The following is a 144,179-nucleotide window of genomic DNA, read 5'->3' as shown; positions in this document are numbered from 1 at the left end:
GATGGAGACTCGTGGGAAGGCTGTCAGAGGAGTACCTAAGGCAGGTGATGGAGACTCGTGGGGAGGATGTCAGAGGAGCACCTAAGGCAGGTGATGGAGACTCGTGGGGAGGATGTCAGAGGAGTACCTAAGGCAGGTGATGGAGACTCGTGGGGAGGCTGTCAGAGGAGTACCTAAGGCAGGTGATGGAGACTCGTGGGGAGGCTGTCAGAGGAGTACCTAAGGCAGGTGATGGAGACTCGTGGGGAAGATGTCAGAGGAGTAACTAAGGAAGGTGATGGCAGTTCTACAAGGTCCATTTTTAGACAAATGGGTAAAAATGGAGAGCGTGGTTCCACTGAAACTATGCAAGTGCTTATGGTTAAATATGATGGAATAAGCAAATTCACCAACCTTAGTGTCCTCTCAAAACTCTATATAAGCATTTAGTATAAGCACATATCTACCAAAGGAAAAGAAAAAAAGGAAAGAAGAACGGGAAGGAAGAAATGAGCATGTGAACAAAATGAAAACCATGTGATAGCATTTTCACTTTGGAAGTAGATGGGCTTTTCCTTTATTTGTTCCTTCCTTCCTTCTTTCCTTTCTTCCATTTTTTTTAAGTACTAGGAAATAGATAAGTCTAGGGGCATGGATTTACTAATGATTTACATCTCCAACTCTGGATAGACTGTTACTAGCTATATTGTGAGCTATAGAAAGGGTTGATCTTGGCTTTTTGGGGCAGGAGTCAGTATGATGCAAACGGACTTATCAAGCCAGAACACTTGAAAGTTGCTCAGTAAATGGAGGCACCAGTTACACTGGACAGAGGCTGTGGGCATGACTTCACATGGTTACAAAAGGGACAACCCCAAGCTATGTAGCCAGTCAATTTCCTGTCTTTCACTTCACAGAAAACAAGATATTTGTTTACCATATGTATATGTATGTATGTACGTATATATATATATGTATATAATTGATTTTTATTGAGCTCTACATTTTTCGCTGCTTCCCTCCCTGCCTTTTCCTTTTTCTTCAATCCTCTCCCAAGGTCCCCATGCTCCCAATTTACTCAGGAAATCTTGTCTTTTTCTACTTTCCATATAGATTAGACGCATGTATGTCTCTCTTAGTGTCCTCATTGTTATATTGGTTGTCTGGAATTGTAATTTGTAGGCTGGTTTTCTTTGCTTTATGTTTAAAAACCACTTATAAGTGAGAGTACATATGATAACTGTCTTTCTGGGTCTGGGTTACCTCACTCAAAATGATGTTTTCTAGCTCCATCCATTTGCCTGCAAATTTCAAGATGTCATTGTTTTTTTTTCGGCTGTGTAGTACTCCATTATGTAAATGTACAACATTTTCCTTATCTATTCTTTGGTCGAGGGGCATTTAGGTTGTTTCCAGGCTCTGGCTATGACAAACAATGCTGCTCTGAACATAGTTGAGCACGTGTCCTTGTTTACCTTCTGGAGAGACCAATCAGGTTCATTCTGGACCCATGAATGCTGGAGCAGAGCTGAGTGTAGAATGAATGGGGTGCAAGGAAGGAAATGAAGGGCACATGAAGGTTGAATGCTCCTTGAACTGTTAGGCCAGATAGTATCTGCTTTTCCACTAAGGATATGCTACAAGATGCCATTCAAATGAAACTTACCAATGAAAGAGAGAAACCAACAAATGCCAGTACTGGAGAAACTTCCTCCAAAGAGATGGGCTTTCAACTCGATTGTTCGTGACCACAAAACAAGACATCCTGTGCCACTCTCCGAGAGCTCCATTCCAACAGAGGGCACCCAAAGGGACTTATTTTTAGATACACACAAATAACCAAGGAAAGCCATTACCTTAGAAACAGGACAATAGGTGAATGAATTACATCAAATAGACTTGGGTTGGGTTGTAACTCACTGGGGTGGTGCGTGCTAAGTCCCTGAATCAGAGCCGTCACAACACAACCAAACAAGGCAAAAATGAAACATTTTTGAAGAAGATGGATGTGATGTATGGAAATTAAGCCATAGTTAGAATGCACGGGGAAAAAATAAAATATACTAGAGTAAGAACAGGATGCGTTACAGAAAAGGTCACAGAAAACATGTCTGATAGATTGTTTTCAAGAATAGTTCTCTTTTTAGGTATTCAAAGTATATATTAGAGAAAAATTCCTCCAAAAATGACAAAAATAACAGAATGGAATATAGGAAACAGTAGTGAAAAACTAAGGGATAAACAGAAGAGGTCCGTGCTGGTTAGGGGTTTTATTGGTTTCTTGTTCTTGTTTTGCCATCCTGACACAAGCTGGATTCATCTGGAAAGAGGAAACCTCAACTGAAGAATCGCCTTTATTGGATTGTACTGTGGGCAAGTCTGTCTGGGGCATTTTCTGGATTAATGATTGATGTAGCAGGGCCCAGCTCACTGCGGGTGTTAACATCCCTGGGCACGTGGTGCTGAGTTACATAAGATGGATATTGGGCAAGTCATGAAGAGACAAGCCAGTCATTAGGGCTCCTCCACTGTCTCTGCTTCAGTTCTTGTCTCAAGTGTCCCGCTTGAGTTCCTGTCCTGACTTCCCTTCATGACGGGCTGTGATTGAGACGTAGACATCAAATAAACCCTTTTCTTCCAGTCTTAGTTACTTTTCTATTGCTGCGATGAATCACCATGGCCAAGGCAAATTACAGACGAAGGGGTTTAATTTTGACTTTCAGTTCCAGAGAATTAGGGTCCGTGATGACAGAGTTGAGATAGAAGCCAACTTGTGGCTACAGCAGCAGCTGAGAGCTATCACATCTCAAACCAGAAACAGGAGACAGAGGCAGTAATTTGGAATGGCGCCAGCATTTGAAAACCTTCCAGTTCCAACCCAGTGATGTGCTTTCTCCAGTAAGACCATACCTCGTATTCCTCCTCAAATAGCCAGTAACTAACTGGAGACCAAGTATTCGAAGGCCTGAGACTTATGCGAGGTATCTCATACCACCATGCTACCCAAGTTACTTTTGGGCAAGGAGTTTATCATAGCAACAGAAATTTAACTAGAAAAAGGTCTAATTCTAAATCATAGAAAATGGAAAGTGAAGAGATAGAAAATCAAGAAGAAATTATAACTATCTTCAGAAGTGTGGTTACAATTTTTCAAATTTAAAGGGCAAAGAGGTGCCTGAAAAAAAAAACGAGGAGGAAAGAAAGAAAAGATTAACCCCAGGCACATTGGGATAAATTCTTATGATTTTGGAGGAGCATAAAAGCATGAAGCTCTTATAATGGAAAGATAAAACAGGATATTAGGGAATGAATATCAACCCTGAACTTTTCAATAGCAGTTAGGTAAGAGTTTAAAACTCTGAAAGAAAATTATAAGCACCCTAGAATCTTATACCTAACCCAACTACCAATCAACTGAGAGGCGGATCCAAGATATTTTCAGATGTCAAAGTTATTACTGAAACTCCCATTCTCTGCTGTGCTTCATGGGAGGCCCCTGGAGAGTCTGCTTCATTAACAAGAAAGTAAGCTGGATTTGAGGAAGAAGAAGGTATCTAAGACGGGCAGAGGATAATGCCCTAAATGACAGTGACAGACAGACCACCAGGATGAGGAGCAGGTAATAGGCAGCTGGGAGGACAGACATGCACAGGTCTCTGGCAAATGCCTCGGAGACAAAAAATGTTAAAAGAGTTGCCTCTGGCAGGCTCAAATGTTGAGGGTATTACGATAATTCAAAAACAAACGGACGGAAACAAACTGACAAAGACTAGATTGATTACACCAGCAGATTGAAAGGGGTTTTAGGGCTCTGGTACAGTTTGGAAATGAATCAGAGGAAAGAATGTAGAAAATGAGTCCCTACTCCTGCAAAAGAGAAAACTACATAAATACAAAAAGAGTGGCTTCCAATAAGGGAACGTAAACAAATTTGCAGTGTAGTTTTAGTAGTGTGTGTGTGTGTGTGTGTTTACATGATGGAGGAAAGCTAAATTCTTGTCTTTTATAAAACAATAACTAGAAGGACAAAGTTAAGAAATAAAAGCACACACTGAATAACAGTAGAAGTAGCAAACAGATTGGAAAGACCCTGGGAGATATTAGGAGATGGAGACGGAGTCAAAACCTGCTGGGTTTTGTTGCATGCAGTCATACCTCTTTGTACATTCAACCAGGAGCCTGTGTTTTGTCCATACACGTGAAAAGCAAATATTCCAAGGACATATGCAGGGAGAGAAACCAGAGGAACCAGAATGATTTCCAGGTCCCCAGGTAAGAGAGTAGATCGGAGATCAGGGAGCAATAGGTAAGGAGCACGGGAGCGAAAAGGAGAGGCTCGCCCTTTGGAAATTCCGAATTTGAGGTTGGGTGTGACCTCCAGATGGCGGCTTTCAGGACCCCAGCACTGCGCCTGCTCTTTGCCGCTGACTTTACTCTGGGGCCAGCTGCTCCACACAGGGAGGGCTTTAGCTATAGGCACAGACCAGTCTGAAAAGTTCCGCAGCTACTGTGATCACTCGCTCTGGGTCTCAGATTCCCTTCTTTGGCCAGAAACTAGGTCTGTTATTGGGGAAAGAAGCATATAAAATAAAACTACTAACACATCTCATACGGAAGCATTGCTAAAAGTTCATTCTTTCACAGTAGACGTCAAAGCAGCTCAGTTCACACAAGGGAGCCTGGCCAAGCAGAGAAGTAGGACTTTACATTGCTTCCCAATTTATTCTATACATGCCCCATTTTCTTTTTCTTTCGGGGATGGTGGCATATGCCTTCAAAGTGGCCTCCCACTTAAAACATTATTCTAAAACTAACTGAACAGAAAGATACTGAGGGGTGACTTCACCTCTGAATAAATTCTGATTCAAACTCAATGACTCATGTGGACTGAAAACCGCGCTTTTCACAGGACCCGGGGCTCACATCTAGGCGTATTCAAGAGGCCGAACAATGAGTCTGTTTACACTGAAATTCGTTACTGTGAGATGTAATAATCACTTCGATATGCAACCCAAAATGTAGATTCCTTCGTGAACTTTAGAATTGACTGAGAAAGCATGGTAGAATTTTTAAAATTCATCCTTGATACTTTCCTGCCTTTAAATTTTTTTTTTTATACCAGGAGGCGGAAACTATTTTTTTCCTTTTTTTCAATAAAAAAAAAATAAATAAAAAACAAAACAAAACAAAACAAAAAAAAGAAAACATAATATACATAAATTTTTTATACCAATAATATCTGTCATAAATGAATGGATACATATTTTATTAATGTAAAATGAGGAAAGTAAAAATATATCACTATAATATAAAGTACTGAAAATGGTTTATCTTCGCATTTTTTTTGGGGGGGGAAAGGTGTCATAACATAGATATCCAGGCAATTGCTAGTGTTGTATGTTATCACTGACTTTTTTTCTGTGAAGAATCAGGTAAGTATTATTGTGGCTTTTGTGTTTCATGTCCTCAATTCTGCCTTTCACTGCAGAAGAAAACTGTGTAAACTGAATGCCAGTGGATGTGGGTTTGTTGTATAAAAGCTGTATACATTACAATGTCAACTTCAGGTGGTTTTCAGTCTTCATAATATTCTTTTTTCTCTTAAGAAAACATTCAAGTTTTCCTTTTTAACCATGTGCGTACATGTGAGAGGGCGCATGCGTTTGTTCAGGTGAGCGCAGTGACGGCAGAGGGTAGAAGAGGCCCTCACAAGCCCTGGCGCTGGAGTTCGATGTGTGCATGAGCTGCCTGACTTCGCGTGGTTGTCAGCTGCCTGGCGTGGCTGCTGGGAGCTGAACTCAGGTCCTCTTTTGGAGCAGTATGTGCTGAGCCACCTTTCCAGCTCCTCCTTTTTCTCCCATACACCAAAAAGTGTTGCGCATGGACGATGCCGAAACTCGGAGAAGTATAGAAGGATCTGTTTGGTAAGAATTGCTGCCACTTCCTAAGTTGGAAATTTACACGAGGGTGACAATGACATCAGCGGTCATTGGTGTCATCAGTGGTGAGTGATGTGGACCTAGGACTACAGTGCAACTTCGCTTCCTAGTTCGTGACATTAGTCTCTTAAATCTTTTGTGCTTTGATTTTCTCACACATAAGGTAGACATAACAGCCTTCCCACTGATTTGTTAAAGATGTGTTAGTTTATGTGTGTGCTGCTTAGTTTATGTCAACTGACACAAGCCTGGGTCATTTGAGAAGAGGGAACCTCAACTGAGAAAGCGCAGCCCCCAGTGTGGACTGTCGACAAGACTATGGGGCATTTTCTTCATTGATGATTGATGTCAGAGGGCTCAGCTCGCTGTGCGGGCGCCACCCCTGAGCTGCTTTTCCTGGTGTTGTAAGAAAGCAGGCAGAACAAGCCATGAAAAGCAAGCCAACAAGTAACTGTGGCCTCTGCATCAGTTCCTCCCTCCCAGTTCCTGCCCTGACTTCCCTGGATGATGAGCTCCAAGCTGTAAGATAAAATAAACCCTTTTCTCTGCAAATTGATTTTTGTCATGGAGTTTTATCACAGCCATAGAAACCCCAACTAAGACAGTATATAATATAGATAACACAAACTGCACTAAATATAATAAGTGCCCCATACATGATTACCACAGTGTAGTTAACACAGAGAATGTGCTTTCTATTATGGTGTAATTTACACCACACATATACATGCATACAAACATACATATGTATACAAACACACACATATATATATACATACAAACATACGCATATACACAAACACACACATATACATACATACAAACATACATATATACACAAACACATACATATATACATACATACATACATTTATAACTTAAAAGTTTTTCTGAGCAAAATAATATACAGAAAGCTGCAACACATCAATTTTACTCGAAAATTAATCATTTTTCCTAACAGACACCATATAGTTTTCATATCTCAGATGGCATGCCTGTGTTTGCTTAGCACCTGCTTGTTAACAGTGACTCTATTGTCCTGAATCATGGCTAGAAGAGGCCATGTCCTTTCAGGCTCCAGAGCAGGCAGATCAGAGATGACAAGTCAAGAGGAGGCCTGCCTCAGGAAACCCCCAGAAGAAGGGAAGATGGATGGATGCTCAGGGTATTTAGTTAGGTACTATGGTTTGGACAAGTGTCCCTCACAGGCCTATGTATTAAAACATGTTGTACCTACGTATTGAAACATATTGTACCATTGGGAAGTGGCGAGCCCTTTAGAAGGCAAAGTCTCATGGAAGGGACGTAGTTCATTAGAGAAATGAGACTAACACTTCCTCCTCAGCACGCTATTGTGAGCTGAGCCGCACTCCTCTGTCCCATTGTCCAGCCATGATGTTACTCCATCTTTCTGTGGACCCAGAAGCAAGGTGCCAGTGGAGTACAGAATTTAATTCCAAAGCTGCTAGCCCAGAGAACTCTTTTCCTTCAAATTGATTATCTCTGCCGCTGTGCTGTAGATATAGAAAGCTAATGCACAGACCCTGTCACGAGCATTTCCCCTCAGTTACACATGCAGAGTTTCTCTGGAGCCAGAAAAGCAAGTATGCTTGAGCCCCCAATCATCAGTTCTCTCATGACCTTTTACTGTGTATTTTTGACACAATAAGACGTTTCTACAAGTAACCCTGGCTTCCTCATATTTTGCATGGAAGCAGATATCATAGCTGTTGGTTCATGTGACGATGTTGAAATAAACTAGGCTAAGGGTTCTTTCTCTCCACCAACATCGCTTTTCCATATCAAACCTCCAGCTCTGCCCTCTAGGAATTGCGACTCCACAATCCCTCCCCTGTGTTCTTCCTTTGAGACTTCAATCACCATGTTGACCTTACCTACAATTACCTCCCCTAGGACTTCGCTTTGCTAATCTCTGTCAACCAACCTAACATCTCTACACCTGATACAGCTACTTCCACCTTTGTTTGTCAACTGCCTTTTGGGATTTCCTTACCTAAGACATTTCTCCAGAGCCCTGGGAACTATTGAGGTGTTCTTGGGGAACACACCCACAACAGCCTCTTCTTCTACCACAGTCCTTAGTGAGCTGCAGAGCCCAGAAGCTTTTGTACCTCTGCTATCATACAAGCTTGACTTCGAGCAGAGAGAGCAGAGAGTCAGCACTTCTTCATTGCCTTTCTTCAATTTCCAGTATCCGGTACTGTATTTGGCAAGAAGTTGGTGTTGAGTGGGAGCATGGGGAAATTAATTGCCAAACATATTTGAAGAAATAGTTCATATAAAGGCAGAATTTCTTTAAAAAAATAAGACAAAAAACCAAACCAAAACAAAAACCTTGATGTTACTCAAAAGACTTTGAAGTGATTTCTTTCACTTTTTTTTTGTTGGCGTATTTTTGAATTCCAATAATTCTTAACTCATTGGTAAAATTCATGGAAAGAAAAAATGTTTTAGATCAGTCAATACCAATGTTCCAATGAACTACCAAGAGGGCATCATGAAAGACATCAAATCATCACATGGTTGCACAGGTGACTAAAATCATGTTAAACTTTAGAGCTCAATAACCCCCATGCAGAAGTAACCACCCACATGTTCTGAATCTATAATTATTTTAATGGGCTTTGATACTTGAACTTGATAGACATAAACAGTTTATTTTCACAGCAAACAATCCTTTCAGTTATTATCAGTGCCTGTCACTCTGGGATGCCATAGCAGGACATAATGGACTGAGTAGCCTAAAAAAAGAGCTTTCTTCTCCGTGTCTCTGAAGGCTGGGAGGCCCGTGACCAACACACAATAGCCCAGTGTTGAGTGAAAGCCCTTTCTCTGGCCTGTGGAAGGCCACCCTTCTCTGCATCTTCACATGGCCTTGCCTGGGAAGGTGCTTCAAGGTGGTGAGTAGAGCTGAGTAGAGTTCCCATGCTTTTTTTCTAAACTAACCCTTCAGATCAGGATCCCACTCTAAGGTTTCAGTTAAACTGATTTCCATACTCAAACTCAAGCCATGTGGCTGGGGAAGGCTTTGGTATATACATTATGGGAAGAGAGGAAATTTTCTCCATGGCATTATCAATTTATGATGACAAAAATATCATGTTTGTGTGCATTTATATGTGTGTGTTTGCTTGTGCATGCCTGTGTGTGTGCATGTGAATGCATGTGTGCGTGTGCGCCAGAGGTCAGGGTTGATTGCCTTTTCTCAAGGATTGTTACTGAGCCCAAAGTTCATCTATTCAGTTATGTTGGCTGGCCAATAGGCTTCATTCAGGGATTTCTCTGTCTTCTGCCTAACCTCTCACCGGTGCTGGGGTCACAGGCACAACCACCATGTTTGGCTTTTGCTTGGGAACTGTGGCTCTGAATTCAGATCTTCATGCGTTTGTGACAAGCAAACCCTTGACCCATTGGGCCATCTTCTTAGTCCTTAGAATAACATTTTGGGAAATTCCACTCAAAACCGAAAGATATGCTTTTGTTATCTATCCGACAAACTAGTATTGATTAATTGAAAAATTATATGCTAAGTGTTTATCTAAGTACTTTGTGCTGACATAAAGGAAGTTGTTTTTCTAAAATTTGGAATAGTCACTGACTTGGCATTGTCTTTAGAGGAACTGGTATCATCCGGCTGGATCCCACATAGCCATTTCCTCTTGAACTTTTAGTGTAATCTTTAGACTTTTAGACCTCGTCCTGAACTCAGAAGCTGTCCAGTCCAACCCTCCCATTAAAAGTGAAGAAATTCTATCACATGGAGCCGAGTTATTTAGATTCCTCCGCAAGGCAGCGTGACACGAATCACCTCGTTTTTACTTTAGCCGAATTGTCTTTTCTTTCCCTGCCCCATGTCTTTCCACCATGAAAATTACCCCTCAGCTGCACTTGAAGGTTTATCCATTTCTGCTGACATGTCAGCAATGACATCTGATTCTTCCTCCCACTGTGTCTTCAGAGCCTTTTTTGAGGCTGGTGCTCTATCTTCTGAATGACGTCATAGGGAGTTTTTTTTAAGTTGTTTTTTACATGTATGTGTATGTGCATGCATGCATGTGAAAACCGTGATACAAGTATGATGTCAAGGGAGCTAGTTTTCTCCACTGTATGAATCCTGGGGAGAGAGCCCAGGTTTGTCAGACTTGGAGGCAAGCACCTTCGTCTGGTGAGCCGTCTTGCTAGGTTTCATAGTGAGTGTTTACATTCTCTGCTACACTTACAGCTTCTATATAGCAAGGTGTAGAACAGTTTCAATGCAGCAACTTTCCTGTGTTGACAGTCACTTGCACCAGGCCCACACGATAGTTTTATTCTCATTTTTAAGCGAACCAACGAGTTCTTAGTTAATCATTTTAAAACTTATTTGAGAAGGTCACGTGACTGCCAAATGGTTAATAACTGAGACCACTATCACCTCGTTGCTTCTCATAGACTATACTGGAGTCTCTCAGTGATAGTTCCAGAAGGCTATCATGGACAAAATATTCATGGTCATGGTCATAAGCCAGAGTAACTGTGTGCAATCCTGCCTGGACTTAGAGCTTGTACCCATACTCACTGTTCAACACCAACCTGCTTCAAATGCAGCGAGTAGGAGAAAACTGGTTCATTTTGTTAGCAGGTAAATTGTTCCCAACTACTCAGCAACAAAACCAAGGGCGACTCTTACTGGGCAGATACCGGCTTGGAAAAGAAGTCTGTGAGGGCTGTGCACGGTCACGTTGTGGGATGCTGTATATAGAAGTCAGTGATGACCTACAGAGATTATAGGTCATGAAATCCAACCCAGGGCAATTGTTCCCTGAACTCCGGCACATTCTCACTGTGCGTCTGTACTTTATTGCTTTTGGCAGTATGCTTATGGTTTAGCAAGAATTGTGAAATTCAGAGTAAAGTTACAAGAAGACAGAGCGATCCTCCTTTCAAATCCCCATTCTTTGCATTTTCAGAATTTTCTTCCTTGACAATTATAGTAATTGAGAGGTTTGCAGTGGATATGTTGATCTCTTAATGAAAGGCCAGACAGATGATAAACATCAGCCCTTATCGAAGCTGCTTGAATATCTGGAGTTAATAACCCACTTTAGACATTTTGCAATCGCTGAAAATATTTTGAAGCAATTAGAAACACCCGACTAAAATGTATAAATTCTGCATGTCATGCACATTTCCCTGTCTATCCCGTGCATATTTAAAAACACACAACCTGAAGAACTTCATGAGCCCCGAACCTGTGGTTTGAAAATGTTCTTTTTGCCATCTCCGAATTGGGAGACTTCCAAGGACCCTGTGTATGGTTTCTAGGTAGAGCAATGGGATAGGAGCTAGATTTGGTTTTTCTTGGAAACAAAAGTCCTTTGTTATTATGGGTAGCTATTTTTTCTTTTTTTCATGCTTTTCTGGATATGTAGGTTATTAATAAATTGCCTATTATGGCAAATATGTGTGTATATTTGCATATACAAATATATTTATAAATATGTATGAATTGAATTCATAAATACATACAGTATGTACACACACACACATATGTATATATTGTCCCATTTTGTCTACCAGTTCCTCTTTCCAAGATAACCCCATCACAAATCACAGGGTGAAAATGCCCTAAAATTCTAAACATGGCTTTGCTGCTGAGTAGGAACCAAGTACAGAGGAGAACAAAGAGACAGAAAATCAGAGAGAAATGAGGGTTTCAATTGATTTTCCTTTTAGTCTAACCCAGTTTCCCAAGAACTTCATGTTCCTTTTGTTTTCTTTACATGGGTACTGACTGGCAAAGTCACTAAAATTAATGGTATGCATTACCGCAAGCTTGTGAATTCTCAACAATACCTGTTTACAAAATAATTTGAAAGGTAAAAGCTGGTTTTGTCGCATAAACCCAAAACAGTTACAGATCATGTTTTAAAACAGCGCCTCTTTTAATTACTTTCTCTCCGTTACAAAGCTTGCCCCATAAGCTGACCAGGAATCCCTGGCCACTGAAATGTCTTGTTTTGTATCTTTAACCCATCAATTTGGCTTTATTGGGTAATGTTACACTCAGGTAATACTCCACAAATCTGGGTGAAAGGGACTTAGTTCAAAGACGTGGGTTGAAGTTATAAACACAAAGGTCCATCCTGCTGGCACTGCGCACCTGCAGCTCTGCCTGAGGTCTGTGGGAATCCTGGCGATCAGGAAGGAATGAAATCGTTTTTGAGCAGAACACAGACACAGAGAAAGCGTCAGCCAGTGCGGCTAGGATGTTGAAATCTGCCTGCAACAGCGCTGCTAAGGCAGGTGTTGGGACACCCAAGACTATTTCCAGTTATCCAAGGACTTTTGCAAAATTCTTCAAGGAATTTTCAAAACATGCTTAGCTGCTTACCAAAAATTATATAACAATCATGTTGCCATGATTTGGAGAGAGAAATGGAGAGTATAAACTTAAGTAGTGAGACACAATTGTACTTTTGAACAAGCTGAACGTTATTGAAGTTGTAATGGTTTTTTAGGTCTTTATAGGATGCTCAGGGTATTTTGGTTGAATTTAGGTTGGATGGTGCTTGCCAGGAATAGAAATATTTCTTGGTTTTTTTTTTTGTTTTATTTATTTTTATTTTTTTTTCAAGACAGGGTTTTTTTTGTAGCTTTAGAGCCTGTCCTGGAACTAGCTCTTGTAGACTAGGCTGGTTTTGAACTCACTGAGATCTGCCTGCCTCTGCCTGCCAAGTGCTGGGATCATTTCTAAAGGACAGATTTATAAAGAACTACTCCATCAATTTTTAAAAAACAGAATTGCTGGATTTTTCATTAGATCTTCTCAGAACCAGGAAGACTCCCTGAGAATATCCACAGGCAACAGAATACCTTAGGGCAAACAACCAAGATTCCCTTGAGCAGTTTATTTAATGTCTCCAAGTCCTAGGTTTTTCTTCTGTAGAATTAAGATAATAATATTCACCCCATTGGATTATTTCGAGAATTAAACGAGATACTGCACATAAAACTTTATTGGGTAACCACACAGAGAATGCCTATTTAGTAGTGTACATCAGAGACACTTGGACAAAGCATAGTGGTACAGAGTCAACCATTTAATATCAAAACCGAAGGTGGGGACCATATATTGGTATTATAAAAGCTCCCTAGGCGATGCTAATTACAGTCAGAGCATCAATCTACTGAACTAGACTATCCAGTTTGTCTACCAACAGTCTATAGTCTTGAGTTCACAAGGAACTCAACTCAGGAATTGAAAAATATTGATCCCTGGGTTTCTATTTCTGTCCTCATTGGCCAGGATCCAGCTTGCTCCCTGGATTGTTTAGTTTCTTATTAATTATCTTACTTCAAGGCTGAGACTTGTGATCAGGTTGACAATGTTGGTTTCATGGGTTTTGGCTATATAGTATGATTTACTTTCTTTAATAGATAGTGTAATCTGACCATATAAACGACATATGCCTTCAGAATTATTCAGTGTAGAACGCCATTGAGAACTATTTCACCCCCACCCACTGATCTCTAGACAGAAACTATCCAAACTATTTTTTTGTTTCCTTATTACTATGCCATGTAATATGTAGTATGTGGAACATACTCTTTTTCTTTTCTATTTTAGTGTTATGGCACCTGCTTTCAATGTATTTTTCTATATATTACAGACATCATTTTAAGGAAGTAGCAATGATCAAAAAGTCCCCTTCTATAGTATCATTTTCTATATTTTAAAGACAGTTCGAGATAAGGTATTCAGGGACTTTTGGGGGGAATTTTCTGTAGGAAAGCCAAGCGTCCACTCTGGCAGGGTAAGTGGGAGTAGAATTAAGATTCATGTTCAAGGCAAAGCAAAGAGCCTGGTAAATGCTTTTGCTTGCGTTCCCTTCCTCAGCTACGTATATCAATGCTTCTCATAAGGGGGTCTGGGCTTTGGCTGAACAATCCCGTAAATTCTAGACTCAGCTAGACTACATCTCCGATACAGTCAAGGCAGGATGAAGGAAAGGAAGAGAACATTTCCTGAAACCAAAGATATAAATCAAACCATGGAGTCAAAGAGCTGCCGGGTACAATGGATGTCAACCCGGAAACAGTTTAGAAAACAGCAGAACTTTGCTGCCTCAAGGTCTGCAGGATGGAAGTGGCTCAATTTGCATCGTCTGACAGAGATTCCATAGCCATACCTAGCTTAAGTATATCTAAGAAGTTGAGACAAACTCTGTAGACAGTGACCTCAATGCCATTTTTCAGGGTACGAAGCTGTGTTTCTCAGCGTTCCTAATGTTGTGACCCTTCAATACAGTTCATGTTGTGGTGACCCCCTAACCATAAAATTATTTTTGTTGCTATTTCATAACTGGAATTTTGCTACTGTTACGAATCGTAACATAAATATTTTTGGAAACAGAGGTTTGCCCAAAGCAGTCATGACCCACTTAGCGAGAACCACTGATTGAAGAGGCTGAAGGGTGAAGCTTTGGTAGCTAGCTGGTGGCTGTCTGGTCAAACTTGAGACCCACAGCATCACGTAGTCTAGTTTAGGACATTTTTCTTAACGGCCTCCATACTGGAGGACAAGAATGTGCAGTTAGCATACTTGACATAGTACAATCAACTTCCGGATAGGCTACAACACATGGTATCAGTGTTGAGTGCTTTAATAATGTCAGGGATGAATGAGCCAGGAATTAGAGGTAAACTCTGGTCTTGGTTATGTTGTTTATCATACAGGAGCAAATTATCTGTTTTCCAATATCATCGCCTAATGATTAGCATCAAGTGGATGCTAATCTTGTTTTGTAAACTAAGCTGTCAACCGGGATTGAGACGGAAGAAAAGACTTGCTGGGGGTAAAACTCACACTTACCCTAATTTCTGCCTGCAGACTTGTATGATTTGGCTGTTACCCTTTGGACCACACTGTCCCCATTCTATTGCATGCTCTTTCCTGTCTTATGGTCTTTGCCCTGGATATTTCCTGTCTAAAATTCTCTTCTCTCCCCTCTTTTCACTCGTGAGACTGGCTTCTCATCTGATAAACATTCCAGTGTCCCAGAAAGGCCTTTGCAGATTGCCCCGTCAAAAGCTTGGCTTCTTTGTGTCTATTTTCTCTGGTATATACTTCCGTTTCTCTTTTCAGAAGGTGTGGTGTTCTCTATTCAGTGTGTGGGATTAGCGTCGGTCTTAGGCATCATGGAGAACACATACTTTCATGTAGGACCTAGACATTAGCCAGACCATTTTACAAGTAATTCTAAGTCCTAACCATGTTAGAATCCATAGCAACAGCCTGCACAGCTAACCTGCAACCCCATGTTTCACTTGGGTTTCTTTGTCAGTAGGGGATTTGTTCCTGGGAATACCCGCCCGCTGAGGTCTTCCTGAATGGTCAGCAGTGTGTTCTCTAAGCAAGCCGTAAGAATTCAGCATATGTCATCCACGAAAGGAACACTAAGCATTTACATTTTCTCTTAGACTTCTTGAGAAGTAGGAAGCCACTAAGTATACAATTATCCCCACTTGATGGACTAACACACTGAACCTCAGATAATCAACTGGCCCAGGACCATAAGGCTGGTGACGGAAGTGAGAAGGCACCCTAGCTCTTCTTGGAACACACATCCCTCTTTCTGTTTTAGTAAAGGCCTGGGAGAGGTGAAGAATAAATGAATGCAAATTCTTTTGCTATGTCACAGAATCTAAGGTCTTTGGTTAAAGTATTTTCACATGTTCTCCCCATGAAACAAAAACAAAACAGCAAACGCAAGCAAACAGCAGCAACTATGAAAACACCATGTAGTAGACTCTCAGAACGTTGTTTTCCTACAGCCTTGCAGAAGCATCACAACCCAAGCCTGCCAAGCGTGCTCAAACATTTCTCAGTATTAGGCGATTGCAACATAGATTTTACTTGGAACCCATCGCATTTGGCAGCAGAACTCCAGCTTGAACACTCAAGAACAAAGCTACGAGCTTGTGTGGCTTTGCTTTACTTGGCTAGAGGCGATCAGGTACAAAGGTACACAATCCTTTAACCCTTTCTGGGCACCAAGAAGCTCTTTGAAAATGGAAAGGAATCCCTATAGCGGGTCTTCGCTACTTAGGACTTGAGAGTTTCAGGGAGGTGCGTGTGTGTATGTGCACATGCGTGTTGGGGTGCTTGTGGCCATTTTGACCACGTGTCTGCTCCCACCCTCTTCCCTTCAGCACAAGAGCTGTCAGGCAGAATCTTGGAAAATATACCGCTGGATCTTAGCTTCGGAGCAAAGAGAATGGCAAGAACAGGTTAGTGCAGGAAAACTTGTGGAGAGCACAGTGCTCTTAACCCCCAGACCTCTCTTCGGCGCCTGCCCACAAGAGAAGACTAGAACAGACAATAAGGTCAAGGTTCCTGCACCACCTTCTGGGATGACATGCTGACCTCTGCTGGAAGTCAGTGCACTGCTTCCTCTTTTGCTCTTCCCCTGCAGTCGCATTGCCCTAAGATTCCACTCCTGTAATGCTACTCCTAACCCCTTTGTTCCATAGCCCTGAGTACGGGCACATGAGGAATCTCTATGCTTGCATAAATCCCTCTTTTGGACTAGAGACAGGTGAGATTGTCACATGCTATTAGGCTTTTTGGAAACTTTTCAAGCATTCATCAAAATCCACCCATCATCCTAATTTAACATAAACATTTTACATATTAAGAAAAAACCCTTATATTTCTAATTCATTTACTTGTACTAATTATCCAAGACTCCTTCAATTTCCTGACTAATAATTGCCAAATGCCCCGTGTTTAAGGTGCCCCTCATATTTTATCAAGTATTAACTCTTGCCACATCTGGATGTAGATGGCAAATCCGTGCCCAAAGACTTTCAACATTTGCTTCAGCCGGGACAAATGTCTCCACATTCTGATCCCTCATTGAGTCAATCTGCATTCCATTTCCTATAATCCTTAGCGAATGAATTCCCCTTTCAATGTCCATTTCACAGCCTCGGTTCCCTTAAGGCTCCTCACAGAGGTCAAGCTAGTCCCCCATAGGGATCCTTCTGTCGACAAACTGTGAGAGAAATAACTCTGAGAGAGACGGATGCTATTTCCCCTCTGCAAGAGACACACTAGGCAGTAAGATGCAGAGTGAGGGGCAGCCCACACAGTCTGCTGGTATCTGGGGCTGTGTGTGATGAGCTGATGTATTCCTCCAGTGCCCCTTGACTCACGGCAAGCTCTCCTTGAGGAGGGATTCCTGGCCTCAGTTCATCTCGATATACTCTATTTCAACAATGCTCTGGATGATGGGATTGTTCTACTGAAGGTGTAATCAGGGCTCCCAAGATAAGGAACTGTGAAGCTTTATGGGGACCCGTGCCAGATCCTTCAGGTGTCACAGGTCTCATTTTCTTCCAGATCTGGGGAGCCTGCCTTCCTCAATTACCCGCACACGGCACCTTCATTGTGAAGCCCTCATCAGCAGCCTCTCCTTCTAGGCTTCCAGATGTGTGTCATTTCCACCGAATATTTAGGAGCACACAACTGCCCGAAGTGGGGAGACCGGAATGTGAGGCATGTCTCACCGAGGAGTAAAATTCTTTTTTTTTTTTTTTTTTTAAGAAAATGACTCAACTGTTCATGAAAATGTCTACCTGCCAGTCCTTTTCTCAAAAATAAATAAATATGAGGAGTCCCCGTGTGAGAGGCACACACGAACTCAGGATATTCGGTTCCGTGAAGTCACTCACAGCAGGCCTGTCTGGAAAAACACTTTCATCTCCAGAAAAAAGAGGGAGGAAGGAAAAGATCATCAAGACAGCTTGAAAGACCAGAACTTTAAAAATGCAGGGGGAGTCAGGAAAAGCAGCCCTGTAGTCAGGTGAATTGGATCAAACCCAGATCTGTCTCTATACTTCAGCTAAACGTGTGGAGCTCATGGAAGCACAGACATCTCTACAGCTAGTCCCAATAGTTGCTCAAACCCCGGTTTCCCAAAGCCCCAGCATTCTAACAGGGGCAGCTAGAATACCTGGTTCCCAAAAAGCAGGTCTGAGCTCATCTACTTTGCTTAGTCTGTGTACTTTAATTTATTTAGCACACACCTATTAAGCACCTACTACAAGCATGTGCGCACCTACCACAGGCAGTGTTGAAGCATGGTGACATAGTGATCCAGACATGGCTCTTGAGGTCAGGGAGCCAATAATCTCTGGGTGGATTTTTGTAGGCTTCATGAGACATAGAACACTCAAGACCAAAGTCTCTGCTTCTTGCCTGGGTCACAGGGTAATTGATTGGAGTTCATCCCAGGAATCTTTTCCCTCTCTCCTGTGAAGCTTCTTCTGCAGGGCCACTTGGTAATTGGTGCTGTGCTATGATTGCTTTATTCTTGATTCTCATTCACATATTCACTCTCAACCATGCATAAATACCCAGAGACCTGAACTGGGTGCTTAATGTCTCTATCCCATTATGCTGTGTGTAGATTTGTGCCTTGTAGATTTCAATGAGCTTCAGATAGGCTCATTCATTCTAGCCAACCTAATCATAAATATTTTCATAGTGTTATACATTCAACTTTCTTTCTGGTTTGGGAGCTTGACAAATAATAGATAAACAAATATCAAAGTTGTTTTTGCCAAAATCATCAAAGGGAGGTTTCTTTCCCTACTGCTATTTGTTCAACCAAATGGGCAATTTTTGTCCTTGTCTTATGCATATATTTTGTTTTGTTTCCTTCTTCTTTTAAAGTGGAAAGAATGCCTCCTAGCACCGTGCTATCTCAGTTCTCTGCAGAGGCATATTCTTTTAATTTGGGGAACTCTTATTCCATTTTCTTGGAGGGTTCTCTCTCTCTCTCTCTCTCTCTCTCTCTCTCTCTCTCTCTCTCTCTCATTTTTTAGGAGCTCTAGAAGGAACCTGAAAGTTACCTTAACTTCTTTCTCTTACAGACCGTAGATGACCTTCTTGTTCCTATTGTCCCCCAACCCCGAAAATTTAAATCTAGAGTGTCAACAATGTTTTTCCACCTTTGAGTTCTCCTCCTGGCCTGTTCTGTCCATCTGCTAACTGGCCCCACGCTCTTTGTCACTGCTTGTACCTGCAGGCTAGTCTCTACATACAAATGACCTTTGTCAGACATTACTTTAATAGTTGTATAAAATTCTAAGGAAAGGGCTCAAAATCATGCTTTCTTTAATAACTGCTAATGAAGATTCAACTTTTACAGAGAGCAATGCGATCAGTGTGAATCCCTGGCTCTTTGTGGCTGTTCCCATACACAAGCATTAGTGCTGCTTGAGGGTTGCTGGTCAGTTTATCATATTTCAAGAAAACATCCAAACACATTCCTCTGGACTGATGAGGAGGACCACACATCTTTAGGCACCAACACAGGGTGGAAGCCCTCCCCTCGGTGTTTCTGCTTGTCTCCCTTGAAACACTACCGCTTACTTGCTGACATCTGAATCTCTCCAATTAGATCAAACATGCTTCATTAATTTTCCTCATATTCTCAACGTGCCACCGACAGAGGAAAGTTAGCTGAGGTAAACAAGATGTTTATCTTATAGGAACAAGTCACACTTGCTCCGTTTAACACAAAACCTTTTATACTGATAGGAATGGGGCTCTGTGGTGGACTATTGAGAAGCTAGAGAAGCAACTATCCCAGGAATGTATATATTTACATATTTCATTATGCGTTCTTTGAATATCCCTAATGAGACACGATAGTCAGGATATGTCTAGCAGCATCCCAGACAGCCATCATGGGTGGGCCCAGTCCACGCCAACTGGAAAGCATCCCTTCTGAAAACTACAAGAGCAGCTGGATTCCAAACCCAAATGATGACCATTAAGAGGAGAACAAAGAAGGGCGACTCAATTATTAATCTTCCTCCAGTCCTCATCTTCTCAGATAATGGCTACGTTCACTGAAGCCATATTGAATACAATCAATTATTGTGGGGTTCCCCATGCCGATGAAAGAAAGACCTCTTCATCTTTCGGTTTTCCCTGAGGTAGAATATTCCAGTCTTTCTCAGACTTCAACTCAGTAAAATCGCTCTTTATCTTGTTCTAGGATGTGGCACACAATGATGTCTTTGCTGGGATGTTGCTGTCCTCATCTTCTCAGTTAACCCGATTGTCTTGGTTGGGTAATTTTTCAATTGTTGGTGTGTTTCTCCTTCGTATGGAAAACACAAGAATGTGAATCAACTCAGAGAAAAACTGGTTGTAGGATTTAAGCAGCCAAAAATGTATTGTGTAGAGTAGTCAGTTCACCAGAAGGATTTTTATGTCTTACTCTCAAGAAATACATTGACTACATAAATGGAGACAGAAAAATATCTTATTATCCTAGAGGGATCACTGTTATTGGCTAGGAGAGCTACATCTATAGACTTATTGAACCTTTATGAATCTCTTTAAAAAGGGGTTAGTTTTAAATTATTTAACCAAAATGAAAAGGATTTTAAAATGGACTCAGTAAAATCCCAAGTGAGAGAACTCACAAAACCTGTACATTTTGCATTCATGAATAAAGCCTACCTTCCTTCAGAAAATATCAGGAATGATTTGTAAATGTCTAGTACTGCGTTGTATGAAAACGGCATAATTTCTACTGTTTTTCAAAAAAATAATCTAAGTGCAGTACTACAATAGAATAGAATAGAATGGACTAGAATAGAATGGAATGGAAAAGGCATGACTAAAAGGAAAACTCTAGACATGGAAAGTGGTATTTTCTGTATAAAAAGGCATGCATGGAAATCAGAGAGCTTTGTTTCTGTGTTGACATTAGCCCTGGTGCCATTGGTCTCAGTTTAGAAGGCCATTGGTTGTGCAGTATGTTGTGGACTTTTGTGCAGGGGAGCAGGGGACCCAGCCCCTGACATAGCTGGGTAAAGGTTGGGCTGAGTCCGTTCAAAATTCTTTAAATGTTCTTTCGAAACAGGATGTTTCAGTGACCCTTCCGCCATCAGCATTGTACACGACGAGAATTAAATGATAATTTCAGTACCCTGTCCACTACTCTAATTCAAAGAATGCAAAGTGCTTGTTGCTTTTTATGGAGTAATTAATTCATCGGAGCACTGGGTAATAAAGTGGGGGGAGAATGGGAAAATATCGTTAACATCAGCTGCAAAGTATCAGGGAATAATTATATCCTGGCTATCAGGGCCTGAAAAGGTTTAAACTCTACTGCTTTCATTCCTGCTTCAAGACAAAGCACTCAAGCTGGGAATGTTTGTCCACATTCTTAGCATCTTCCAACAGAAAGAGAGTGGGCAGTGATGTTTCTCGTGCACTACAGAGTCTTTCATGTTGCACTGAACATTCTTCAACAATGCTTGCAAACACAGACTTGTTTTCCTCAGCGACAGGGAAAGTGTGGGATACCGCAGGTGAATGGGGCCAAATTCCTAGGATTTGCCACAGACAAGCGTCTTCCTTCCTGTATTTGTCTAAGCCTGTGCTTCCTGGAGCACCGGCTCGGCAGTGTGTGAAGGCAGGGCTGATGTCTGGAACTGCGCGCAGTTGTGAAGCTCAGTGCCTCTTCCTCTAGGCGAATTGATCTCGACCTTCCTAGTGCTGCGACCCTTTAATACGGTTCCTCATTTTGTGGGGAATCCAACATAAAATTAATTTTGCTGCTGCTTCATAAGCATAATGTTGCGACTGTTATGAATTGTAATGCAAACATCTATGTTTTCTGATGGTCTTTGACGACTTTTAGGAAAGGCTGTTTGACCTCCACAGGGTTATAAACCGATGTTCTGAATCTCTGCCCAGGGCCTCTTTAAACAGCTAGTCTTTGAATATGGAGAAAGAAATGGCTATCATAGAACATGTGAGAGCCGAGGCTTAGCAGTGTTCAGGGACTGAGAAGGTAGATGTGTTTGGTACATGCGGGCTTGGGGAAGAGCCATGTGGTTTTATGGAGTCACAGTTATCAACGGGAGGGTGAGAATTTGTCACACAGGCTGCACTTTTCATCTTTCCAAAGCTTTGAAGAAACAGCATCTTACTTTTGTCTGTGTAAGTCTTGTGCATGATGAAAGGTAAACCAGGCACTTTCAAGCCAAATTCAGTCCAAAAACTTGGTAGAAGAATCCCGCCAGTGAGCGTCATTGTGTGACGTCTCTTCGCCTGTTCAGTCTTGATGACTGGCCATTTGGGGAGGACTTCAGTTCTCAGCAGATTACAAATACGACAGAAGGAAGAAAGAAAAACTCAGGGGAAATGATCAGTCACAGAAGCTAAAGTGGCTAAGGAGTGGCTCAAAGACTTCCCACATTTGTATTGCGAGTCTCTAGGCTTTGGGGTACAGCATAGATGTCTAAGGCTTACCCAGAGAGAGTTTGCAGGTACAATCCCAAGTCTGGAACAGAATCTTGCTTCTATCTGAATGCTTTGTGCCTTACACAGAAGCCTGACACGTGGTAAGATCAAAATTTCGTTCGACAAACGGATGAAATGAGATCACACGTGAGGAAGTACTGGGTGTACACGCAGACTCAGCCACTGAAATTGCATATTGTTTTTTAAAAAATCCCCAGAGGAATTATAATATGAACAGCTATGTGGCAAAAGGAAAACTGTCAGGTGTGAGAGGCTTTTTCGAACGGAGGACATTTATGTGCTAAGCATTTTTTGTAAAAGACTAGAACAAGAATTTTGAAAAGGAGGTGGAGGTGTGTAGTAATAGCAGCAAACTAATACTAAATCAATATGCTCATTTATTCTATGAATTCTTAGACATATGAAAAAAAAGTTACATATTCCCAGAGGGTCTTGTCTGTCCCCTGGTTTTCATTTTCTGTGCAATGCACTCATGTGTCATGATGAGTTCTGGAGTTTCCCCTGTGGATTCAACTTCTTACACTCCCAGAGGAATCATTTCAGTCTGCCTAGGCTTGGGATATTAGAATGACAAACTCAACAGGGTCATTCCTCACGATAAAACTGTGTAGAAAGCAAATTTAATTCGCCTTCTTCTGTGATCTTTTGCACGTATGAAGTGATTCAGTTTGACCAGAAGATGGCAGCATTCAGAAAGGAACAAATACAACGGGCCTGCAAGGTCTGGAATTAAGTTAGTGGGGCAGGAAGGGATTAAATGTGTCAGAACTTTCCCCAGAACACTAGTGAAGGGAAACAACATTGCTGTGACCTGTCAAACACTTGATTATAAAAAACACAGTTTTAACAAGAACTGAAGAAGGTTCTTTGGTGGAAAGTAGATGCACACACATCTTACAGGTGTTATTATTTTACTGGCTTATCAACCTTTAAAACTTATGTATTATTCTTAAGTGCATTTAAAGACCAGTCAACTGATGACATGCATTTTTTTTAAACAATACTGAAAGTCTCTCATCAGCCCAAAAGAGGAACAGAACCTTCTGTATGTAGCCAGGTTTCACGATGTTAATCAGTTTAATTGACCCTAGAACCTATAGCTCAAGCCTTTGCAAAGTTTCTTCCAATTCATACAGCAAATGGAGTTACACATAATTCGCCACAATGTTGTTTCCTCTGTGAAACTTAGAAACGAGCTAGGAAAGTAATTACGAGACAACCCATACTGAGGGCAACAGTAATGACAAATTGCAATAGCTTAAGTTGTGTGCTTTTTAGGTTTAAATACACTCAGTCAATTTTTTTTTTTCTGGCTACATGACAATATTTTAATGACAGATATTTGTAGGTATTCTGCAAGAAAACATTAGAGTCAATATTCTATTATTTCAAAAAGTTTAAGAAAAATGTTCTTTTCTCTTGAGTTTCGAATGCCGTACACAGTATCCTCGGGGCCCATTCCTGCTGCACAGGCTGCTGATGTAAGACTCTTGTCTTCATCCCTCTGAGCCAGCCTGACCTAATTCTCTTTCTTGCTGTTGATTGGGCCATTTGAGAGTCACTAAGATACTTAGCACTAAAATATCCTTCATCTCAGGAACCCGCGGAAGCTCCTAGCTCTGAACCCAAACTGAACTCACCGTGAGCCCTCTTCCTCATCTCTGTGCACAAGACTGTTTAACCAGGGCGAAAGGAGTGACATGAGCCCTCCTTAGAGAGGACAGAAACCAGATGTGCAATGGACAGACTACTATGTCACGCGTCACACAAATGAAGAGCGTGTCAGGCTGGGTGTGTAATGCACACTTTTTAGGCACACATTTGAAAGGTGAGACAGGAGGCTTTGCAAGCTGGAGCCCAGCCTGGGGCACATTCCGGGCTGGGTGCAGCTCAGTGGGGGAAGGCTGGCTTCACGTGTGTAAAGCCCGGGGTTTGATCCCTTGCATTGCCCCTTTCTGTCAGTCCAGGCAAATGGATGAATGATGTAATTCCTGGAGTAATACTATGACCAATTTTAAACCAGCCACTGCACTTTTTTAAAAAAATTGTATCCACATTTGATATGCGTAATAGTTTCACCTGTAAGTCAATGTATAAATATCACCTGATAAGCACGTGCTGTGATTTACTGTTTTTAAGGAAACTTCTTTAATATATTTTCTCCCTCTTCTGCAACCGTCACTCACCATACATCTTTGGAATGCCTGCACTTATTTCTACTGTTCTTTGCTTACAGTTTTGGTGGATGCCAAATAGACAGCACCATGACCTTGAGGCTCTAATGCTCCCCACGAGTGTCACACCAGTGATGGCAGCAACCAGGGCAAGCATTCTGACATTCTTATCTCCAGCTCAGGACACAGATCTGTGCCAAATTAAAGCTGTGCCCAAACCTGAAGACGGCAGGTTTAACATGGAAGTTAATTGTGAGGTAGATTAAACTGTGAGACTTGAGAACATAGGTGGAGGCAATGAATTGGAGAATAAAGTCTTCTTATCCCCTTTAAGGACACAATAGAGTCAGGAATCAGGGTTAGGCTATAGCCCATGGGTAGGGCACTTGGCTAGCAGACAGGCGGTCCTATGTTCAGTCTCTAGTATAAACACACAGAACCGTTTGTGACATAGGAAATTCAGTTTTTAGTGTCAGTAAATGAAGCCCTGCTGGCACACAGCTACATCCGTTCCTTTGTGCAGGAGATGGAGCTCACAGCTGGGAAGCTAAAGGCACCAGACTCATTCCTCAGTATAGGGAAGAAAAAGAGTATCAAAGTATCTGGGAAAAATGGCTCTAAAGTAAGATTTTAAAACAACAACAACAACAACAATAACAACAACAACAACAACAACAAAACAACACTTTAAAACTAACTCTTGCCCTGATAGGAAGGGTTTGTAGTGTGTTCTGGTCCTCATTTTAAGGCTGATGGAAGAAATTAAAAGGAAAATGGCAAACAAGGTCATCTTGATGAGTGTTGGTGCAGCGTGAGGAACACCGGACCGGAGTTTGCTTTGGGACATAGGTGGTAAGCAGCTAAAGGATGGTCAGAGCCTGGTATCTGGCAGGACAAAAGCGATATTTAGCTTTTTTCACAGACCATTGTGTTATCAGTGACTTGTCCAGAAAACCAGAGCTATGACCAGACCTCAGACAAGACAAACTAGAGTGTCAGATATAGTCCTTGTGACTGTATCAGAAGCAAAGTGACCCACAAAGATGGAGATGAAGTCACCAATGCTATCACTAATTGCCGCAAGCATAGGTGCCCTGTGTGAGCCCCCGAGCATCTCCTGGGTCTGGTTTGCTGATTAGAAAAATGGGATAGAGAACATGGCTTTCAAAGCTAGTGTATTCAAGACTAACAGCTCTCTTTTTTTAATTAATTTATTTATTATGTGTACAACATTCTGCTTCCCACACACCAGAAGAGGGTGCCAGATCTCATTACAGATGGTTGTGAGCCATCATGTGGTTGCTGGGAATTGAACTCAGGACCTCTGGAAGAGCAGTCAGTGCTCTTAACCTCTGAGCCATCTCTCCAACCCCAAGACTAACAGCTCTTGATCCGTCTGGTCAGTGCTAGGTTTGAGGAACATTCAGTTACCTCATGGAGAAATTCATGTGGCAAGATTTACCAAGTATGGAAGTCAGTCATTTTGGAAATGGATGCCCTAGATTATCTGGTACCCAGCAGCAACCTCCTGAGAGACTACACCATAGAACTGCGTGACCAGTCTAGTCCCGAATTTGTCAATCTTCAAGCCAGTACACAAGATGGATAATGTTCTTCTACCCCACCAAATTAAGAGTAACGACTTGTAACATTGCCATCTAATTAAAACAGCCTTCATTACCAGGAATTCAGTGCCTCTGTAAGACCCCAAACAAAATAAAGCCTTAAAAAGCAGCAAATGGTGAGAAAAACCATCAGCAAGAGGCAGTGATGCTGAGGGACCAGAGGAGGATGCCAGTAAAAAGTCAAACAGTGTGATGGGCATGTTAGTATATGCTAAAAGCTCAAAGACAGCTGAATCCTGTGTCGTTTGACAAAGCAAATCCTTCTTGGATCTTGGTAAAAGTTCAGCGACGTTGTTGCCTGTAGTGATGTAGAAAGTAGGGAATATACCCAGCCAGCTTAGGGACATAGCCAAGGGGATTTCCAGGAGATGGCTGCATGCTTTGGAAATCACTGTCTGTTATTTATACTAAAATGAAAGGCAAGAGGGAAACCAGAGTGGGGCTTCTTAAACTCTTCCCATCTGGGCCATTTAGTACCTGAAACATCTTCATATGGCCCAAGATATATATATGAGGCATACAAGCCAAACAGTTACTGATAATGATCATAAAACTTCTTAAAAGCAATAGTTTGATATCCATATACTACTGGTCATTGTAAAGAGGAAAGCAGTTTACACACTAATGAGCTAGGCATGCCCGTTTGCTCTCGCTGAATATTTCATATCGCAGGACAGAGTGTGTCTTCACAACTTTTCAGAGTTGTTTATGTGTGTGTGTGTGTTGTATGGTTTATGCATATGTGCACATGTGTGAGTGAGTATACATGGGTGTATGAGCCATATGTATACATGCTGAGGTCGATTTCTTCCTCTGTTTCCCTCTGCACCATTCCCTCAAGATGAAGTCTTTTTCCTTGTTTATGCTTTCAGCTATGTTGATGGCTTGTGTGCCCCAGAGAGCAATCCTCCTGTCTCAGCTTCCTACATCAGCTATTGGCATTACAGGCATGTGGCCACAACAGCTCCTTTCATGGGTATTGGGGATCTGAACTCAGCTCCTCGTGCTTGCAAAAGAAAGTGCTCTTACCCTAATATTTTTGTTTATAACTGTCCATGCTGTAGCCACTGCTTTGCTGAAGTATGTAAGCTAAGAAATTAGAGATAAATGTTTAAGGCCATTTCTGAAATTATTAGAAACTCTGCTCTCATCTAAAGCTAATCTTCATTTAAGATAAGCAAGCAAACAAAACTCAAGGCAGCAACTCAAAGAGCAATTTTAAAAATCTGTCCAACACAATGCAGTCCAAATGTATTGTGTGTTGATAGTTACATCCGAGACTTGACAGAAGGAAAACACCCAGTCCTTGCTCTCCGGTGAGCTGACAGTGTTTCTGTATGAGCACACAGCCTTGTGTGCACAGCTAGATCACTGCAGTTTAGCATGTCTCCATTCGGAACCAAGGAGTTACCAGCAGCATCCACTGGTCACGTGCTGTGATGTCACACCCAGTGCACACACGTTGTCGGGCACGTGTGCGTTCAGAACCAAGGCTACAAAGACGTTGTGAAATACAACACAGCCATGCGATGTCGCAAACATCACACGTTCACCACACATGTGATTTTTAAATTTGCTTTCGGTTGCTGCGCATTCACAAACCGTTCGCTGCCCCTCCACGTTTGGGGTCAGGGTCAGCGTCAGTTGTTGACTGAATCTGGAATCATCTGAGAGTTGGACCCCTGGGCAGGACTGTGGGGATTATCCTGTTTGCCTTAGCTGAGGTGGGAAGAGCCACCCACTGTGGGTGGAGCCGTTTCTTGCCTGGGATTAGAAAATAGAAGACTATGTAAGTGGAGAGGGGGGGGGAAATGCCAGAGTGCATTCATTCATCCTCTCTCCCTTCTCCCTCTCTCTCCTTCTCCCTCACCTCCTTCTTCTCTTCTTTAGTTTTTTGAGACAGGGTTTCTCTGTATAACAGCACTGACTGTTCTGGAACTCACTCTGTTTACCAGGCTGGCCTCCAACTCACAGAGATTCACTTGGTCTCTGCTTCCAGAGTGTTGGGATTTAAGGTGTGCATGACTCAGCTTTTTAAATGTGAATTTAAGACTAGCTGCCCTAACTTCAAATCTTGATCTCAGATAAACCCCTTCTCCCTTAAGTTGCTTTCGTCAGGATATTTTATCACCGCATCAGGAAACATAACCATGCACTATGTTATTTAAGCATCTTTGGTGAAAATCCTGAAAGTTCAAGATCCTAAGCAGGTAGTGAATAAGATGATGTGGGATGCCCACAGTGATGGAAGAAGCAAGAGAATTTCTTTGTGGTCACAGTTAGTATAAGTGGCATTCCTAGAAAAGCAACAAAACAGAAACTGTTTGATTCTGGATGACAGGCCTTCCTGTTAGTCTTTGTCTTTCATTGCTAACCTTCCTTGAATCATGGACGCTTAACATTGATCTATTACATTGTATGTAATTTAGTATCATAAAGTTGATTAAAAAAAGAAAACTTTTCGTTCTTGCTTCTGCTATTTATTTTCCATTTTCCTCAATGACTTGGTTGTTCTCTCAGCTTCCCAAGCAGTCCATCGTGGCCACGGTCAAACTTGACCAGTTCTGCCTCCAGTCATGTGACTGACCTGCATCCTCCTAGTCCCCTGCCCTTGTCCTTTTCAGGCCTTCATGCTCTGTGGCCTGAATTTGCACACCAGCTTCTTTTTGTCCTTCCCTTTGCTGGCTGTGATGACATGTTCCACATTCTGCATTCATTTTCCTGCACTGTTAGTAGGGATTCAGGTTCTTTAAAATAGAAATCAGCGTGGTTTTCTGTTTAAAAATCATCCATCCACACACGTCTATTCAAGTAGTATCCTGTTTCTCCATTTTTGTCAGTCCCCCACATTTTCCCTGAAGGCTACTCTGGCCACGTTTTCTGCCTGTTACTGCTGCATGTACCGCAAATTAGGCTTCTTAGGAAGCCCTGTCCAGATAGCTTTAGTGGATCTCTGATGGTTTTGACATGAGATTCCACACTCTCTTTACCTGGGGGAACTCTTGCTGCTTGTTCCATTGTCACTTCCTCTGTGAAGTCTTAAGTGAAGCCTTTTCTAAGTGAATTTGGTGATAACATCGATTTCTTATAGATAACACCATCTTTTCATAACCAAGTGTTCAGGTAGCTGCTGAGTGCACCAGCTTACACAGTCCCTGAAGGCGAAAGCCATGGCATGAGTGTCTCCATTCTGAAATTCCCCCCTCAGTGATGGAGGAAGGTCACTGGTTAAATAAAAAGAAACTGCTTGGCCCTCATTGGTTAGAAGATAGGTGGGAGGAGTAAACAGAACAGAACACTGGGAGGAAGAGGAAGTGAGCTCAGACTCCACAGCTCTCCTCTAGGGAGCAGATGCCTCAGAAAGATGCCATGCTCTGCTCTTCTGGGCAGACGCACGCAGATGAAGCAAGCCGCCAGGTTTGACATGCTGAACCTTTCCCGGTAAGACCGGTGCTCACAGATTATTAGAGATGGGTTGACTGGGATGTGAGAATTAGCCTGTAAGGACTAGAGCTAAAGGGCCAAGCAGTGTTTAAAAGAATACAGTGTCCGTGTAATTATTTCGGGTAAAGCTAGCCGTGGGGGCGGCTGGGTGCCGGGACGTAGCCCTCCGCCCCTATTTACTACACCTCAGATCCCACCACTGAATTTCCCTGCCACTGTATGTCCTGTTGGGAAATGTCCTTGACATGGAGACACTACCTCATTTAAGGTTACATGATTTTCTAGAGGCAGCCAAGTACCAAAATAGACTGGTGCAGGGATGGACTGCAACAGTCCCGTTCCCTCAGTTTGTGACAACTCTGAAGAGCCACCCCAGCTCCAGAGAACTGGGCTGAGGCTGCAGTTCACTGCAAGCCCACTCACTCCAACTCTGCCTCTGCTCAGCGCTGCCTTCCTCCCATCCATGCATACCCATGTCTTACAGTGCTCACCAGTAAGCCATCCCCAGGCAATTCCTGTCTTGGGATTGGACTCCAAAGATTCTGACCAAACATCAAATATTACCCACTCATGATTTCTACTCCAGTGGCTCATGCATTGACACCATAACTTTATAGCTTTTGGAGAACATACAAGAGTTTGGTCTCACAACGGTAGTGGTAAGAGAGTTCAGCTACATTAAAAAGTTTAAAGGTATTTGTTTAATTAAAAATATGAGGTAGTTGTATAGCTGATTAAATAAGCATGCACATGGCTATAATTTGATTCTTTACCTTTTGATTAAGATAATGCATTCCATTATCTTATGTGTGAGGTAATTAAACAGTATTAATAAAAACGTTTCCTTTCACAAATTTGCTATGTTTGGTCTATATAACTATATGAGAAATACTGAAAATGAAAAAAATGTTTGCAGAGCTTCCCAGCATAGTAATACATAATAATGTATTTGACACAGATAGAAAAGCTATACCATTGGTGGAATGATCACAGTGTTTTGATGTATGCCCCAGATATCAAATACAACATTAAACACTTGGTCAATATTTGCTTGTGCAACAATTTTAAATCAAAATTTTGTTTCGCTGAGATTTAGATTTTCGGATGGGCATGATCCAGATGCATGTTATATATGCATGAAAGTTTTTTTTTTTTGTTTTGTTTTTCGAGACAGGGTTTCTCTGTAGCTTTGGAGCCTGTCCTGGAACTCCCTTTGTAGACCAGGCTTGTCTCGAACTCACAGAGATCCGCCTGCCTCTGCCTCCCGAGTGCTGGGATTAAAGGCGTGCGCCACCACCGCCAGCCATTGCATGAAAGTTTTTAAAGACTAAATAGAGGTAAAAAAATTAAGACATTTTGTTAAAACTAGATTTTATTGCAAGATATAAGCAAAGCACTAAAAACTATCACAAATTATATCTAAAATTAGAGGTCAGAAGCTTTGAGGTCTCCAGGCTAGCAGCACCCTAGGCCATGGCTCAGCGCAGCTATGTTGATATGTAGCAGACTCTCTTACTCTTTGGTTTGGTTGTTAGCCCAGGGTTTGTGACTCAGGGGTGAGGAAGCCTAGGGATGCACACAGAATGCTGCTGGCGAGGAGCTTCCATCTCAGAGACTTCCAGGGCTCACACAGAAATTCCGCATCACACCCCCTCTCCTATTTGTTTAGTCTGCTCTTTAAATGAAATTTGTGCTATGGATGGTTCAAAGCCCAATATTTCAAAAGATAAAAATAAACCCTGCTGGGGGGGGTGGTGGCAGCATTCTGTGATACTCTAAAACACTCAGTGTGAATAGCACTGAATGATTTGCATGACTCTGCATTTCAGAGCATGTCTAATTGAGTAAATGCCCATTTAGTAAATTGCTATGGCCTCCTCACAGAGAAGGCATCCAAATAGATCAACATAACCCAGACAGGAAGTGTAGCTAGCTATCCACAGAACAGAAAAGATAGTTGGCTTTGTGGACATCAGTGGATTTTCTGAGCCCCCCACTAAGCTGGTAGATTTTCTGAGTTACAGTATCATGTTAATACCGTGGGAACACGGAGACCCATCCAGAGCAGCAGGGGCAGTATCGAGCTACAGAGTACAGAATATGGATCTGAACACACACACACACACACACACACACACACACACACACACACAGAACCCAATATATGAAACACTCAGTAAATATTAAGAACAGTGCAACTTTTCTTCTCCTCTCCCCTTTCCTCCCCTCTCATGTACTGCCCTCCCATCCCCACCCCTTTTTCAATAAAGGTTTTAAATATTTGCCAGGCTGCTCTTGAACCTACCAGTCTTTTCTCAGCAATTCTCTTGCCTCATTCTCCCCAGTGCTGGTACCACAGGCATGTGCCATCATGCTGGTGAGGGTCTCAGGGCACAGTAAGGATAAACAACACACGACTCCCTGCTCTTATAGTTCTGTTGTATGATTTTAAATGTGCAGATTTATGGCCTTCAGAATACTAAAATGAAGGGGAGAGATTTTCAGTTTTTATGCCATCATTTAGAAATTCAGTATTTGGTAGACCCTGCAGACAGCTACAGTCCAGGAGGGCCTCTGTGTAAACTTGGTCTACTTGGTACTGAATATCCATGTGGACTTGCCTGTTACAAACATTGCAAATAGCTTTCACTGTCTTGAAGCAGTGAGCACAGAGGCTGCCAAAGGCCAAGAATCATTTATCAGCCTGTTAGCATCACAGTAGAAAACATGGGAAAACACTGCACATATGATTAGAGCTTTGGGACAACCAGGTCAGTGAGGGAGGTAGACAGGACTGTGAGGATGGCTTACTGGTCTTTATTTCGGCTCAGAGTTATGAGTTATGATCCTGGTCACTGTGATGTGGCACCCTGGTGGCTTGCCATTCCATGGTGCACAGAAATAACTGCAAGTTTTTATTTCTTCTGGATAAAATTATGAACTGGATTTAAGAACTCACACTGGTACACAGGGCACCAACGTTTCTCACTGTTACAGTAACATGCAGACTACAGTTTATCTTATCACATCTCTTGGTGTGGGAATTCCTTCTGTATATGTGTTGCTCTTATTGGTTAATGAATAAAGCTGTTTCAGCCAGAGACTTAGCAGTCTAGTTTAGTGCTAGGCGATAAAACTAAACTGAATGCTGGGAGAAAGAAGGCAGAGTCAATGGGAAGTCATGTAGCTGCTGGAGGAGACAGATGCTGGAATTCTGCCCGTAAGCCACAGCCACGTGGCTTTACACAGATTAATAGAAATGGGTTAATTTAAGATATAAGAGCTAGCTAGAAAGACACTTTAGCTATTGTCCAAACAGTATCACAAATAATATAGCTTCTCTGTGTTTATTCTGGGCCTGAGTGGCTGGGGAACAAACAAGTGGCCTCCGCCAATAATCTCTGGTTATAGATGCATCTCTGTAGTACTGTTCCTGGTAAAAGTGAGATGTGTGAAGATTGTTTCTTGACCTAATGAAATATACACAGTCCACACTGCTCCCCCTTTCTTGATCCATCTTTTAGTTTGGAGGGTTTTCTCCCTGTCACCTTATGCCGAGATCAATGGAAACCAAGCAGGAAAGAAAGAAAGATGCTTTTGTTAACCCACAACATCCGTCAGTGGTGTAATTCAGAGTTTGGTGTTAACCAGGACGTGAAGGCACAAGTTTGACTCCATCTTGGCAAACTGAAACTCCAAAATATAAAGTGAAAAGAGGTGTGTGAGAAGGCACCAGTGGAGGTCACGAACACACTCCATGCCAGCTTGTCCTGTGTCACTTGGAAAGCCACCAGAAACTGATGGCATTTCTTATAGCTCACACACAGACTGGGAAAATTTTGAATTGATTTTAAATATAAAAATGTGCTGAAAAATGTGCTTCTCAAAGCCCTACATTAGTAAAAGACATATTTAATTATTATTTACAGATCCAAAATATGCGAGTGGAATCCAGCATGGCTTTAAATTGTAGAATTCAAATTGTAAGCAATTTCTCATAATGATCAATGACTAATTTCATGTTTAGGAATATTTTTTTAGCCCTCCGTTGGAATAGTTTCTCTTCCAACAGAGCTGCAAATTCTGTTCTGTGTTTCCTTTTCATAAACAATAATGATTTTCATGGACTAAGGCAAATATTTCTTTAAAATTCCACATGCTTTACATTATTGCATAACTATGTCAGGGCAGAATCGCCACATTAAAAAACCACAACATCAAAGGCATTTTAATAAAATGATGGCATTTTTTTGGTTGAAATTGTAAACTGTATTAATTCAAATTTCTTGGTGTTTGAGATGTCTAAATAACCTTTCTTTAAAACTATGAATGTCGGGTGATGAAACGGTTCAGTGGGAAAAAACTCTTCATCAAGTCCAGTGACACGAGCTTGGTCCTCAGAACCCACATGGTGGAAGGAGAGAACTCGTTCCTGAAAGTTGTTCTTTGACCTTCCATGCTCACCTGGGCACACGCAGCCTACACACTGAGTACACATACCTGCACACACAATTTTGTGTGTTACTTCTTTTAGTATACTATTTTCTTAGTGTATGAAAACTAATACTGTGTGACATTATGAAATGATAGCTAAGTTGTAGCTGGTTTTTAATGCTATCGTAACCTTTTCCTGGAGGAGTTCAGTAAAAGGGGTACTTGCTGCTGTCCTGTGCAGAGATGTATTTGGGATTAAATAGTGGATGCTACTACATGCAATTACCAGTCTTGTTAAAAAATCTACATGATAATAGCTAACATAAGACACATCATGTTGTATAACCAAATATAGATATTGCTAAAATAGATTGGGGTTTAAGATTAAAGTTTTCTTCTGTGGAACTTGCTTTTCTCTTGTGTGCTTGTCGGTTTAATCTCCCGTTCTTTGATCTGTGCACTGTAGACAACAAGAATGTCTATTCCTGGACTGTTCTGAGGCAATGAATTTGAGTAGCAATTTGTGGTTATATGAAAATGGCTAAAATATAAATCGGAGAACAACATAGCATGGATCATATCTTTTTAAGTGAAAAAAAAGAAAATAAGATTATTCTAGTCAGTTAAGGTGTGTGTGTGTGTGCAAAATGTGTGTACACATTTGTGTGTGTGACTGTGGCCATGGCTCCAATGCAGAGGTCAGAGGACAACCTTGGTGTCCTCTTCCAGATGTTTGAGATGTTCCAGATGTTTGAGATGAGATAGGGTCTCCTTATTGTTTATTTACTGTATACATCAGGTTGGCTGGCCTACAGCTTCCAGAAATTCTCCCATTTTCACCTCCAATCTCTTTGTATAAGTTTTGTTATTATAGATGCCCACTCTATGTGTTAGATTTTTATGTGGGTACTAGAAATTTTAACTCAGGGTTTTATACTTATAGGGCAATCACTTTTACCCTCAGAGCAATCTTTCCAGCCACTTATTTGTTTGTTTGTTTCTTTCCTTATGAGACAGTCTCTCTATGTAGCCTAGGCTTCTTTTGAATTCACCTTTTTCCTGCCTCAGCCTCTTAAGTGCTGGAATTACTGGCACACATCCCCTTGCCTGTATTAAGATAGTGTTTTTAGCTGGGCAATCGTGACTCATACCTTTAATCCCAGCACTTGGGAAGCAGAGGCAGGTGGATCTCCATGAGTTCGAGGCCATCCTGGTCTACAAGAGCTAGTTCAGAACAGCTAGGGCTGTTACACAGAGAAACCCTGTCTCAAAAAAAAAAAAAAACCAACAAAAAAGATAGTGTTTTTAAATGTCCCTAATTTTTATAGAATACATTTTAATAAAAAGTGGGTCGGTGAAAGTAACCAATGGTGTCAAAAGAAGAAAGGTATGGTTAATACATATTTTAAAAGTATCTAACATGCTGGAGTGATAACTCAGAGATTAAGAACATTGTTGTTCTTGCTGAGGACCTGAATTTGGTTCCCAGTAGCCACATCAAATGGCTCACAACCGTCTTTGAATACAATTTCAGAGAATCCAACACCCTTTGGCTTTACACCCTCCCCACACACATATAAATAAAACAATCCTTAAAAAGTGACTAACATCCATAGCCATCAACAAGATGCAAATTCAAACCACCTTGAATCCCATGTCTCCTAACTCAGAACAGCTATCAACAAGGAAATTGACGGAAACATTTGGCTAGTATGTGGGAACAAAGGAAGATTGGTTCTATAGTGGGGGGATGCAAACTAATCAGTCATTATGAAGATCAAGATGGAGGTTTCTCAAACATTTAAAGCTAAAATCACCAGATGATTCAACTGTACCACTCCTGGGCATTCTCCCAAACTCCCAGTTTACTGCAGAGATGCACATATTATACTCATGTTATTGCTGTACATTTCATAATAGCAAAGAAGAGGAACCAGCCTAGTTGGCCATCAACAGACGAAGGGATAATAAAATTGCGGCCCATTTACGCAACGGATTTCCCTAAGTTTTAAAGAAAAATGAAAATTTTAGGAAATTGGACCAGATCTAAGAAGTATTTTATTAAGCAAAGCCACCCAAATTCAGAGAAAACAAAAGCATAAAACCAAACTTGTTCTCTATCATATGGAGATCCTAACTTGTGGTACCTTTGGCCATGCATGTGATTATATGCATATGTGTGTGAAAACACATGTGAGCAAAGCTTTCAAACTAGAAAGGAGACCAAGGGAAGGTTAGAGGTGGTGTTGAGGGAACAGGGTGGGAAGTGGAAAGAGGGCATAAGGACCTGGGGGGCATGAGATGGGAGAATGATACAAGGTCTGGGGAGGGACACAGGCAGAAAAATCAACCACAATGAATTTGTTTGAAAAATGCCACAATAAAACTTAATACTTTGCGGGTGAATTACAAATATAAAACTAACAAAAGATCAATTAATGAAACAAGAGTAAGAAACGAACAGACCCCAACCAATCAATGAGGCAGCATTAGATATATTACACATATTCGCCGCCCCTCCTTTACCTCCAAACATGAACAACCTTTAGAGAGAACTACATTGACAAGTGAATGTCAGACCGGGAAGGTTATTATCTGATTCTATCATGACAGCAGTGGGAAAAGGAATAGGGTATATGAACTGGCCTCTCATTTGACCTCAGAGTGAACAGCTGTGCTCTGGGATCATGACAGGCAATTTTCCCTCTACTAAAAACTCAAATTAAGCAACGGTCACCAAAGCAGTTAAAATATTAAGATTGGCCATGCATCGGCCATCCAGAATTAAGCATGGACTCACAGAGTGGGACACACTTTTAAGGCTTTAATACGACCATCTCCTTTCAGTTTTGGGGAGGGTCTGTTCTAAATCTTTCTTCAAAGAAGTCAGGTATATGACCAGGTGGGTCTCATCCTGCCTGCCCTCAGTTCCCACCCCTCCATGAGTTGATGCTTTTCACATGGTCTATTTTTATCTTTACTTGACTCATAATCAAAATCCTGGAGATAGAGTTCAGCTCACTGAATTGGAGCAGTTGTTACTGCCTTGAGCTGAAGGAACCTATAGATGGCCTTTTCATTCCACAGCAGTTACAAATACTTAAGGTTAATTATTTCTCCTTTTTGTGATAACCCCTAATCACAGGATGACTGTTAACTCCATTACACAGTCCATGCTGGTGGATTCCCAAGGTCCCCTAGGTTGTTTAGGATGTACTGATTAATTCCAAAGGTTTCAGACTGCTTAAAGGATTCTAGTTCCTATCAGCAGTATCAGAATCTTTGTGGCACAGGCAACTCAGAAACTCCTTGCTGGGAGATGAACATAAACTACTATGTCGTATTCTCAGTCTTGCTGCTGTTTTCAGTTATTTGCACAGTACAATTGTAGAGTGATTCTGCTCCCCCAGTTACACATTTTATAAATAAGACAATTTCTTGTCCTGTTATCTGAGTCTTAGCCTTTTTTTAAATAAAATCACAGATCTGCATTTTGAACATCATTAAGGTAAATATCATCATTATCATCATCATTATCACCACCACCAACAGCAACAACAAAAAAGGTCTGAAAAAGAGAAAACTGAGATAGTTTCCAGCGACAAAATATTGGTTCTCACTTTCATTATTATTGTTTACATAGTCCTGGATATCTTAGCCAGGATTAGGCAAGAGAAAGAAACAAAGGAAAACCAGTCAAGGAAGAAAAAGTGAAGTTATCCTTCTTTGAGGATGACATGATTGTTTATGGAGAAAACAGTATAAACTACACCGAAAATGTTTAGAATTAATAATTCAGTGAAGATCTTCAACATAATATCAACAAACATTTTTATGTATCAGTAATAAATGACTGATTTTTTAAAAAGAAAATCTTCCTGAAGAGAGATGAGGACTAGACTTCTTTTGGGGTATAATGATAGACATTAAAATTTAGTTAAGGTTTATGCTAGCTTAATAAAGTGGTGGTTGTAGATTGCTTCCAACATTCATAACTTCGTTAGCTTTTGGCAATTGGTTAGGTGGTCAGTAACAGGCACACGTTTTCCTCCTGTTGAGTGACTCATAGTTTTCATTACAGAGCTGTTAGGTACCACCAGGGTGTATGTCACTACTGAACACTTAGGACTATAATGCATATTAGTTCTTATTGTGATGTATAGGCCTCATATCTGGGTAGGATTGTTGGTGAAATATCATTTAGAACAGTCTTATCCAAAGTCTCACAGAGATACATTACTCAGAAATAAATTTTACTAAAGAAGTAAATGAGGGCTAGCAACTTGACGCGTAGGGTAATTTCCACCAAGGTTAACAATCTGAGTTCAATACCTAGAACATAATTGAGAGAAGGAAAGAACTGAGTTGTGCAACCTGTCTTCTGACGTCCATTTGTGTGCATATGCACACACCCACACAAACAGACAAATAAATGTAATTTAAAAATTGAAAGAAAAAACTGAAAGATCTCCATAGTGAAAATTTAAAAACAATGGAAAAATTGTGAGATTACATACAAGAAAACAGACTCAACTTACGCTCATCAACTCAAAATATTGCTACAATATTCATCTGAATCCCAGTTGGTATATCTATCTGGAAAGGATCAGGAGGTGTGGCCTTGTTGAAGGAGGTGTGTCACTCAGGGTGGGCTTTGAGGCTTCAAAACCCAAGTCATTCACAGTTAGCTCTCCCTGCCTTACGGTTGTTGTCTCAACATGTAGGGTCTCAGACAAATGTCGATTATGGTGACTTGATCATGGCACACTACATACATACATCAAATTATATTATACCTCACAAATAAGCACACTTGTCAAACAAAGTCTTAGAGAAAATGTTAAATGAATTTATAAATGGCTGCAAGCACCACTTGCTTTTAATCATATAACTTTCAGAATCCACAATCCAGACCCCAGCATCACGCTGTCTCTCAGAATTTGTCTTGACCTGGATGGTAGTGACATGGGCTTACAACTTTGCAAGACTCTAGATTTCTACAGATTAGAAAACCCATTAACCCCAATTTTAGTACATTTTATTCCGTAAATGCTGTACTTCCATCAAAACATAAGCTGAATAAATCCCACCAAATTGAACCATCAGAACCTATAGTGTCCAAATTCAAACATTTTCATGTAACATCTTTACATTCAATTATACATGAAGGACTGAAGTTATTGAAGACACAAAGACAGCAAGACAGGGCTCTACAGTATGTTAAAGAATCTCTGTAAAATGGTAAGTCAAGAGTCTTTATCATTAAGTAAAAGAACAACGTTCTGTTAGAGTCTACCTATTAGCAATGCTACTATTGGCAGTTATTTTACTGTATCCTAAACCGGCATTGTGCACGTCTTTTATTCCCTGCACATATAGCACACTCACAACACTGAAGCATTTTTTTTTTTTGCATTTTACTGTTTAAGTACCTGCCCCCTGTGATAAAATAGAAACCATTTAAAGATGTGGGTAATGTATTATTCCTCTGAGCATTTTCCCCCCAATTTGGCATAGTGCATGGTATGTAGTAGATATTCAGTAGGTGTTTATCATCAAATAATCCAGACACAAATGATAACAGGCAATTAAACTCCTACCTATGTAAATACTAAGGACAGGCTCGTCTACTATGCCAACAGTATGTTTTGAGTCTCTTTAAATCCCAGTAAATCTACCACATCTTAAGCTCAGAGTATTCTTTTGGTCCCATTTTAGAACTGCTTTTATTTTAAAGACAGGAAAACAAACAGTCCAAACTCATTTTTTCTGTGTTAAGCTAACATGGGGATTAAAAAAAATAATACGGCTCTGTGATTTTCACCCAACTAGGAGAGGCTATTTTGGAACTGTGTGGACTTTAGATATTTGAAGCAGTAATTACTTCCCCCATAAATGTTACCTTTTAGAGTCAAATACTATTTTCCCACTGCACTTCACATTTTCCTTAAAGGAAAACATGTTTTATTCAGAGTTGACTGTGCTGTGTTCCTGTGTGCGGAAAGTCTCCTTTCCATTTGTGTAGATGGCTTTGTAAGGTCCGCCAATCAAGGCAGCTAGGAGAATAATTTACACCCCATTAAATATTAGGCCTTACATGTTCTATATCATTGAATACCCACAAAATATGATGATCATTTATACATCTGTACTTATGCATATTATTATATCATCTCAGACAACATTTTATCCATCCATCCATCCACCCATTCATCCATCAACAAAGCTTAGAGATTTTCTAGTGAGTATGTGGTGTGATCAGGGTAACAACACCCGAGAACTCACCTCCACATTTTATATTCTTAGCTGTTTAAAGTCTTGCAACAGAATTCATGGAACATACTTTGCATAATTATGGATTCAGGGCTTTCTTTAGAGAACTACTTATGTAACTATTTAAAAAAATAAACAGGATTTTTTTTTTAGAGTAATGATATACCAAGTTGATGCAGATAAGAGTCCAATAGTCTTCTTTTCACACTGAACAACACATTATCCATGCTTACCTCACGTTCAACAACATTGGCTGTATGTCTGGGATTTTTTTTTCTATAACTTACCATTGCCTTGGGTTTTGTTCCAGAAATGCTCTCTGGAGTGGACCATGAATCGGTGGAGTCAGTGTTAGAAGACAGAGTCACCTGCGTCTGATTTACTGAGATACTATCTGTCCTGCTTTCAGATCCTGATTCCAGATCCTGTTAAAGAACAAATCATGGCCATAAAAAAGGGCACAGAGTTGAACCCTATACACTTATTTCCTCCTGCCAGCGGTCCTCCCTTCTATGTGACTTCCTGTAACTCAAAGCATCCCAGAGGCAGAAAGGTGAGGTGCCTTCCAGACTTCCTTGCAAGGTCTTGTGAATGCCACATGAAAACATGTTTCCAGTCTTAGCTCACCATGTAAGTAGTGCTTTTCACTATGAAATTACAAACTGTCGATAGTATTGAAACTCATTTACTGCAGATGGGATGTAATATGAGGCAGTTAACAAGTAAATGAGTATGAATAGTGATACTGCTTTCTTTAAGCAGTGTGTCTGTGTGTCCATCTGTCCATACAGGGCTGTGTGAAGTACAAAATTGTAACCAAATTTCTTGTGCTTGAAATGACTTCAGGTCAGACTACTTTATGACTTTCCATAGAAGACAAAAACCATGTTTTCTTCTAAATAAAATATGGCTCACTTGAATTTCAAGTTGAATTAATATGAAATGGATACCAGCAAAAAAAAAACAGGTAGTTTATAAACATTAAATATATAGCCATGAGTAATAATTCATTTAATTTACCTTTTTATAAATAGCATGGGTATTGTGCATTAATTTTGCCCATCCATGATATAATGAGGTAGTTAAAAGGGTACTTTTTTATTTTCTAACCACACAATAATAAGTATCAGGTGACCCAGATACTGTTAAGATTGAAAAGTAGTTTTGATACTTGGAGATGTGTACTATTTATGTCTTGTTTATTGTCTTATATGAGTGTTGAAGGAAACAGAAGAGACTCAACAATGGCCAAGCATATTCTGGGCTAGATCCATGCATTTCTGCTTATGTATGTTTTTTTCTTTTGTCTCCCTAACCAGCTGTTAGTTAAACAGTTCATCTTTGTGTGTTCCTCTCTCGACATGAGCCTACCATTGAGAAATTAGACAGTTTTCTTATGGTCTTAGGTAGCCAGTTATAAAGCTGAGATCCAAATGGACCTTCAGTCACTAACATTTGTAATGCTTCTGCTAACCTATTTTGCTTTATTTCAACTGATGATAAACTGAGATCTTAGAAACAGATGTTATGTTTATAGTGGCAACAAATATGGTAATAATTATGGTTATAGTCTATGAGATAGTTTATGAAATACTAAAGTCCAATTTACAACTTATGTAGAAGTGCAAATCATAGATATAGACAAATGACTTGATCATCATGTATATTAACTCACGTGTTTGGTTTATCTTTACTGCATAAACCCCAGAGGGCAGGGGGTAGCTTACTTTTTTATTTATTTATTTATTTATTTATTTATTTATTTGTTTATTTTGTTTTTTTGAGACAGGGTTTCTCTGTGGTTTTGGAGCCTGTCCTGGAACTAGCTCTTGTAGACCAGGCTGGTCTCGAACTCACAGAGATCCACCTGCCTCTGCCTCCCAAGTGCTGGGATTAAAGGCGTGCGCCACCACTGCCTGGCCGTGTGCCACCACCACCCGGTGGTAGCTTACTTTTTGAAATGAAGTTAAAAAAACATGGTGTTTTGTAGAAATCTCTACTGTGTTTTTCTATTTAATATACGGGGACTGAAAAATGTTGGCTGGAGAGAGAAGAGATTAAAAAGCATGCAAAACTGTAACAAACCACCCCAAAAAACTTAAAAATAATAAAGTATAAGCCTGGTGGTGGTGGTTCATGCTTTTAATCCCAGTACTCGGGAGGCAGAGACAGGTGCATCTCTGTGAGTTCGAGGCCAGCATGGTCTTGGTCTACAACAGCTAGTTCTAGGACAGGTTCCAAGAGTACAGAGAAATCCTGTCTCAGAAAACTACTACTACTACTACTACTAATAAATAATTACTAAAACATATATCAGACACCATAAATGGCAAGTAGGTACCAAGTCCTAGGGCCTCATAAAAAATAAGATATTTCTGCCTTTAAAACAATGAGGACTACTGAGAACTCAAGAACAATGGCAATGGGTTTTTGATCCTACTGCACATACTGGCTTTGTGGGAGCCTAGGCAGTTTGGATGCTCACCTCACTAGACCTGGATGGAGGTGGGTGGTCCTTGGACTTCCCACAGGGCAGGGAACCCTGATTGCTCTTTGGGCTGACGAGGGAGGGGGACTTGATTGGGGGAGGGGGGGAATGGGAGGCGGTGGCGGGGAAGAGACAGAAATCTTTAATAAATAAATTAAAAAAAAGTGCTAGAGAAAAATGAGTGTGAAATTTTTGTCTTTTCTTCATACATCAATCAAAGTAAAGCGTCTTTTCCTGTAGGCTGTTTTGACTGCGTTTCTCTCATTTAGGTCCCCTTTCTCTTTGCTAAAATGAAACCAGGTGCCAGCAACTAAGACAGCATTAGGGAGAGAAGAAATAGATTTTTTCTAAATTGTTTCTTATATACAATTCACTAAAAAGAAAATAAGTGCAATGAATCTTGAAGGATAAAAAATTACTGATTACCAGAAATGAAAATTTCATTTTTACCAGCTTTCGAGATTGAAATCTAGTTTCATATCAATTGGATGGTTGTTATGTTGGTTGTTGTTCTAGAGGTATCAGCTTCTCATTCTAGCCTGGTTGAATACTGTAGCCCTGGATTGTGCCCGGCTGGGTTTATTTCTGTGCCAACTCTGGCACATGCAATCTTCAACTTCTTACATCTTACACATCTTGCAACATTATGGGGGATATGTGTGGTGACATAAACGGAGCACATGGTGCTAGCCCTTGCTCCTCTACCTCAGAATCAATAGGGAAACTATATTAAGTAAGAAACTAGTGAATTCTGCTTCACTAGGTCCTAAAAGCTGCCTATGTGATAGTCTACATTTTGTATCTCACGTAAATATCAATGTCTTGATTCAGTTCATTTATTATTTTGTGCAATGCAAATCCTTGTTTAATAGAAAAGGGATGCGGCTTAATTATAGTTAAACTCTATGCTATATATGCTAGGTCTACCCAAACCAAGCCACTCAACTTGGAACTATTAATAAATATGTAAAGGGTAGAGCCAATTTTAGGATCTGTTTTTTCTAAATTTTATTTTGAGTTTTGGAATCACATTGGAGCATCTTGTCATATAAACTTAATGGGATAAAATTCTCACTTTTCTCCTAATTATTTTTCAGAGTATATTTTAGACTACAAAGAAGTTACCCTCATGTGAATTATTTTTCACAGTATACACAAGTAGCTCACCTGTATCTATGTATCCATCTCCCATCCAACCACCCACCAAAACCCATGCAGCCATCCACCCATCCATCCTCCCATCCATCCTCCCATCCATCCTCCCATCCATCCTCCCATCCAACCACTCATTCATCTACTCATCCATCCACCCACCCAACCATCCTCCCATCCAACCTTTCATCTGTCCATATAGAAAATACTTTTAAGACATGTTTTTTTTCATGCAGTGTAAGATTATAGAATAAGAATTTATGTCTGAGAAATAATTGGTCACAACTGGAAAAACTGGAAAAATTATTTATCCAGATAAACATAGTATTTGTAATGATTGCATTATGTTGTTGAAGAATAGCAAATATAGTCATATTTGCAAACTACTACAGCAAAGAGGCTTTAATCCCCAGGAAGCAGAGTTTCCTAAGGCCATTTTGTTTCCTTTTTAATGTTAAGTTTTGTTGTCACCCATGTGTCTGTGGACTCTCTGTATGATGTATGGAAACCACTGAGTGATATTTAAGGGATTCTGTTTCATTTATCAGTAGATGCCATTATCAAAGACGTTTCACTATTAAGAGAGACCATATGAGATAAAGAGGAACTATTCTAACTGGGCTTGTAATCCTAGCTTCTTGAGCAGCAAAGGCAGGAGGGTAGTAAGTTCAAGGTCAGCTGGGGCTATATAATGAGTATAACGATAGCCTGGCCAACATGTTAAGTCGGTGTCTCAAAGTAGAAACAGGGCTGCTGATATAGTGAAGCGGAAGATTGATTGCCTGGTGTGGGTCAGACCTGAGTATCATCCCAGTTTCTGGAAAAAAAAAGCTAAACAAACACTAATAACAAATAGCAAAACAGACACAGAGAGGCACTATTCCACTAGAAGGAAGAGGCTCACAGGGACATGCCGTCGCAGGTTCGTCGGGGTACTGGATGGGGAAGAGGCAGTGCTGAGAGCGTTCTCGATGTCTTGGTCTAGTTGGTCCAGTTTCATTATTAGCAGCACCATGGAGTCCAGCCGTGGCCTGTCTTGATTGTCCCTTGTGTCCTAAGGAACAGAACATGCTGTTACTGAATCTGAAAGGCCATTTTTTAAAAAAAGAATAAAAGTTCCCTGTTCTTCATAGTGATAAAAAAAAAAAAACACTGGCTAATGGGCGGTCCTTTATTTGAGAAGGTTTTGTCTGGGTCATCAATGGGCCTTTCATGGAGGAGAGAGGCTCATCTTGTGGATTTTACATGAATATTCAACACATGAAACAGAAGTAGAGTCACTACAAGTACATGTGCACACTTCCAACTTCCTAATGAACTATTATTGGGAGAATTTATTTGTAGCAGTCCTTTTAGAGTACAAATTTATTGTTTGTGATTCTAATAATTGTGAGTTTGTACTTATGAATGCATGTGACAGAATATTTGCACCACAATATCTTTTGACATATTGAAATACTCAGAGAGTGTGAAGCTAGGGAAGTCTTTGTCTTGTGTGTTGGATAGTTCTCTGCATGAAACAGTTACCTACTTGCGTTTCCAGCTACAGCAGGGCCAAGATTCCTTATAAATATCTTTTAATTCTTCCACACAATTAAAAACAGGCTCGTTAGACAGTTTTCTCTCTCTCTCTCTCTCTCTCTCTCTCTCTCTCTCTCTCTCTCTCTCTCTCTCTCTCTCTCTCTCTCTCTCTCTCTCTCTCTCTCTCTCACACACACACACACACACACACACACACACACACACACACACATGACAGTTTATTGGGAGTTGCAATGGAGTTAGGCTCAGTTCTTTCAGTGTTAAGCATCACCCAAGACTCAGGCTGCCAATTTCCCATATCTCTCTGAAACTTGTTTGAGGAAAATCAACTTTAAAAGGAGAGCTCATGGCCAAACTGAAGGGGGGGAAACAAGGTTATAATGAGTCCTGGATATGTCCACAGAGAATGCTATGCTTGGGTTTAGCTTTGGCAACAATTATTAATAAATGATGGACGTAATTAAACATGAGTCTGTCTTTTTGTCTTGTTTGAGACCCTCCTCTTTTCTTCCCCTCTCCTTTTACTCCTCTCCTCTCCTGTTACCTCCCCTGTCCTTTCGTCTTCTCCCCTCTCCTCTCCTTCCATCTCTTCTCCTCTCTCACTCTGTCTTTTATCTGTATGTGGGGTGTGTGTACTCCTTAATATGGATGTAAACATACATGTGTGAGGGTCCATGTGTACGTGTGTGTAGCTAAGTACGGAAGCCTAAGATGGACATTGGACATCTTCCTCAGTGCCTCTTTTTTTGTTGAGACCTGATTTTTCACTGCACATGAAGCACAGCAATTTTGGTAAGCAGACTGGCCGATGAACCTTACAGGTCCACCCCACCTGTCTCTGTATTCCTGACCTGGGTTACAGAATTTTGCTGCCACCCCTGGTTTTTACATGCTCTGGGGATTTGAACCCTGGTCCCCAGGTTCATGTGGCTAGCACTGTTCACCAACGGAGCCACCTTTCAAACCCTAGGCATTGATTTTAGTCCCTTTACATTTCTTAGCTTCTCCAAGGACCAGGGACACCATGGGTTAATCTAATTCTATAGGCATATTCCTTAAACAAGAGTCTAATTCTATAGGTATATTTCTTTAAAAGCCAAAATAGATTGTTTTTAATACAGGGCACAATCTTTCAGAGGGTAAATAAATGTTTTATTAACTTAATTTTATCAGTCTCCTTAAGTTCTTTTCTAGTTAGAGAGATAAGTTGACAAGAGCGATTGAGGGGAGAAATGGTACATTTTAGTTTATAATCCATCATTACAGGAAGCCAAGGCATCAGGACTCTGAAGCAGATAGTCATATACACCCACAGTCAAGAACAGAGGGTGGTCAATTAGTTCACACATGTCAGTAATCAGAGTACTTTACTGTTACACAGTCCAGGACCTTTGCCTAGGGAATGCTGCTACCCGTGGTGGGCATGTCTTCTTGTCTCAATGAGCTTCATCAAAATGATCTCCCACACATGCCCAGAGTCCCTTTTTTCAGGTGAGTTTTGTCAAATTAATGGTTTGTAAACCATCACTTGAGCTAATATTAGATAAATCATTTGTTTGTTTTTCTTCATTCTAGAGAATGTTATATACAATAAAATATGATATCATCCAAATCCTTTCCCCATATTATCCACAACACTTCCCATTACCAATGTTATATATTTTTGTTTGTTTTTCCTTGTTTTGAGACAAGGCCTCTCATTATGTAGCCTTGTCTGATCTGGTACTCAAAACCCACCTGCGTTTGCATCCCTAGGAGAGTGATAGGATTAAGAGTATGCAGTCTTGCTCTTTTTATTAATTGTTTTTAAATAATTATTTATTATGTATACAATATTGTGTGTATGTCTGCAGGCCAGAAGAGGGCACCAGACGTCATTACAGAGGGTTGTGAGCCACCATGTGGTTGCCAGGAATTGAACTCAGGGCCTTTGGAAAAGCAGGCAATGCTCTTAACCACTGAGCCATCTCTCCAGCCCCTATTAATTTTTTTATTTTATTTTTTGATAATGGACTCAGTCAAGTTACGGATACCCATATATACACGGGTGTAGGGCCAACCAAAGCTAGATAAGCTTTTTTTTTGAAAACAAACTTTCCTTAGTTTAAAAACTTAATATGACATAAAAAGGCTACTTCTTTTTTTCCCATAAAAGCAGATTAACTTTGAAATTAAATTGAGATTTTTGGAATCTACTAATTTATTCTGGAAACCATGCAGCTCTTATAATTTGATTTAGTCTCATTGTCCCTTTCTTGAGGAACATTTAATGACTGCCGGAAAATCACCAAATTTTTATTGGCCTTAAAAGTGTCCATATTTAGCCAGGCGGTGGTGGCGCACGCCTTTAATCCCAGCACTCGGGAGGCAGAGGCAGGCGGATCTCTGTGAGTTTGAGACCAGCCTGGTCTACAAGAGCTAGTTCCAGGACAGGCTCCAAAGCCACAGAGAAACCCTGTCTCGAAAAACAAAAAACAAAAAAAAAAAAAAAAAAGAAAAGAAGAAAAAAAAAGTGTCCATATTTGCAAGAAAGAAATCTTAACATTTATATGTTATTCAATAATAATATAGAACTTTGTTATATACAAAGCAGCTATTTTCACAGTGAAAAATCCTGCTTATAAGCTGAAATAACATTCTGGAAATATTACAGATCATTGCATCAAATTTACCTACAAGTTCTCAAAAAAAAAAAAAAGAAAGAAAAAGAAAAGTCTTACTACTGAGTCATCAAATCCCTTAATCACGGTTCAGATTTATTTCTCATATATTTCCCTTGTATTTTGAGCCAAAGATAGATTTGGGAAGGTGAAGATTTGTGCATCTTTGTGCCCATATGTGGCTTTCATTGGCAACCATTCATATCTCAGTTGTAATATTCTCAAGGACACAGATTCAAGTTTTCTACCTAGCAGAAATGGAATGAAGTTATACAGCAGAGAAGCAACACATTTTCAGGAAAAGTGGTGAGATCAATACAGCCAAGATATACTAACACGCAAGCCTTGGAAAATAAAAGCTGATATTTTTTCCAGCTACTAAGTTAAAGTTGGATCTAGCAGTACATCCGCAACCCCTCAGTGATGGTCTCAGAAACAATTTGTCTTTGAATAAACTGGACATTGAGATTATACTCTAAAAATATGTTCTATATTCATTGGCTGAACATCAAATTATTTCAGTGATCTGCCCAAAGGATAAAACCAAACAGCCTTGAACTCTGATATTCTCTTAAACAATGAGTCCCATTTCTTTCCTCTCTCCTCCATGCATACCTCCTTGCTCACCATCCATTACGGTCACTCTGAAATGTCAGGAGCTTTTATGCCACACATACACAAAACCTCCCCAAAATAGAGTGATTAAAAATCTGATGCTTTGTATAAATATCCTTATACTTAATTTTAGAGCTCAAGTTTTAACGTCTCATGAAGTTCTGCTTTTTCATATATCCCGGGCCAGACTCCAGCAAATAGTTTATGCCTGAAAATACAAGAGTGCATTGCGGACTCTGGACTTTTTCATGTCTTCAATGGTGATTTAACTTCATTCCTTTACTATTGTTCATGAAGAAGAATTTTATTACATTAAATTATTTACTCATGAGTCCAAGATTTCTATAACTTCACTCCCTCGATTCAAGACCAATGTGATAAATTTGCCTCCACACATCTATCTTTCCTTTTTTATTATGATTACAGCTGTTTTAAGTCAAACATCATTAAAGGGGCTGAATATCCATCGGCAGAGAAGAGAAGACTCCTGTTGTCCTGAATGTTTTAGTCAGCCCCAGGGATATGAAAATCAGCAGATTCATAAATAGTTTTAAGTAGAAACTCATGTAAGAATTTAAAAATAGGATAGTGAAATAAATAACTACAGTGTTCCTGTCCACATATATATGTCCATAATATATTAATATATACTTAGAATATAACATGTTAACTAGCATACAATATATTAATTGATATAATATATTAATGTATAATATATAATTTGTTAGTATAGTATATTAGAGTCAGGAAAATGCTGTCTGTGGAAATTAAGAGTCAAACCAGAATGGGAGGAGGAGAAGATGATAGGGGCAAAGACAGAGACAGGTGATGGAGGGAAGGGGGATGGTGGAGGTGCAGGGCAACGAGAGGGAAGGCAGTGGAGAGACAGGAAGACAGCATTCCAAGTGAAAGGAAGATGCAGTGGTAGTGAGACAAAAGTGAAACTGGTCAATAACAAGACCAGGGTTGGGAGGGTGGAGGTGAGGAAGGAATGGGGCAAGGGGCATCATATGAATCAGATTCTGTTTGGAAGGCCACTGCAAAGAGAGAACTTACTCTGTTCAGGGAAGGTCATCATGGGGACATGGGGAGTGATTTTATAAATGCTTTGTTTTCTTTTCAAATATAGCCAAAGAAAGGTATTTGAAACTTCAAGCACACTTGCTACCCAGCTATGTCACATGATCAACAAGTGCCTTTATTCTAAGTTCTGTCTCCTGGTTCTAACCTTCTTATGCTGAGGTCTGAACCGCAGACATGGCATATAGATTATGAAGAGATGACAGGCTATTTATAAGAAAGCACACATATTTTAACTTCCAATGTAAAAAAATAAGACCAGCAGCTAACAAGAAGGGCTTCATGAGATTAAAATTCCTATGTACAACAACAGAAACAACCATGTGGAGAGACAGTCCACAGAATAGTGTATAATCTTTGCCATCGCCATCTGTCTATCTTATATCTATCTATCTATCTCTCTCTCTATCTATCTATCTATCTATCATCTATCTATCAATCATCTATCTATCAATCATCTATCTATCAATCATCTATCTATCATCTATCTATCTATCTATCTATCTATCTATCTATCTATCTATCTATCTATCTATCATCTATCAATCAATCGTCTATCTATCATCTATCTATCTATCTATCTATCTATCTATCTATCTATCTATCATCTATCTATCAATCATCTATCTATCATCTATCTATCTATCTATCTATCTATCTATCTATCTATCTATCTATCATCTATCTATCTATCATCTATCAATCAATCATCTATCTATCATCTATCTATCTATCTATCTATCTATCTATCTATCTATCTATCTATCTATCTTTATTATAGAATACACAAAGAAGCTAAAAACTAAACAAAATGAAAACAAATATTCCAATAAAATAGTGGGCTATGGAACCAAACACAGATTTCACAAAAGAAGAGACATAAACAACTAGTAAACATTTTTTTTTAAAAGTTCAGCATCCTCAGTTATTATAGACATACAAATTAAAACTATGAGGGTCTATCTAACCCTAATGAGTGTGGCTATCATCAAGAGAACAAATGATAACAAATTCTGGTGAGGATGTGGGGGAAATGATCCCTTTATTCACTGTAAGTGGGGGTGTGAATTAATTCTGCCACTGTAGATCATGGTGGAGATTTCTCAAGAAGCGTAAACTAAAGCACCCATCTGATTTAGCTATATCATTCCTGTCATACACTCAAAGGACTTTACATCCTACATCAGAGATACCGCATACTATACATTTGTTGCTACTCTAATTTACTAGAGAATGAGAATAGGTACAGGCTGGGAAACAGAAATGGGTCAAACAAGAGATAAAAGAAGCTTGGAGGGAGAGGGGAGGGTAATAAAACCTGCAAAAGTGGAAGCAGCTATACTAGGAGTAGAGAGACATAGAAGAGATGAGGACAAAGAATGGGAGAGGAGGGTAGGTTTCAAGCAAAAGTAAGTGTAGAGAAAATGCCACAAAGAGACCTACAACTTTGTAATTTATAAAGAGAGCAACGTGGTTTCTATTCTTTAGGCAGGGATGGACACACAGTATATGTTGGTAAATCTCGAGCAACTGGTTCTCAGGTTAAAAACCAAGTGCCCACTTGCCACATTTGTTTCTCTCTAGTGTAACATTCTTTGGACTGTTTCCATACTATCATCTAGACACGACCAGAGGCAGAGCTGAAGGAGGAGGCTGAGACTGAAGCCGGTTCTTATGAGCTGGTGTATTGATTGTGTCTGCAGGAAGAGAGGCTGGGGACCAGCAGCAGGAAGGTAGTATTGAATAAAAATATTGATGGTTAAACCAGTGGGACTTAAAGTTTAGGCAACCTACAAAAGTTGAAATAATACCTTTAATTTATTTTTATTTTGTGTACCTGTTTTCCATAACAATTGCTCCTGTTGCCAAGGGAAGTACAGCACATACCACTTTTCTTAATTATTCTCCTCCCTCCAAGTCTGCCTTCCTTGTTTAATCTGTTATTTGTAAAGTCCTTTATGCTTCATTATAGCAATGCTTATAGCATTATATCAATACTTATACTTTTTATTAAGTCAAAGTATAACGTTGGGATGTGGAAACACAGAACCTTTGACGTCATTTTGTCTGAGTTTGTACCCAGTGATCATACCACTTTTCTTAATTATTCTCCTCCCTCCAAGTCTGCCTTCCTTGTTTAATCTGTTATTTGTAAAGTCCTTTATGCTTCATTATAGCAATGCTTATAGCATTATAGCAATACTTATACTTTTTATTAAGTCAAAGTATAACGTTGGGATGTGGAAACACAGAACCTTTGACGTCATTTTGTCTGAGTTTGTACCCAGTGATCATTCAGTGTAAGTTTGCAAGGTTACATTGTGTGCTATTTACTTTTCTAAGTAAATAAGTTTTCTAAGACACAATCTATTTCAGACTTAGCCAGGTAAAATTTTGGGGACATTGTAGAGGTGATCTCTATCCCTTTCTAATGTTCTAGACCAATGGTTCTCAACCATCCTAATACTGCAATTTTTTAATACAGTTCCTCATGTTGTGGTCACCCCGAAACCATAACCTTATTTTCATTGCTACTTCATAACTTTAATCTTGCTAGTCATGAATTGTAATGTAAATATTTTTTTTGGAGATAGACAGATGCCAAGGGGATTGCAATGCACTGGTTAAGAACCTTTGCCCTAGGTTGAGGCAGAATAAGTATTATCTATCCCATGAAGCTATCTTTCAAATATTTGGAGAATTCTGCTGTTTTATAGTTCTTCTAGGTGAAATGTGGACTGTCTCCTTTTTTTGAGTCAGGAGAGTGTTGCGAATCAAGTACAGGGTGAAGTGCATGCCAAGACAGGCTTTACCAGTGAGCTGGACCCTCACTCCTCGCTTCCTGAAGTCATTTCTCATAGGACATATTTTCAAATTATCTCACTAGTTCTGTTGACTCTTCTATGGATATGAATAATTCTGTCAATGATCCAGTTCATGATTGGTGCCCAGAATTAAATATATTGCCATATGTGTTCTGTGGCCATGGAGACAAGCAAGGGCTATCATATATCCTCAATAGTGTAGGACCTAGTACATGCTCAGAACATACATATGCATGGAAAGCCACAGTGTTGTTTTTTTCTCCCCATGAGTACTTATCTGCTTGCACTGAACTGGAGTCATGAGTGTGGTGTATGTCCCCTTACCCCAGTCCATACCCAGGAAGGACAGAAATAGAAACATCCTATTGTCTTGAGACTGCAACCAGTTATTGGCAAAGTGTAGATACTGTTTGCTGTTGCTACAGAGGTTTTAGTTATATCTCCTTCAGACACAGGTCAGTAGAGACCAGACAAAGATCAGATGAGGACAGAACTTCCATTCAATACAAATTGTTGTCCATGATGAAAATGATGCTCTTTATTTATGCTGGAAGAGATACTTAGCCTGTGGGCAGTGAGGGTACTTTGATTGTGATGGCGTCTGGGAGGATACAAGTCTCCCAGAGGGCCCTGAAATGGTTAGGTTTAACGGAGAGAGATCTTTCTGATGTTTTCCTTCTACCCAGGGAAGACAACCCTGTTGCTTCCTTCCCCAAATGCTCTTCATTAAACAGCAGAACCGAGAGCATTCACACATGGTGGTAGGCAGGAGGTACCCACTGCCAGACACCATACAGACTGAAGACAATATAAAGTCCAGAGAAAAATGTCTCCTCTAGCCCACACGGGCTCTGTTCTAATGCCAAGCATGTGGAAGAGGACAAAAAAAAAAAAAAAAAACAAAAAATTCAAGAAAACCGCCGACGCTTCCAAATCATGGTCTTTTAGCAGAGCAGATCCAACACTGACTGAATGCATAGCTTGTCAGGGAGCCTCAGCCTCCTGTAGATAGCCATAATCAATGCAAGGCTGGGCCAGGAATAGAACCACGACTTCCTGATTCTGAATTCAAGGCGCTGGCTCAGACACTGTCTGCAGTTCCGCGTGCCTCTTCCTGGCTCCTCTGGGCCAGTGATCCTCCTTGCGCCCCCATAAAAGAAAGGGACCTTTCAGCTATAGTCTTGGCTCCTTTTCACCCTGAACTATTTGATCTGCAGCCAGCTGGAGTAGTATGGAATCTCATATGAGTGTTACACATTTGATTTGATAATAAATCCCTCTTTCTAGACTTTTCTTTCTTAAAATAATATCCTGTTTAAAGAACGAGAAAGTCATTTAATCCTGTTTGATTTCGTTCCTTTGGGGAGCAGTGAAGACTTTCATATGAAATGACAGTCAGAAGTTGGAGATAATGTAATTCCCCTCTGTCAGCATTTCCAGGCAAGTTAAGAATGACAACTTTAATTTTCACTCTGTTTTTTAATAGGAAATGTTGGTCGACTTCGAGGAAGTAAAATGAAACCCTTCCTCCTTGCCAGGCATACACTGCTCATTCCCCTGTTCTTGGTGTAATGTCTTTAACAACTTACGTGCCAATATTATGATAACAGGTGATAGAAGACAGACAACTTTGTCATTTAAAGTTGACAGATGAAAACTAGGAGTGGCAGTATAGTCTAGGAGGCCACGACAGATGGGTTGACAGTTTGGAGCCACACAGGGCTGCAAGTTCAACCACAACTAGGGTTACATAGTAAGAATTTGTCATGAAGAACTCAATTCAACCAGCCAGCCAGCCAGCCAACCAATCAACCAACAAACCAACCAGCCAACCCACCATCCAGTTCTTTAAACTGGGATTAAAGGAGACCATAACCTGGTCTGTAAGGCTGACCAGTGGGACTGTTTTACTCCCAGATCTTCAGGCAAGCTTTATTTATTAAAATACAATTGAAAGCTATACCAGCCCTGAAAATTTCTACCTGCTCTCAGGGTACAGACAAGGCCAAGCAAGAAATTCAATTTTTACCAGATCCACAGTTGTATTTACTAAATGTCCTGGTGAAGACTGCTGTAGATTACACAGAAAGACCTGACAAAAATGAGGACAGTTGGAATTAGATTCTAATTCAGAAGAATTCCATAATGAGAAATCTATGAATCCTCAAAATAATATATGAAAAGGAAAAGGAAAACAAGCAAATATCAGATTGGGTATTTGTAACTTTTCAAATCTGCTTTAAACCACCTGCTAATGATTAAAAACAGAAAAAAAATGTTAAAAGCTGCCTTCATTAACAAGGACTTAAAAGGCAGTGTTCTTAACTTGAGTAAGATGCTGCCTCTTATGGAAGCATTGAGGCTGATGTTGAAGCAAGGAAATATTTATTTCTTTTCTTTTTTTTTTTTTTTTTTAGTTTTTCGAGACAGGGTTTCTCTGTAGCTTTTATTTCTTTTTTTTTAAAATATTTATTTATTTATTACGTATACAACATTCTGTCTATGTGTATGCCTGCTGGCCAGAAGAGGGCACCAGACCCCATTACAGATGGTTGTGAGCCACCATGTGGTTGCTGGGAATTGAACATAGGACCTTAGGGAGAACAGGCAATGCTCTTAACCGCTGAGCCATCTCTCCAGCCCCACAAGGAAATATTTCTATAAAACTGAGTGAAGTAAGAATACCTGCTATCACACATGCTAGAGAGCATTGTGACTCATATCCTGGCCCTTGCACCAGTACAACAACAACAAATCAAAATTCTTATGGTGCAAAGAAAGAGAGCGTATGCCCTGAAAACCCTGGAAAATAAATAGCCTGACACCTGATAATCTATTGCAACCTATCAAAGAATTCAGCTCCTAATGATAAACCTACGAACACGCTTGTTCTCTGCTAAAAGTCATTTAAAACTGGAGTAGAAAAAAAAGAAAAGGGAAAAAAGAAAATCAACACAGCGCCCAAGCTCTAGAAAGTAACTGGATTATAAATGAAAACCAACAGTTCCTGGAAACCAAAAACCATGAGAACTGTTGCTGATGGCTAAAGAGAAGACTGAGCAGGAAGGAGGTATCTTTCTCAGGAGGGGAGATTACAGCACACTTTTCAACTTGCTTATTATTGCTGCATTTGCTCCTCCAGGGGAATGTCAGCCCTGCAAGGTGGTATCAGCACCTGACTTCCCTTAAGTAGTTCAAGAGCCACGGAGCAGTAGTCTGCCCAACTCAGCATACATTAATATTTGTTGAATAAAAAGTATTCATTTTATTTGGATTAATTTATGTGTCCATTAATTCATGGAGTCCAAGGGCAGGGCCGGGGGAGAGAAACTAGACTTTTGTGGATTAAAAAATTATTTTGTAAAGCTAATTTAAAAAAATTAAAATATTTATTTGATCACTTTTTACCTGTATGAGTGTTTTGTTAGAATGTATGGATGTGTTTCACTTGTCTTCTTGGTGCCCTTGAATGTCAGAAGAAGTTGTTGGATCCCCTAAAGCTGGACTAGTGGAGTTGTGAGCCTCCATGTGGGTGCTGGGAGACAAACACAGGTCCTCTGGAAGAATAACAAGTACTCTTAATGGCTAAGCCATTTCTCTAGCCTCTGTAAAGCTAATTTTCAGAAACCCAAAAGCCAAACTGGAAAGCTACCCATCCTGGGTGCTGTATATGAGGAGTTGGAGAGGGGGCAGAGAATCTATAGGCTTTCTTGAATTGTTTGAAATTCCTACAATGAATATGTAATCACTACTGTTCTAAAAAGTAAATGTTGATTAACAACAAAAACTTTATTATGGACAAATTTAAAATTTGTCATGTCAATTTACTTAAATAATAGTAATAAGTTCTTTTCTGTAGCATGTATTATTTTAGCAAGGAGTTTAAATGGAGTTAGTCTACATGGGTGTGAGGATGGTAAACGTGCCTCATATTTGGCAATAGGTTGCCAAATAAAAAGTCCAGGACCAGTTATGGGCCATTTTCCCTAATATTGTTGATCACGGAGAGAATCTTATAGATACCTAAAATGATACAGGCTATTAACATTGTCCTTGGTTGTCCACCAAAACTTTATGGTTAAGACCCGATTGCTGAAGACACTACACACTTCGATCTCGAGTTGTGGAATAATGATGCCATTACTGATGAGGAAGCGTCCTTCCTGGTGGCTTTTTTTATAGCACCAGAAGGTGCTATGCAAGCCACTAGGAGAAAATAGTCATCGACAGTCTTATCCAGCCGTGACCATCCAGTAGTGCAGGAGGAGTAGCAGGAAAGTCATTGAGATTCACTCCATATGCATGGCACGGTAAACCTTGCTAAGGACTCTGTACACATACAGAAAACACAACACTAGTCAGACTCAGTAGGTCATAAAAAAATTAACAGTGTTGCATGAGGCCGCTTGTTTGTTCCCAGCAGCTCAGCCCACAATAACCATACAGAAATTATATTAATTACAACACTGCTTGGTCTACTATCTTATGTGTATTTCTAGCTTACTCTTACATCTTTATTCAATTCATTTCTATTAATGTATTAAGCTTTGTATGTCTCATCTGTTCCCAGTGGCTACATGGCATCTCCTGACTCTGCCTTCTTTTTCCTAGCATTCAGTTTAGAAAACTGGCTTCTTGTTAAATATGTAAATGACATTCCAAAGCATCTGTGAATGTTAAGAAAGCAAAAATCCAAAAACAGTATTACTTGATGTGATTTAATATCAAAATAGAAAAACCTAAAACATACATAAAAGATAGATACATTTTACTGAATGAAGGTATCAAAACACAAACATTTAAGATAATTCCAAATAGTTGTTTCCTTTGGGAGTAGAGAGAAGCGGGATCGCATGCTAAACTAGGCCTAGAAACTTCATTTCACGATGAAATCAAAACAATCCAGACCAAAATTCAGACCAAGTATTTTAGAAACCGAAGTCATTATTCAGATGCATAGCCTCAAACAGTGGGCAAATAGTGCCTGCTGTGTGGTGCTCTGCACATTGGGTCTATTCAACAATCTTAAAATGATTAACTAATTACCAGTTTATTAATGAGATGTAGATTCTTGGGTCCTATGCTAGACATTCTGGATGGATATTTTAGGGGATGGGATCTGGGAATATACTCTTAATAAATAGCAGAGGCATTCCCATGAAGACCATCTCGAAAATTTTATTTCTTTACTCTTTCTTTATTGCTCTCTTTCCTTGTGCTGGGGCCTCAAAAATGCCAGGTGAGGGCTCTCTACCACTGAGCCACACTCCCAGCTGTGTTTTCACCTTTTTGTGTGCCATTTAATCTACCACATGTTGAAGTTCAGTTTCTGAATCTGCTAAACTATTGACAATGCTTTGGCAATGCTCAAAAAGGAAATGAGTCCTCTTTGACACCCAGGTTTCTCTCTGAACAGGTATTTTAGACCCAATGTTTTTTTTACATAGACTGACCTGTACTATAATGAAGAATTATGGTGGGTGTGTGAGAAAAGAGGGCCCATAGAACACACTGATGACCACCCATGAGCAACTATTTCTCTTCTACGGTCTTTTCATTGTTCTAAAAATTTATTTGGATATTCTTATATTCACACAAATAGGAAGAAAGGAGAGAGCAGGGAGAAAATGTGGGCCACATATGTTAGCATATGTCTAATTTTAACCTCTAGCCTCCACACATCCCAGGATCTACATGTCCACATATGTACAAAAAGTACTAAGAGGAAGAGGTGAAGGGGGTGAAGGAGGGAGGAAGATGGGAGGAGCCTGAGTAAGAAAGGGAAAGAAGGAGAAGAGGGAGGAGGGAAGAAGACATAAACATAATGTCAAATCATAAACAGACATGAGCATTACTAACATGTCACAGATAGGCTAATGTGCTTGATTTCAGGACGTTTACTTTTCTAGTTCCTACCCAGGTGGCTTCATGTCATAGGAGAACACCACAACTGCTTATGTGAGAAAGATCCTTCACCTTAATTTGAGCTCTTATTTGTTTTTTTGTTTTCTGAGAAAGCTGGGTGGATCTTTCTACATGGACTAATAACAAAGTGAATTCCCATTGTGGTTCTCATTTCCAGTTAAGCGATCTTTTATTTATTAACAATGAAAAAAAAATCACCACTTCCAAAATCAATGACAATTTGTTCCAGGACTCTTATCATTTATCTATTACTTGTCATTTATTTTTATATACCTATTTCTTTCAGCAAACGTTTTTGATGATTATTAATCAAATGAAAAAATCATTTATCTACAGCACAAAGCTTTTCATTCGCTTTGCCTCCTGATCAATTTTTCAAGTCATTTCAAAAGTCACTGGGTTGGAATACAGAGAGCAAGATCCAATATTATTTTTGATTAATGAATAATAAGTTTATAAAGTTTAAATATCCCATAAGCATCTAGATAATGTTGAGTAATCTATAAAAATCAAAATTTCTAAGAAAGAAAGCATAAACTGTTGCGATGTAACTTTCACTTCTGGATGGTAAAGAGTTTTTTGTATTTACCTGCTGATGGCCAGAAAGGGGGCATTCATTGTGTGTATCCGTATAGCACTCTGCTAAAAACACAGAAACAATCTTTGTCGTATAATACGTTTTGATAAAAATGTCCTTTTGCTTGCGAAATATTGAACTTATCCCTCTTTAAGTTCTCTGAGATTGTTAAAATGCATTTGTTTGCCTTTTTCATGTACATAATGAAGTCAAAAAAAATGTTTTCCTTTTTTGCTGTTGTTGCTTTTGTTTTATTTTTCAATGTGGTAGTAACTCTTAACCCAAGTTTCTGCCTAGGCATTTCTTTAACACATGAGAGAGAATTCTGCTCTTCTCTGCTGATATATCTTGGTTGTTTCTCAAGCTGATAAATAGAAAAGTTCTTTTCTATCCAGAAGTAAAAATTCCATAGCAGTAGTTTATGCTTCGTTACGTAGAAATTTTTGATTTTCATAGATTACTAGACATTAACTGGATGCTTATTAAATATTTGAATTAAAAATTTATTGTTAGTTAACCAACAATAATTTTGAATCTTATTCACTGTATTGAGGCCCAGTGACTTCTGAAATAGACTTTAAAAACTGTTCAGGAGGAATCGTGTATGAAAAGTTTAATAATGTAAGGCAGTTGATTTCTTCTTTTGATTAATAATCATCAAAAATAATGTGCTGAAACAAGTGAATATGTAAAAAAATAAATGATAAGCTTCCTGGGGTAAAATGTCATTGATTTTTGAAAGTGGTGACTTTTTTCATTATTATAAAGAAAAGATCATTTAACCAGAAATGAAGACCATGACAGTAAGTCATTTAATTATCAGTTCAAGATAGAAAGACTCATCTAGTTTTCTCAGAAAACACAGACTTTGTGCCCATGAAATGAAATACAAGTTGTGTCTTCTGTTACTTAAGTGATTAACAACACTGGTGCAGTTGAGTACTCTATGTTATCTGAGCTGGTGGCAGTCCTTATAAGCTATCATTTACATAAGTACAAATCGACAGATGACCAACAAGTGATATGAGTTAGAGAACTTAAGAAGAGTATTATATGGCATTTTAACACAAACCCAAGATGCAAATGTCTTTGAAATAATGTTTTGTTGTGTGTACATAGAATATATGTTTAATGGAGGTTGAACTAATGCATAAAGATAGTGTCCTATATTTTCACAAGATGGGACATAAAACTATACAGAATCTCTTTTCTTAGAAGATGAAATATTTCTTAGTGACAAAATTCTATTATTTTCAATGCTTAATTATGAAAGACACAGATCATAAAGTAAATCAGAACAAGAAGAATTTCAGATTATGTAATTTTTGAGCTAATGGAAAGATGTTCTAAGATTAGTGATATTAGGAGTAGGTGACTTCCTAGGTTTCTTTTTGATTTTTAAAGATTTATGGATTTCTTTATCTATTTTTATTTATTCACAAGGATGTGTGTGAGCCAGTGTAAATGCATGTGAACCATATAGGCAAAGAAGCTCTCAGAGGCCAGAAGAGGGCGTCAGTTCCTCTGAACTGGAGTTACAGGTAGTTGTGAGTAGCAGATGCTCTTAACCATCCAGCCATTTCTCTACTCTGGGCTTCTTAAGTAGAGAGCCAGGGAGAGTGTAGCAGTAGGCAATGCTAAATGATAAGCCAGGTAACTACATTTCCTGTTCATTTACGTGTTCACTGGCAGACAGAATCTTGACCACTGAAGTCTTCGTTTTCTTCATCAATGTTTCAATTGATCTTGGGACAAATTTGACCTATTTTCCTTCCATTAGTCCTGATTTAAGAGATGAAGTTGCGAGTTAGTATTTTTCTTTCTTTGTTTAGTATTTATTAGATCAGTGATACTGTACTCTATAAAAAAGAATAAATGAATTCTTTCTTCTTTCAAGGGGCTTATATTATCTGTGGCAGACTCATACACAGACAACCAACCAAAGTACAATGATCTTAGAGCTCAAGTTCTATCAAAATATCAGCAACAACCCCCTCCAACAAACAAAAAGATTGTTGGTGTAATATGCTTCTGCTTGTGCTGGCTGTGCTTTCTGAAGAAGATAACTTTGCATCTGATTTTTAAAACTGAATAAGTTTGGTGTCATGGTGTGAGCATGAAATTCTCCCCAGAATTCAAGTGAGGACAGTGTGTGCCTAGCTGCTGGTGCTAGTTTACGAGTTGTCGAAACATGATGCTTCTGGCTAGAGGAGAGAGGTAATTGGAGGCCTGAAAATGAAGGTTCCATCCATTGTAGCTTTTCCTCCCCTCTTTCTTCTTCCTGTAGGTAGCTTCAGGCACACACTCCCACTGCCAGAATGTGCCACCTCACACAGACTAAGAACAATGCATCTGGCGAAGATGGGCCAAAGTCTTTCACCTGAAGCCTCTGAAAACACGATCCTCAGTAAGTTCTTCTGCCCTTAAATTGTTCTGCTGAAGGTGCTTATCACGGCAATGGGGAAATTAGCGGAATCAGATGGCTGGAATGGATGCATACACATGAATGGTGTAGTATGAGGGGATAGACGGATTATTACTAAAATAGATTTGGGATTCTGCTTCAGTACTGGCACAAAGCACAATGAAAGACCAGCATGTGGTTTCCAAGTTATGGCATTTTTTTTCCTTAATGACTTTTCATAGTTACAGTAGTACAAATTTAATAGAAATGACAGAGTGAGTTCTGAATTTTCATCTTCTCCTGCACTCTGTCCCGAGGAGCAGACATGAGCTACAGTCCCCGGTCAGCCATACTTCTACAAGATAAACATCGACTTCTGCAGTGGGTGACTCAGTTAGCTGTGAGGCTGTGAAGTGCACTAGCCCATGCTGTGGCAAAATAGCTCACATAGCAACCCAAGAGAAAAGACTGTCATTATTTAGGATTTTTTTTTTTTTTAATTTTCGAGACAGGGTTTCTCCATAGCTTTTTGGTTCCTGTCCTGGAACTAGCTCTTGTAGACCAGGCTGGCCTCAAACTCACAGAGATCCACCTGCCTCTGCCTCCTGAGTGCTGGGATTAAAGGCGTGCGCCACCACCGCCCGGCTATTATTTAGGATTTTAGTCCATGATGTTGACAATATTGAGGCTCATAAAGCATGACAGTTCCCATCATGGCAGCAATGAGGGGTGGAGGGGTAGAGGATGGGAGGGAGAAAAGAGAGGTGAGGAGGAGGAGGAGGAAGAGGAGGAGGAGAGAAAGAAGAGAAAAAGCACCAAGACAAGCCACCAAGGATCAAGTTGCTTTCTTCAACTTGGCCCCAAATCCTAACATTTTGAATAACTAACCAAATTGGTGCTTGTTGTGACAATTGACCATTTCATATCTCAACAATTACAGACGTATTAAATGCACTTTCAACTTACATTATTGCCAATTTTAGACATTTTCTGCTTAGAATGGGTTAGTCAGGAGGGAACTCCATTGTAAACTGAATATATACAAGGCAGTTGAATTGACTTCTACAAGTGTGCCTCTCCTCCTTCCTCACTCAACTTGTTACTTATATCCATCTATCTATCTATCTATCTATCTATCTATCTATCTATCTATCTATCTATCCATACCATGCTATTTCCACTGTCTGGTTCAGGATAAACCTAAATTTGTCATTTAAGCGACTGGCAGAAGTAGATACACAGCATAAGCTGTGAGTGGCCTTTGATTTATTTGATAAAGTTTCACCTCAGCAATCTTTGTAGATAGTCATTGAGTCTTTGTGCTGTAGAAAACATTAATGATAACACACACACACACACACACACACACACACACAAATTCCTAGGCATTTCCTCACCATTCTCTGACTACTTACACAGAAATGGCATTTCTACACAACTTATGCTTTGTTATCCGCCATTCTTTTATTTGATAAAATCCGATTCTGCCAGAGATTATTTGTTGATGACTAAAAAATCAAATAAACTGGGCAGTGGTGGTGCACGCCTTTAATCCCAACACTCGGGAGGCAGAGGCAGCAGGATCTCTGTGAGTTCGAGGCAAGCCTGGTCTACAGAGCAAACTCCAGAACAGGCTCCAAAGCTACACAGACAAACTGTGTCTCAAGGGGAAAAAAAAGAAAAATAAAAAGAAAGGTCAAATAAATAAGAACACACAGATCTTCAGTGGAACCTGTTACAGTTACTACTAACAAATAATTGAAAATTCATGTTCTTCTGTTTCAAGGAAGTTAAAAGAAGAACTGGGTATTTTTATACTGAATGTCTCTGTGTGGACTGGAAGTGTTGATCCGTTACAGACTTAGAAAATCCATCCAAGGGGAAAACAAGAATTATGATTTCATTATTTGAAAGATTCTGTTATGTGCTGAGCAAAATATAATCCAAATGTGAATTTTACTACTGCTACGTAAATAGAAAGTAAATTAAACAATGCCAAGCAGTGTCTTTCTTTTATTTAGTAGAGTCTTAAGAGGATGCTTCCTTCTGTAATTTTAAATAGAAACACAACAGGATTATCCTCACAGACAGTTCTCAAAAACTTGGAAATCAAAAATAAAGTAGCACAATTCAAGGTCCTGCGTGGAAAGAAATGGAAACGGTAAGGTTCGAGTCAGCGCTCCGTGGTTTGACTTTGTTCTCTCTGCTCTTTGGTCAGAACGACACTGTCTCTGCACTTAGCCTTGTACCACACCAGCGCATCTGGGATATAAGTGGCTGTAAACACCATCACATGAATTAATTGCTAACTTCAATCAGAGATAATTCTGTATTTTTTTTCACATACAATGTCTCCAAGAACACTGTTTAAAAAAGCCCTGTAAATATTCAGGACACGTTTCTCCTCCTAAGTTCCTAGAACATAATGTGCAGAGAGAGAAGGGTCGGTCACTATCTCTCAGGGAAATATGCAAGCAGTACAGATGCACGCTTCAAGATGCCGTTTCCCACACACTCCACGGCTCCTCTTGAGCACAGGAAGGAAAAGAAAAAATCCTCTGAAAAATTAACCACATGTTAGTCCTGAAACTCTGCCAGCAAAGCAGTCTGCTCTGGGGGTTTGTTTCAAACCAATACCGATGGAGGCTTGGGGGTGGGTCATGGGAGAATGGCGCATCCCATTCTCAGTTCATAGAACTGAGGTTTTTGGTTTTTTTTTTCCCCAAGAAGGTAGTCAGAAAACAGACAGCGGTGAGAAAGATGCTACCAATACTCATACTTTTACCTATGAGTACAGAATGAGAAGGTACTTCACCATTCAGTCTGCCTCACGTAGTGAAATCCCCGCAATGAAGAGAGGCCACTTGAGTGGAAGGCGATAGCGGATCCCTTAGGGTCTCTATTGTTGTGATGGAACACCAGGACTAAAAACAAATTGGGGAGGAAGAGGTTTTCTCAGCTTATACTTCCACATCACAGTTTAGCATTAAAAGAAGCTTGGGACTGGAACTTAAGAAGGGCAGGAATCTGGAGGCAGCAGCTGACGCAGACACTACGGAGGATGAATGCTTCTTGACTTGCTCCTCAAGGTTTGCTCAGCCTGCTTTCTTATAAAATCCAGGACAGGCTCCAAAGCCACAGAGAAACCCTGTCTCGAAAAAACAAAAAACAAAAACAAAAAAAACAAAACAAAAAAACCCAGGACCACCAGCCCAGGAGCGCCCCCCCCCCCCCCCCCCCCCCCCCCCCCCCCCCCGCCCCACCACAATGAGCTGAGTTCTCCCCCGTCAATCATTAAATCATTAATTGCCTACAGCCTGGTCTTATGGAGTCTCCCTCCTCTCAGCTTGTGTCAAGTTGACCTAAACTATCCAGCACAGGGGATTATGAAGTTGGTTTGGTGAATGAAAACATAGCCTTGTGCTGAAATTGCTGAACTGGGTCAGCATGGATCATATTGACCCATGATCATAATATGTCATATCACTAAAGTCATCAAACAGATTGTATTTTAAACTGCACCAAAGACAACAGCATCTCCCAACCCCAAATCCTAAAAGATTAGACCTTCATTTGATACAGATGGCCTTGATTATGTTCAAACTAAAAGCTGTTCAAACTTAATGCTTTAATCTTCTTAAAGAAGAGCATGGACACGAAAGCCATTGTGTACCCCAACCTCCAACACCTCCATTGAAGCTGGCAGGCAACTGTGCAACAAGTAGATTTTTTCTTTATGTTTTAACTTACTAATGTGCTTTAGATTGTGCATTGCTACGCAAATCCACAAGATTTATTTTGTATATCAGCCTATCTGTCTATTTCTCTCTCTCTCTCTCTCTCTCTCTCTCTCTCTCTCTCTCTCTTTCTTGTCTCTTGTCTCTCTCTTTCTCTCTCTCTCTCTGAGACAGTGTCTTACTACCTAACTCTGGCTGGTCTGTAGATCAGGCTGGCCTAGAACTCACAGAAGTCTGCCTGTCTCGGCTCTGAAGTACTCAAACTAAGTGCATGTGCCAGCACGGTCTGATTAACGCTTGTTTTCTAAAAAATTAGTGGTGATAACAGCTAATGAGGTGGAAATTGCACAGCACTGGTTTTAGTTATCTGAATATTTATCTCTACATTTCAATAAGTATTTCTTTTTATCTCAGATGAAATTCATCTGATGAATTCTCAACATTCCAGTAAACCTTATTCTTAGACTGGGGCCTCATTTTTCTCCGTCCATGCCATCTTTTTTTCAGAGGCTCACAGAATTTAAAACTCAAGGAAAACCACTTACACTAGTCTTGTGTTTATGCGGGTTAAAAAACAGGCTTGCAGAAGAAATACTGATTTAGAAACTAGCCACGCACCCTACAGGCCCATGTTCTTCCTGTTTCTCTTAGCCACTGAACACCTCAGAAGGATTCTGGGGCTTGTAGTGCTTGCCTTTCCTGATCTTGTCCTTACACACTGCTCACAGCTGCCTATTTAGGGATTTAGTTAATCCTTGCTGAGGTCATTACTCCAAGGTAATTTAGTGAGACAATGTTGCAATGTCTTTTATCATATTTTATCATATCACGGATGGTTCTATTTTTTTTAGGATTAACCTACACATTCCATTTATAAATAAGCATTATCCTGGCTTTTGGCTGATGTAAGTGTGGCCCAAACAAGAATTTGGGAGGTTCGGCTGCTTGTTCTAGCACGCTGCATTTTGAGCTGTTGTTTTATGATTATACAAATGCACGAATAGCCGGCTCCTGGGCTCTCTCTAAGCCAACCACACTCCATACCTGCTGAACAGCTGTGTCAGATGTCCAGCTCTTTCTCAGGCATTCTTCAGTCACCTGTAGCGTAGCCCCTTCTTAGGGAAAATTCCCACAACTGTCTATTTGGCTTCACAAGTTCTGATCTGATGCTGGATTTTTTCCTTTTACACTTATAGCTGTGCAGAGGACATCAGGCTTAGCTCCCAAGGGTCACTCTAATCTTCAGGTACATGTGCCATAGTAATCTGTGCTGTTCCTGTGGCTGAGGACCATTGATAGAATGTGAGGAGCCACATACTCAAAGATGTACATCATAACTACAATTACCCAGTGAACTTACTATTCAGCTTTCAAGAAGTGAATGCAAGAATGTGAGAGAATTCTTTTTGTTTGTTGTTTTGTTTTGTTCTTTTTTTTTTTTTTGAGACAGGTTTTCTCTGTATAGTTTTGGCTGTCCTGGAACTCACTCTGTAGACCATCCTGGCCTCTAACTTACAGAGATCTGGTGAGGGAGGTCTTTCTGTCTATGTGTTGCTTTTATTGATTAATGAATGAAGAAACTACTTTGGCCTGTTAATAGGGCAGAACTTAGGTAGGCAGGGAAAACTAAATGGCATGCTGGGAGAAAGGAGGCAGAGTCAGGGAGATGCCATGGAGCTGCCACCAGAGTCAGACATGCCAAAACTTTGCCGGTAAGCCACTGCCCCGTGGCGATACACAGATTAATGGAGTAGGTTAAATTATAATAAGAGTTAGCCAATAAGAAGGTAGAGCTAATGGGCCAAGCAGTGATTTAATTAATACAGTTTCTGTGTGATTATTTTGGAGCTAAGTGGCCGGGAATGACCAAGTGGCCCCCTGCAACAGAGATCAGTCTGTCTCTGCCTCCTGAGTGCTGGAACTAAAGGTGTGCCCCATCACTGACTGGCAAGAAAGCAGTTTTACGATGACACTTGAAATGATAGAGCACATCCCATGTGAGCTCTGTAATGAAACCATTTCAGCAGGCTGCCACACTGACTTTCTCTGGAACTCCAAGTGGCTGTCATTTGCGATCATCAAGAAAGCTAACCCAGAAATAAAGGCCTCATACACAGGTCTCATTAGGAGACGTTCTAAAATATGGGAGACTGTGAGTTGCGATCTATTGTGAAAAAGAAAATTTACAAAAAGCTACTATAGAGCAATCTAGCACCAGGATACACTACTGGCCCCTGCTACGAGTACCAGGTTTCTCAATTTATTGGTAAGAAATTACCATTCACATGCATACAATGGGATTATTTAAACTTTATTTAATGCCATTAGAGATGTATTTTATTCTCTAAGAAAGGCGAAAATATTTTCAGTCCATTTTAAGGCTGTCTTCTGTTTCTCTGGCCTGGGGAAATCTCATCCACCACCAGGAAAAAGATGTGGGTGAAGACTGTGAATTGCATCCCTCATGAGGAAGGCAGGCGAGGAAGACTCAGTGAGGAAGACTCACTTCTGGATGCTAGCAGAGAACTAGGGGCCTTTGGGAGACTCCTTCCAAGAGAGGGTTGAGAGTACTGAAGCTATAGAGACAGAGATACATTGTCAATGGGAGGTGAAGAGATAAAGACAAAAATAGCAGTCTTGTGCTTGTTAGAAGGTGGACTGAGAAGGAAAACAATGTCCAGAAGCACCTACCTCTCCCCTCTCCTTCATTTCTCTCCATTCTTCCCTTATCTCCTCTCTGCTTCCCTCTTCTCTCTTCCCTCCCTTCTCTGTCCTCTCCTTCCCTCTTTTCTTCATTTCCACTCTTTTTCTTTGTCTTCTTTACTTTCTATTTTTTTTTCCTTTTCCTTTTCAAGAGTTGGGGGACTAGACCTAACATAAAAGTTGAAGAAATGTATCAGCTTAGAAAGAAGAAGACTTGTACAGTATGGAAACTTGGGACAACTGCTGGAGGAAAGCCCTGAGAAGACAGAGGTGGGTACGGCCACAGGAGAAGGTGTTGGCTTCTGATAAGAAAGGGATTCCTGGGAATATTTCAGTGAAATAGCTCACATTTGTAGAGAAGAGCAGACCTTAAAAGGATTATCTGAGCCATGGTAGTTTGTTGTTGGTTCAACTGGCTAGCCCCATTGCTGGAAGCATTGGTGTCTTGCGGGTCTCAGCACAACTTGTCAGACATGACAAACAACATCTATGAAACAGCCAAGTTCAGAAGTGGGGGTGTCATATCCCCAAAGATGAGATTTCTGTTAAGGTTGCAGATTAGAGAAAGCACAGATTCGCAGTTATCCTTGACAGAAACCAACTACAAGTTCCTGTCCACAGGGAACATTAACTAAGGCTGCTTCTCTGATTGTCGGCAGTATCAATGCTATGCCCAAGTAAAAATTCAGAGGATCAAAGTCTCTTTTCATAAAATGCCAAATAACTGAAGTTTGTTTCTAAGACTGACATAGTAACATGAAGTATTTCAATCAAACCTTGGTTGTTATCTCAATTATGTGTGTTATCATGGGACTTTGGTGTCATGAATTTAATGAGACTCTGTTGACATAAAAATATCTTTGTTTTGGGAAAAAGTGGAAAAACACATTCCTTGTATTCATGGGATGGAGAAAAACAAATGGCCGTTCTGTATAGCCATAAATTTGGTGGCAAGGGTCAATTCTGTTTAGTTTTATAGTTTTATAAACAGTGATGATGTTTCCAATGCCCATGGCACTCCTGTAGCTGGGTAACAATAACATGGTAATAGAAAACAATCCCCTGCTTCTTCTAACAGATAACTCTCCATGATCTCATGTGTGTACCGTTCAGAGTATACACATGTACAAATACGAAACCAGAACCAGGAATTAATTAGCATTTTCTCTGAAGCTGTAAAATGTGCAGGCTGTAAGTATAGGGAATGTATGCGTGAATATGCACATAAAGACACATATGTATATAGGGAATGTATGCGTGAGTATGCACACAAAGACACATACATATGTATACACACATGTGGTGACAATCTGGGGTGAGATTAGTAGCCTCCTCACCATGGGGATAGCTTACCATTTGGGTCAATTCTGAGTATCGCTGAGTGTAAGAAGCCAAACTAGACGAAAAGGAATAATAATTAAAAAAATGAATGGCATCTTGAAAGTCATGGGAACTCAAGATATTCCTCCAGCATTTCATGAGAACACCAATGGTAGAGTTAACATACAAGCAAATAGGAAACAGAAGGATTTTTCAGTCTTCAAAAGACACATTGTAGTGTCGGTTGGTCCTCCTCCTCAGCTTACTCTTGAAGTTTTAGGTTGCCTTAATGAGAATGTAAACAAACTAGTATGAAATCTAGATCAGAGGGTGAACGGCCCAGTTCTTTAATGTTTAAAAATGGTATTAGGACAATTGATGATTTATAGTTCTATTGTGGGTTCAGCTTTGTTCACCAAAGTGATGATAAAACTGTGATCAAGTTTGGGCCTTTTGTACCTGTGCATGTGACCTCATTTGTGATAGGACTTTGCAGATACAAATGAAAAGGTCATGAAGGGTTAGTGTCAGGCCAACCCAACGACGTCCTTAAGAACAGTGAACTGAGGTCATGACGAATTAGGGTAGGGCCAACCTAAGGACGGTCTTTAAGAACAGTGGGAGATTCCCAGTCAGATACAGAGACACAGGAGGAGGAAGAGTATGTGTGGACAGAGGATGACTGGGTAGTGTACCTACCTACAAGCTAAGAGGCCTGAAGCCATCTTGAGTCCTGTCAGGGGCAAAGAGCAGTAACACGAGGACGCCCTCTCCTGGAGCCTTCACACAGAGTGTAGCTCTCTGACACCTATTTCAGACTTCCAGTATTTGGGACTATGCCAGAACTCATGTCTGTTGTTTTAAACCTCTGGCTTCAGTACACTCACACTGTATTCTTTAGGAATCTGATCCACACACTCTCTGATAAGACCAACAAATGTGTAGATTACTAAGACGGGTGTGGATATAGACAGAGAATTTTATATCTTCGGTACACATTTCTCGATTGTGACAAAAGGAATCCAGTTCTATAGAAAAAATAAGTACCACTGTCCCCAAAGAGAGTCATAGGAACCAGGAACCAGAACGCAGAGATCTGGCTTCCCAGGCGATAACTTGGGTTTTTCATATTACTCAGGTGCACATAGGAGCACAGTTTGTCCTACAGAAATAAAGTTGATTTCTGTTCCTTTGTTTGCTTTACTGTGATAGCCCAGCGGGTCTTAGGCTTTCCTTGACAATAGCATCAGATCAAATTTCACTGTTTAGCATCCAATTACCCATCCAGACCTAATCTCCCAAATCAGGGACCATTAGAACACCCAAAGCCTTCAGCCCCCTCATCACTTTCTGTATTTCACTGCTCCGGACGCCCCCATATAAAGTAAGTTCTTCCTCCCCCATCTCTCTCCCCTCTCTCTCTGTAATGTCATTGTCTGAAAAACTGGACCATACAATTTCAAATTCTAAAACACCGTTTAGGAGTAATGAAAAAAAAAGTTTTCTTTTTTTTTAAGGCAGAATATTAATGCCCCACAACTAGACAGTTCTGAAGAGTGACAGGCCTAGGGGGAGATGGCAGATTACTATAGCTCTGCTGTGTTGTGACTTGTTTTTTTAAGATGGAGTGGCATTTAACACATACTTCGTGATATAAGCATCCATTTATCTGAACTACTCCCCAAATGCCTAGGATACTCTTTTTTTTTTTTTTTTTTTTTTTTTTTTTTTGATTTTTCGAGACAGGGTTTCTCCGTAGCTTTTGGTTCCTGTCCTGGAACTAGCTCTTGTAGACCAGGCTGGCCTCGAACTCACAGAGATCCGCCTGCCTCTGCCTCCCAAGTGCTGGGATTAAAGGCGTGCGCCACCACCGCCCGGCTTAGGATACTCTTTAGAAAGCATGTTCTTTTACACATGCATTTGGTCAGGAGATGTTTATAAGATCGAGGCTTAGAAGTGAAAGTGAAGCTTGCTAGCTCTGTACCTAATATTGTGATGGGATAATAGATTTATAATCCTTTATTAGCCAATGACCTTCCTCCATCAATATTGCCAGGACTGCAGGGGCAGGGGTATACAAACCCAGCCCTTAATGAAAGCCCAAAACTTCTTACATTTAAAAATCCCACTAAACCTGAATTTCTAAAGCTATACATTAAAAAAGGAAGCTTCAGGAGATTATATTTTAATACATGGTCACACCATTTTTAAGTGGACCATCTTGAAAAATAAGCTAAATAAATTTTAGGATTGAATACAACCTTCTATATAACCTTTGTGCTATCTTGAAATCAATCAATTATTTTCTTTTTTGCGGGGAGGGGAAGAATTAGAAAAATTTGTGAACAAGTCATTTTGCCCTTTCCACATCTGTGGCTTTGATGTTATCATGCACTGTTAACCTTAAAATAACTATCAGTCATCTCTCAATGATTTTGCGGAAATCCGAACGCTCCCTGAACTTCCAGCATTTTCTTTATCACTCACGGCATTCCCACCTCCATCTCTTGTTCCCCTCATGTTTGGACCATTTCTATTTATTCCCAGGTCAACACACAGAACCCTGAAGAAAGTGGGCTTTTCCTCTTAAAGGAAAAACCAACCACCGATCCAGGTGAGGAGCACACAGGATTGATAGTGGAGGACCTTCAGCTCGATTGCTAGCCAACTGCTGCTGGCTTCTAGGTACACAGCGGTTGCTCATATTTTTAGAATACAGCATGAACGCTTCAGTCTGTTGAGCATCTTTTAAAGGAGAACCACCTTTTATTTTCCAACGTAACACTCAAAACAGAGTCCTGTCTCAAACATGATCTAACGAAATTGAATCATCTTCCCCATTAAGCAATAAGGTCCCTTTTATCATGATTAATTTTATGTTTATTTCTTTCAACAGTTCACATCTGCACATATTACCTCATGTCATGGCTATGCCTGGGGCTTATGAGGTCTGTCCCCGTGCCTCCATATAGCTAATAATATTGTCGTATTACTCTGGTAACTGGCTCCTGAGGACCACAGTCTAGGCAGGCCTGCCAGGGCTGGGGATGGTAGTTTTCAGGCCATGTCTGGGCATAGTCGATGTGCTCTCAGTTCCCAACTTATGAAATTTCCTGCCAAAGAATGCCCTCAGGTCACCCATGAAATACAAGTTGATTCAAATAACAACATCAGGAGACTGTCTGGACTCTTTGAAGGTCATTTGATGCTGGCCCAACTCCTACAGAGACCTACGCCTGTTTCAGTCAATAGGTCCCAAAAGGACTTTATGGCTGTCTGGGACTGAATCATTTTGAGATTACTGTAAAGAACCACAGAAGGGCGAAACTGTGCATAATCCGTGTTGTATACAATGTGTTCCTTGCCATGTCTGCACTGTTAGCAGGCATACGCAATTCACAATTGTTGTTTTTAGTACTTTTCTCTAAAGCCATGATTTTTCAGTTCTAGTTGCCCACTCGAAAAATCTAGAGCTTTGGGAATAGGGAGGTGACTCAGTAATAGAAATGCTTGCTGCACGAGCATCGGGACCTGAGTTCGGATCCTGGTGCACACTGGTAATCTTAGCATTGGTGTTGCCGAGACAAAAGATCCCGGCACTCACTAGCCATTTCCTCTAGCCAATCAGTATGCTCCAGGTTCAATGAAACATCCCATCTCTGGGAAGAAAAAGAGGGAGAACCAATGAGGAAGGCATTCAGAGATCAACCTATGTCCTACACACACACATACACACACACACACATGCACACACACACACACGAACACACACATACACACTTACAGATACACACGCACACAATGCATAAACATGCACACACGCACACACATGAGCACACACACATACACACACATGCACACACACATGCGCAGGTATGCCTGCAAACCCACATGGACACATGCATGTGTGCATGCATCCCTCACACGCAATACACATGTACACATATAAATGCCCATGAGAGACTAGAACTTTAGACAAAGGAGGGGTGGATACTCAGTCCTCATCCGCGTGCATTTAATCCAACCCTCTCTGTGACCTGCAATGCAGATCCTTTGAAATCTGCCCAACAGGCTTCACCATGTGATGATGGAGCCTTGTGGCCTTTGCTGCTTCATAGGTATTTAGTTAACAGTAGTTTTGGAATTGAATAATAACTTGTGTTTTTGTTTTTACGTTTTAGAAACTCTCACCTTAGTGAGACATCTACATATAAGCCAGTGAAATTCAGCTGTAATTTGCACCAGAATCAATCCTGATAGTCATTTTTTTTTAACACAATGGGAAACTATAACTCATCTAGTCTCTCTTAGTCAACAATCCTTTGCATGACAAAATGCAGGCCAGCTAGCTCGTTCACCAGTAATTCTTTCAGAATCTGCAGATCCGGCATCAAGAGCTGATAGCTTCTTGTTAATAGTTTCATAGGTAGAAGTGTTAATGTCAAACTGTGTATCCTAGCCAGCAGCTAGACAGCAGTTGGTGTCTCTCTTCATAAACCAGATGACCACAATAGATTATCAACAACCAGTAGAAATGATTCTTTTTTCTGACCAGCAGCTTTCTACCTGGTGCTTTGAGTCCCCTTCCCAGAAGAAGGGAGAAGTGACCCGGAGCACAGCTCAGTGCCCCCAAAGTGTGCCTTATCGAGCAGGATAATAGGTATTAGGAGGGGAGAAAAGTTTTCTGACCTAGTAAATTTGGAAATCAATTTTCTTACTATAGGATTTTCAGATCTTTTTTAAAGAAACTTTCAAAAACAAGCTGGTGTACTGGTTTTCTTATCTTTTTTTTTTTTTTTGTTTAGAAAAACCCATTTTCCTTACATGGTATCTTGAAGAAACTGGGACCCACGTTGGAGAAACACAAGTCTATGCCCATTATGAGCTACCTGGCAATCTCTGAGAGTTTGCAAGTTCCACAGACACTAGACAAACTGCTCTTCTCATTGTTTTTATTTGAAAACATGCAAATAACTAACCATGGATATATAGAGTAGACTTTCTCATTGGCTTAGCTATGAATCGCAGTGCGGTGTCTAGAAAGAGGAAGGCTGTCTTTATGTGTTTCACAGTTTGGCGAAAAGTTATAGAAATATTTTCCCTGATAGTCAATGCCCAGTTCCTTTCATGTAAGATGTGAGTCTGCCAAAGTGGCCATGCACGGTGACCTAGAGAGTGAGAGCCCAGGAAGAGGAATGTTTGTGCATATGTAGATGAGACAATAAGCCAAAGCCATACACAAGGGGTAGAGGGATGGGGTGAAGTCAAAGAGTTGGGGGAACAACAGCTGTTTTGTTTTGTTTTGCTTTTTTCAACAGTGATCTTTCTGCTTTTCTAACTAGTACACTTATGTCAGCATAATTTGATTGGAGATACTTAGGGGATCACTAAATACATCTCCAGGTGTTTCTGTCAGGTCCTTTGCAGAGACTAGATTATTAGTTCTCTGACTTACTAAATGGATTGATATCTTGCTGGATTGATAATGATATGATAGCATTATACAGAGGAGTGAAAAGTAGCGAATGGGGCTGAAAACCAGGAGGGGGGGTCTAGAGGGAGGAAGACGGTCCCTGGGGAAGGGTCCCTACAGATACCTTGCCCCTGGTTTCCTTTGTTCTTGCTCACTCTTTCCTGTCTGCCGTGAAGACTCAGCCTTCTCCTGAACATGCCATTGAGACCATGATATGCCGTCTTTCCGAGAGCCCAGAAACATGAAGCCAAGGGACCTGGGGCTGAGCTCCTTGGAATTAGGCATCAGAATAAGTCATTACACCTCAAGTTTTCTGTTAGGGTTCCATCGCCATGACAAGAAAAGGACTATAAGCTACTTCTGCTCAGTTACACTATCCACACGTGTGCTTACAATACTTTGTAAGAACAATGCTTTATTTATAGGAAAGCAAATTCTAATTTGTCACATAATATTAATAGCCAAGCAGTTTCAATGTGAAATTTATCCTAAAATAATTCTACCAAAGGACTGTTATGAAGAAATCCATTCATCCCCAATAGACTTTAACTCCCAAAATGTGCAGTTATGCTTGGTCTGAGGAAAGAAATGCGTATTCCGGACACATTTCATTCTTAACCATTTTGTTTTTCAACCTATTTATGCTCCACCCAAAGGAGGATGCGAGAGAACTGCCAAGAGGAGAGAGGCAGGTTTGCTTTCTCCGCAGCTCTCAATCTTTTTAGTACACTTGGAAAACACACTAAAGGCCAAGTGTGGTAAAGCATGCCTGTAATCCCGGCACTCAGGACGCTCCGGCGGGAAGATTGCACACCGAGTTTCAGGTTAGCCTGGGCTACAGAGTGAGACCTTGCCACAAACAAACACATAAACCACACACAAAAGCCAGAACAAACAAAACTACCAACTACTACAACAAAATAAACAGTAGGGAGTAACAGTAAAGTGTTTAATTCCAGTACCCTGTGTTCATCACATTGGCCCTGCTTCTTTGTTAAAGGGTGCTGATCTGATATAAATTCACTCCTCAGGGCTTTGAGAACCTTCAAGGGGATCTGAGTTTCGAGATGAATATTCATTAAATGGTTCCACCAAATGGTAAATCTATCAACAAAATGTTTTAAAAACAGATTTCTGCTGAGCGGTGCACTCAGGAGGCAGAGGCAGGTGGATTTCTATGAGTTGGAGGCCAGCCTGGCCTATAAGAGCTAATGTTCCAGGGCAGGCTCCAAAGCTACAGAGAAATGCTGTCTTAAAAAAACAAAACAAAACAAAATTCCTGGGAGTTTGAGTTTAGGAAACACTATGTTGAACACATACACATACATAAATCTATGTCTTTGTATGATAATGAGCAGGACAGTTTCTCAAAGACAGAGATGCCAATTTTTATGCCATGGTGTTGCTCTCAGAGAGCTGTGTTCTTCAAGGCAATACCAAACAGTTAACATTTATCTCTTCCTTTTATGAAGGAATCACTAGCAATTGAGATTGCCATTGATATTTGGCATCCTAGGTCATCCAAACCTGGCAAAGCATGGCATGCCAAACGTGCTAGCTAGCTTTAAGGCAACTTGACACAAGCTATAGTCATAGAAGAGGAAGGGACCTTAATGGAGAAAATACCTCCTGAAGACAGGCTGTAAGCTGACAAGCATGTAGGTCATTTTCTTAATTAGTAATCAATGGGAAGGGATCAGACCATTGTGGGTATGAATACTCCTGGGCTCGTGGTTCTGGGTTCTATAAGAAAGCGGACTGAGCAAGTCATAGTGAGAAAGCCAGTAAGTGGTACCCTCCATGGCCTCTGCCTCAGCTCCTGCCTCCAGTTCCTTCCCTGTTTGAATTCCTGTCCTGGTTTCCTTCAGTGATGTCCAGTGATGTTGAAGTACAAGCCAAATAAACCCTTTCCTCCCCAAGTTGCTTTTAGTCATGGTATTTCATTACAGCAATTGTATCCCTAAAACACCAAGCAAACCATGTCCAGGCTATAAATAAGATGCCACACATTAATCTCTACAGAAGACTCATGATACATAAATCTTTCTCAAAAATCAAGACAAAACTATTTAGAAGAATAAATACAGATGGTTTGTTTAGATTCCCTAGTCTTAGGAAGATTATATCCAATGGTGACAGAAATTTTCATGATAGGCGTAAATATTTAATTCGTTCTATGCACCAAAGGAATAGGAAAAATCACTGTGCAAAGATACACTACTCATACTAATACACTAATACATTACTTTAAATAATATTGAAATTGCTACTAGTGGAAACTCTGGTGTTTATTTTCTTACAAGTTTATCTTGATTAGGTTACTTTTATTGTAAAGCATTCTACTGTACTTGCTTTTGAATTTATAAGAATATAAATGGACATCCATCAATGTCAGAAGCAATTTAAAAAGCTAAGCTGTAGGATTTAGTGACAACTATGGCTTTCAAAGAAGTCATGCCCGTTTGTTCCCTAGACTCAGGAGAACAGTGACAAGGATAATGTGCACAAGCATAAAATCATGTGTTTTACAAACTTTGCATTTGAAGGATGAAGAAGGAAAGAAGAGAAGGAAGTTGGGGAAGATGGTGGCAGAGTGGAGGAAGAGAAGCAAGAAAGAGAGGGAGAGATGGCGAGAAGGATTGATTGACAGATTTGTGGTTTGATCTTATGTGCTCAGTCTCTTTCTACTTTTCAAAAATCAGTTGCAGCTTCCTGCAAGTTACCTGGAACACAAACCAAAATGTTTTCAGAGAAGTGGTGTGAGAGTAAGGGGGTGATGTGCAGAAAGAAGCAGGATGCCTTAGGTACTACATCCTATAAGCCAGTCCTTGAGAGAGGAACACACAGATGCACAGGACTAGAAAGTCAAAGATCAGTCCTCCAGCTTTGGTACCTTCTACTCTCAACTCCAAGGTAGGAACCGGCAGTCATTAAGGCTGTCACCCAGCAAACAAACTGAACAGCCCACCGGCCTGAATCTGCATCAGTTGCCGTAATGAATGGGGACAGAATTAGCTTCTAGCACAAGCTGGTGACCATAGACTTCCCCAGCCTTAATGAGAGGGAAGCTTCTTTTGTGTGTGTGTGTGTGTGTGTGTGTGTGTGATAGCATTGTACCCGGAGGTGCAGCAGATTAAGAGAGAAAGGAGAACAAAAATAACCCAGACAGCTCTTTTCCAGGTTAGCAGTTACGGAGAAAGCTAAGGAATCTGCAGACTCAGCACCTGAAAGCTGTCCAAGGAGCCAAACTTAATTAAGTATATCTGTGCGCTGGAGAGAGTGTGAGCAAACAGACGTTTCAGACTATTGTGCCCATATTTAGCATGTCTTCAGCTCCAGGGAGACATAGTTAATCCAAAAAAGGAGTCATGGAACAATCTGTATTTACTTGGTTCTGCCATCTGCCCACTACCCTCACCTCTTATATATATGATCTCGATGGCAAGGATTTAGCTCTCTGTCAAGGTATATCAGAAAAGCTATCAAGACAACGAATTTTTGATGGTTTTACAAAATTAAAAAAAAAAAAGGAGCGTCATTAGCCAATTAGGTTTCACAGTGTTGAGTGGGGCGGCTCTAATATGCCTCCTGAATCAATGTTAAAAGAACAAGTGCGCATTTCAGAATTTCTTCCACAGAAGGATTAAAAAAAAATCATCAAGGCTTGCCCTAAGTATAAACGAAATGTCTACCCTCTCATTTTGTGACAATACCACTCCCTTGGGAATATAAAATATACAGTGTAATGCATTTCACTGACAATGTCAAAATCTGATGAAGCGTATACTACTTCTGGCCATTTAATGAATCTGTTCTTTTTTATTCACGTCTCTGCACGTGTATGGGCGGGGTTGCCACGGCTTGTGGGCGGGGTTGCCACAGCTTGTGGGCGGAGGCCAGAGGACAACTTGTAGGAGTTGGTTTTCCCCTTCTCCTGTGTGTCTTCTGGGAATTAACCTCGGATTACCCGGTTTGGTGGTAAATGACTTTGCCCACTGAGCCATCTCATTTGTTTTTTTGTTCTTTTGATAGAATACTCATTTCTTTTCACTTTGTTTTGTTTAGTTTTTGTAATACTCTTTTTTTTTATTATAGTCTTCTGATTTCCACACAACCTTCTCAAGGGAAAAAAATGTTATTGGAGATCATAGCCTGGGCATGTTATTTAGTCAGAATGAAATTTTTAAATCCATACACTCTGGAGACAAAATCGTTTGGCATGGTGTATATTTTTAAAAAGAAAGAAGAAAAAGGGGCAATCCCCATCCCTAGAACTGAGTTCTCATGTATGTTGTAATCTTTTTCTAAATTTGCACAGTGTACAAGGTTGTACAGACTTTATTGCAATAATTAACATGGGGGTCAAGAGTTTCCACTTACTTTTTTTTAAGATTTATTTTTATTTCTTTGTGTTTGCGTGTGTGTGTGTGTGTGTGTGTGTGTGTGTGTGTGTGTGTGTTTGTGTGTAGAAGCTAGACTAGGGTTTTGTCTCCATGGAATGGGAGATGTAAGCCACTACATGTGGCTTCTGGGGACAAACTTTAGGTCCTATGAAAGACCATTGGTCACCAAGCCTATGTTTTACAACTTATTTTCTGTTTTTTTCTTTTAATCAGAACATAGTTTACCTTCTATAGATTTAAAATGGACAACCTCAAATTGTGATCCCCTTCATCACTGGTAACACATATATTTTGTTTTAGTAAGTTTTTTTTTTTTTTAGATTCCGTGCAAATATCATGGAATTCCTTTTCTGTTACGCTGTGACCCTGACTGAGACCTATTTGACATGAACTAGGTTTGGCTAGGGTGGATGCAGGTTTGTGGAGAATCTGTTTTCCATACATCATTAAGTATTTTAGCTTGAGCCTTCTCTCTTCCGTACATTTTAATAATATTTAGAAAAGAGAAGGAAAAAGGCTCTCACCAAACAGAAGGTCTTTAATTCTCCTGGGGAATAAACACCACAACAAAGCCTTACAAGAAATCTTCCCTTTGGTTTTACCTACTTCGGTTCATGCGAGGCTATGTTACATAGGTCAAGATTAACAATATAACACGTATGAAAGAAATATTTTTCAATCTTTATTTTTTTCCCAAATAGACATTACTGTTGTTTAGTATTTTGGTTTTACTTTTGATTTTTATGTCCTTTTCTCTCTAAGACCAGCTAAAATTTTTGTGGCCTCTTGAGAATACTTTGAAAACTAATCTTAAACAAGAGTCTATCTAGCTTATGTGCTGACTTAATGTTCTATTGCTCTGATAAGATGACACGATCAAGGTGATTTCCAGAAGAGCTGATCTGAAACTTACAGTTTCAGGGGCTGAGTCCACGACTATCATGGTGGGGACCATGGAAGCAGGCAGGCAGACAGGCATGGAGCTAGAGAAGCAGCTGAGATTATATCTTGATTCACAAACATGAATAGAAAGAGACATAGGTATAGATGATAGATAGATAGATGATAGATAAATGATAGATGATAGACAGATGATAGACAGATGATAGATAAATAGAAGATAGATGATAGATAGATAAATAGAAAGATACATGATAGATAGATGATAGATATATAGATAGAATATATATATAGATGATAGATGATAAATAGATGATAGATGAGATATATATACATATATAAATAGAGATAGATAGATAGATAGATAGATAGATAGATAGGTAGATAGATAAGGCTAACTGGGAATGATGTGGACTTTTGAAATCTGAAAGCCCATTCATCCACAGTGGCACATCTCCTCCAACAAGGCCATACCACCTAATCCTTCCCACATAGTTCCACCAACAGGGGACCAAGAATTCAGACATTTGAGTCCACGGACACCATTCTCATTCAAACCACCACATAGGCACAACACCCTAAAGCTGTAATAAGCATTTGAATCTGATTTTTCAATGCTACATGTGGAATATTGACATATTTTAAAAGATTCAAGGTCGCAGACACTTGGCAGCGTGGATAAATGCATCTTAGTACATAGAACATTCTTAAAAGTACAATTTTGAAAGAAAGCTCATCTTGAAGAGCACTTTTAGTAGACTTTGGCAACATGACTCATGTCCTTTGGCAGTCGCTCAGGCATGTCGCGTCACCGTGGGCCTCCGCTTATACTCACATGGAAAATAGGCCAGTCATGAATCACAGAGCCTGGGGAGGCAGCTGTGCTTTAGAGGGGGGCTCATGGACTTTCCCAGGGTGGGAATAATAGATTCTGTCCAGAAAGTCCTGTGAAACTCAGTCTCATCACCTTCCTCTTCATTCGTCTCCTCTTGTCCTCTGAATTTAGAAATTACTTATCTTTGTTTGAAATATGTTATTGAAGATGATATGGTAATGGTACAGCAGCATTAAGGGCAACTCGGAGAAAAAAATGCTATTGCTTTTTGATCGCTTCCTGGGAGCTACACAGGGTTTTGAGGCAACTGCCTTCTTACCATGAACCAATTCAGCTATATTGTTTGGAGACCTCCATGAACTCGGTCTACTGATGCCAATTTGCAGGCCTTTTGCGAATTATCAAAGAAGCCAATTTAATGAGCACATTGTACCTCACAAGCCACAGCCATTCTAGAGGTTAACCGTATAAAGCAATGAAGAAAAGTAATCCCAGTATTGTGAAATGACCCAGAGTCAGAGGTCGTTAGACTTAACAAAGACTCTTTTTATGCAGGAAGCTAAGTATACCTTTGGACTGGAGGAAATCATAGTCTTTGGAGATGAGGAGCTTGGCACATGGCTTGACTCCAATAGAGTCAATATAACAGGGAAATGGGCAGGAGGGGGTTGACCTCTGCCTTTATACCAGGAGAGAAAAGAAAGTCATTTCAGAAATCACAGTGCAAAATGCTTAGTGTCAATTGGGCAATAATTGCCTGTTCCAAAAGCACAGGCTGGTCACACTCATTCTAGTTACATTACGAAGTGGACTGTTCATACTTTGATTTATTACACGGAAGTATACACCTTTTGCACTTTTATGTATTACAAACTAGATATAGCATGTCAATCACAGAACAGCATTCAGGAATGTGATATGAGAGGTAAATCCTGTGTTACCTTTTCCCACGCGAGGAGTAATAGGTGTGATGTGTTGTGAAAAAGACTTAAGTCTCGGATCAAGAAGATGAGAGGCATGGTATCTGGTGAAGAGAATGTTTAGGTTTGGTGACAGATACAATGCCACAGCATAGACCACAGGTTTCTCCAACGGCTATTCTTGTAATTGATGATTAAAGATATCATGACTATTGAATTTTTTGTCTCTGTGCTTTACAGTATCTTATAACTCTTCACATGCCATTTTTATACAACCTGTTCTTAATGATAGAAAGAGAAAAGTTACGTTGAAGTTTTGGCTTTTGAAATAGATTTATCCTAAAAAGAAAATTAGACTGTGATGATTAATTGCACTCTCCTCTGAAATTGTGCACTCCTTTTCTGATTTCTGGAATGACTTTTACCTTAAGACTGAAAAAGTCTTATGCAATTTCTTCTTACAAAATTAGTGGCCATGAACAAACTTTTCCAAATGAAATTATTATTTTAGGAATAAAGAATGCCCACGGCCAAATTTTCTTAAGAAAGCAATCAGATAAAGGCAGACTGGGAATAAAGACACTTGTGAAAACAAATATGTATAATTACCTTTTTATTTTGCCTGAATGAGATCATTTTAAATTGGTTTATTATTTGTTAACTTTGAAAAGATTAACTTATATTGATTATACAGGTTAATTGATTGCATGAATATTTTGAGATATTCAAATATGATTTAATCTTTGATGTTTGTCCTGGTTGGTTTTCTTCTCTGTCAACTTGACACAAGCTAGAGTCATTTTAGGAGAGGTGTCCCTGGTTAAGAGAATGTCCTCATCAGGTTTGTGGGCAGGCCTGTGAGATATATTCTTGATTAATGATTGATGTGGGAGGGTCTAGATCACTATGAGTGGTACCAACCCTGGCAGATAATCCTGAATTGTATAAGGGAGCAGGCAGAGCAAGCCATGAGGACCAAGCCAGTAAGCAGCATTCCTCCATGGCTGCTGCATAAGTTCCTGCCTCCAGGTTCCTGCCTTCAGCGATGGGGTGTGACCTGAAAGCGAAAGAGGTAATAAACACTTTCCTCACTGAATTGCTTTTGGTCAAGGTGTTTTATCACAATGATAGACACTGTAACTAAGACAACATTGAATCTGACTTTCCACTGAATCTAGTATTCAATTGCAAGATGACCTAAAAATATTTCATATGAAAAATGAAGTAAATCCAAAGGGTTGCTTAATCAAATAATGCCTAGTGAATTTGATATTTGAAGTAAATATTTTTATATTTGCCTGTGACTTGATTGGTCTGAGTAAATAAACTAAGCTTCAAAAATGATGACACAATAGGAACTCAATTTCTTGTTCTCTTACAGGTAGCTAGAAATGAGACTGAAATATTTCACACATGCTATCCAAATGTTCAGGTATCTTCATGCCCAAATTAATGGTATAATCGCCATAACTCAAAATGTTTTTACTTCTCTACTACATTAGGTACACAGTAATATAATAATTAGAAGGACTTAAAGTATCGTGTCGAATTTGCTTTCTTCTCCAGCTACAGCTCTTCAATACCTCATAATGCCCTCAGGATGTAAATGTGGTACCGCACATTTAACCGCAATGATCATCATGACCAAAGAATGTTTACTGAGCTGTGTAATTGACCAGCTCATACCATGGTGAGCAAATCGGATACCACTTTTAGCTGCTGGTTAGTCTACGCACACTCATACACTTGGAGCTTGGCGGCTCTTGGACCAGGGAGTTTCCTATGTGCCTCCATGGCCTGTATCTATTCCATGCTGCCTTCATAGCTATGCGGGCCATAATTTCCAGATGATAGTGACCATGATTGGGAGAGCACTGAGAAATAACAGTGACAACTTACAGCTTCTTGTGCTTTGCACCTCTTAGAAGGAGTCTACTGTCATTATCTACAGGGTGCTCCCAGTCACCTGGTCACACAATTTCAGCCGTATTTTTGAGAAGAAGTGACGAATGAATGAGTGACTGCCCAAGCCATGGCATCTGCCAAGCATTTTTGTTGAGATAAGAAAGATTTTTAAAATCTGTAATTATTTATCGAACTGATGAAAAAGATACTATGACTATATTCAAGCATTAAGAAAACTGAAGATTGTGTGTGTGAGGGTTCAAATATGTGCGGGTCAAAACACAGTTAAATGAAAGTCAGTCCTTGCCTTGCCTTTGTCTGAAGAAAGGGCATCTCCTCTGTTGATGGCTCATATCTGTGCTAGGCTGTGTTCTTACTTCTGGGTATTTGCTCATATCTGCTTCCCCTCACTCTAGGAGCACTGGATTAACGATGTTTGGCTGTACCTGGCTTTTATGTGGGTTCTGGGAGTCCAAACACGACTCTCACATGTGCCCATCAAGCACTTTGCCTACTGAGTCATCTACCTAGACTCTGAAGATTTAATTTGTCAGGAAGTATTAGGAAAAAAACACATCATTTTTAAATAGTCACCTTTTTGTTTGTTTGCTTGTTTTAGTAACTACAAAAGTAGAAAAATTTCTCAGGTGATAATTGATAGAGTGGATGGGCCAGGGTACCTTTCTTTTCTTATTTTCATGCAGAAGCATTTACTGAGTCTGAAATTGAATAACCAGTTCATTTGTCCGACTCAAGGAAGCAATTTGTCATTGGCGATCCCATGACTATCCTCAAAGGAATTTACAGAAATGCCACTAGTCTGGCTAGATTTTCTTTTTATTTAATTTATTAAAATTTGAAAGCACATTAGTGGTCTACTTAGTTACCACTGGAGAATGAGTATAGTTTAATGTTGTCTCAAAGATGCCTCATTCAAGAGATCTTAAGATAGGGAGTTAATGATTTAATTTATGCAACTGAAGCAAAGAAATATATTCTGAAATTGTAAAACAGGATCGCCTTCTTAGTGACCATCTCTCGATAACCAAAAGACAAGAACATGCAGTGAAAACTGCCTCGGAACGCTAAAAGTACTGAGCTTAAAGCCTTGCTCTTGGTAAAAGGGTAAAATTTAAATACTTTCATGACCACTGTGCTAGGATTCCTCGATGAGGACTTTCTTTCTTTTTTTTTTTTTTAAAGGGGGTGATGAAAAGACAAGAATTATTTTTTTTAGACTACGTGCAGTTTGGCTTGTTCGTGTAGTTACAAAAAACAAATGTTTATCCAGCAAAATATTCAGAATCATGTCTCCTGGGAAATTTACACAAGGTCACAGTTTTATGAGCATTAAAAAAAATCTGGTCAAGCAGATGCACATGTAATATGAGAAGGCAGAGAAGCTGCGGGGACATTTGCGTTCTGTTGGCTAAAATAGCTATTAAGACAAAAAAGTTACTGTCTTGCCAACATACTATATTTCATTTGCAAAAACAGATATTTGAATAGTACATTATTTTTATATCTTCTCTCTCTCTCTCTCTCTCTCTCTCTCTCTCTCTCTCATGCACCCCCCGCCCCCCCACACACACCTTTTTTTGAAAATTAATTTCCTGGGAAGTCAAGGGGTAGTAGTCAGACTTCAGCAATATTATAAAGAAAAGAGGTAGGTTTGACACAAAACTGTCTCATGGGTGTGTAAGGACAGAGGTTATAATAAACATTTCTTAAAACTTGTAGAATGTACAGTGTTAAGACAGTTTGCTACAGAGAGGAAGCTATGGTTGTGTGTGTGCAGAAAACAGGGCTGTAGCTCCTCTGAAATGTGGGAACAGGTCTCCTCTGTGCATTGCTGAATCCTGACATTGCAAGTACCTGGTCTATGGGAGATTGACACCAAGCATTGGCTGAATGACTGAGAGACCATTATTTGTCCACAGAAAATATGAGCAAATTGATTGAATATCAGAACCTAGGGGGCTTATGCCGAAGTCGCTTCTTTGTTTATGAATAGCTCCTTGTGGCTTCTTATAAAAGTAACATGATAAATAAACACAACCAGAATGAAAGCAGTTGCCACTGGAGGCGATAGTAGAAGATTGTGTTTGACACTCACAGTTGTACACGGTGTCCATACATTGTGCTGCCCAGACCATATTTGAATGTGCTGTGAGACTGCCCACTTCATCTTCCCCCAAATCTTCCTCCAGGATACTTAGGATAAAAGCCAAGGACACTCTGACCCTTCAGTGTCTGGCAGCCCCTCATCTCTTCACACTTCCATCCCCTCGGCTGCTTGAGCCAGCCCAGCTTCCCTGTCCTTAGCTGGAGCTCTGTAGCCTGGAGGTCTTAAGATTCCAGTTTCTTCATCTCGCCCACACCTGGGAATCATACGCTCTCATTAACATCAATCCTCCAAAGCCACCTTTCTCAGGCCACACATTTGGGAAATCACATCCCTGCTTCCTTTCCTTGCCACATTGTTCCCAGCACCCTGCACTCTACTTCCAGATCTTTTATGGTGCCTCTCTCCGTCAGAACCATGTAAACCCTGTGAGAACAGATGCTTTGTAGGTTTTTGCTTTTATTAATTTTTAAAAAAATATTTTCTATATGTTTGTCTCCCTAGCATTCAGAATACCTTTAGGAAGAAAACGGTCTTGGAATTAATAAATGAAAATGTGAATGAGTGATCAAATTAAGATGCAGCTCTTGGATTAAAATTTATCTTTTTTTTTCATTTTCAAATTTTAAAGGATGCAAGCTATTAAGTGAAACTGATAGGACCACTGTGAGAGGAAAGGACCATTCTCGAAAACAGGGAATAAAGAAGCTTTGTGTCTGATAGAAGGAATGCTATTTCTTCTCAGAGAAGAGGATTTTTTAATAGTAAAAGTTTAGATTAAGTATCTTTTTATTTTAGTTTATTACTTAAAAAAATACAAATCCAAATTCCCACTTTCTCCCCTCCTCTCACTTCTCCACATACCTTCCCACTCCACCCCTCTCCAATCCTAAGAGAGGGCAAGGCACCCTGCCCTGTGGAAAGTCCAAGGCCCTCCCTGCTACATCTAAGCTGAGCAAGGTCTACATCCAAAGAGAATAGGCTCCCATGAAGCCTGTATATGCAAGTAGAGACACATCCCAGTGTCACTATCAGTGGTTCCTCAGTCTGCCCAACTGTCAACCCCCTTCAGGGATGCTTGGTTGTTCCCATGCTTGTTCACTCCCAGTCCAGTTGGAGTTGGGGAGCTCCCATTAGCTCAGGCAAACTGTCTCAGTGGGTGAACCCCTCATGGTCTTGACCTCCTTGCTCATACTCTCACTCCTTCCACTCTTCAACTGGACCTTGGGAGCTCAGGCAGTGCTCCGATGTGGTTCTCTGCCTCTGCTTCCATCTGTTGTTGGATGAAGATTCTATGGTGATATTTAAGATAATTATCAGTCTGACTACAGGGTAAGGCCAGTTCAGGCACCCTCTCCTTTATTGCTTAGGGTCTTAGCTGGGGTCATCCTTGTGGATTCCTGGGAATTTTTCTAGAGCCAGGTTTCTTGCTAACCCCATAATGGCTTCCTCAATCAAGATACTTCTTTCCTTGCTCTCATATCTGTCCTTCCTCCATCTTGACTTTCCCATTCCCTCAAGTTCTCCTCGACCCTTCCCTTCTCCCCTTCCTTCTACCAACTCCACATTAGACAAAGGACTGATCTCCAAAATATATCAAGAACTCAAAAAATTAGATACTAAAACTCTAAATAACCTAGTTAAAAATGGTTTACTGAACTAAACAAAGAATTCTCAACAGAAAAATTTCAAATGGCCAAAAGATACATAAGGACATGTTCAACTTCCTTAGCTATTGGGGAAATGCAAATCAAAACAACTCTGAGATGCCATCTTACACCTGTCAAAATGACTAAAATCAAAAACACCAATGATAGCTTATCCTGGGGAGGTTGTGGAGTAAGGGGAACACTCATCCATTTCTGGTGGGAATGCAAACGTGTACAACCACTTTGTAAATCAGTATGGTGGTTTCTCAGAAAATTGGGAATCAACCTACCACAGGACCCAGCAATACCACTCTTGGAAATATACCCAAAAGATGCTCAGTCATACTACAAAAGCATTTGTTCAACTATGTTCATAGCAGCATTATTTGTAATAGCCAGAACCTGGAAACAATCTAGATGGCCCTCAACTGGAAAATGAATAAAGAAAGTATGGCACATTTACACACTAGAGTACTACTCCGGAGTAAAAACCAATGACATCTTGAATTTTGTATGCAAATGGATAGAATTAGAAAACACTACCCTAAGTGAGGTAACCCAGACCCTCTCCAAAAAAAAACTGAATATGGTATGTACTCACTCATAAGTGGATACTAGCCATAAACAAAGGACATGGAGCCTATAGTTCATGATCCTAGAGAAGCTAAGTAATAAGGTGAACCCAAAGGAAAGCATATATAGACCTTCCTGGAAATTGGAAACAGACAAAATTGTCTGACAAAGTTGGGGGCATGGGGACGGGAGATAGATTAAGTATCTTAAGTCATCCACAACTATCTTACAATTTAAGGAGTACTTAGCCATCTTGTAATTACTTTTTACTTTGTATTTGTGATACAAAAGGTACATAAATAAAATGTAGAGTATCATCTACAGTGATACATGAAAATAAAGCTGGAAAATCAAATAGTAAATGTAACAGTATCAGAAGGGTCTGGGCCTATACATATATGTGCTCTTTAGTAATAATAATATAATTACACAATTAGCAATAGAAATGCTAATTATTCTCAGCTAGCAATAGCTTTTGTTTTTCAGTCAAACTCATCTTTAAGGAAGCAGAACCAGGGTGGGAATGATGATAAAATCAGCCACTCAGGGCCCACCCACTCTTTGGAGGTTCCAGGACAATTCCTGATGGATGCTCCCAGAACAACTAACAAAATTTCCAGTTGATTCTTATCAGAATGTTATTTTAAAATTCAGTCTCTGGAGTCTGTGATCTCTAACATGTGAATGAATGAGCAATGATCCCCACGTTACCTTTAAGAGTATACACGAGCCTCTTACAAGGCAAGTGACAGTGACATAGGAAGGAATATGTGATATCGAGGAAGCTGATGAGATGGTCCTCATATTAAACCATGGCTTTACTATGAGATGGTCCTCATACTAAATCAATACTTTACTATGAGATGGTCCTCTTATTACACCATGACTTTACTATGAAGATGGCCTTCATATTAAACCATGGCTTTACTATGTGATGGTCCTCATATTAAACCATGGCTTTTTACTTTGCTGCTTTGCTTTGCATTACGGAGGCTGAAAACCAAGTCTTTGCAGCACTGGGCACACTTTCTACCACGCTCCTCAAACAGAAACCTCCTCCATCTGTAATTATCCAGGCTCTTAATACAATCCCACGCTGGCAGACGGTCCCTAGACATTTACTGGACTCTTCAACATCCCTAAGTAAATGCATGGATCAACACAGACCACAACACAGATGGAAGTTGAAAAGCTTCCTTTGATATCTATATTTATTTCCAGACTTGGCTCTTCCATCCGTAATAAATAGCTATTTCATGTCACATTGCTCTGCTGGTCCTGTCCACTGTCCACACGGTCTGTGTTTTATTTCTTTTCAAATAGGCTTGCTTGCATGGGCAGGATCATGTTCCGTAGTATTTAATGCGAGTTTCAGATGCAAACATCATCTGCCCTGACCGCGGTGCACTTGACAGCAGCAATCACGTGCCGCATTTAATTCTTCGGTCTGACGTGTGCGAAGTTGTAGGGCTCCCAGTTCAAGATGCTTTTGTTTCTGTTCTGATTGGAAAGCTGAGGCCCTGCTTCAAAAACAGGTTCTATTGCCACTGACAGAGTCCCCAGAGTTCTGGTGCTGAGGCAGGATCCTCTGGGGACAAGGACATTGCTGGTACTCTGGTGCTGTTGCAGAGTACCCCAGTGCTCCTGCAGAGGACTCTCGCTATCCATTAAACTACAGACGATGCAGACAGCCTGTCCACACCTGTGGCTTTGAACAGCTTTGCCACCATTGTATTTGTAGCCTCCGTAATTGGCATCACTGTTCAGATTTAGACCACCGCCTCCACTGTGGTTTAGGTAATTTGCATGATACTTAAAATCTGAAATACAAAAGACCTTAAGTCTTAACTTATTTCCGTAGCTGTGGACGGACCCCCCCCTGGTTTATGGAAGTGCTAGGTTGGCACCAGAGATCGCTCTGAAATAATAATTTATTCCCTGTTACCTCAGAGATGTCACCATACTCCATTTGAAAACAGGCCATTTGATATTAAGTCCTTGCCACAGTTTTGAAATCCCAAATCTTGCTGGCACTGGTCTGTCCCCAGTGGAAAGAACTTTAAGTGACCTTTTGAAATCTCCGAGTCTACCATGGAAACCCTTCCCCTTCAGCAGAGCTGGTGACCTTCTGGACACATCTTACTCCATCGTGCATGATGCGTTCTGAAAACAAGCCCTTAATTTTATTTCACTTAGGAAAAGTGTTCTATAGCTTTTGGAAAAGAGAAAAATCTCTAACTACTATGCTTAGTGTTGATTCTATACACTGGTATGTAGGTCAATTTCCTACAAACAGCAACGTAGAGTTTTCCTTTAGAGGAACAAAGCTGCTGGTTTGTGACTCAACAGAAGATGAGAGTTCCTGATCAATCCCATCACAACGGATCCGTTTCTTCTTTCCAGCTAGTGAATAATCTTCCTTTTCTAACAAGGAAGGGTTTTTTTTAAATATCTCTACAAACGATGGTTGTGATTTTCTAAAAGTAGAATTTCTACAATTCTCTACAGTTCAGTTCCTCCCCATTCCTTCCTCCCTCCACCAACCCCCGCTTCTTACTCTAGGGAGAATTTCTGAGCTCTGTGAAGTCCTATATTTTTCAGCTTTCTTCCTCTCCCTCCCCCTCTTTCGTTCCACCCCTCTTTCTCTTTCTCTGGGACAGGAAGTAGAGCCTGTTGACCTCTTCTGGATCTATCCCAGTGTCAGAAGGTGGTCCTCTCAAGAAGATTCCAAGCCCAGGATTTCTTCCTAATTTTATTTTTCAGATAACTGTGTCAATAAATAAGCTGTAAAAGTTTTTCCCTTCTCTGTCCTCTGCTGTATAATGCCCGGACTCCTCCAAGGCTAATTACTGGGCTCTTTAGTTGGTTTTCCGCTTAGAGAAACTGGTGTTATCTGCCTGTGCTATGGAGCTGTACTGTGTTTTCCTGACAGGGTGGGGGTGGGGCTGGGAGGGCCGAGTGAACCCTGGGCCAGATGATCCTCCTTTATCAAGTGTGCTGTGGGGATACTCTGGCTGGGACACTGAGGCACAGGCAAGTTCTGAAGAGGGACTTGCCTTTCCCATCCGGTCTCAGTAGTGACCCTTTTAATTTTTAGGAAAAAAAAGAAAAAGTCATGTTATGGGAAAACTGCTTCCTGTAAATAAGCATAATAGAAGCAGAGGGATTCAAAAGGCACAGAAAACACCATAAAAGAGTTTTGTGCATAGCCCCTTTCATGAATTGATGCGTGGGAGGATGTCCTGGGGAGCACACATCCAACTCACCCACTGTTTCCTTGGGTGCCTTGTGCATGGAAGACCTCCAGATTCTTCTCTGTTTGTTCCGGAATCCGCCCATTGCCCAGTTCCAAGGAGTTGGCTTCACAGTGAGTTCTTCCTAACCCCCCAAACATTATACTGGCATCTGCGGTGGGAGGGGGGGTCACTAGCTGACACTCTGGGCTGGGGCTTGAGCACTCATTTAATAGCTATGTGATGTGAAAAATGAAGAACAGAGTCAAGGAGGTGACCTTGAGTGGCCTTGTGCGTGTCACCTGCAGGTTGCTGAACCGCTGCTGCCCTGTATTATCTCTTTGCAGAGGCCCACCAGTCTACTTGGTTCAGAGACGTTAAGGAGCTGTTTTTTCTCTTCTAGAAACTTCCCACTCCCAAAGTTACTTCCTTGTTACTGGAAAAAAACAACCCACCAAAACCAAAACCAAAACCCCCAAACTGAGTGAAAGTTGTCTAATGAATACATCCTGAAGTTCCCTGAGAGTGTTCTATCCAGTCATCTTCTCTGTATTTTTTTGAGATGATTCAATAAAGCTGTTCAAATGCACAAATGCTTTCTACCCTAGAGGATTTCCAAGGTCTGAACAAAGCTAGTAAAAACACATGATTCAACCTGGGGTGCAGCTTAGTGGTCAGGCGATGCTTAGCAAGAAAAGGGCCCTAGGTTTGGTCCTCAGAACCACTAGACCAAACAAAACGAATGGACCCCAAAGATGAACAATTCAGGATAAAGTATGTCAACTGGAGTACAAGGAGAAGGCATAGGGGGTGCTGTTTGGGGAGGTGAGAGTTTTAGGTGAAGCTCAAGGGCATAAGGAGAGACTGCTCTCCCATCTTTTCTGTAAGCATTTCTGTTATTCCACATCTAAAGGCACCCTGTCCCTGAAAAAGTCTGTATGGGATACTGAAGCCAGACAGCCTGAGAAACCCCTGCACGGATGGCAAACTCCAGTACCACAGTGTTAACTCTGAAGACAGAGGTCTTCCCTGGTGCAATTACGATGGTTTGTTTCACAGTGTATTTGTAAGGGAAACCAGGGCCCTATGGTTGTTTAATAGTGTGCAGAAGTTATACGAGAATGGAGCAAACCACCACAGTAGGGAATTAGCCTGGTCCCTCGGCTGCTTTTCCTGGGATCGTTTCTTCATTCCTTTATATGAGGATTCAATTCCTCTGTCCACACAGAGTTTCTCCACATTCAACTGCACACGCAGGAGTTTTCCTCCTCCCATTGACCAGTTTGGGCCTCTCCCCATCCTTCCCCTTCTACCCTTGCCTTGCCAAGGACATAACCTTGCTTTGAGGTGATATTAATGTGTGTTTATCACTCTCTATCAGATGAAGTTTTTTTTGGGGGGGAGGTATAATTTGTGTTCGATCACTTTGACAATAAAACAAAATGATATTTTGTTACTATCTTAAATATGGTATTAATTGCTGATCTAAAAACTATGCATGATCCTTTAAGAAGGGACATTTCTTCGAGCCCTATCTCCATCCTCTGTATGAAATGTAATCTGGATAAGGAGCCCTTTGAAAGATTTTCTTGAGATTGCAGAGTTTACAAGCAGAGAATCTGGTAGGAGGTGTAGGATCCTCATGTCTCCTTGCCACCATAGTTCCTTCCACCATATCGCAATGTCTTGCTTTTTTATGCCTGTGTTGTGGTACACGATGTTTAAGGATGCTGCCTGTCTGAGTTACATTATGTGGCGCTTCCATGCACAGAGCAGCAACAACCAGCGAGATCTGCATCTCTGCTGGTGTCTGTCTTGCTTTGCTGTGGGAGTAGTGGCGAGAAAGCATAGTGTTAGGATCTTTCGTCTTTTTCACTCTATACTACAAGAATAAAGCCACATCATGTGCTCTGTTGGAAGAGGAGACTTACGGTTCGGGTCTAACCCTGTCCTAGCAGGGCCACTGCTTCAAGGCCATAGGAAATACAAGGCTCATTTTTTTTTTGTCCATCATATTTTCAGTTTAGTTAATGCCAGTTCTATCTACATCTATTCAAGAGTGGTTTTATTAGGATTCAGCTTTCTTCTGCCATTTAATCTTATACTCTACAGCACCATATTCCATAAATGCTAAGAAGGTTGGTGGTGGGGTAAAAGGAATCGAATGTTTTCCTGGGAACTTTGATAAGCCTGTGGGAAACTTGTCCTGAACATGAGTTATCCTATGTCTTCCTTTCTTACTCCTGATTACTCTAACTGTAAAAATTCCTATTCTGCATATCTAAGTCCAGTGCCCTTTGAAATCAGCAGGCATTTGCGGGGTTGTGATCAGGCCAACTCGAAGGTGTTGAGGCTCACTTTGCTCCCATGGGGCTCCTCTTGGACCCTTGGGATCAATGAATTTATTGTCACACATTAGGATAGCATTAGCAGGAAAATGAGAACAAGATAGAAGTAAACGGCCTTTCTCTTTGTCATCACAGACAACATGCAACTGGCATTTTCCCAAGGAAAGAGCTGGAATTCTGGGCCAGCCTCATATACATCCTTAGAAAAACAAACAAAGGAGTTAAGGAGATGGCTCTTTATCTTGTGGCTAGCATTCAGGGAACTTCAGGAAAAAAAAAAATTATCTAGTATGGTAACTTGGTGTGGCTGAATGTGTCCAGGTTTGCCTGCTTGTGGGAAGTTGGGCCCTGGAACTCGGGGCCTCAGCTGTGACTCAGTGTTTTGGCGTCTGTTAGCTGCTGAGAGGAACTGCCTGGACCATGTGGCTGTCCTCCTTATCATACAGTAGCAGAACAATCAGGGAAAGTGAGTAATCAGATACTTAAAGCCCACCAGATTGGTTTTCTTAGACAGATTCAAGGCATCACAGAGAATATTGGTACGCACATTCCGATTACGTGATATTCACTGTCTTGAATTTTTTGAATATCCCACCCTTATCAATTCTTGTTTATGACAAAGCTTCACCTTTGTTTACCTGTGGCTTAGATCTGTGGAAACTGGCCTGTGAGTTTGGTAAAGGCTTCACATCAAATTGACAGGTTTTTTTTATAAGTTGATCTTCTCCACATTGGGACTGGTCATTTCTGGCCACGAGGAAGCGACATTGTTCTAATGGCCACTCATAGCTATTATTTTTGGCTTATTGTTCTCTGATGAGGAAACAGGAACCTGACATTTCGCTGGATTCCCAGGACCTATGTCTTTAAAGACTGGAATGGTTAACCTTCCCTAGAGACTTGTCCACTGGGGAAAAGGGACCATCTGGGCCTGGAGTGGCAGTTCTATTTGTGGGGATATGAAAACTCAGAAGAGCTGGAGGGGAAACATGGTAACTAACCTACTTCCTTCTTTGCACTCCCACAGATTAAATAAATAAGCGAGATAAACTAAAAAAAAATAAGGAAGGGAATGTAAGAGGACATTTGGACAAAGTGAAGAGGTTGGGGTTTTGGAAGACTCAGGATCTAGGCTAAAAGTGTGTGAAAAAGCACAGGGCACTTGGCTATGGGTTGAGGCCTGGGGGAATTTGTAGAGCTAGTACTGGATATCCTGGGGACAGTGACAAAGAATATTCCTAAATCTGTTAGGCAAAGGAACCTTTAAATCCATAATCTAGAGGCTTAACTGTGTAAGGCAAACCTTGCTATGTGTTTGTAGTCACAAACAAGGCAGTCATGAATTCTGTTCATCAAGTACGGCTTAGAGTTCTGTGTCACCATCCCCATCATTCAAGTCACAATATATTTACCGAAAAGAAATCTCAAAAAATAACAGTTTGAATCTCAAGGATAATAATTCTTCTGAAGCTTTATGGTTAGACACATTCAAATCTGTTTCAGTCAATATTCACCCTATTTCATTTCAATACATCAGTGGATACAGGGAACATGTCTGTATCTCGTAAGTTATGAGGCACAATTTTTAAAAATGATCCTAGGAATATCCCTGAGTTATGGAATGAGTGACTGACAAAGGATTTGCATCTGCTTACATGGTCCCAGCCTACCCCACTTAAGATGTAATGCTTCTCTATGAATTTTTTATCTGTCCTTCGTTCTTTGCTTCTCTAGAATATAGAATTTTAAATTGCACACATATATGTTAAAATATGATGATGTCTTACCCTTCAAGCATGTGTAACACTCTGTGTGATCCTTTAAAACTCATTTTAACATTTTTTTTCTCTGCAACATTATTTTGCAGACCCCCAGTGCTGTGAGCTAACCACATCCCTGAGTATGCATCTACGTGAATGTAAATGCTTTATCTATTCTCTTGTCAATGGTCATCTAATAGTTTCCAATTTTTTTTATTATTGTAAAGATCATTAACATTCTTTTTCTTTTTCTTTGAGTCAGGGTTTCTCTGTGTAACAGTCCTGGTTGTCCTAGAACTTGCTTTGTAGACCAGGCTGGCCTTGAACTCAGTGAGATCTGCCTGCCTCTGCCTCTCAAGTGCTGTGATTAAAGGCATGCACCACACCTGCCTGGCAAGATCATTAAAGAATGTTTTTCTTTTATAAATTCTTTAATTGAAATTCAAGGAACACTAAATATTTTACAGATTATAAAAATTTCTTCAACTTTTGGTACTACTGGCCAAAGATGTATCAACATGAATACAAGCTCTTACAGGGAAAACTGAATGCACCTTAAGTTAATACACTTTATGCCAATGTTTTAAGAAATACACAGGGGCAAACATTCAGGAGGTATGAATCGTGTAGTAGAATCAAAACAGAAACAACCATGGAAAACTCAGGTGACCATGCCTTGCTTCAGGCCCTTCTCTGCCCCCAAACAAGGGGCAGTTAAGCCATATGAAAAGATTCAAGTTCAAAGCGACCCAGCTAACCACTGAAATCAAACTGTACATAAAGGTTAATTAAAAAAAAAGATATTCAACGAGTTTGAATGAAAACATTATTTGTAAGCAGATACTGCAGACTATTTTTTAAAATTACATCATCATTTAAAACAACTGTCCCCAGAGAGTGGTCTGACTACTCACTGTGCCACCTTGCTTTATGCTGATGATACATTTAAAATGTCACAGTTTCTCTGAAGGTAGTTGACAGTTGTATGGTTGGGGCAGACCGACAGGCCACTGGCAGTGGCACCAGGATTTATTCCTACTGCTTGTACTGGCTTTTTGGGATCCTATTCTCTTTGGGATAGATATAGTAGATATCTATCCTAGATATAGTAGGAAGGGCCTTGGACCTTCCACAAAGCAATGTGCTTTACCTTCTCTTAGGATTAGAGGGGGGAGGGGTGGGATGGTGTGGGGAGGGAATGGGAGGAGGGGAGGAAGTGGGAACTTGGATTAATATTTTTTCAAAATCTAATAAATAAAAAATAAAATGTTACACTATTGCAGTATAAATAGATTCTCAATAAAGCCTGTAATATCTGTGAAAGGACTGGTCATCATCACATGGGCCTTCAGTTCTTGTCCTAACAGAAACTTCTGTCTTTTAGAAAGAAACAACACAAAAATGGCAGTCATATTTTAGCATTTGTAGGTACTTAATACAACTGATAAAAAAGCTTCAAGAAAAATTCAAATTATTTTACAAGGTTTGAACATTTTTTTTGTTTTAATATAGGTAATGCCTTACTATTTACAATGACTAAGGTATTATTAGTCCATTTGTGTGTGTGTGTGTGTGTGTGTATCCCAAAGACACACACACACACATTCTAGTATGCAAGCCCATGTATATGCTTAGAGGCCTCAAGTTGACAGTGTTTACCCTGTTTTTGTTAACATTCTTATACACTTATCCCGGAGAACCCAATCAAGAGTGATTCTCAGGTGTCTAGGGGTGAGACTTTCTGAGGTTTGGAACAGGTCAAGGCTGAGGATGAAGCTTTAAAATGGGCCCTGTGGCTCAGGTCTACAATCCCAGCCTTAGGGAGCCTACAACAAAGAAATCATCTTTCCAGGATAACCTCGATGCTGACAGCAGGACTTGTATCAGATACAGCACTGCTGCACTCCCTGGCACTGACTGCTTGGATGGCTTCCAGTGAATGCCCTTCTGTTGTGTTCTAGCCTCACAAGGCTCTCTTCAACCTCCTCATTACAGATTCCCATAGGAAATGGACTTGGGGTAACACACTGCACTATAGCAAAGACTTTTGCTCCTGCTCCCCCGCCCCGGCTCTCCATCCCTGGTTGGACTCTCCCACTCAGCTGTACCTAGTTTTTGACAGTACTGGATAGCGCCACTCTGCCTGTTGTGGGGCTACTACCTTCTCTCTGGGACCTGTGATGGACAGGATCCACACTGCATTGCCCCTTTAGATTGAATTGTCTCACCCGGATCTCATCTGAATGACATAATCAGGCCTCACTCTCTTCCTGGGCAGGGCGTCCTAGAAAGTGGTCACAAAGCATTCAAGGGCCACCAGAACACCTCCGTGTTAAAAACTGGATTCCTGGGAGGGACACCTTGTCATTAGGCTGCTGCCTGGAAAACAAGCAGAATGTAAACACCAGGGATCACTGCAACTGGAACTGCGCCACTGAAGGACTGGATTTCAAATCAGCTCTTCTGAGAAAGAATGAAAGGCCCAACTAGTAGAAATAATGACATTTGTTCCTTCCTCTCTCTGAACATACCGGACAATGAGGACTACTGAGAACTCAAGAACAATGGCAATGGATTTTTGATCCTATTGCATGCACTGGCTTTGTGGGAGCCTAGGCAGTTTGGATGCTCAACTTACTAGACCTGGATGGAGGTGGGGGTTCCTTGGACTTCCCACAGGAGAGGGAACCCTGATTGCTTTTCGGGCTGAGGGGGGGGACTTAATTGGGGGAGGGGGAGGGAAATGGGAGGCGGTGGCGGGGAAGAGACTGAAATCTTTAATAATTAAATAAATTTAAAAAAAAGAAAAAAGAAAAAAAAGATTAATTAAACAAAATTACTAGTCCAAAGCCCTCTTCAGAAGGAAGGAATTTAATGTAAAGGTGGCCTTTCATTTTGTAGAAGAAAAGATGGTGTTAGAAGGAACATAGTCATAGCAAACAATCTGAAGGGTATACTTGACTTACTCCATATGCAAAGAAAAGGCTCAAGATGGTTTGAAATGTAAATAGATTTGCTCTGTGCAGTTGACTTGTGTTTTATCATTAAAAGTGAGAACTAAATTCCTACCTTTGAGATGAGAAATATGTCTTCTCTGGGACACTGTCAAATGAACTAGGAAATTTAGGGTTGGCAAGGGGAGGGAGAAGAGACAAAACACTCGCCGATGTTTGAGGTAATATATAGGACGGTAGAATACTGGCTCTGTGAAGGTCAGTGTAACACAGAGAGAGACCTACAGAAGGATGTAAATGTTCTGTAGTGATTACACCTGAGTCTTTAAAAGTCTGCTTAACTCTTTTCATTGTGTTTTCCCAGTGATGGAGTTGGGTTTGACAAGCCATTTTAAGCAAGAAAGACATAACCAAAAATCCCTTTAATTCAAAGAATAATCATATTTCCTATAATAAACAATTATTTTAAGGGCCTGTGCCTTTAGTTTATTTGGCTACCCAAAGTGATTTTTAAGGTTTAAATGAGTATAAAATCAAGTGGGTATCATGGCATATGATTGTATTATATATTACCCTTTTCTAACAGACATCATTTTGATATGTATTTGAAACACAACAAATTTATTAGAAAAATGAGCTTTTTCAATACCTATGAATGTCAGTTATGTGTTGAATGGGTAACTGTTAATATGACTAAATCACCGCAATAAAGTTAACCTAATATTTAAATTGCACTGGACCCTTACAATTGCCCAAAAGTGATCCTTTTAATCATATTTAAGACACCAGTGAAGAGATCATGTGACCTGTCAATCATTGCTACACTCTAAATGGCTGGGAAAATTAAAACAGGATAGTAGTCATGACAAAATTGTGATGAGTTCAAACTTCTATGCCCATAAATAAAATTCTGAAATTTATTTGCAAAAAAAAAAGAATATGACTATCAAATACCGAAGTTCTGTGCATGTGAGGTTTTAGTTCATTGTTATTTTTAGCCTTTTCTTCTATTCAGTTAGCTAATTTGTCTAATTCATCATAGAACACACTGCATTGCTAATTATATTGTTCTTAAATATCAGTATTTGGATTTACCAGTCCTCTCCACCTGCAATCCTTCAATAGTCTCTGTCCACTGTGATTTGACACATAGCGTAGATTCTATTTGTTGAACATCTAGAAAAGCTTAGATTTTTGTTTTTATTTGCAGTGACTCCAAGGTTCATGTTGGGAGGCAATGGCATCTTTAGAATAATGGATGTGGATGTGAATACAATATACCCCTCTAGTCACTTAAGCCTTTATTGTCTTTCAGGACATGCTTTGATTCCAGTGTACTAAAGACCAATACAGGGGCCTGGGCAGGTAGTCTCAGTGGGCAGAGTGCTGGCAGGGAAAGATGATGGCCTGGGTTTAGAATCCAGGAAACCCTAAGAGAACCAGGTGAGTGAGGGCACATCAATGGCCATAGACCTGGGAGGTGGTGGTGGTGGTGGGCAGAGACAAGCAGAGCTCTGGGGTTTGATGGCCGAATTCAGCAAAAACTTTCTCAAAACCAATGTAGTTGGATGAAGACAAGAAAAGGGAGAGGTGATATAATTACATCTTAACTAACATGCATTTAAACATTTGAATGCTACATTAAAATTATATTTGTGTGACTAAATATTCACATCGTAAACAAATAGTAAATTTAATTTGGAACTAAAAAAATAAGAAAAGGCACTATGACTATGACCAAAAGGCAGTGAACGAAATTCTCAAAGAACTAATAAAAATGCCTCTTAAAAAAAAAGAAGAAAGCAAAGTAATATATAAAAAGCAGTGGGGAAGTGATAGAGAAAGGTATCTAAAATCTACCTCTGGCCTCCACATGCGTACACGTAAGTGAGTACATTCATGCACACAAGTGTACACACACACATAGCACACAGACAGACTGACATACATACTAACATGAAAATATACAACACATGAAGATTTGCTGATTTACTTCTTTGTAACTTATAGTTTCTAGAGCATTCAAAAATGTTAATTTTTACAGCTCATCTGGAGTTTTCTAAGTGTGCTAAACCTTTCTGTTATTTACAATCATATGTCTGGTTTGCACTATGGGGATTTCTGAGCAGACAGTCATCTGCACATAGGTTGGTTCTTTGGCCTCTTTCCCCTAAGCTGGAGGTGAGGCTTAGGTTGAACAGATGCCTTGAAGGGAGTATCATTCATTATGAATGCCATCTGCTTTAGACTTCTACAGTTCTTATGCTAATTTGTAAAATTAGGCAACTTCCCCAATTCTCTCTTTAAAGAAATAAAACGATACTGAATTTTCTAAATACCTTTTTTTGTGTCCATTGTGATGATTATACAATGTTGCCACGAAACTACTAAGTGACTTTACAGACTTAAGACAGCACCTAGAGGCTTTCAAATATTCAGTTGTTTCTTTCATTCCCAGGATGGAATTAATCTGACATGTCTGATCTAGTATTATATTGCTGATTTCTATATGCAAAAACCTGCTTAGTGCTTTTGAGTCTACATTGAAAAATGAGATCTGTTCCTTCCTCTTCTCTGGAGTAGTTAACAACACACTCAGATGACCTCATTTTTTCAAAGGTTATTAGAGTTTCTTATGATGTCACCCAGGTTTTGAATTCTTAAGGGAGGGCTTAGAATACACTTTCAAAATAGTGTTGGGATATGATATTTTGGATTGACTTAGTACAGCAACTATAATTTCTGAAAACCTTTCCAGTTCTTGTAAACTTCCAAATTCATTAGCCTAAAGTTTGTTTTTGCCTTATTCTCTTATTGCTTGCTTAGCCTTCACTTTAACACTAATCATATGTCTCTATTCATAACATTATTTATTTTTCTCTCTCTTGACTTGAAAGGGGTTAATATATTTACTTTTCGGGTTATCAAGGAATCAATTTGCTGTTGAATCTCTCCAAAGTTATGGCTGCCTTTTATTTCCTTGAGTTTTACTATCATCCTAATTACTTCCTTTCCTTAATTGAATTTGCAACATTCTTTTTCTAAGTAACATTGTCTTATTCGGGAAGTTCTGAGCTTTCTATATTAAATAAAAATAAAAGATGAGCCCAATACTCTTTATATATATAAAAAAAGCACAGCAAAACTCCAGGAACTACAAGGGCGACAGTGGCGCTCAATAGCATGAGCCAACCCTGGCCTTGTATAGCGTTTACAAGAGCCTGCCTTCAGTCCCCAGCACCACAGGAAACACCAGTCCTGCACATCCTATAGGACTGGGTTTTCACTTTCATCCCTGCTCCTGGGCAAGGCTCGTTTGGGGCACTGATGCCATGAGCTCTGAATGACAGTTTCTCTGCGACCTGGATCTGTCACTTACTTACCCATCTGTCTGGGCCTCTGTACAAAAGTATCATCTACTTGTGCCTACTTCATAAGCTTTTGTGGTGATTAAATGAGAGAGCGCCGATAAAATCCCAGGCAAGGCAGTGACATACTTCGTGCCCAATTAGCATGGATTACAGCCATTTGCCTTGGTAAATTCTAGATGGATTGTCTATGTTTCCATATTCTAAAAGTTGGACTGACATCTATATTTGAGGCGTAAGAGCAGCATAAAATTTTCAATAACAAAAGGCTAGAAATGGCATTAAAATATAAACTCTACATGACTTAAGGCAATTGTGACCTATTAGTTTTGAAAAACGTCTGCCTAGCGTTTGCTATGACATTTGTGGCATTTGCTTTGCTGAAGCCCATGTGCATATCCAGATTCCAGTAGGCTTTTAAATCTCCCGGAAGGAATACACAGTTTTTGAAGAGGACTAAAGACATAGGCAGGGTTAGTCCAATGACACCATCACTTCACTGTGGGAAAACGTCCAGGCGGGGCAGCCAATTTTGCATAAAATGTGGCAATTGGATTTCCTTTGATTTTTCTGTGGTTTATATAAAGCCCTGCCGAACAATAAATTCACTTGTGTTCCACCACCCATTTAACCTTATTTCCCCCTTGCTGAACGAAGTTACTTCCTCCCATGGAAGAATTTAATAAAACCCTTGAATAAAATAATCCTTTGATACAGCTGGAAAAACACATTTGTCTCATCTGATTACATAAGTTTAAAGGCCTTCACACAATAGAGCGTTTTATTGCTTAGAGCATTTCATTTCTAGTATATCTTTTATTTCTATTTTGTGGTGTGCGCATGTACGTGTATGAAGTGTATATAATGTGTTGGGCACGTGTGCGCGTGTGTATGCCGGCTGTGTTGATAAACCAGACAGTGGGCTCTTGAGTTCCAGGAGATTCTTAGGTCCTCTGCCCATCTGTAGTACACATGCTAGAGATGTTGAGGTCCGTATGTCTGACTTTTATGTGGGACCTGGACATCTGAATTTAGGTCACCTGGCTTGTTCTGCGGCTATTTTCCTGGAGGCGCCATCTCCTCAGGCCCTCATTTCATTTCAAAGCATTGTATTTCAAGTAATTGTGACAAATTGGAAGCATTTGTCTACCGCATATCTAAAACGGGATTGATATGCAAAACCTCCAAGGAACTCAGACAACTCAATAGCCAAAATCAAAACCCACAACAAACGAGACTGCAAAATCCAACTGCAATAACACAAATGGCCAACAAAATCCCCATAATTCATTTAAAATAAGGTGGATGATCTCAGCTACTTCTCCAAAGAAGATATACAGATGACAGACAGGTATATTAAAAAGGATTTTGACATAACTGGCCATCAGGGAAAGCTCATGATGAAATCATACTGGGACCTAGCTGAGAGGTAGTGATGCACACCTTTGATCTCAGCACTTGGGAAGCAGAGGCGAGAGATCACTGAGTCTGGGGCTAGCCTGGTCTACAGAGAGAGTTCGAGGACTGTCAGAGCTACGCAGAGAAACCCTGTCTCAAAAAGACCAAAATAAGTAAAAATCACACATGTGAGAGCCCATCAATCTATAACCAGTTTCTGAGGCTCAGTTAGTTGAGCCTGGAGAGCAGACTTTACAATGGAGGATCCTTTAGTACTAAGAAGGAAATACTGGCATTTTTTGTACAGCAGGTTGAGGATGAAGGACAGTCTACTAAGTGAAATGAGTCATATCCAGAAAGACACGCTCTATGGACATGACCTCACGTCTCTGTGGGCTCTACAGAAGTCATCCTGATAGAAGTAGAGAGTAGACTTAGAGTAACCAGGGTTGAGTACCTGGTGAAGGAGGAGGTTCCGATCAGGATAAATGCCCTTCTGAAGACAACAGTGTGAAAATATCTAATGATGTAAATTGTATGCTTAAAATTTGCTGAAAAGGTTGGGATTAAACATTTTCATTTCAAAAATAATAATAAAAAGAACAAAATTCAGCAACAAAAACTAATATCTGGGTGAGGTGATGGATATATTAATTAGCTTGGTTGTGGTTATTATTTCTCAATGACTATGAATATTCATATACTCTAGTTCCTTTAAATAAATATATATAAACACATAATGTGAGAGGTGTAAGAATATATACATAAGGTGCATATATACACATATACTACATATATTTGTGATATACACATGTACACACACATATATACACATACATAAATGTGTGAGAGAGACAAACACACAGAAAAAAGGAAGAAAAGAAAATAAGAGAGGAGAGGTGAGGCCCGGAGAGGAGAAACAGGAGAGAAGAGGAGAAGGGAGGAGATTATTCTTTGGCACAGTCTGTCCTCCTCCACCCAAGCCCTAACCACTTCCTCTGTCACTGGGTGATGTCAGTCTAGGCTCCTTCCTTAAAGATCTCAGGGCTAAGGGGTGACCATGAGGCTCTATCACTTTAGGGAGCTTGAAAATTCCCAACATTTTCCTGGTTGGCACCCTTTAAAAATGGAGGCCCTGTACACAGAGGGTCTGTTTCTATTTCAGCTGTGTATCCGTTAAGATGGAAAAATTTTAAAGTCCACACAGATGGTAAATAAATTTCTGCTACATGAGGCAGTTCCTGGAATAAAGCAATTTTCTCAAATAACGAGTGCCAACTTATTTTTTCAGCAGGGCTTATTTTTAACTTTCCCAGGGAAGGGGAGAAACTGGGAACAGTATCCTTCAACTTAGGAATCCCAGTGGCCTTCCAGAAGAAACTAGTGTGTTCTAACTATAGACTTATATGCACACATGTAAGTGTGTGTGTGTGTGTGTGTGTGTGTGTGTGTGTATGTGTGTATGCACACACACAGAATGAAGGTAAGGATTGTTTGCTGTCTTAGGGAGGTGAATAGTGACGGGATGAGAACATGGAAATTTTGGAGAAATATTTATGCTTTCACCCAACATTTAGTTTTCTATAACTTACTCCAAACAGTATAAAAGTGACTCATATTCTTGCTTAGGAATTCATTAAGTCTTGGACAAATGATCATTAATCTTTGGACATTCTTTATACACTGTGAATCTTGGCCTGTGTCTCTAAAAGTCTTCTGTAATAGTCTCCAGAGACATAGTTGAACCCCTAATGCTTTGCTGGGCCATTGGGAAGAGCCATCCACGGTCTGCAGTTGGCAGGGAATGCTGGTATCTTAAATAAAATCATTCCACGTGCCAAATCAGGATGATTCAAGTGCTTCTTGTTGTGGCGGGGATTCCCTCTTCATAATCGACGTAGAGACTGACATTCAACATTTAAATTGTGCTGCTAACACCAATAACTTTGTTTCTTCACAGAACTACTTCACAGCTCTACACTGTGCTAATCAACACATAAATATTTATTTACTAAGTCACTGAAGGAGTAAGAGAACCAGAAAAGAATCTGATTTACAGAGGTTAGAGTTTAAGGAGCAAGCAATGCATTGTGTGTGTGTGTGGGGGGGGGGGGGTTAGACTCAGGGATGCTGGTTATTGCCGTGCAAATCAGTAGTGATAATATTAGTGATAAGCCCATGTGACATGCCAGCAAAGCCTGCAATGCTCCACAGGTGGCATCTGGGAATGAAGCATTTGCCTAGAACAGGAAGACATGTTCAGCAGAGAATCCCCATGCCCACTTTCTAGGGGAAAGGTATTGCAACTTCGCTCTAGCAGCAGCAACTTTACTTACATACATGCGACAAATTCTTGCACTTGAGCGTAAACACTGACAAGGAAACAGGTCCTGCCAGCTAGCCCTGGAGCGAATAAATACAGCGATGAGAACAAGAGAAGCGGGGAGCTCCAAGGTGTATCCAGGTTTCCTAATGGAACTCTTGCATTTGGGAATGTGATTGACACCCTGCAGGTCCATCTGCTGGAGAAATGAGCTAGAAAAATAACAATACACCTCCATAATGAAGGTTCTGCACTATTAATAATACTAATACTCCTAATAATAAATAAATAAAACAGGAAAGGGTATGCCTGGTAAAGGCACTGCCTACCAAGACTAATGGCATGAGTTCTATCTTGGAGACCCCATGCTGGTAGGAGTAAATCCACCTCGGCTACTTTTCCTTTTGCATTCGTATGTGTGCCAGAGCGTGTGTGTATACACATGAGCATTTATGTGCAGGCAAATACACACAAGATGAATAGAAAAAGTTATACAACAAATTCAAGGTCACTGTTCTATAGGAAGCCCCCAGAAAGTTTGTCATTCTGACTTATTGAGAATCAAGGACCTCTGGGGTTGCAGAGATCTGAAGGTATGCGTCCCATCGAAATTCCTATGCTGGAACTTAATCCTTCGTGGTATGGTGTTTGAAGATGAGTGATTAAGTTCCGGGAAGGGACCCTAAAGAGTGAGATTAGGGTCCTTACAAAAAAAGGATCAAACCCATATGTGACATCTCATGGATGTGATCCTAGTACTTGGGTGGCAGAAGCAGGAAGATTTTTTGTGTTCGTCTACCACATATGAGTTTCTCTCTTAAAAACAACCACAGAAAGGCCTAGGAAATATGCCTTCCATTATGTGGAATTTCAATATGCCGCCCACAAACAGGGAAACAGCTCACCAGTAACCTCCAACCTTCTGCCACCTCTGGACTTCTCGGCATTTAGAAATTTGATGGGTAAACCCCTATTGTTTACAAACTACCTTGTGGGGGCCTGCAGATGTGAGTCCTGTTCCACTTTGACTAGAGATCAGCAAGTTTGAGTTTATTTTCGCTCTTTCAAAGTTGTTGATAACAGGTGTGGCTACAAACAAGAGATCCTGATCTAGAGTGTGGTTCCTAGGTGTTTTGGACAATAAGAAGGCCCATAGAGGTGGATCTGCTTCACCTTGATCTAAAGTCAGAGAATTCAAACCTATTCCTGCTCCATCATTTTAAAATAGGAAGTTTGACCCAGGGAGTGGCTGCCTACAGGATACTTGGATTAGGGTATCTAAGCATATGGAAAATATATGCAGGAGGATTGAGTATTCAGTATTCACTGAGTTGCCTTCCTGGTACTATCCTCTGTCCCTGTATTTCTTTTGTATCTCTCTCTATTCTGCCTGACATTTTCAATCCACACACCCCTACCCTGGAATGTATGAACTTGTTGAGGCTGGACCCCAACACTACCTGCCTATAGCAGTTTGTTACAGCAGCCTAAAGGACTAAGATAAATTAATTACCTAATCTCTCTCTCTCTCTCTCTCTCTCTCTCTCTCTCTCTCTCTCTGTGTGTGTGTGTGTGTGTGTGTGAAAACAAACCAAAAAGAAAACAAAAATCAGATCAAAACACTCATAATGAGCCAGACATCAAGTTTAAAGACAAAAAGACTAATACTATATTTGCAGTTTAAAAACACGAAACATTTAAAAGTCTTTATAGATGATTTTCCTTGTTGCTCTAAATGTTTGTATTAGGAATAAAATTTGATACAGAATCCTTTTTAAAAAGGTGCATGCTATGAGGTAATATAAATAATATTTTATTTCCTGAAAATCTTTACGTTGAAGAAACCTCCATTTGTAATTTTGGTTCAAGAAGACCATGTACTGTTATAGTGAAAAGCCATTTTTCTATCAGGCCATTGATGAACACCATGGTTAAAATAATGAACTTCCTGTTATTCTTACTGTGTGCCCAGAAGCCATGGGGATTTTTGGATTCAGTGAAAAAAAAAAAGCAAGTGAATAAAAGATCATATTATAAGCAGCAACCATAGCAAACACATTTTATAAATGGTATAAAGGAAGACATGACCATAACCACAAAAATGTAAGCTCTGTTGTGAGTTGGGGGACTACAGAACCTGTGGCTGCCACTCAAATGGTGAGAGCACCCTATCCAGAGAGGTATCCATTACAAATAAAGTGTCAATAATTTGCAGGTAATCGATGTATGACACTAAGAACGGAATTTGTGAGGTAAAGTGACCACAGATGCCATCTTGAAAGCTACTTAGCAAGAAGGGAAATCGCGAAGTCCTTTCAAACAGAGTGAACCCGTGCTTTCACCAGTGTTTCCTACAGTGCTCCGACTCCTATCATTATTTCATTCATTTCAGCTGTCAGCTACTGGCCTCACTTCCTCAGGGACTAGAATCCTTTTGAGAAAGTTCTTACCTGTGTTGACGACGCCGAACTCTGAATTAGTGTTGCAAACTTCTCAACAATTAGTCAGCTTAATCCATGAACTCACTTGAACACATTTACAGTACACATAGATGATTCTTTTCAGGCTGAACAACAGAGCCATGGTAACGACAGCTATAGCCGCATTATTTCTGATGCAGACGCTCCAGTACTTATGGAGAGAAGAAAGCGTCGTTAACAAACGGTGCTGGGAAATTGCGTATCCATATGCAGGAGAATGAACCAAGAGCATTCTCTCTCACTTTGTAGAAAAATCATCTCGAAGGGGATTTTGAAAAGCTTAACCTAAGATCTGCAATTCTGAAACTTCTAGGGGAAAAAAGTACAGGAAACATGTCATGAACACAGGAAAGGACTTCCTCCATAGGAATCCAGTCACTGAGAAAATGAGGCCAATTACTGAACAGGGAGACTCCATGAAGTTAAAAATTTTCTATATAGAAACGGAAACTGTTAATTGAGTAGAGAGACCATCTAAATAAAGGAAAAAAAGTCTTTGCCACATATGATAGAGGATTAATATTTAGAATATACAAAGAATTCAAAAGACTAAATAACACGAAACAACTCACTAAAATAAAATGAGACAACGATCTGAGTAGAGAGTCTCAAACGGATCTCAAAAGGCCAATAAGTACACGGGAAAGCTTTCAAAATCACCAGCTATCAGGAAAATGCAAATTAAAACAACTTGGGTTCACCCTCACCCCATCAGATGGGCTACACAAACAAACACAAAGTAACAGCAAAGGCTGGAGAGGGTGAGAAAGGAGGCACATTTATTTACTGTTGGTGCAAGTGTGCACTGATACAGCTGTTATGAAAATCCGTGTAGATGTTGCTCAAAATTCTAAAAACACTATTTTCATAAGAACCGGTGGCTGGGCATACACAGAAAGGACTTTATGTCCCCAAGCAGAGACGCATCCGTGTTTGTTGCTAGTCTTTGTACAACCCGTAGGAAATGGGATCTATCCCAATGACTCTCCACAGACAAGTGGATAATAAGAACGTGGTGCACATGTATAATGGAGTTTTGAATGAAATAATACAATCAGCAAGGAAATGGAGGTTGAAAACATTTCAGCATGTGAGGCAACCTGGGCTCAGGATTTTAGCTTTTAACTTTATATACGTGTGTCCGTGTGAGTGAGATAAGATGCCAGCAAACTAACCAGGGACCCATGGCAGAGGGAGAAGTTACTTTAGCAGATAATTACCCTACAATGAAACCTCAGTAAATGGCATCTGTGCTATAATTAACATGAAAGACATCATGATTAATTGGATTGGCACCAGACCATTTATGAGGTATTTTGAATGCCTGATAATGTTCTGTTAGATTCCTCTTTAAGTTGACTTCCAGATGTATTCTGAGCTGTGCTTACCAATGCCATGAACAATGCCATGGCATTTTGATTTTTGCAGTTTCTACACATTTAACTGTTTCCACTGAGTTTCACTTTGGTTCCGATTTTAATGCCTTGAATCTTTCAGTAGTCCTTATTATGTAAATGCAAGTCTTCCAGTAGAAGATTCCAGTGTTTAAAGCACTGGGCAATATGATTTACTCCTGAAAAACAATTAAGAGAAGAGTGAGCTGTGTCTTTAAGGGAAGTAATGGTCTCTTAGGAAGAAGCGTGGTGATCATGCTGTATGGATGGATTGAGTGGAGATATACCCTGCAGAGGGAGTGGGGAAGGTGGCAGAGAAGAGGGAGAGAGGGCAGAGGGGTATCTAAAATAACATTCATAGTTATATTTTGCTTTCTCAGAGGTTTGAAAAAAATGTAACATCTATAAAACAAGGACATTCTACTGAAGGGCACACAGAGAACACCCCACAGGATGTTTTTACTCCCCCTCCTGTTTCAAGGATGAGATATTGGCTAAGGTTCTTTTAGAAATATTTATTTGATTGTTTTTATTTTCACTAACTTTGTGTGTGTGCATCTCTCTCTCTCTCTCTCTCTCTCTCTCTCTCTCTCTCTTTCTCTCTCTCTCTGTCTCTCTTTCTCTCTGCCATGTGTGTTCAGTTACCTGATGTCAGTGCTGGGAAATGAACTTGAGTCCTCTGCAATAACAGCAAGGGCTCTTAGCCTCTAAACCACTGTTCCATCCCCTCAGTTAAGAGTGTTTTCAAGTCCATTCTCTGTGTACCATGTCTTCTCCCAGCAAACCTCCTTTTGTATAGAAACATTTCTTTTTATTCGTTCACACCTAATAGCAAGATATGTCCAAATATTCCTAGAAAACTGATAAAAAAATACATCCACATTCCCTTCTGTCTTCCATTCTCTTTGTTTCCTTTCCTAGCAAATACTACTAGACAGGTATTAACTGACTCTGCTTGTCCTCTTCACGTCCCATCCTCCTTTGTGATCTTGAACTCACTGCAACCCACTGAGCCTACCAAACCCAGGCCTCGATGGTATCGAAGGAGGTCATTCTGGACAGCTTGGCAGGGACTTCATGCTGCCCCATGCTAGCTGTCTTCTTCATCCCGTCTGCTTACATACAGTATTCAAAGTGGTGAGCCATGTCTGGATTTTTACCAACAGAAAAGCCACTTCTTGTGGTTTGGAATCTTGAAGTTATAGAAGAGAGGAGGCCAAAATACAGGTGTCATGTTTGGGACGGACTGCAATGTGAATTAGTTTGTTTCTTATGGGGCAGCACTAAAGGCTTAGAAGCCAGCTAAGATGTTTCAGGAGCTCAAGACAGAGATGGTGGTGATAAGAGAGGGACAAGGGGATGGATATGATAGGTTCTGGGGATTTGACATGATCATTTCTTCAATCATTAAATCCACTCAACTCATAGGTTACTTCTAAAAGTCAATAAGGGTTTCAAATTTCTGGGTCATTCAGCTCAACTCTCTGCAATAACTTTCATCATTCCACAGGACATGCAGCAATATGATTCAAATAGTCATTTTCATAAACCTTTAAATTGGTTCTGGAGAATTAAAGTCAGAACTCTGTGCATACCACACATCTACCCTTTCATAGAGCTTCGTTCCCAGTCTTTAAAAAACATTTGAATTTCTGAAGAGGTGTTTTCCACACAGACTGATTTCTTTCTATTCTTGGGCCCACATGTGCCTTTTAATTTAAATTGCTTTAAAATCAGTTTGATTTTTTTTATAACTCGTCTTTGTGTGAATAAGTCAAATCAACTGTACAGTTGACAGATAGGTGTTGCTCTTGGCCAGCTCTTAGTGGGCTCTGTTTATTTCAAACGCTTTTACCACATCCTTAGATGAAAAGGTGAGGAAGGCAGACATGTATGACCAAAGTGTTGATGGAATTCTGTAAAGAAAATCTATAGTTTGGATAGTGCGAGAAGGTAAATATGTCACTGGGAATAGAAGCAGTCCCTCAAGGCCAATGGCGATACCTGCCAAGAAATACATCTGCACCTTCTCACCTGGGTGCCCACAGACCATGACACAGATGTTCACAGTGATAGATATACAGCAAAAAGCTTCCCATGGGCCTCTGGCTGGCTTAGACAGCAACTGTTATGAGGAATACCTACTTCTGCACTATCTATTCTTAAGAATCAGGTCCTTTGCATGTGTTGAAATGTAAAAAATGCTTTAATGTCTAATTCTAAATGTCTAGCTTTAATGCTAAATGTCTAACTCCTCAGAATTGGAAATGGAGCACAAGAGAAGTCTTTCCACAAGGCTGTTACTTACCTTAAGTGACTCTTTCCATAGCCTATGAAAAACAGACTTTGGGTGGCACCAACACACTTGTATTTTTTTCCTTCACATAGACTGACTTTTATTTCTGTTCCTCACACTAGAAAAGAAACCAATGTGTTGCCATTGTCCCTTTTTTTTGGTTTTATTCTTCTCTCATTAAAATTAATTCAAAAGATGAAAATAGGTATTTGGGGATATTTCTACACTGTGTGAAGATGTCTTCCTGTGATTGGTGTAATAAAAAGCTGAATGGCCAATAGCTAGGCAGGAGAGATAGGCCGGACTTCCAGATAGAGAAAGGAAGAGGAGGTAATCAAGGTGTATAGGAGACAACATCAAGATCCAAAATGAGTTTATAACACAGAATGGAAGAGAGGTAAAAGCCACGTGATAGAATGTAGCCTAATAAAAGTATAAATTGGTATAAATTATAAAAGCTAGTGTGACAAGCCTAAGTTAAGACCAAACTTTCATAATTAATAATAAGTCTTCATGTCACTATTTGTGAGCTGTTGGTCCAAAGAAAAATCCAAGTACAAATAGTAGTATCAGCCCGATCAGTGGTAGTACACACATTTAATAGCAGCATTTTGGAAAGCAGAGGCAGGTGGATTTCTGAATTCAAGGTCAGACTGTTCTGCAGAGAAAGGTCCAGGGCAGCTGGCAGACACAGAGAAACCCTGTCTTCTAACAAACAAACAAACGAATAAAAGAGAAAAAGAAATACAGAGGGAAGGAAGGAAAGAAGGAAGGAAGGAAGAAAAATAAAAGAAGGAAAATAGGTAGTATCATAAAAGTGCTCTTTCTTGGAGGCTGTTACTAATCTTATATGGAGCCCCAAGCCTTACTTTTCCCACTTCAAGGGGCTCTGCGTGTGCTCAGCTTTGCTGGGACAGTCTGCAGAGGCTGCTACTGCACAGTGCTTTGTTTCAGGAAGAGAAGCTAGGGGCTCAACTACTGGGAGCAGTGTCTGTGCACGACTCTCAGTACCATTGTGCTGACTTTTTGAATGGTATCTCCAGAGCAAAGTGGGCATCTTTTAATAGTGGAAAGACTGATGTAGAAGCCAGAAATTAAACACACAGAAATGAGAAGTTAGAAGCTTCGTACACAACTGAGTGCAGAGAAGCAACAAAATGACTGCCCGTGTACTCTCTCTTAGCAAACAAACCGTCAGTTGTCAAGGTTGGAGGCTTACCTTTACAGAAACTATAAGGCACTGAATACTGAAAACCATTTTCTTTCTATTCCATCTTGCCCAAGACAGACTCAATCACTTCTAAGCAAGCATTTTGTTTCCAGGATAGTAAAAATTTTAGGAATTAAGATTTAGTCCTCTACATGATCACTGATGTGTATGCAAGAAAATCCACAGGAGAGTATATTGAAATACACGGTTAGCGAAGGTTCTTTGCCTCTTGCATTCTTAATGATTGTTCTCAGAGTGGACCTTGTTAGAAATACTGTTCAGCTTGTTTAAAATTTATCATGCCTCAATCCAAACACTGTGGACATCTGAGAGAAAGTGCTTTATATCTTCTAAGTGGACAGAAAAAATATTTATGATAAAAGTCTATGTTGACTGTAGGGGAAAATGCAGATAAATTGAATTTAGGGAACAGTCATACCTTAGTAGAGAGTGACTTTTTACTATCAAACTAGAATTCAGGAGAAACTGAGGGGAAAAGACACCATTCTATAGATGCCATTTCAAATTTCCAATTCTTTTTTGTATTTTTCTCGGCATATACCTGAAATTCAGTGAAATCTTCAAAGCTATCTTTTTTTTTCCCTCCTGCACACAAAGTAGACAGTTGTCTAAAATAGAAGGATAAAATATTTCCTTTCATCTTTCAAAAGAACCCCTTAATATTAGGTTTGTGTTACATTTTCATGTTGGCCAATTCTTTCTGATTACTTTTAAATTACAGCTTTTCTATAATAATATGCAACTCAGCATCTTCTACGTGGGGGCCGCAACCGTGCATTGGTAGCAGGACACACGGCTATTAACGCTCTAAATTACAGCTCCTTGACCTCGTCAGCACATGCTCATTATTCTAATTAAAGTAAAATGAAGGGATGCTTAAAGTTCCTTCCATTTGTGAAATCTAGGAACCTACGAAAAGCAAATTCTCCTTCACTTCATATTTGCTAGGAGGAGGATGCTTGCACTGGTGTCGTCAAATAAACAATCGCCTGATGGGCAAATGAACACAGAAAACACATTAAACAACAAACCCTTTACAACAAAAGGGAGTCAGAGTACAAGGAATACCTTTAAGGAATGGGTAGAAAATTAAAATACCACCTGCATAATGGCAAACACATGCTGTAAGAAGTCACTACTGTGCTCACAAGGGCTAGGCCTTGTGTTTCCGGGTGTAGGCACTAGCCAGCCACATTGACTCAGTCTTCCCCTTCCCCTTCCTGTGTTAGGGAAACTGTGATAATCTCAAAGGCGAGCCTGCTTCCCTTTTGTACCTCCTTGGGAAGCGTGGCAGAGTAGAGGGCCTCAATCCCACTCACTAGCATCCTTACTCACCAGCTCACTCGTATTTTGCCAACTCTTCTGCCACAAGTTTCAGAGAAGACTTTTTGCTGGGAGCCAAATGTGGAATCTGGGAGTGGAACTGCTTGTTACGCCTATGCGCTATAAACTTGTTATACACCGCAAGCTTCCCACTCGGTGGATGTCTCCACCGAGAGAGGATGAAAGTTAAGTCATTGCATTCCTGGTTTCTGAGCCTGGCAATCTGGCAGGGCTCATAGCAGACGTAGTGCCTATGGGTTCTCGTATCGTGTCCTTCACACACACAGTTATCCCTCTGGGGTTCACAGCCCATGCAGTCTATAGGATTTCCATGCTTTGTTCTTAACTTAAAATGTCCTCATTTACAGTAAGATTAAGTAAACTGTAACTTTGCATTCCTTGTCTGTTCCACTCTTCTTAACATTCTTCTGGGTGGCCTCTTCCAAGAGATTCCAAAGAAAATTTCCCATTATGCATTAATCTCTCGGTTCTTGGCTTTTCATGCTCTGAGCTTGACAGACTTTTAAATGACAGGTGTAAGGCACGCCCATGGGTACAGTAACCAATCATGATAGGGATCAAAGAGAGTATTGAAATTAGCAGGCATGGCTCCCTCGGGCATTATCATTTTGTGATTAGTAGATCTATTGATCATGTCTGATCACCAGATAGGTTTCTATGATCTGCATCTACTGTTCTGCTTATAATTAGTTACTAATGAATTGAAGTGAGTAAATTAATCCGACTGTAAAGGCAGCGCCTTTTTTGGTGTCTATTATCTAGAAACCTAGATTTACTTTTTCTTTCCTTTTGTAAATGAGCTTTGAAACTATTTAGCTGAAAGGCTAATTTGGAAAAAAAGAAGCCGATTTGCTTCAGGCCAAACCCTCTTCTCATTTTCATAACATGGTAGAACAGCTGATAAAAACCTTAGCGTTTAAAAGTGTCTGTCTGCACAATGGATTCAGTGAAATATTTGCTTGCTTCTTGATATTCTACACCTATGTTTTTAGCCTGAGACAGTCTCTTCTCCAATCCAAGAGCTCAAGTTGGGCACAATGGAAAGGAGTCCCCTATCTGACAAAAGACTTTTCTAGCCTTGTTTATCAGACAGACTTATTCCTTGTATCTTGAATTATACTGAACCATGATATTACAATACTGGTGCTTCAAAGCCTAGCGTTGTATTAGGTTCCAATATCGAGTCTACTGATGACTGCAGTACAATTTCTGACTAAGGTTCATTATGTATTTTTTCTCCTGCTATCAATAAGGCATAAGTTTCTTAGCATGCAGAGAGTATATGAGCCTGGCAAAACTCATGGAAAAGAGAAGGTGCTTTGTTAAAAACTCAGTTGGCATGCGAATGCTAGGCTGAGCAGTAGGCTGAAGAGAACATTGATAAGCTAGATATAGTGTGTCCATATGGATGGTCTACACTTCATTTCTCACGTGTTTTTTCCCCTTCAATTATTCCCAGACATTTCAGCTTACTCTCAAATCTGTTTTAAAAGCATGATAATTTTGCAAATTCTTCATTTACTTGACAACCAATTTAGTAGGACAATTTAAAAAATGATCAGAAACTAGTGATAATTATAAGCACATGGTGCTTACCATCCGTCAGGCTCTGGTTTAATTATAGGTGCCTATTCATATACGTGAACCCGTATGCGCTTCTTAATAACAGAGCCACACTTGTCATACATACGGAGAGCTGCAGCTCAGAAACATTAGATAACATGCCACATCACCAAGGTGTAAGTCAGAGAAGCAGGGTTGACACCCAGGCAGTTTGGCCTCAGCATCCACTAGCTTCATCACTGTGTTCCACACCCGGCACTGCAAGGAGGAGGCTGCTGAGGCTTTCCATGGACCACGCGGCCCTTTAGAATTTTCTGAACAAAAAAATTATATGTGCTGGTGTTTGTAGATGGTGCAAATTCAGGCTACATTAGCATTTGGCTGACTGGAAGACATAATTTCACAAATTCTTCATTTACTTGACGGTCAGATTTCCACCTCAATTTTTCAATGAAAAACTTTTCTAACTCTACCCTCTATAACTACTCAGCCACATTTTATGGCTCTTTTAATGTTCATAAGCATCTCATGAAGGAAAGACAATTGCCCCTAAATTCAGAGACATATGTAAATCACAGATTTTAAATACCATCTCTGATTTAGGTTGGACTCTTTCCCCTCACCACCGCTTTCTCTCTTGGCAAGAAACACCAAGCTCAGACCGAGCTATTCATTTTCTAGAACAAATAGTAATGCTAATTCAACATTTCTAAAACCTCCAGGTTAATTTTCAATGCATATAAAAAGCAATGAACTCCTTTGAAGTCTCCCTGGCTTAAGAAATGGAACCTAAAATCCAAAGAGGTTCATTAATCACTTGTTTTTATTTCTAACCCACTCTAGAAATAGAACAGGAAGAGAAAAGGGGGAAACTATGTGCTTCTATTTGTTTAGACTTCCTAAGAAAATTGCGAGCTTATCTCAGAAGCGCTACTGCAATTGTTGGTGTAGTCAGAAAATGATCTGTGGGACAGAGGTGTTGTGGGCAGCGAAGGGTGTGTGTTCTTCCTAGAAACACGAGCCAGAAGGCACACTGAGTCTCTTGGCACCGTTGTGTCTCATGCCCAGATAACAGTGGCAGGGTTCTGCTACATGGGCTATGCAAGCTTTTTGTTTTTCCAGCTCTTGTGAATACTGATGTTTCTTCCAGCAGGGAAGCCAGAAGATCTGGTGGGGTTTTTTTTTTTGGTGTTAGAAAATTAATAAATTAGTCTTGGTTTATAGTAACAGAAATCCATGAGGAAAAAAAAATCAGCATCTCTATCACCATAGTCTGGGGTGTGCAGTTGGCTCTGAAGCAGCCATTCGTTCACTAAAATAACACCATATTAGTGTTGTAATTCTCACTGCAATAAGAGCTGATGCCGAGTTAATGTGAACTTATTAATGATACCATTAATAAAGAGCACATGCTGGCAGTAAGGGAGGTCTCTTACACATTACAACTAATTTTTCTACAATACTCATAAGAAACTCTCAGATCTAAACACTTCCTTTCAGAACACATAGGCACATATCTGGGTGCCTAGACATTTACATAGAACATTTTCCCAAAGACATTTGGCCACCAACCTCCTACTTTCTGTGCTATTTATGGTAGAAATGACGAAGAAATATGTTGGCTTCTGAAACTTCCTAAGCATGTTTGCCTTACTCTTTCTGTTTCTTTTCTGCCATCTTCATCACATCCAGCATACTTTCTCTTCTTGTTCTCCTCTATCCACTTCCTCTTTCTCTTTATTACTACACTTTCCTCTATCGTGTGATAATCTAATTAGCAAACAGAAGCCCTGCTTGAACCTTACACAGGTATTTAAGGAACATAAGGCCTTCTGCGCCTGGCAACTGCTCCTGTGTCCAATGCATGCATCATCTCTATACTGTCTCTACCTTCTTTAAAGAGATGTTAGCCAAAACCACGATGGAATTCCTGGCCTGGTGGCCTCCCCACCTGTTTGATTGTGTGCTTCTCGTTCAGCAAATGTCTTAAGTAACTATGAATGACAGCCATGAACTTTTGTGGTAATATGCATACATATCATTACGTATGTTTGCACATAGGTTAAAATAAATGTTAGTGGTTTTCTATCATTTTCCACTTCTACCCTGTTCACTCTTCTTCAGAAGCGACTAATCATATTCTAAATGATGTTTACATTTCACATATTGCCATGTGAGGAATAAGATTTGATCATTACTTTTCAACTCGAGATGGACTCAGGCCCAGATCTTACATGGTATGTTTCTTGTCCTGCTTCCCTTATACCCTGCTGTAAAAAGAGATTGTGGTATGAAGTATAGACTGTGCAGTCAATGATTTGCTAAGTTTGATTTAGTTCTTTTTATACCATTTTTGGTTCATGGAATTTTTGGAACAAGATCTTGCTGTACAGTTCTCTGAGGCTGGCTTCAAATGTGTGATCTCTGATCACCCTGCCTCAGCCCCGCAAGGACCACCATAGAAGGCATGCAACACAGAGTCTGGCTGTTTGATTTAATTTCTCCAGGTTTTTTATAGTATGGCTATTTCAAAGATGATATTATATTTTTTTCTGAAAAAATTCATTATTACAGTAAGGAATTCACTGACTCAAGCATTTATAGGCAAGTGCTATGATCTGGGTGGATGCTACAGATGTAAGGTTGAGTATCTGCCTCAAATGAACTTAGGTTGTAGTAAGCAATAGCAGCCCAGAAGGAGTTTCGGTGAATTTGTTGTTCATTATATGTTATGAGAAATTATAAGAAGGGTGTATACATTATGTTAATAAAAACATTGTGTCAAGGCAGAGAGAATAGCACAATCAATTTTGGAGAAAATTTGGAGTTGTTTCTTTATTTAAAAAAAAAGATTCCTATATCAAATGGTCAGCTCTTAAAACATACACAAACACAACATAAAGACTGAGCAAGTTGCAAGTTGTATTACACCTTTAAGAATATATATACACACACATATATATATATATGTGTGTGTGTGTGTATATATGTATATACATACATACATACATACATATAGGCAACAGTTGTTTAGCTTGGTCTGATTGAGGGGTCCCTGGAAATTGAGACCAAGAGCTATCCCTGGAGCATGAGTTCGACTTTGGGAGCCCATTCCTATGATGAATGTCTTGCTCAGCTTTGAAGCAGTGGGGAGGAGCTTGGTCTTACCTCAACTTAATGTACCAGGCCTTGCTGACTCCCCAGGGCGTGTCTCACCCTTTCTGAAGAGTAAAAGGGGTGGGGAGAGAAATTGATTAAGGGAGAGAGGGAGGAGAGAAGGGAGGGAAAACTGTGGTTGGTATCTAAAATGAATAAAAGGTTTAAAATAAAAGAGAACACACACAGACACACACGTGTACATGACAGCAATCAGTGAAACAGTGTAAAAAGAAGCCACGAATATGAAAGAGAGCAAGGAGGGGATAAGGGAGGATGTGGAGGGAGGAAAAGGAAAAAGTGAATGATATAATTGCATTATAATAGAAAAGTCTTTTTAAAGAATTCCAAGTCATTTGAGTTTGTTGAGAATAAGTTTACCAGAGTTTTCTGCTTAGCCTGATGGAGATGCAGCCCATGAGGGCTGGCTGCGGCCATCAAAGACTCCGGTGTACAATGACATGTCATTTAGCCCTCTCTGCTCTGTCATTAGTGGAACCAGCTTCATGTTCCTTGTCTCCTTGATCTGCTGGTGATCACCGTGCCTTTGTGTTGGCACAGAATCCTATCTCAGCCTTATGAAAGTTGATTTTTCTTTTGGTTAAGGAAGGACTTGTATTTTTTTCCATGTAATTGGCCAGTGTTTTCGTTAGTGTTCCATTTTAGCCTATCTTCTTCCATTTCCTCTCTCACCCCACTCCTCCTTTATATTCTTCTTTGTCCACTTGCTTCATGTTCCTCCTTTCAGTGACAGTATACGTGTGAACATGTGTGTAGACGAGCATGTGTGTAGACGAGCATGTGTGTAGACGGGCATGTGTGTAGACGGGCATGTGTGTAGACGGGCATGTGTGTAGACGGGCATGTAGGTAGACGAGCATGTGTGTAGACGAGCATGTGTGTAGACGAGCATGTGTGTAGACGAGCATGTGTGTAGATGAGCATGTGTGTAGATGAGAGATCATTAGGAGAATGAGTGTTCTCAGGTGTTAGTGTCTGGGCAACTGTTCAATTTTTATATGTTAATTTACATTAACAGTTTCGTACTTATATGTGTGTGTGTATACATGTGCCTATGAGTGTGTGTGTGTGTGTGTGTGTGTGTGCACATGCATATGCCATGGATCATGTGAAATGGTCAGAGGACAACTTGTGATGAGTTGATTTTCTCCTTCTACTATGTAGCCAGGGCTTATAACTTAGCTTTCTTTTTAGACTTTCCCTGCCTAATCATTGTGGTGGTTTGAAAGAAAATGGACCCCAAGGGGAGTGGCACTATTAGGAGGCATGACCTTGTTGTAGGAAGTGTGTCACTGTGCAGGCAGGCTTGCTTTGAGGTCTCTTTTGCTCAAGTTTCTGTCAGTGTGGCTGTCAGTTGACTTCCTGTTGCCTGCAAGATGTTGCATTCTTAACTCTAGCACATCTGCCTGAACACCACCATGCTTCCCTTCATTGTAATAATGGACTGAACCTCTGGAACTGTAAGCCAGCCCCAATTAAATGCTTTCCTTGTCACAGTCATGATGTCTCTTTACAGTAATAGAAATACTAATGAAGACAATCATCATGTCAGTTTCTACTTTACTGCATTTAGCTAAGGTGCGTCACTGGCTTGGGCTTCAGTGAGTGTGTTAGGTTGGATAGCTATGAGTTCTTGTCATTGGCCAGACTCTGCATGCCCGAGCACCCCAGTACTAAGAGTATACAACCAGGTGCCTAGGGATGGAACCTAGGCCCGCATGCCCGTGCAGCAACCGCTTAATTGACTGGCCTGTGTCCCCTGGCCCAGAACTTTTTGAGACCTGGTATCACTGTAGCCCAGGTTCGCTCAGAACTTGTAATGGAGCCCGAGGCAATCTTTCTGCCTCCATCTGTCAAGTGTTGAGGTTAAAGGCACAGGCCACCATGCACATCAAGAATCCCAAAGTCAAAACTAATTTGTTGTTGGATTGAGGGAGTTTCTTGGAAGTGGTTAGTGGTGTCATCTCAAAGTTATTATTTTTGCAATACTTTTTGGAACTTATCCTGCTTTGTAGTATGTTTTATGTCTCGTCTAAGTGTGTTAATAAAAACACATTCATACATTTCTTTAACTACAATATTACTCAAAAACTTGGCAAATACCTACATGCTCTTTATGGAAGCTGGAAGTTGGGTCTCTTTAGTTAGCAAACCACCATCAAGGACAAATAACTCTAGTTTTTCAAAAACTTCCAACCTCAAGTCTTTCCCTAAGCCTTTTCCATCTTCACATACATTTGGTTTAAGAGACCACTTCTTAGACTCTCCCCTGCCTCCAGACTTCTGTGGAATGTGTCTCTGAGAACTGCTTTTAAGCAGCTGTCTCTGCTCAGAGATTCATGCAAGGCTGTAAGGGCTCTCGTCATACGCCACACAGCCCTGTGGCTCAGTCACTAATGTCTGCTTGCAGTTCTCTTGATTTCCCTTTGATGTTTCTCGTTTCAATTTCAATTTCATGGACAATTTTAACATATTTAAGCTCAAAAGTTTATTATGAGCAAGCCCAGGGATACCGCCATCTCTGGTCCTTGAGTGCTGGGGTTAAGGTATGTCTTGAAACACCTCGCTTTTTATGTGTATACTGGGAAATCAAATTTTATTCTTCCTGCTTGTCCAGTAAGCAGTTAACCGACTGAGACACCTCTACAAACCCTTCACTCCAAGTGTTTAATAGCTGTGTAGCATTCCAAACATTCATAACAGTGAACTATATATTGATCAAAACTAAGCTGCTTCCTTTAGTTTTTAGTTACATGAAGCAATGAACATATGTTTATTTGCTTTTAATTTTTAATTTTTATTTTTTGTTTTTTTCAAGACATGGCTCTTGTTCTTTTTTTTAAAACTTTTTTTTTGAGCTCTACATATTTTTCTTCTTCCCTCCCTGCCTTGAAGGGGGGGGGGGGAAGAGGCAGAGGTTCTTGTTGTTCTTATGTATATATTTTGTTATTTTGGTACACATTGAGCCAATTTTCAACTTATAGTTAGTTAATACTCATTAGTAACAGATAAAACAACAGTGATTACACATTTTCATTCTAATTGTTCCCATCTTAGCCACACTTTCTATAACAAATTTTAAACCTAAATGTTTGCATTTCTTCTAATTCCAAGGCATGCCAAAAGGGTGTACTATCAAAGTCAGTGCTCCCGATCACTCATGATGCAACACTTTGGGGTGTTGAAATATTTAAAATAGAACATTTCAATTAGAACTTGTAAATGAGCTATAACTACAGCCTCCAAAGTGCAGCCTTTACCCGTATGTTGAAGCAGAGATTCCTCCCGGCATTCCTCATATTGATGCCAATGGCCAGCCATGATCATCTGCTGCAGGAATGTCAAATGTGTCCAGAGGCAATTGGGCCAGATTTGTCTTATTTTAGGGAGCTGTTGTCATAAGTCAGTTAATATTTTCTGGTATCGTTATTGCCCTCTCACCAACAGATTTGATAGGACATATGGAAATTTCTGGAAATGTGGCCTGAGCATTCCAATCATAATAACTTTCAATACAGCTTACATAGGGAAGGGAATGTTTGCCAGAGGCACAGGATATTCTGTTGATGCACGGTCTGAGCATATTGACTTCTGCAGTAAATGGCCTTGAGTTCATTTAAACGAATTAGCAATACATTACTAACTAGTTTGTTAACAGAAAGCACAGATTATGGAAATAAGAGAGAATTAGAAAGGTCCCTTCTAATTCAAAGAGTAGGTAGGTAGCTCAAATTAAGCAAAATGAAGAGTATCTATTTTCTGTTTAGTAAATGCAAATTTATGGATTAAGATTACATCAGAAGAGGAGACGAAAAACATCTTTGAAAAACTCTTATTGCCCAAAGTGTTCCAATCTTCAGGGTTTCTTCAATTGAAGAGTAACTGTCACTTTGATTTACATCCGTTTATGTAATACTATGTTTACAAATATATTTAAGGAAGCCTGAAATCTTGAATAAGAGTCCAATGCTAACCCAGTCATGTAGGGCCACCCTGTATTTTCTCATCTGGAAGCTTCCTCAGGGGAATCCCTGGATTCATTCAAAGAAGCCTTGGTATAAAATAAAATTTCATATCATGTATTGGTCCTTTCCAAGGTAAAGATACAATAATGCATCTATTGATAGTGGATATACTAGCATACCATTTAACGTACATGTGCAGTATTGTCTTTCCATATAGAAAGGATTATTTTGAATTTTAAAGAGTTATCGTATTTTTTAATTCTGCGTATGTGTGTGCATCGGAGTGCAAGTATGTGCAGATAAGGTCAGTGTCCCACAGAGGCTAGGAGAATGCCTGGATTTCTCGGAGCTGGAATTACAGACAGTTGCGAGCCAATCATCATGGGTGCCTGCCATGACGGTCCTCTGGAAGAGAAGGGTATGCCCTTCACCTCTGAGACATTTCACCAGTTCCAAGTTGTTTTTGGTTGTTTGTTTGTTTGTTTTTGTTTTAAGTATGTGAGTGAAAACGACAAAACGTGCTTTGAAAAGGAAAAGGAAACAAGTCCAAGCAAATGAGGCAAAAGTAAACACACTGCACTTTCTCTTCTAAAACATAAATGCCACTTTTCAGGCCATCAACTACAAAGTAAAGGACTGTGGTGACAAAATTCCAAGGACAGCAAACCATGCTAAGTCCTTTCTGGACACAATTTTAAAGAGCCACAAAGCATCGCAATGCTATTAGTGAAGCAGTAAGATTATTATATGCCAACTCTCACACATCTTCCTCATCTTATCAAGTGAATTGTCCTTAAGCCGTATGAGCTGCTTAACAGGTCAAAACAAAACATCTGCGCATTCTCTGTAGCCCAAGCTACTTCGTAAGTGATGAGAATGATTATTTACAACATTTCAAAAGCCAGCTGATCTGCGTGTGAGGCTTACCTTTCTCTTGCGCAGTCTGACTTGATTGTCTATGGTCTCCTGGGTGGTCACTGGGCCCCTTAAGTGTAAACACTGCATGCCATCGTCTGCGTTGACCTTGTGAGGGCTGTTGTTTTGATGTTCTGAGAACCCGCTCTTGTCCAGGTCACTTTCTGCTGACATTCCACCCGCACAGGAAGGAGGCTGCAAAAGGCAGCTTCCAAAATCTGCTTTTAATAATGGCGGTCCCCTGTCGGCATAAGGAGCAGCCAGGAACTCGTCTTCTGCTACGCACTGGTGATTTTTTTCCTGTTCCTCTTTAGGGAAGTCAGGTTTCCTTCGTTGTTGCGCAATTACCGCAGAATTAAGCAGTTGGGTCTCAGGTGTTGTATCTTCCACATTCAAAGAATCACATGCATTTTCTTTGGGCACATCTTTTGTTTCCTTTGAATTTATATCCTTACAAAGCTCCAGGCTTTTAGTTACAGCATCAGCACCTTGCCTTTTCCCGCTTTCTTCTGCTGGAGATACATTGGCTTCACCAGCCTTCCTCCAGGAGTTATATGAGTCTTGGTTACTTTGTATAGTGGACAGTGTCTTGAGGAAGGAGCCTGCTCCTTCATCACTACATTGGCTGTCTCGTTCATGTCTTTGGGGAGTTGAAATCTGTGCATCACCGGTAAGGTGGAGATCAGAGTCAGTATCCTCATCAGAAATGTGCACTAACGTCTCTGTGCTGGCCTCCAGAGACAGAAACTGCTCGTCCCCTTTCTGGCTGCCACTATCATCCACCTCCTGTGAAATGTGACCCATTGGCTTCCCAGGGAAGTCTCGTGGCTCGGGCCCACAGCAGCAGTCTGGTAGAGAGGCACACTTCTCTATATGGTCCACATTTAAGGTTGCATCTTTTTCCATACTTGCCTGCAAGCTGTCGGATGCCAGTCCGTGATGACATGCTATGTCATACTCATCAGAATTAAAAGGCTGTCCAGTCTTTTGGGTCACATGCTCTTCCCAACTCCTTTTTCTGATAGCTACAGACATGTCACCATAGCTTAACGACAGACAAGGAGATGCATTCCATATGACGTTCACCAGGGATGGAACTTGACAGTAGAAGATTTTGAATTCATGGATCAAAGAAAAGAGTGTGTTCTGCCATTTTGTCGCCTGTTAAAAATTTTGAAAATATGCTGTTATAGATACATTTCCAAGGTAATAATGTTTCTTGGCAAAGAATGTAAATCTGTGTTATTTAGCAGAGGTAGGAAATAATGCAAAGCCTTTATTTATTAGCCTTAATGGTTTTGTTTCTCAGAAGTAGTCTAATAAGAGTGAAAAAAAATAAATTTAGTATTTTTAGTGAAACTCTATCAGCACGTAAAAAAGCAGTTGGGCTGGTTTATTAGTGAATGAAGATATAAGTACTAAAAACATTTTAAGCTTCATTAAGAAAATACTTGAATTGCAATACATAATAAAATTCACTGGAAAAGCTAATTTGTTGCTCTGGCTTTGCATGCTTTCCTGATTTCCTTTTGTGAATAAAAGCCATTAAAGGAGCTGATTTGAACTGAAACAAGGGCCACCGGGGAACTGGTCCTACAATCTTGAGCAACAGCGACAGCATGTGCAATTCATTACTGTGTAAAATAACTCATTCTAGTCCCAGTAACCAAGATGTCTCTCCTCAGAGTGTAACAGAGAAACAGAAGAATACAGTTTAGTTCAGATCAGCTCACAATTCATGAATAAGAAAGCATGATACATTCTATTATATTCCATTATAAGGTTTTAAGATACATACATCTATCCATACATTCATTTTCTGCCATTATTAATATCATGGAAGTATTGTTGAAGCATAAAAGGTATATGAGTGTTCAAAGCAACAGACCTAGGGCATGAGCCAAAATTTTAAATCAGGTCATGGTTCCAAGGGCCAGGCTCACATAACCAATGGAGTTCATTGTCTCCACAGAATTGTGATATTTTACTATTCATCATCATCTTCTCTCACGTTTTTCCTATGAATGAATGCTAACCTCCCCATGAAGCAACTCAAGTGAACCAGAAGCATCATGAGACAATGAGGTCCAGTCTTCAGATACTCAAGTCTCATCCTCTGTCTTTGTAAAGATGTTGGTACATTTTCGATTTGGACCATACAGATTTAAGCAAACAACAAAATCCCATGTAAGATAAGATCAGAACGTAAGCACTTCCCAGGTCTGCATCTCTGCCTTGAATTATTTAAACTAGTTAAAGGAAACAAGTTGTATCCATGTTAAAATCAGTCTTCTAAAGGTGATAACTCAACTGTCAGTCTACAGTGAAAACAAATTACTGGACTGTGAATGAAAAATCCCATTGAAAGAGCAGTTTTTAGTTTCTGCTCTGCAAAGGAGCTGCCAGCATATAATGTTGCCCTTAGTCATAAACCAGATTAACTGCTGAGTTGGCTTCAATCCCATCTTTTGAAAAGGACTCTGACTCCCCACCAAAAATTCAAGTTATTCTAATGAAGCAAACGCTAGAAAGGTAAATAGTCACACCCCATAAAGACGGGTGGAATTAAGATGTGCTAGCACTTTGGTACCCTGGGAGGGACCCAATATCCTTCTGGATGTTTTTTGGTTCCTTCCGAGGTCTGTGGCCATCTTTGAAAATGGCCATCATTCACATTTTCCATGTTGGCATTCACCTTGCACCGAGAAGAAAAATATAAAGCCTCCGAATTCCATGCATAGGTCATTATAGTGTGGGAGGCTACGGAAAGTGGAGAAAACGCTCAGAGGCAGGCCAGAAGTTTTCTGCTTTCATGGGCAAGTTTGGGTTGTAATAGGGTGGTTCTGTTTCCGATGCTTTCTTTTCTTTATTTTTATCCAGTGCAGAAGGAACAGGGTAACTTAAGGAATGCCAAGTGGTGTTACTGTGTCATTCCTCAGCCCCATTTATGTTTAGGTTGAGCCTGAATTCTGGTTTCATTTCTTTTACTGAGGAGAAATGCAGCTCTTTGAGTGCCTCAGAAACTTTGAGCTGAATCTGAAAAGTCAATACACAGTATTTTTTTTTCTTCTAAGAGCTTATGGTAGTTTTATCTTATTTTATTCAGCAGAGGCAAGTATGAAAGCCCTTCTGTCATATCGAGGGTTGGTAGATCAACAAATTCTAACAGCTCACAGAGATTATAAATTAGTTAGGGTCAATATAGCGCTAACTCTAGCCTTATGTCTAATCTAGGCTTTCAGGATATTTTAATATCATTTTTATGACCCTGTGCTGTCCATTTTTAAGGACAAAATATTTCCTACTTCTATTATGAACATCACCATTATGTTCTCAACCCTATCCCACAGTCTATGGTCTGATAGGCTTCAAACCATTTCATTTCTATCGTATTTCCTATGCACACTTCTTACTTAAATCCAGATTTTTTTAATTTCATAGTTAAAACTTCCACTTGAACCCAGAGAAATCATTAATAAATAGAAGGAAGCATTGAGTTATTGGCACTGTATCTGAGCATTGCAACCTAGTTTTCTAAATTATCTGAACTGACTCAAATCCATGCTATAAGATGTGTTCTTTCTAAAAAGTCCAACTTTCCCTAAGGGAGTCTATATCAAGTTGCTTCATTTAAAATTATCTTTCAACCTAGGGACCACTATTCTATATATTTCTGTTATATTTCTTTCCTATTTCTTTTCATGCAGTTTTATTTAAAATGAGCTCAGCTGCTGAGGATTTGGAAGGAGGGCCTGGAAAAGTGTAGGTCATTCTAGGGTGTTGATTTTATGAAGTGAATTTCCATGGGGATTTTTACTTCTGAAATGCTTGTGTTCAAGCATTGCTGTGTCAGTGTTACGAGAGGATCTACACACTTCTGTCATGCATATATCCTAGAAAATCCTAGTGAGGTGTTCAAAGTCACTTTTTTGTGGGACTATTGCATACCATGTGTAGACAGGAAGTAATTTCAAATTTACTGTTTGGGTAATTTTGTACAACTCCTTAACATATACATCTCATATATGTTACAGTTAAACACTATTTAACACTATAGTATCTAAAAATGAGAAGTGGATACATTCGAGTTTGTGAATCCCTGACCAATTTGCCATGTTAAATGATCACACCATAGTTTACATTTAATTCTGAAACACACACATACACACACACACACACACACACACACACACACACACAGAGTTCATAATTTACTCTTCTAATTAGAAGAGACTTCATTGATTATTGTCATTTCCACATAATGAAAGAGGAAGAAGAAAGAAAAGGATGATGAGGAGGAAAAGGACGACGAGGAGGAGGAGGTGGAGAAAGAGGAAGGAGACAAAAGTAAAGCCCCTGAGGCTACAACAGTGTGTAGTAGTATCCAGTGGAGAGCTGTACTCTCTCTACAGATAAGAGTAATCCACTAAGAGCAAATGGTTAAATCTTCATTTAATATTTAAAAAATGGCAGACATTGTGATGACTATAGAGCATAGAAATGCAAATATTATATTCTTTCTTTCCGGTGGAACCTTATAATCTTATGGAATATACTCATATAAACAAGGAGAGTCGCATCATTGATGGATATGACTATTATGAAACCTTCACATCTGTCGGGAGCATCATTCCCTTGCTGCCCCTTCCTCCCATCTCTTCTTTAAAGGAAGTGATGCGCTAGATAAATCCTCACAGAACGAAATCTTCCTTGGTTCATTTTCTGCCTCTACAACAGCTAAGGTAAGCTTGGTAGAATTTCCTACTTGATGAAAGAAATCTTTCTTCTGCTCCTAGAGACTTACTATTCTGGGATACCCTATGGTAAAGACAATAGATGCAGTGACAAGTGCTAGAAAATTATTTGAACTTTAAAATTCATTGAAAATTATTTTAATCTCAAGAATCACAGAAAAGTGACAATTTCTCAGGAAAACTTCATAAAATTTAGAAGGGATCTTTTCTTCAAAGAAAAATATGAGCAAAGTACATCATATGTATATGTGAATGGTTCAGAATAAAGTCCATTATTCTGTATGCTATTTTTAAGATTTCTCTTTTTTAAATTTTTAAGTGTGTGTGTGTGTGTGCGCACACACGTGCGTTTGACCACCAGTGCCCACAGAAGTCATAAGAGTTAGATCCCACCAGAGCTAAAGGTAATTCTGAGCCACCTGATGTGGATGCTGAGAATCAAAGTAGGAAACTCGGAGAGAGATCTATACCTACTTTTTAACTACTGAACAACACCCGCTTCTCTTTAGGTCCTAACTTAATCAGACAACCTCCCAGGAGTAATGATGATGTTTTTAGAGCAAAGAGAATCATGGATTGTACAGCAGAACAAAAGAATAAAAATTGAATATATTGAGAAGCATCACTGCAAGATTTTAGAACATAGGCTACATAAAGAAAATGCCCTTAATGCTTTTAGAGAAGTAGATTATATTTGAGGAATTCTGAGTGAAGATGGTGCTAGATTTCTCAGAATCAACACTGGAAATAAGATGGCAAACAAAGATTCCTTTAAAATTTTGGGTAGGAATTTGTTTCTGCTTTAAAATATATTTTTAGAACTGACTAGAGAGACAGACAGACAAGGCAACAAGAAAGCCAAGAATTCAGTGTAAATGTCTGCATAACAGAATTTTTATGATGGAAATTCACCTAGTGTGTTTTTGTACAAGATGTGTCTAAGAGAAACATCTTCAAAAGAAAATGCAAATGTGTACACTGAGACGTGCTGTACAACGATGAGACACAATTTGGGTGGGAAATAATTGATAGCAAGGATTACAGAGAACATTGGAGGAATCAGTTATCTACTCTAGCAGAAACAGTTTTATCAGAAAGGAAATATAATCTGTATAATGCTTACATAGTGGGAATAGCACAAAAAAATCAATACTGACTCAAAAACTAAATAAAGTGGGAAATAACCATCTTTAAAGCATGGAGTTTTGTGAGGGGTGATGTTAGAGATTTTGAGGAAATTGAGGGAAGTCTTTATTTTCTGTAGTAAATACTAAGAGATACTTTCTAACATGGAAAAATGCATTATGTTATAAATTTTTATTACTGTTTAGAAATGTGTATGCAAATATCAGAAAAGATAAACAATATAAACTTAGAATATGATTTTATTTACTTGATATAGAAAAAGATCTGTGATTGCAGAAGCTTTCTAAAATGTATACATGTACAAATATAAAAAGAGTATAAGTGGTACTACCTATGATGGGAGAGGGGATGGAAAATATCCTTACTAGATAACACAGCATAACAAATAAAAAGCTCAGTGGTAGGAATGTTATCTTTTTTTGGATTTGTTGGCTGGTGGGATCTCATAGATCTCCAGATATTACAATTATTGCTATTGCTTTTGGTTACCCTCCAGATTTTGAAGGTAAGACTACATTAACTAGTTAGTTCTATGGAAAACCACCATATAACTGGAATCATAGGACATGAAGAAGTCAAGCTCTTTTTGATATGGAGCCTTCATTCCTTTTGTCTAGCTTTGATAGTGCTAAAAGGAGTTATATGTTTGACTACAAAAGAAAACTCATCAGCAGTCTTACCCGACTGTGAGCTATATTAGTACTGTCCTGGCAAGACATGCAACAGTGGCTTGAATGTCATGGGAGCAACCAACCACTTTCTGATTGGATTTCAGTCCTACTCTGCAAGATGAAACCCACACCTTGCTGTGCTCCTGGGGCCAAGAACCTGTGCCTCAGTAGATCATGGGCCTAGGGGAGAACCTAATTCTATTATTCTACAAAATGGGCATAGTATTCAACTGATGACTTATCACTATTCTAAAAGACTCTCAGCACTAATCAGAGAAGTATTTTTTTTTAACACTAGATTCTCATTAAGACAGCAAATACCAATTGGTCTTGCTTCATAGAACAAAAGACTGAAGACCAGGGAGTGTTCGGCCCCAAAGGGGACACCTATATCATATTCTTTCCTGACAAGTCTCAAAGGTCATCAGAGAAGGAGAGATTGAATGACTGCAAGAACTGGAAGTGGTAGACAACTAAACGGAAGCAGTGTTTTCCAGACACAACAGGGAAGCTGTCCATATGAATCTGTAGCAGCTATGACAGCCTGCACACCTGTGCGTGCTCAAGCCAGACAGGACTGCAGAATGGAGGGTGAGCTGACACGGTAGTCACCTTTGTCAGCAGTCGGTCTGCAAATTAGAGACGCAAGTAGACAACTGTGCAGACCCAGACAAAATTGCACATTAGATCAGGCCTCCAGGTGCACACTCATTAATATTAAAGTTGTCTTCGTCACAGAGAACTAGAGTGGAGAATGGAGATTTATTTTCTTGAAAAAAGTATCAAAGTAGGAATTATCCAGACTGTGATTTTTGTCACATCTCCCCGCTGAGAACATGAAGCGAAATGCCTTTTAGGAGCAAACTGAAAGAATTTAGGCAAAGCGCTTACGTTCAGAGAAAACTAATAGCAGACATGATTTTTTTAATCCTTCGTGTGAGTGCACAAGCAACAAAAGTAACAACTTTCGAAGCAGAATTTCTAGGAGTCTTACAAGGTAGCGAGCTTCCAGTAAAGGAATTAGTGTTTTCTTTCTAGACAGACACATTACTGAATCCAAAGTTAGGGAAAGGCAGAGCTGGGTTGTAGAAGAGATGACATTTCAATACAGAGTGAAAACCATGATGTTGTGAGGATGTCCTGACTTTAGCAGCAGTTTAACATCCTGATCTCTCACAGAACCATTTTCTATGCATTTTCACATAATTCTTATTTTAAAATTTCTTTAATCGGAATAGAATTACATCGATTTCCCCTCCTTTTTCTTCCTTCTAACTCCTTTCTCAACTCTTTCCCATGTCTCACTGACTCTCAAGTTGAAAGCCTCATTCATTTGATTATATTTCTTACATATGTATGCATACACAAATATATAAATATGGCCTGCTGAGTCTATATCTCTTGTTTGCGCACACATAATCTTAAGCCCGATCAATCAGCATTGGACAAGCTATAAGGAGATTCATGCCCTGGAGAGTTTAACTCTCCATTCCCACTGTCATATGATCACAGAATTCCTCAATGGGACACAGAGTAAGAGCAACAGATCATGTAGCGCCTAGGCCCACACACAGATCTACACCATAGCTCCTGCATCTGTGGCTCAGGAAACAATACTGAAGAGGGACTGGAAAGATCGGAAGACTCAGAACACCAGGAAGTCTGCTGTGAAATGAGCTCTCCTATAAATGGTGGCAGAAACAAGATTGGAACAATGGTAAGATCACTGGATATGAAACCAAGAAGGGGGAAAATGTCATGGGGTCACACCCATGACAAAGAACTGCAGGCAACTACTGTCCCATACCTTAACACAGAGGGTGTTCATCATGCCTCACTCACCATTACTGAGAAACAAACATTTGCTAAGACTATTGATAAATTTCTCCATAAAGCTAAAAATACTATATATGAAATGACTTTCGTGTCCCCATGTCTGGAGTTCTTCAAAAACATAGCTTTACTAAGTTATAAAATAAGCCACCTATGATAGGAGATTAAATAGCCCATCACCGTTTCCAAGAGATGCATCATCATAGCTGTTAATTTGGGGTTTCGGAAGGAAAATGAAGCAGCCCTGCAATGGTAACTTATTTCATGCATGCCTTGGTGCTTCTCCTAGTTTTGGGAAGCCCTTTTGCATCCTTTGCTCTCAAAATAGACTTGCTCCAGGAACTACGGAAATTTCAAAATTAACCCTTTCAATCTACTAGAAGTCCACACATCGGAAAAGAACAGGGTTTTGCGAAATGGCAAGCTATTATTTTTGAAATGGCCTGTGTTTACCTTCAGGCTCCCGGACAGGGTCTAATTTCCTTGCAGGGAGGAGTTGAGACCTGGCAACCTTTGCCTCAAACCCACTTTAGAGCTCAGGGTGGCCAGTTTTGCGGACTCTCCTAACATTTTTTGTAAGCATCGCACACGTAATTTGAGGAAATCTCAGAACATTTCGTGTTATTTTCCATGCTATCATGAAGACAGTTCTGGGAGCCCATAGCTTCCAAGAGATCTCAGAATTAATAGCCACGAGGGACAGTATGCTTCATGGAAGCAGTACTTCATGGACACCTGCATTTTGGCAGCGTTCCCATGCGTTTTTATTCCTATGTAAATATTTAGAAGCACACTGTGCCTTAGCTGAGTTTTGAAAATGAACTTATTAATGGATGGTAACTTTACACAGGTCCTCTTTTCTAGAACAGTGGTTTTCAACCTGTGGGTTAAGGGGTTGCATATAAGATATCCTGCATATCAGATATTTTACATTATAATTCATAACAGTAACACAATTACAGCTATGAAATAGCAATGAAATAATTTTATGGTTGGGGGGATCACCACAGCATGATGGACTGTATTAAATGGTCGCAGTGTTAGGAAGGTTGAAGACCTTTTATCGATGTCTTTTCTCTGAAATTTTTTCAATCTTTGTAACAGGGAAGAACTCAGAGTTAATCTTCTTGATGGAAATTTGCCCCTCCCCCCTTGACTTGTATACAGGAGTGACACATGGCTTTGCCTCTTTATAAAAAAAAGATATTTCTGTCCAACAAGGGACATGGGCTATAATGCTTTATCATCATCATAGTGCTATGTGGCTTTGTTTCAAGTGGCCACTTTTATTTTTAGCTTGGTTATCATTTCTAGGAACTCTCTTGCAGTAGAAATAGCCAGCACTCCATGTAAATAAGAGACACTGTGCACACAACACCATTGGCACAGGTGCTTAGATAGCCAGGTGACAGCAGGAAACCCAAACTTCAGCTGTTCATTAGGCACACCCTTCACTGAAAACAAGAAGAAATTCATGGTGATTAATCCCCTCCTGTCAGCTCAGTATCTTGTCAGGTGCCAGTACTTTTGTCTATTATGTGTAATATGTATAATTTCATTTTAGTTTTATCTGTCTATGAATACACACTTGAGCGAATTTTTTGCCAATGGATGGTTTTCTACATATTGAAGAAATAGTACAGTCATTAGGAACTTTTGGTGATAAGGATTATAGTAATTATAAAAAAAAGGTTCAATTTGTCAGACACATAAAACGGACAAGGTACTCCACTTCCTGTGTTATTTTTGTAATAATACAAACACCCTATCTAAATTTGTCATTGCTCAATTTTATAAAGAGAAACACTGAGAGATCTAAGCATCTAGCTAAATGTTAAATAGCATTTCGGTAGGTAGATCTCTCTCTCTCTCTCTCTCTCTCTCTCTCTCTCTCTCTGTGTGTGTGTGTGTGTGTGTGTGTACACATATGTCTAGACAAGGCATCTGTTAAAGCATATTTTCCCCCTGGAGATTTCAGTTGTTTCCTAAAACATTTGAATCTTATTAATGAGAAACAACAAATTAATATAACATGATTTAAAAAGAATAAACAGAGCACTCAATCAAAGGCACACTTCAGGCACTCACTAGATGCAGAATGATGCTGACAGAGGGGAGAGGAGGATTCCTGCCGCTGCAGAACCATAGCTGGCTATGAAGTGGAATTACTCATGTCCAGCTCATGTTTCTTCAGTATGGATGTTTTAGATCAACATGTGAATCTTGGTGATTCAAATCAAGGAGCATTGAGTAGCAGAGCTGGGATCAGAGTCATTGTTCTGAATTCTTTCTGATTCTGCCAGTATCCTGCCCTGTGTAGACTGGAGAAGCCACTAGCTCCCCTCATGCTGGCCTCATATACGCTTTCATTTCAAACTATTTCTGGAAGCTTGTGCTTCTTCTTCTTAATGAATTGTAATGTCATTTCATAAGAGTGTTGTTAACCTCTGGCCTCAGCTTCTGATGGCTTCTGCCAACCACTTATTTTTTTCTTCCCTTTTAACTAGTATTACCCTGTCATTTCAGGTTGCCCAGGGAATAGAGTACAAGTCCACCTCTCACACACTAACATGCTGCAACCCTGTTTTTTCCTTCTTTATCCCTTGTTCCCAATTCACTCCCCAATTTACGGATAAACAGGTATCGGCAATTCTTAATGTGCTAGAGGTACTTTTAGTTGCTGAGAATAAATCAAACTGTTTCAACTTGCTCTCTCATCTTCGTCCTTGTTGCCACTTTCATTAATAATTCCTGTTTCTCCTCGATTTACCTGGATTGCGTTGCTAAAACACTTTGAGATACTATAGAATAGTTTGTAATATTCTATGTCCTTTCTAATTGCGCATTCTCATCTAATGGGAAAGTTCTTGTAATAATTTCTGTATTGTTTTATAGTTAAAATTATGCCCTTGCATTTGCTTCCCTACCAATTCTTTTCAAGGTCATGTCTATAAGTACCTTATAATCTATTGAATGAGCCCAATTTCCTTCAAGCCAGATTTCAATGTCTATAGTTTTCCTACATTTTGTAAAATTCTTTGAAAACTAAGTCCCTGTACCTCTCAAAACTCCTAGACTGATAGCGGTTTAATGCCAGAGAAGATCTATAATAGTACATTCTGTAACACCTCAAAACTGACCAAGAGGGATATTTCTTTGTCGGCTTGTTTAGCGTAAAAATTTTGCTTCAAGGAACTAATCCCACGTATAGCTGCTGATACTCTGTTTTATTCTTGTTTAGCTTTCACTCATAATCATAAACTTAACTCTACAATCCAGCTAGACGTGGAGGGGAATGAGGAAAATATGGAACCCGAACAACTTTAGTGTGAACTGAAATTATAGGTATTGTGAGCAGATGGGCTGTGGAGGCGGCACTCTCTTGAGCTACAGAAGGCAAGGTCTGATGGGTAAAGATGCCTGCAAGCCAAAAGAATTAGAGTTGTCCACAGTCAGAAAAGGTGATCTTTATGCTAAAAACAAAATCCTATGAGTCAACCATGGGCTATTTATTACCCAAAACTTCCTATATTAAAATAATTGTAAAGAGTTTTCTCAACACATTTTTTTCACTTTCCCAGAAGAAATCAATAAAAAGCAGAAGACATCTTATTAATGACCCATTTCAGACCAATTTTCACTCCATGAATCCACTTATCAGTAAGTAAGTTAAGCGTAGCCGAGGACCTGGGAGGAAGGTGCATGGTATGGAAAGGTTTGCAAAGGCTAAGGAAGACTTCTTTCTATAAATAAGAGTGTCCTTCAGAACACAGAGAGAAGCAATGTTCTCTCTTTGTTAGACTCTGGGGATGCTGCAGTAATGTTCCCAGGTTATTATCATGCACAGGGATGGCCATGGCAGAGAGTTTTGTAGCATTGTAGGTGTTAATATCAGGAAAACCCCAGCCCCAAAAGCAAAACAGCCCCATGACACATTTTCTAAGGCAGTGGTTCTCTGCCTGTGGGTCACAACACTTTTGCGGCTTCGAACCGCCTTTTCACAAGGATTGCATATCAGATATCAGGTATACCACATCTTTTTATTGAACATGAATATTTAACATATTTGCATTATGATTATGACAGTAGTGGAAGTACATCTATGAAGTAGCAACGGAATAGTTTGACGGTAGGAGGGTCAGCACAAATTGAGGAACTGTATTAAAGGATCGCAGCATTAAGAAGGTTCAGAACCATGAAGGAAAGGACATGCATTAGAAACAGAAGATTTTAGGGCAAAGCTTTTCTGAGAAAGCACACTGCGGCAGCACATATACGTTGTCAGGAAGGATGATGCGTGATGCAGAGGAACCAGCCAACACGCTCACTTGGTGCTGCATTGCCCAGCCCTCATACAGTGGAAAAGGGCTGTATAGTATATGACTAGAGCAGTGGTTCTCATCATGTGTGTCACCACCCCTCTGGGTCACATATTAGATATTTACATTCCAACGTCTAATAGTAGCAAAATGCCAGTTGTGAAGTGGCAACAAAAATAGCTTCATGGTTGGCGATTACCACAGCATTCAGAAGTGTAATAAAGGGTTGCAGCATTGGGAAGGCTGAGGATACTGTACTAAAGGATTTGGTTGAAGCCTCGGAGTACATGTAGGGAAGAAAGGTTGAAAACAAACTCTAGGATACACATTTACGTTTTCTGATGGACATATAGACTATTGGCACTCAGAATTGGAAACAGGCCATGGCAATATTTAACTGAGATGGTAGAAAGATTCATGAGAGTCCTGAGACGATTATAAGGGAGGAAGGGCTGTAAAATTACTTCTGATAGTCAGTGGTGGGGATAAACTTTTTATCACGCTCTTTGAATGTAAGAATATAAAACGAGCAAGTTCCTCATCAAGACATTTTCTTGAAAGAAACACTGGTCTCAAATGAGCATCATCAGAGCATATGATTGACTTGTTTAGCCTAAGACTAAGGTTTAACAAAGTAGTCGTAAAGCAAGTGACTACTTTAAAGTCTGAGATGAAAGCATAATGAACCCTTTTAAGAAATCTTAGCCATTGAGAAAGTGGTATTAATTAACGAATTTGTTCTTTTATTTAAAGAATCTCAATTTCCTTTCTGAAAAAGGGGCCTCTGATTTAATGGACAAGATCATGCTTTACTGTGCACAGTTACTATTTGAGAGCAAAGGATGTGGTGTAAAGACCATAATACATGAGGCAGGAGATTGCAGTTCCCCTCCTGGCATCTACTAGCCTGTAGTGGAACTTTGCACAGGACATTTCTGAATATTATTCTTCAGCTTTCTTGTTGGCAATTTCTGACAACATCAGAGACAGTGATTTAATGCCCTTTCTTTCCCTGTCATTCTACTCTGTTACTTTATTACATAATTTACATACGCCATAATTCATTTCTTCTTGTTGGTGCCAGGAATTGAACCCAGGGTAAACCACTGTTCTACCACGGATCTATACTCCTAAAGCCACAGAATTTCACTTTCCACTTTTTAAAATGTTGTTTTTCTCATATTTTAAAAGCCTTAATAAAGCTTAAACTGTTAGTGACAACATCAAAGCATAAACAGAGATCATCCTAGCCTAGAAATGAAAAAAATTAGAGCTAACAATGATTAGAACAATTATTGGTTTCTTATGATCCAACTGTCAAAAATGTGACCCATCTTTCACTTGGTACATTTTGTGTTTGCTTCAGAGATTTGGAGATAGGCATGGATGTTTGTTATCTTCACATGCTGATGTTTCGTACACGCTTTAAAAATAATTTCCTTCCAAATATTCAGAAATATAGCCTCATATTTATTATTATAACTCTAAGTCATTCCAATCCTTGTTACATTTATTTATTTACTCGTAGTTCCCACATTGAACCATTAAGACAGTTTAGAAGATTGAAGTGAGGGGATAATGATTTCAGGATGACATGACGGATGGATGTATGGTCAGTAACGCATCCACATGACTGACAAGAGCACATCGCCATTCAGATGGCTTTACTTACACAGAGAGTACTCATACAACAGAAGATCCGAGCAGTGAATTCAAGTTTGATGTAAACAAAACCCAATTTTGACACTTAAATTCCAAAACTGAAGCTAAATATGCAAAGACGTAAATAACGTGTAAACTTGCATGCCTTTCCTTCTCTTAAAAAACAATCTAAGGTGTACGTTAGTAATTGGACAAGCAATTGAAACTAATTGGGAGCAATAATTAAAGAATTTGATCTTCACAGTGATCAAGAAGATGCAGAATATTCTTTGGAGGTGCATTATTAAGAAAACAAAGTACTGTCACGTTACATACTCTTTCTGTTGGGAAAACAGAGAGGAGGGCGTATTCCCTAAAGTTTCACACTTTGGTGTGAGATGACTCATTGCTCAAGCTATGCTACTTATCGGCAGCGCAGAATATTGTATCTGGGTTGGTCACTAAGTGAAGAATAAAAAGAAATCAAAATAAAACCTTTCTATATGGGGAAAGAGACTCAAACCGTGTGGAGCATATTTTAGAAATGACATTTTGCTAAAAGGATTTGACTCGCAGCTTTCTCCTGACTAAACATTTTCCCCTTTTCCCCTTCTGCTTCCAGAGTTCTCTGAAAGCAGTCCACAGCTGGCTGAAGATGCCAGGATTTCCCTCTCTGCCTCCTCGATGACAGTCTCAGCCTCTTACCTGGACCAGGAGTTACGGTGCCGCCAAGGTACGACGCTGTTGCAGCCAGGGTAGGAGAGGAGTCCGTCCCGTTAACGTCCCCAGAATCTAAATTCACATTTCGTGGCTGAGGTCACAGCTCTATTCTGAGCAGTTCTCCTTACGCAGTGTGTGATTCTAACAAAAACACCCTCTGCAGCTGGAGCGAGCCTCAGCTCAAGCCGGATCCTGTCAAGGCGTTCCTGGTGACTTCTGTCTTCTAAATGCAGACTGATGTTTTGCGAGAGGGGCCTCCACCACCAGGCCCAGATTGCCTGCAAAGTATTTCCTGCCTCTGAGAAGTTTGCATGTGAGAAAGTCTGCACGAAGCTGAGGGGAGGGGCAGAGCAGAGCTGCCTGGGCGTTGAAGCTCTGATTTTACACAGAGCTAAAGAGAGTTTGTCAAAGCTCTTGAGATGATTAGCTAGCGTCAGAAAGTCCTAGCGTCCTTCCTATCCCACTGGGCTCATGGAAAACAAGGAAGAAAGGAAACGCAGCTCTCCCATCCACAGCCTTTCCACTGTGTTAAATGGGGATCAGAACCCTTCTGTTAATTCTCATTTCAAACGTTTTTTTTTTTTTTCTTTAAGACAGATGTATTGGGAGCTTTTTAATACCGTACTTCTTCTGAAGTTTAGAACCTTTAAAAATTACTTAAATTTTACATCTTGGCCTTGAGAAAAATCTGTAAGTAGAGGGTAGAGCGTTTTCTTCTCCTCTTCCATCCCCAGAAATCTTCGCAGAACACAGTGGTTTGTGTTTCAGCACATGGAACCTTACCTACCGTCAGGATCCTCCAGCTACAGACAGCCACGGCTGGGAAGGCAGGAGGCAGTCTCCATCTTGATCATGTTAGAGAGCCTGGCTGACATTAAACACTTGCGGTGCTTCCTCCTGCATGGCCGAGCCCCTCAATCACATCCCCGAAGTGGCTAGCGGGGTGTGCATCCTTCCCCAGACACACAGTTTGTGAACTCTCATCTGTTTATCTTTTCTGCTTTTGTGCCTCCACTGAATGACTTCCTCCTCGCTGCTCCACGCTGGGAGCTTGGGCTACCATTTGGTTTTGATTAAAACCAGACAGCCCAACTCTGGAGAATTTAGGGAATAAGCTAATGGAAACTGCAAGTATGGCTTTAATTAGTGCATCAATTAATAATAGATGTTAGCTCGTCTTATAATAAGATGTCACAAGCGCAGATCTCAAATCATTTCTGGAAAGAATTTAGACCGGGTTTCTTCCTTTTATGATCCAGAATTCTCCCTTAGGGAAGTGCAAGGGAGGAAAGGACTGTGGCCTTGGGACGTGTAAGTTGTGGCCAGGCCAGTGGGACAGTTTCCTTGTTTACATCAGAGGAACAGGAAATAGCATCTCTCCATTTATCTTGTTCAGTTGAAATTGCTCCCTAATCTTTCCCTTTCACGTTAGTTACATTCAAAGGGTCCATTCTATACCTCTTGGTGACTTAACCAGTTTTTTTTTCCCCCACTGATTAGTGATTAGATGAATCCAATTATTAAGTCTATGGGAGAGTTGTAGATTTTTAGCTTGTCAGTCATGGGATATGGGAGACTAATTCCAATATCCAAGTAAGAAGTAAGTATAACATCACATAATGAGATGCAAGAAATATTAAGCCAGAATGTCCCAACATCTTTCCTGCTCTCTGAAATTTAAGTGAGTTTTCACTGTTCACCTGTATTCTCGGGTGGTCTTAAGTTTTACAAATTCATGGAGCTCCTCCAATATCATAACGGCCATCTTCTATTTCTCTCTGAAAACACTATGGAGGTGATAATTCGATGAAGTATGATGCCATAGTCACTGCGTCTTTCTTTCTAGGATAACTGAAATATCTCAAAAATAATGGAAAACGTGATTTGGAGAAGAGTTGAACAAGAAAGACTTGAGCCATGCACAAACTGGAAAACAAGGCACGTTCTAATATAAATAAACTGGCAAGACTCGCTATGGTGGCAAAGGTCTGGAATCCTAACGCGTGGGAGACAAATCAGGAGTTCAAGGTCAGCTTGTTCTACATAGAAAGGCCATGCCAACAGGAAAGAAAGGTGCTCAGTCACTGAAGGGCTTACCACAATGAGTGATCTCGGAACCTGAGGGTAATATCTGGAACTTACCTAAAAATATTTGAGTATGGAGACATACTCATGTAACTTCAGTATAGGTGAGGCAGAGACAGCGGAATTCCTGCAGCTCACTGGCTAGCCCTACTCAGTGAGTTCAAGTCCCACCAGAGAGTTTGATTACAAAAAACAAAAAACAAAAAAAACAAAAAAAACCTGGAAATAGACCAATGACACAAAGATTTTCTTAGAACATGCACACACATAAACACACACTTTCATGCACCCACACACACCTGCATAATACATACACACACACACACCTGCATACACACACACCCACACACAAAATAAAGCTAAAAGGATAAGATGAACCCACCCTAGATATTTATTCCCTACCCAAAATGTTGCCAGAGAGACTTAAAATTGTACATGAGAAGTATGCTAGTTAAAAAATTTGGATTGTTCTGATTATTTAAATTAAATCCTCAATTGTGCACAGACAGAAGTCCACTCATATATTCTCCTGCCACTCCTCCCTGGTTTTTCTAGTACTAAGGATTGAATTGAGCCCCTTCCACTAGACATGAGCTATATCCCAGTCAGTCCGTCATTCATTCATTATTTAAATCCTTCCACTGTCTCTGCTCTTCCCAATAGTCTTTGTCCTTTTATTTTGTATATAAAGTACTAGGAAATCATTTTCTTTTAGGCATGCAATGGAAAGTGGCCAAGCCTACACTGCAGCCTGGTTCCTCTCTGTCCTGTGCTTTTCTTTATCGGCATGAACTGTCCCCCCTCGATGTCCACTAATCATTGTGTGAACCTGGGAAGACTTCTTAAATGTTCTGTGTTTCAGCTCTCCCTTAAAAAGAGCCAGATTCTACGCAACTCACCAATTGGAGAACAGGATATAGATTACGTGTGCCTGTGTCTATGTGCTTGTATTTGCTTCTTGAAGGAAAGTCGCAGAGCAGATTGGAGTGCGAATGGACAGGACGGCTTTCTTCTCCTGACTCTGTCCCCACTATGCTATGCGTCGGTTGCTCAGGGCCTCAAGAACACCCCATCTGTGCTTCTTAGCCAGCCTCCTCATGAATTCCATCATCTCAGGGATGCCATCACCTGGGTTCTCTCTGTTTCTGTGAACATGAGCATACCACTCATCCCAGCTCAAATGCATCCGTGGGACGCCCTTAACACTCTCCTCCGTAAGTTTCTACTTAACACCAACTTCTCTTAAAAAAAAAAAATCACTCTCATTATCTCTGTATTAGAAGCATTACTTGCCAGGTATTTCATCATATGCATTTTTCATCTTTAGTTGCCAGACTCTAAACAAATCCCAGAACTTATGTTCTCATGAAGACATTAACAAACATGTGTATGAAGACAATGAGCTAACTTCCTCAGTACTCCGTACTGTGTAACGCTTGTGGAAGAGGTTCGAAACATCTGTTCCCCCTTCTGTTTACAAATCTACACACTTTGCTCTCCTGAAGGTTTGCTCAGTTTTCTCTACTAGATCAGTTGTAAGACCAGGCACAAGGGCTACGAGAAAACAGACTATCAGGACCTTATCTGGCTCCACAGCTAACCACCATGGTTATGAAGGGTCAGTGCTGTCAGCTTAACAGAACCTAGAGTCACCTGGGACTTGGACCTCTGGGCATGCCTGTGGGGTGTTATCTTATTATGATTAATGGGGGAAGACTCATCACAGTTGAGGGTAGAACATCTTCTGAGAAAGCAATTATGGACTGTATAAGGAGGGAGAGTGAGCTGAGCACCAAGAATCCTGAGCACAGTGCTCTCTGTTTCTTGACAGCTATGCAATGGGACCAGCTGCCTCATCTTCTTTCTTGTCTTCCCTGTCATGATGCAATAGCTCAGTATCTTGAATGGTGCACCAAAACAAACCCTTCCTTCTTACAGTGGCTTTTCCAGGGTTTGTCTGTCTATCTATCTATCTATCTATCTATCTATCTATCTATCTATCATCACAGACCCTTTGGCCTATACAAGACTTACTTTGAGCCTCAGTAACTATCAATTTTAGAAGTCAAGGAATTTGGACACTGTAAGATGTTTAGGCTTAAAGCTGACAGGTAAAATTACCTTTACTATTTAAATTATTCATTTTGATCATTATATCTATCTTTTGGATTTTTTAAAAGAATCTCTGTCTCTCAAACATCAAGCTGCATATGTACATATGGAACAATTCTATTGTAATGAGTGTGAGCTCTTTACAAAGACAAGAAAAGCAAGATTTAAAGACATTTTCAAACTCTTCATGTAGGCCATAAACTGGAAGTCCTTTAGGACTTTTCTAAGTAGATTTACCAAATTTTGTTTCTGTTGAAACTCTCTGAGAACTGTTGCGTGCTCTTCATATACAAGCCAGCATGTCACGTGACACACCTTTTCAATTTTAGGCATCCTACTAGACATGTCATCATGTAGCTCTCTCCTTTCAGTTTTAATTTGCATTTCTTAATGATCAATGCTGGATTTTTAAATTTATTTTCGTGGCCAGCTTCTTTGTTGCATATTTGTGCATCTTTGATGAAAGTGCCTGCTTGAAACTTTTGCCTATTTTTATATTTGTTGCTTATTTGTGCGCCTTTGATTAAAGTGCCTGTTCAAAACGTTTGCCTATTTTTAAAATTTGGACAGCCACTTCCCTAATTACTTTGTAAGGAGCCTGTAAATACTCTCCAATCAGGGGCTACATCAGATTGCAGACTGGCAGATATTGTCCCAATATAGTTGTCTGTTTTCCTTCACACTCTCCCTCTTCCTTTCTCTGTCATGCTCTCCTTTGTCCATTTTCCTTCACAAATTGCCTTTTTAATTCTTCTTCACTCTTTCTCTTGGAAGTAGGATTTTCACTTGTAATTTTAATAACGAACATGTTACTTATGTATGGCCTCTGCTGTCACAGCAAAGAAATCTGCTTAATTCAAGCTAATAACAATTTCTTGTATATTTCATGCTAGAAATTTTATATTTTTGGGTTTTATGCTTAGGTTTCATGAAAAATGAAAGGTTTTCTTACTTTTGTATGGGATTATGAACCAAAGTTCTGGTCTACAAGAGCTAGTTCCAGGACAGGCTCCAAAACCACAGAGAAACCCTGTCTCAAAAAACAAAACAAAACAAAAATATATGGGTATCTAATTGCTCCTAACTCCCCCAACACTCCTGTTCATAGAA

General features: G+C 40.0%; 1 protein-coding gene across 1 annotated transcript; it reads right to left on the bottom strand.

The window, feature by feature from the left end:
• Window positions 1-39,853: 39,853 nt before the first annotated feature.
• On the bottom strand, window positions 39,854-138,992 carry LOC121442815 (rho GTPase-activating protein 7-like). The gene is made up of 5 exons (XM_041644462.1): window positions 138,858-138,992; window positions 123,801-124,949; window positions 44,773-44,922; window positions 40,516-40,653; window positions 39,854-39,901 (listed from the first exon to the last, which is right to left on the bottom strand). The coding sequence occupies exons 2-5, from the start codon at window positions 124,821-124,823 to the stop codon at window positions 39,854-39,856; spliced, it is 1,359 nt and encodes a 452-aa protein (XP_041500396.1). The 5' UTR covers window positions 124,824-124,949; window positions 138,858-138,992.
• Between the last annotated feature and the right edge of the window lie 5,187 nt (window positions 138,993-144,179).

Source organism: Microtus oregoni, unplaced genomic scaffold (genome assembly GCF_018167655.1).
Source record: "Microtus oregoni isolate MIOR12 unplaced genomic scaffold, Mior012 000096F_ref0000112, whole genome shotgun sequence".
In the NCBI taxonomy this organism is placed as follows: Eukaryota; Metazoa; Chordata; class Mammalia; order Rodentia; family Cricetidae; genus Microtus; species Microtus oregoni.
Note: the sequence above shows the minus strand (reverse complement) of the source record. Positions and strands in the feature narration are given on the sequence as shown.

What these genes read in the sequence shown, in the direction of transcription:
- LOC121442815 (XM_041644462.1), bottom strand. Translation starts at nt 124,823, where the DNA reads ATGTCTGTAGCTATCAGAAAAAGGAGTTGGGAAGAGCATGTGACCCAA. An exon ending in ACCTGCGACGGCATGTCCCT is followed by an intron (nt 40,654 to 44,772) that starts GTGAGCCTCTTC and finishes GTTCTTTAACAG; the next exon opens with GATCTGGAATCAGGATCTGA. An exon ending in GAACAAAACCCAAGGCAATG is followed by an intron (nt 39,902 to 40,515) that starts GTAAGTTATAGA and finishes TTTTCCTTTAAG; the next exon opens with GAAAATGTGAAGTGCAGTGG.